This window comes from Typha latifolia, chromosome 3 (assembly GCF_019914945.1).
Source record: "Typha latifolia isolate L0001 chromosome 3, TyphaL0001v2, whole genome shotgun sequence".
Taxonomy (NCBI): Eukaryota; Viridiplantae; Streptophyta; class Magnoliopsida; order Poales; family Typhaceae; genus Typha; species Typha latifolia.
In genome coordinates this window covers 15,472,185-15,585,426 of record NC_133088.1, presented here as the reverse complement: position 1 = coordinate 15,585,426, position 113,242 = coordinate 15,472,185, and the positions used below count along the sequence as shown (strand labels likewise).

Genomic DNA, 113,242 nt, shown 5'->3' with positions numbered 1-113,242 from the left:
ATTTACTGTTCTTCTCCAAATAAGAGCCCGAGTAATCTTTCACGCTATCTGGGCCGCACCATACTGCGCTTGCTCTTTGGCGCTAGCTGCAGTTACTGCTCTCCCTGTCATATATTTGCGTCCAGAAACACTTCAAATCTATATTATTTTAAGATATATCAATCTGAAACCTAGGGATATGCATGTATATTAATTTAGTAGCTTGCTTCAGCTTAATTTCATTGGTGAAATGGTTAGATTAGTTTTAGGTTTGCAATTTTTGGGAGCCCAAACTCTATGGGCTCTGATGTCTTTTACTTGCCAAGCCGTCAGACGTATCCTTAAAGGACGTCTAAAAGCCCTAGCTACGATAAGTGGACCCGACAAAGTGCTATATATATATATATATATATTGCACGTATCTAAAATTCTCTCTCACTATCAACTTGGTTTTCCCTATTTAATGCTAAGAAATCCCAACGTGCTTAATTAGGATTGAGTTCGTATAATTAGAGAGTGAAAGGGGGGAAGAATCAAGCAAGAAACACGGCACTGCTGAAAAGCTTCGATTTGCTCGTATATTAAAGAACCACATTTTTTAATTAATCCAAACTTATATCCTAATTAATATCTCAAATCCAGTGATTTGAGAGGTAAAAGGCCAAAAGAGCCCCTTAATACCCCTTACAGCTACTTTTGATTAAGCAGCTATTATAAGCCATATAGACAACCCTGTGTTACCTCCAGAGGCTTTATTCATACAGCCCCTGTTTCTTATTCCTGCTTTATCCACTTTCTTTTTATAAACCTACCAAAAAAATATTAAAAATAGCGACCAAACTTATAAACTGTACACCTACGAGGCCACGAGAAGCACCACTCTGACTTCAAAGCGTATAATTCCAAAGCCCCATATCACCACCGCCAGTCAACTCCTCCTCTGGATTCACGCTCTGCAGTGGTGACGGCGGCGGCGGCGGCGGATCTATCAGCATTCCTTGCGCCATGTCGAGATACCCCTGCATCCCGAAATCCAATCCGTCCTCCAACGCGAACGGGTCGAATTCTTCTTCCACCGCCTCCTCCCCTGTTCCGGAAGAAGACCCAAAGCAGCCATTTTTATCGCCCTTGGACCTGAACTTCTCCGCCGCCTCCGCCGCCGCCCGCTGTATCTCCCTCGGGCTCCTGATGCTCGGGACCTGCAGGACGCGCGGCGAGTCCGCGAAGTTGAGGCAGGCCGCCCTGCCGCGGAGGGCGAGGGCAGCCACGTCGTGCGCTCGCGCCGCCATCTCGGCGGTGGGGAAGGTGCCTAGCCATATCCGAGACTTCTTGTTGGGCTCCCGGACCTCGCAGACCCACCGGTCGGCGTTGCGGCGGCGCACGCCCTTGTAGACTGGGTGCCGCGTCTCACGGAACTTGGTGCGGCCGGCCCGGCGCTTCGGCGGCGCGGAGGACACGGTGGCGTAGGCCTCCTCGGAGGAGCAGTCGCTGCTGACGGATGAGTCCATTTTTGGATGTCGATTAAGTAAGTGTTCGTGAGAGGGAGAGAGTGAGTGATTTCGAATGAAGAGAAAATGGGAGGGAGATTATATAAAATAGTACGAATCTAGTAGATGCGAGAAAAAGTCGCTTTCCAAACACGGTAACTCGGTCTGCCAGGTTGGGGGATTGAGATATATAGGACCAGCTGGGATGAGGAGTAGGCGCTCATCCAGAAAGTAGCGACTTTCCTTTAACCCGTTTACCGGGTCATAGGCCTCTTGGGTCAGCAAATAAAATTTTAGTTTGGATTTTCCTTTTTACATATTATTTTAATCTTATTTTATTTTATAAATATTGACAGTAATAAATTCTAGTTAGTTCAGCACTCGTCAACATATTAACTGATCTGAATATTTATCTTCTCTTTTCATTAAATATAAGAAAATAATAAGAAGACGAACCCCACCAAATAAAAAGTAAAAAAAAAAGAAAAAGAAAAAGAGACGGTAGTTAAAGTTGGAGTTGGATTCCTGTGGGTCCAAAAGGAAGGAAGAGGGGGGGAGTTTCTGGCGGCTTAGATAGATAGATAGATAGATGCGTGTGGATGTTGCGGGGGGGGGTTCGTTGGTTCCTGGAACTCGCGCGCTTCAGTTTAATAAGCGTGTGTAGGATCGATGGGGCCCAAGGGAAGAGAAAGATGCAACGTAACGTGACGTAGTAGTAGGACTGGACTTATTAATGGATACCGTGGGTGGGTTTAAATTAATCTGGGATGGATGGGTCGCAGTTTTGTACTTAGGACAGTGTTCATCGAAAATGATTTCAAGCCATCTTATTAAGTGAGATGGCCAGGGGGCAGGGGGCAGGGACCCATAACCCATAACCCATAACCCATAACCCATCGCGTTGGTGACCGCCCGGCCTATCTTGCTAGGCGTAGGTGCAACCGTGTGGGCGAGGACATTAAAATGAAGTGTTTACAGTACTATCAATTAATTGGATTTTATGGACTTTGTTATTTGATTTTCTGAGGATTGAATCTAACGCTACATTCAATGTAATACATTCTGCTTTGATTTTTTTATTATTTATTTATTTTCAAACTGTATGGTTCTTTATTTGTCTATGTTAATTCACGGCCTAGTCCGAGAGCTTATAAAAAGTGGACTCATATGTCCATTTGAACTCGGGACTTTGGTATTAAGCTGTTTTTTTTATTATACTTTATATATATATATATATATATTTTGGGTTTGAGAGAGATTTATTTAGTAACTATTAAATATGTAGAGATTTTATATTTGTAAATGACACGTGAGCATAACATAATTTAAACTTATTACCGTAGAAGTAGAAAGGATGAGAGAGAGAGAGCTGTCTTCCAGAAAAAAAAAATAGCAATTATATCTTTGATACCATGTGAATTTACCAACTATTTTTAATTCCGCTGATTTAAAATCTATATTTTTTATGCTTATCAAAATATCTCTCCGTGAGAAAAAGTGTTAAAATATAAATATAAAAAATAACTACATTTTTTAGAGTATTTAATAAGTTGACACTCTAGGTACCGCGAACCTTTGGTACACTTGCAGACATAGCTATCCTTAGTGTGGAGCCACATATATCCAGTAAATTTTATAAATGTAATGCTACTTTTAATCTTAACCACTCTTTTTCTAAAACTTAGTATGCTAACATACTAAGTGAGTGGCCCCTCCTAAATTACAAGCCAGTTTCCCCCCGGCAATCCCTGAATATTATTTCATCCGATAAGATCCATTCAAGAATGATTAGAACAATGATAACTAAGTAGAAATGGACCCATTATGTTTCTTTCTTTCTTTCTTTTTCTTTTTTTATATAAAAAAAGATAGCAAATAAACTGTCAGAATACCGTTCAATCATTTATTCACTGTAGACATATTGACTATTAAAAAACTATCTGGGCGATTTATACCATACACTAATATAACTTATAATTTTGCATCCTACTTGTTTTAATTTAATTAACAGTTTAATCCATTTTTTATAATAAAAATGACTATAGCACTTGTGAACCTATTTCAAAAGGTGGAGAAAGCCACCATCACTACATGACTTTTGTATTTTTTTTTTATTTTCTATTTATTAGGAGAGAGAATGTGTACTTTAGAAATAAGGAGGTAGGTATGAAGAGAGAAAATATATATTATATATTTTTCTCCTACATCAGCATACTTATACTTTATTTGTTTTGATATATAACACTTAAATGTTTGATACGAGGTTCAATATATATTTTTTTATGTACAACAGTGATGTATTTTGACATACATTCTATATAATTCATATTATATAGATATTATTTTCTATAATATTTATATAGAGCACCAAAATATTTTGACATACAATTATAGCTTTAAAATTAATATATTTGGATTTCATATATACTTATTCTAGATTCTATAAATACTAACTCTAGATTTCATAGTTACTAATTACGAATTAATTCCGTACCATAACAGTGCTGTGCACACTCCAACACGAGTTTAATATACAAACTTGTATGCTCTTAGATGAAGTGTGTACTTGAGCGACAAAACAATAAAATAAAATATTGATTATTTTGAAACTTGGAGTTTCTTTTGGTGAGTTCTTCCAAAGATATTATAATATAACTGAATTCATTTTTTTTTAGTTAGTATTTTTCAGTTTTTTTATATGCTAATGTTGGATTTTATAGATACCTATTCCAAATTCTATAGTTATGAAATTTAAATTATATTATTATAATTATATATAAATTAGATATAATAACTCTATATACACTCTATTAGAAATAAATAAATAAAAAACCATTTTACACAGTGTCGAATGGTTAGCTATGACTACTTATAATTTAACTATAAGTAATTTCTGAGTGTACTCCTCTCATTCGAGCCAGCGAAGAAGCTATCACAAATATTTTTCCTCTCAATATATGTAAACATAAAAACGAACGGTTACTGATTAAGCTGATAAAGAAAGCGAAGTTTACTATTTTTTTCTAAAAATATCTAATAAGACGAGGAGAAAGCGATGCGAACTCTAGAAGAAGTCAAAAGTGATCGGTGTCGCTGTACAAATTACGTTATCTAATCTTGGGAACACGGTTGACAGTTGGGAGCCGGTGGTTAAGGGGGTATGGAAACGCGTAAGAACAACGACGTCGTCGGATTTAAAGTTTAAACCGCCCCCGAACAGTTGAATCAACAGACTTTGGATCATTCTCGTCCTTTCGAGAGACAGCTAGCTATGATAGATTCTTCTTCTTCCCCAACTTTCATGCCAATTTTGGCGTGCTGTTGATGCGGAGAGAAAGTCTTCGTACGAGGCAACAAAGCCTACGGGTCACGTCACCCAAACCATGCCACGTATGAAGAACCGTACATGTTTCTTTTCGCAGCTTGTCTGGTCTCAGTCACGAGGTTACTGTTGTACGAGGAAAAGGTAATAAGGTATGCTCTCTTCGTTTTGGTGTTGTGCTTCCACTTCACTCAATAGGAGTGTGTAATAACAGGATCCAGTAGGCTTCTTTTGTACAGGAAAAAATATTAATACCCACAAGAAAAGAAAAAGAAGAAGAGTTTAGAGTTCAACGGAACAATCTAAACAGTGAGACATCAGCGTAGAGCATCTTCAGCGAGCCCATAAAAAGATTCGATAGACTGGCAAGAAGAACAACAACTATTAGTCTAATTGGTGCTGTGCTTTAGCAAATAACATATTCAATTGATGCTAACCATAAAAGGCTAAATAAAAAACATCTCAAATAGCGACTCAACAAAAGGGTTTTGAGCAGTATCAACCGTAAGGGTTTGTTGTTCACAAAATTTATCCTACGGAGTCACCAGGATCAGCGCGCTATTGAACATTTGGAGGTGGAGGTGGTGGCAGGGGCCTCATACCAGCTTGTTGCGGTGGTGGGGGTGGCCTCCACATAGGAGGCGGAGGCATACCACCTCCGGAAGGGGGTGGGGGTGGCCTCATCATACCTGTAGGTGGAGGCGGTGGCATATTAGGTGGCGCATGCATCTGAGGCCTGAACTGAAGCGGTGGTGGCTGCATGGAAGGCGGTGGAAGTGTTTGGCCAGGTTGTGGCTGACTAGGCCAAGCCGGTGGCCCTGAAAACTGCATGGGAGGAGGAAATTGCCCAACCGGCGGTGGTGGGGGCCGAGCTGGCGGCACTTGACCTGCTGGCATGGTAAATGGTCGAGGAGGAATTGGCGCACCAATACCGCCATTTGCCTGGGTTCCATTAGCAAGGGTTGGTGGCCCACTTGCGAACATGGTGTGCGGTCTGTTCTTCTGTGTTCCTGGGTTGCTAGCCGCTAGAACTCGCTCTGCATATTGACAACCACATGTGTAAAGATAAAGAATTAGTTGATATCAAATAACAGCAAAACCAGATAAAGATGATAGTTAAGCTGAACATCAAGTAGAGTAGCACTATGGTTTTTGTTACTAAATCTCCATATGGAGATTAAAGAGAAGATCAGCAAGCTCCAAATAAGACAGATGTTGACAGTAGCTCATTTGAGGGAAGTACATTAGCTAGAAGGGGGGCGCATTTGCACAATCTTCTCGGCCAAGGATAATATGCTAGAAGTATATTTTTTAACAGTCAAAATGCATGTATACATGGTTAAATAAGAATGAATTGACGTGAATAGTTGGATATCTACATCTCCAGTCTAAGAGAAATCTTGATATAATCCACTTTCTAAAGTAGTTATACATAGCTGATAACTCCCATAGCATTATGACTATCTCCTTCTAGAATTTGATTTTATGCACCAGAATACTATCCTTGTATAACAAAGAGCTAATTGGAGGGACCAGCTTTGGTTAACTGCCATAACACTATCTATAAATTCACTCAATCAAGCAGACATAACAGATGCAGAAGTTGTTCTGTTTTGTGATGGAGTTACTTTACCTGCTGGAGTGCCATGTCGCTCTCCTTTTGTGTCTTTCTTATAAGCATACGAGACTGTAATTTGACGGTTACAGAGATATTGACCATTCATGGCCTATATAGAAAGAAAAAGATGTGTAAAGATCGAAAGAAGCTGAAATTCTCACCCAGTAAGAGAACTTGGAGATTTCTATTGATTTTTGTAAATTTTTACAATGGACGGTCAAGAAAATACCTCTATTGCTGCATCAGATGTCTCAAAGGAGTCATAGCTAATAAAACCAAAACCTCGTGAATTCCCAGTCTCTGGATCTCGCATTATCTGGCAAAATAGGATAATTTTTAATCTATTCACATGGTCAAGAAAATGGTGGGAAACTAAAATAAAGAAGCAACAATGGGGGGCTGAAGATGAAGCAACAGTACATGCTAGTATACTTCCAAAAACATGAAAGCCAACAGTCCAAAGAAGTCAAATCAAGCAGCTATATGTAAAACTTATAAACTGAGTTGAAGTGATCCTGAAAGGACCTAAAAGAGATGACGATTAGCATAAAAAGAATGAGAGCTATCCTGATTCTATTATGACCATGAGATCATCATTCCAATTACTTAGTTCCTTATCTTTCTCCGAAATTTGTTGCAGTGTTTTATTTGATGCGTGGGCAGACATAAATTGACCACAACATACCAAACTAAATGTATTGGGTCTATCTTTCCTGGTTGTCCTACTAACCAACTTGTCAACAAACAATCAAGTATAAATGGGTTCGCTATGAATTGGTAAACAACTACCTACTTGCTTTCTGCAACATCTAACATATTCAGGTAATACAAATATTATTAAAAGTACTCCCCTGAATAACCAATAATTGCATATGTACCGGCAATAGTTCCCTTTGTTAGATATCTACTTGTACAAAAGATTTATGATGAATGATACTGTCAAGATTGAGTTCAACAGATTTTCAATAAATCATTGTATATCTAACTTTTATGGATGATGCCAATAAACAAAGGTAAATATTTTGACGCATCACCTTAGGATTAGTTACAATGACTCCAAAAGCACTGAATGTATCGTAGAGAAGTTTCTCGTCCACATCCTGCAAGAAGATAGCAAAAAAGACACTGAGCCACATGTCCTATAATTGATGAAGAAACAGCCAATGGCAAAAGATTTTTTACCGGGTCAAGATTGCCAACAAAAAGGTTTGCCCCTACATCCAAGCTCTTTTTATCTTGGGAAGCCTAAAATAAGATAGATAATTAGCAAAAATCCAATTAATTACTAACTTTAATAGTGATTAGTACATGCACATGCAGGGATAGAAATATTAGGATTCAAAACAAAAGCCATAAAAGAAAGTCGACATAAAAGCATGTTAGAACACATCAAATTTAAATGATAATGCTTCAAGACTCATGTAACCTTTATCCTCCTGCATCAATTTGCTTTCCTGCAACTATTAAGTGAAATTTTTTGATGGAATGCCTACATTTCTACATGGAAAGAATTAGGAAAATTGCATGATAAATATTGCTTTAGGGCATATTTTTAATAACAGCCAATGCAATATCAAATTGTACATTCTAATGTTCTCAATGGCCTCCAAAAACCTTTAGAAATAGCACGTGCTTAAATAACAAAGCTACATAAACAACAAATGCTTGAGGAGCTGTAGGCATATTTCCTTTTACATTCTTTTGTCTATAAGGTTAACTTCGACAATTAATGAAGAGAAATAATAGAACACAAGAAGTGTTGTGTTGTTGAAAAATGAAATCAATCTCACCTTATTAACTCGTATTGGCTTGCCGTAAAGTTTAATCATATTCAAAATCTTAATGGCCTGCAAATACTCAACCAGAAAAGAAATCAGTCACTAGAAATTAAGGCTACGTGTTAGTAACATATTCACTTAAAGACATTTAAGTCATGCATGTAGATGCAAGACTTACATAATCTGCATCTTCTTCACTCCGGAACTCAATAAATCCATATCCTTGATGCAGATTCGTAACTCTATCTTTAGGAACATACACATTAACTGGAAGGAAAAGTTGACCACATATTAGCACTTGCATATTGCCAATGTACAACAATTTATAGTACCAAAAAGAGGACGATATCAATGTTACAATTCCAATGATTAAGGTTATATACCTCTTGATTGCACATGACAAAGACTACTTAGTAAGTCAAGAAAGAAGTGAGAGGACAAAAGAAAGTTCAAACTCATCCGTTTCAGTTTCAGTTTCAGTAGTCCAAATGAGTCAGTTGAGGAAAAAAAGTATTAATGTAATAAAGTAGAAAAAATGAGGGTAAATGAGTAAGCAAAAGTAGAGGTAAATATTAGCTACCGAATTAAAAATAAGTAAGAAATTATTAAAAAAAATGGATGTGCTAGAAACCTTTTAAAATGTACATCTGTACATGCATAACTCTAAATCAGCAAGCTTGTAGATGTTTACCGATTCTATGACTTTGGCAGTTACCTGCCTTAAGGTCTCAGATTTATGAATGCCTAAAACACTGGACCAATCCAAACACATAAGAAGCAACACAGGATGACACAGAACATATGGGCATAAACTTGTACAAGATAAATCTAAAACCTGAAAAATTAATGGGAAACAAGCCACAGTTTGCAAAAGAAACCAATCTAAGATGGCAAAGCAGCGTTTTAACTTACCAACTGGCCCCGCTTGTACAAATAATTCCCACAGCAGCTCCTCTGTAACCTGTTAAAACCAAAACTATTACTCTAATAGTTATAGCAGAATTATTAGGCCTAATTAAAACCCTAAAAGCGCATCAATTCACGGAAACCCTAGGAACCTTGAAGCCTAATAGGTTATTAAAGACTCTTACAATATCTAATTCATCAAAATTGCAGAAGCTCGTGAAAACCCTAGATACTGACGGAAGGAGACTAATCGAGAGCATATATAGGGGAGAGGGGAGAGGGGGGAGGGGAGGGGGAAAGGTGGAGGACCTGGGGGTCGAGATTGCCGACGTAGGTAGTGGCGTCTTGATTGCGCTCGGCGGAGTGCTGCCCGAGAAGGTTCGCTCCCACGCCCGGGGCGATGCGAGTCGTCATCTCGCTCCTCTCTCTCTCCGGGATCGCAGCACAGTAGCTGTGTGGGTTTTGGAGAACCGAAGTCCCCCGTATAAACCTCGTGATGATCTTTTATTTGGGCCTTAATGGGCTATATATATACACACACACAAATACTTCAAATGCCCGACTAAATTTACCATCATAATTTTAACATGTATATAATAGCCGATTTTTATACTCCGTCTTAGTTGCAACACCATATCTAGGGCTGTCAAAATAATCGAGCAAACTTAAGCTCATTTTAAAAATAGCTAAGCCGAACTTAATCTTCAAAATAAGCTTGAAAATAATTTCAACCCATCACGAGCCAGCTCGATCAAGTAAGCCTGATAAAATTTATTTTTAAAAGAATAGACTCATAATAATATATATATATATATATATATATAATAAAATATTAGTGATATTTTTTATACTATACTTATGTTCTAAAATTTGCTAATACATGAAGATTTTCTATTAGTTTGTATTTTACAGTTGAGTTAGACTTTATTTTAAACTTGATTTCAAGTCTAACTCAAGGACTCGAAAAATAGGCTTGGAATTACTTGTTGTGTTTGAGCTCAAAATTGGCTCAAAATAAAATAATTTCAATTCAAATTTAATTACAAATATAAGCTCAAAATTATTTGTAATTTAAACTTGATTAGAACTAAGCTTGATGAAGCTCGGCTCGATTACACCCTTAACTATATTGCATTAAGAAAGGGCATACTAGTTAAAAGATTCCATGCGCACATATACTTCAATTTAAATTTAATTCTCTATTTTTATATATTATTAAATTTTAGTTTAAATTAATTTTAAACTGATAAGAGATATATGTAAGTAATTAAACAAACAATCACTATATATAATTTAATTAAATTTTCATCGAGTTAACCATAAAAAAAAACATCATACCCTTATTAAATACATATATAACTCTAAGTTAAGGGTATATATATATATATATATATATATATTATTAGATTAATTATTATAATAAATATAATTGTAAAAAAGTTGTACGAACACTATATATGAATATGAAACTTAAAAGAGTAAATACGTAAATAAGAAACAAATTTGAGGGTCCACATGCAAAAAAAACTCGTTAAACAGTCGAGTTTAGAATGGTATATATGCATGTAAATAAGATTTTTTTTATAGGATATACATACAAGAAAAATATTACTTTTTAAAACTAAGATTATAATTTAAAAATAAGTAATCACTTCTTGAACCGATTATACCACTTAAGTTTTCAGTGTTTATATTATATCAATAAGTACATCAATTTAGATCTCTCTTAGTCTTTACTCTAGAAAAATATATATGTTGGGCTTAATGGGCTCTGAAGTAGTATATGATTGGATTATAGGCCTTAGTTATCGATTGATGGATGCGTAAGCGTTGTGAAGTTCCTACCCAATATGAACACGAGACTTTAGAGTGCGTTTAGTTGTAGAGTTAGTAAGAGTAGAATAAGTCATCCCTAGGCTTATTTTAAGAATAACATATATCTCGGGATTATTTATCCCATATTATAATTTTAATATACTTTTTGGCTTATATAAACTATATATATATGGGATAACTAAATAAAATTACATTATTATACTCAATATAAGAGAGTAACGTTAAATTACTATTTAAAATTATTATCAATTATCTCAAACTTAAATTATGTTATTAAATATTATTATATTATATTATATTAATTATAAAAATTAATGAGGTTCAATTCAAAATAATCAAAATTGAAGTCAAAAGTAATACAAAATAATAGAATAAATTATATAAAAGATGTTTAATAATATATATATATATATATATATATATATATATATAAATAATATGGCCATATTTTAAATAAATATAAAATAAAAAAATAAAAATAACATTTGAGTAGCTAAGAATTTAGTTTTGTTATTTATATATCTAAATTTATTATTTATTATATAAATATAATATAGTAATAATGTCTATATCCATCATATATTATCTTATCCCCAGGTGGGATGCTATATTCTTTTAGGGAATATGACATTCAGTACAGACTATTAATCTCATTTATTAATTTCATATTAAATAAGAGATTATGTTGAGCCTACGGGATAATTAATCAAATTCATCTTTATATTCCTTAAATAAATGCACACGTAGCACCGATTTAATCAAATAGGGGATTATATTTATATATTTAGTGAGGCCATAAGCCTTGAAACTATTTAAACCGGTAGCTCACTGACTTAATAATAAAGAATATAGAGATCCATTCACTGATGCCATGAAAGTTGCAAATATAGGATTTATTATATACATTTTTTAAAACAATTATCCATATCATATAAATGCATTTTATCAATTCATGATTTTCTCTCTCCACTTTGCAATCATTAATCATATAAATTATTTATAAAGTTTGTGGGCAAGACAATTTTTTTTAATGAAAGAACGTTATGATGCTCATGACGCTACTTAAATGTTCCTATGCATAACACTATTGTAATTGTTGGGAGAGGTTGACGAGTACTGATCCAAATAAAATAAGATTTAATACAAAATTTTATAATTTAATTAAACCCAAAAGCCTTGGTTATCTATATAAATATTTTCACTTTTGACTCTCTTTTTAATGTGTGACTAAACCATCATGTGTATTTAACGACTATAATCACAAATTAAAAAAGTAATACGAGGGGACCGAAGAATTGAGGGGGCAAGATAAGAATTATCAATCCCACATAGTTAATATATTAATAAGCACTAGATGGTGCACCCTAGGCAATCAGCATAAGATCAACTCGCAATGAATCTAAATAATCCAACTTAGTTGGTACTTTCTCAAAAGATCCCCTTAATTTATTTTTAATTTTTTTTAAGAAAAAAATAAGAATGGATAAAGCCGGAAGGATAATAGTTGCAAAACGAAAAGCAAGAGAAGACCTTCCACCAACCAAGACCCTCCACTCCCACTTGTCTTCCAATCTTTTTCCTCCCGGGCCCCAGCAATCCTCCAATCCCCCCGACCCATTCAACGATATCTACACAAGACTGCGACGCCTTTTCCCTACTTCGCGGCGGCCGCCGATTCCCAACTACCACAAAAACCTTTTCCTATCTCCCCGCCTCTCTTTGGTACCTCCCCTCTCTTCTCTCTCTCTCCCCCCCTATCGCTTTTATAGCATCATATTACTATCATACGGGCTGGTAGATCGTACCGTGAGCTTACACGTATTCATACCCCTCCTTCCAAATGTATTATTATTAGCTTGGGATGTAGTGAGTCTCGCCATCAACTTTTGAACGGTGGGGCATCGCGGCGAGATCCACCCAAGATCATGCTAGCGACTGTGTCTGCTCAATGTTCCAGACGTGTCACTGCACACGTGTTAATTTCCACCCGTTGGGTTCTTTAAGAAAGGAAGTCTTCAAGTTGGATGCTTCCTTGTTTGTTTCGTAGTGGTCGGCTCATAGTAATGGACTTATCGATCAACATATTTATATATATAGACAGTCAACGACAACCCTTTCTATGAAGCGGAATCATCCATTTTAATTCTTTTTCCTAAATTTACACTCGTAAGCATTTGAACTCGTGACTTTCTTCTACCACTGCAAAGAGGGCATCTAAGATCATAGTTGCCCATGCATTCCATAGGTACAAGTACATTACATAATCCCGGCCCTCTTACCTAACGAAGCAGCTTGTTTAACACAACGATTAAGTATTAATCGTGCGTGTTAGGAGTACGAGAGAATAAAGGCAAAAGCCAAAGTCATGTGCTCACACGTGGAAGAGCAAAAATATTATCGGTTCCTTTGTGACCAGGTACATGCACACCACCGACGTCGTCCAAGAACTCTAAAATGTTCCAAATGTGTGAAAATTTTTGGTTACTAAACTCTGTAGTAACATTTAACACAGAGCATTAGTAACTTCTTTCTACATCTCTATGTACAAAAACATGAATGAGCTGCTTTGACTCCCTGGCTTTGACTTTTCAAAATAAGTAATTGTGTTTTAGTGCCTATTTTTATTCTTATAGGTATATGTATTAAGAATAGCTAGTTTGGATGTTGAATTAATCAATGGTTAACATATAAATTCTCTATCGATCAAATGGAAAGGTCTCCGTAGCCCATCTCTTTTTTTACCATAAAGATCGACGTGAATCTGGGGTAGAACTGTTCGTGCGTCACTATCTAATCAAAGAGGGAAAAAAGTGTACCGTAAGGCGGAACAATTTTATGGCCATATGGTTGGCATCTTAAATGGCTCATTACTTCGGGAAAGGGATAGAGAAGATTTCACCAGTGAACATTAATGTATTCGTCCATTTCAATCAGTAACTAGTGAATCAAGTTCTCTCTGAGCATGGAGAGAGATGAAAACATTCTAATAAGAACTCACTTTTGTTTCTTATGCATATTAGCCAGGTTTACGCTGTTGGAAAATATTGGAATAAGAAATAGATAGACAGCTACGGAACATTATTATATATACGCTGTGTAATGGACTTGCAGAGCTTTGATGATCGGTAGGGTCATTTGAAATTTAAGGGAGGAAAAAAAAAAGTTAACAAGTTCTAACTTTTGAAACTTAAAAGTTGGGAATCCTACTGTTCCCGAGTTCAACTTCATCTTACTTATTTAGTCACATCCGTGCTGGTTTCTTTGGAAGTTAGCAAAGCCTTTTAGAGCTGTGGAATCTGGCTATCCAATCATATGTGATATCGGAAATGTACACATCCAACTCCATGAAAACTGACCATATCCTATACATATATACAAAGAATTAGTTGGTCAATGAAGTACTTATCTTATAATATTTGTACAAATATTCTCTTTTATATAAATATCCATGTTGATATTCTTATATTCATAATTCGATCCATTGGTTGGTCTGTGGACCGTGGAACATTTTTATTCACCTAAAAAATCTCAAGAGTTGTATTTATTAAGCTAACATCAAGATCGAACTAGCCTATCACCACATGCGAAAGAAATTGGCGAGAGAACATATGGGAGACTCAGCTCAGTTACCTTTCCCATTATTAATTAATTTCCTAAGTTGAAACCATATATTGGAGGACGGACCTTCATACGATAAGAAGAATGAGTCGTTCCCACGTATCACAGATTCTTTAGTAGTAGCTGTGACCTCCAGTAGCGATCTGAGACGTCCGATACCAATCCAACGGCATCGCAATTAGCACGCAAGTTAGTAGGATTAACCAGATAGATTATATATATATATATATAATTACAACATCTCCATAAACGGCAAGCTTCGAGAATTGCAAAGTCAAAAGGCCCCAATCTCGATTACCAAAACGAGCAAGAGGCGTGGACATGTCTCCATTATACTCAAAGGGGGTAATACTCAAACTGATCCAAGGCATGCATCGATCATACACACATACTACTAATAGCTACTAAAATCTCCAATCGATCTCGATCGAACTAATTAATGGTAGCTCCAAAGGCTGCCCCCCTGATCCGAGGTCTCCAGTGAGTAGTCGGAAGTGGTCGGACTCAGCCTCGGAGGGCTCATCATCATCCCCTCCGCCATGCTAACTAGCAATTGTGGCATGTCAAAGATCTCCTCCTCGTCCATGTACCCTCCCGCATTACAATTTCCGGACACACCTTGACTCTGAGTACCTTCCGGTTTCGGCAGGCAGGCCGCGGCCGCCGTGGCGGCCGCGGCCTGTATGTGTGCCGGCGAAGCCGACGCGGGGATTGGCCTCGACGCGATGGCGTCCGGGAAGTTGAGCACCGCATCGGCGCCCCGGAGGGCGTGCGCCGCGACGTCGTAGGCGACCGCAGCCATCTCGGCGGTCGGGTACGTGCCGAGCCAGATCCTGTTTGCCTTCCGCGGCTCGCGGATCTCCGACACCCACTTGCCGCTCCGGCACCGGATGCCGCGGTACTTGGGGTGCCTCCCGGTAGGCGATGACGGTTGTGACCTGTGCACGTGGGAATAATGGTGGTCGTGATCCATCTTATGTGTCTTTATATATATATATATCCTCTATAGGACCTATACCTCCTATAAGAACCCTATGAATATCTATATCTATATCTATATATAGTCTAAGGTAGCTTAATTAGGGTGGGGAAGGCAAGAGAAATAAAAGTGTTCGTGGAGTAGGGGATTTAGATTTGGCGCATGTTGTTTGGAGTGGAAGCTCGTGAGAGGAGAGAGGGGTGCATTTAAGCGGGTGGGAGAGAAGCGTGGGGATTTCGCGGGGAGTGAGAGAGTTCGTCGCCATCGTGTGAGAAGAGAGAGATGAGACGCGGTATTGGGAGTTGCTCGCTAGCAATTAGCTGTTACCTGAAGAGCAAAACACTTGAAACTTTAGGGTTGTGGTGATATTAACCCACAGTCGCTTTTCTAATGGGAGAGGGGAATAATTAAATATGACAAGTGCGACAAATATATGATGGTTAGAAAGCTTGATAGCAGTGTGCGAGCCACTTTATTTAATTATATATTAGTCTGTTATTAGAATAGTAAGTTGAACAACAATAATAATAATAATAATAATAATTGTAATCATATTCCCCTTTTATCTCTTTTTTTTTTCTTGGTGTACGTTCCTACTTATCTTTTTGGTCCGACTTGTGTGCGACGTGACATATAAAAAGGCTTTTGAGGTCATAAAATAAAATGTTGCTAAACTATTTTAAATCCCACTAGAATATAATTTTCTTAAACCTACTGATTAATTATAACCGCAAACCGTTTGAATACTTTCTGTAAAGATGGTTGTTGAGAGAGTTTATCTAGGAGTGAGGAAGGAGACACGGAGAGAGATTTGAGGAATCTTTACTGTTTACTTATTTCTTTCTTTGTTTTTTTTTTTAAATTTTTATTTGTGTGGATGTCAGTAAAAATAATTTTCTTTTGCAACAGCTAGAAAGTGAAAGAAAACACGAAAGAGCAAAAATAAAAATAAAATAAAAATCTTATGTTTCTTTTGTCTATTTATTATTTATAATTCGACTCTCCTTTTTTCTAAGTATTTTTCAAAACACTATGTAAAGTACAAGAATCAAAATTAATAATATATATATATATATATATATATTAACATAATAAGATTTAAAATAGCAATAAATATGAAAAAAAAAAAAAAAAAAAGATATTTGGAGCTTAGCTTAACTTGAAAAGCACAAAAGTCGAGGGATGACGGATGATACATGATATACCAACGATAAGTAACCTCAAATAGTTTTTTAAAGCAAATACAAGACAAAACTAAGATCCTAGTCGGCTACAAATATCTTGTCGTCAACGTGGCGCCTTTCTATTGGATAGTTGGAGCTCATAATGTCAGCAGCGACGCCGACCGATTTGAGTACGGAAAGGATTATACAGACTTGATATACTATGCCAATTACTATACTAAATTAATTAAATTACGAAGTTAAGACTATTTTCAATTATATACACACATGGTTTCACTGGAGACTCGTGATTATCGACGAGGAAATTAAAATATAAAATAAAAATGCAACTATCTCTAAAACAATTTTGCGACGTGATTTTATTTTAAAAGGCAAGTGGCATCTACCTATTGTCTATTGATGGATTGGTTGGTCCACCATAACCTTCTCCCCTTCATTAATTGATCATTAAAGATAAGAGCCAGAAAATTCTCTAAGACCGTAGCTATCTAAGTTGGAAACAGTAGCTGTTGCATCTATAAATGTTTTAACTTAATATTCCTAGCATCACAATTCACTCCTTATCGCGGGCCATCAGGAATTGGATTATCCAGTGCTTCTCCAGTGAGGTGAGGTGAATCCAGTTTACATTAACGCGTTCTTTGGGGGTTAGTTCGGAATCAGACTAGTCTACTCATGTCGATCGATGGATTCATTGAAGATGGCAAGGCAAAACTTGAAGCCTCCTTATTTGTCCAACAGTCAAAGAGTGCTAGAGCTGGGGACTGTGTTGGTAGGCAGATATCATCACCTGGGCACCACTCTGCTCTTTGCCTGGGAATTCTCCTCTTGGGAGATCATCTCGGTAGTCAATCGGTTTGAAGAAATTCTTTGGTGCATCAAGAATATCATTGCTCAGTGCAGAAAACTAATTAATATCTCATTTTGGCCTTTGTACTTTTGTTTATATTTACAAGGATTGCAATTACAATTAGGCTGCTGATTACGTAGCCCATTGAGGTAGACTTAGTCTCTTTTTTTATTCAGAATGGCCTAATTTTCTTCCTCTCTTTGATTTGATTTGTGTCCTTCATTTTGACCTTCTGGGGAGATATGTCTCTTCGAAATAATATAACTTAGTTGGGTTAGGAGATATTCTTCTTAATAGAAAAAATAATGGTTATTTACTAGTATTGCTAGTAAATAACCATTTAAACTTAAAAGACTATCAAAAAAAGCTCATTGGCTTTTTTCAAAGAGAATCTTTAGCTGATTAATCTTATATATAAAACTTGATAGAGTTCATACACATTTATAACTATCATTCTCTCTAAATACATTAAATTATCTTTGGAGTTTGTTTGATTGGGCTTATTTAGAACTCGAACTCAATTGTATTAATTTCAAGTAAAGTCAAACTCAAGTTCAACTTATTTACACTTTTAAAAAAATTTATTTAAATAAACTATTATTTCAATCACTCTTATTTTTTTTTTCTTTTCTTCTCTTTATTATCTTTATTTGTCAATTATAAAATCTACTTTAATCATTTATTAAACTATAATTTCAATTTTATATGACAACAAAGTATAGTTATTACATATTATATTAGTATACAACTAAATACTAAAATAATTTATGTCAGCATAATTTCTCTTATGCTAGTAAAAATAAACTATATTGGTATTGGCGTCATTCTATAAGTGAATGGAATAATAAAAAGAGACTTTGCATTAATTACTAACCACGGTTACAGATTACCCATTCACGTAGATCTCTTCTCAAGATCGACCGGAACTCATAATCTAAGCATAATTCGCATAAGCATGAAGAATACTATGCGAAGGAGGGAGAGAGAGAGAGAGAGAGAGAGAGAGAGTACGACCGCCTTTAATAGTTCTCTACGACGGCCAGAGGAGTCTATATAAAAAAATAGTACTATTCATCACCCTAAATTATATTTATTTTAGAAAACTCTCTGTGATTGTACCCTTATCACTTATGGAGGAGGTATTAATGAATGTGGAATTTAATAATAGTACTATATATATATATATATATAGATATATATTCTATCTCTTTCGGTAGGTTGTCAACTGTAATTCAAAACAAATTGAAATCACCAGCAGATTAGATACGGACATTTGATATGACCCATGCCATGGCCCACGGGCCAGCTTACGTGAACCAGATGCCATGCTGGCTCCTTGTAAGCCCTACCTCTACCTGATGTGCCATCCTGGCTCCTTATAAGCCCTACACGATTTACTTGCAGAAATAAGAATAAGATCAACACTGTTACAATTATTTCAATTTTTTTTTGTACTAATAAAAGAAAATTTATAAATTATAGTGTTTAGTTATATATTAATATAACATAAAATTGAAATAATAGTTTGATAAATAATTAAAATATGGGATAAGAGGAGAAAGAAGGAAGATGAAAGAGAGAGTGATTAAAGTGACTTTCCAGAGAAAAATAGTAATGTATTAGATATATAGAAAAGATGAGAGATTATATCAGTGTAAGAAGGTTTATATCAGAATAAATCTATTCTTATTCGACAAGTGATGACTAGAAGTTACATTTCAGATCTAACAAATGTAACGGCTTCCAAGCCAGCTAGAGAGAAGCCAAGCCGAATCTGTCAACTACCTAGGCATTGGCTAGATTCAAGCTTAGAATGCTCAGGCTCGATTCGAGCCACGGCTCCAAGGGGTAGTTTTCTGAAGCACTAACATGTTGATAATAGATACAACATAGGGTCCTGGGAAGCCCACCAAGTTCGTAATGCTGATCTTTCCAAGTTCGTAAATATATTCAAGTGAATTCCTTTTTCTTTTTTTTCTTTTCTTTTTTTGTTCACAAGAACGAGAAATTCAGAAAATCTACATTCAACAGTTACAATAACTTGGAAGTGGTTTTGTACCAGAGGATGCTTTAAGCTTTTAGCATCCGTAAGTAGTCATCAATGATCGACATGGCTGATGATCGGTATCCTGAACCAAAAAGATTGTAGTGATTCAAGTAATGGTAGAGCATGTACAGGTCCCTCCTGTTCTCAAAGCCTGGCTGTTTTGGCATCACCTGCATACAAAATTATGCCAATAAAAGATAATAGTTCTGCCCAAAAAATGGATAAGTTGACGGTATATCTTGCATTTAGAGAAATGAGGAGTAGAAGACTGCAAAAAATAGGCTCCAGAATATAAGATCAATAAATAATGGTTGTGTTTCTCAAAGTGATAGTGTACAGTTTGTCTTCAAATAAACAGAACTATGATGTCAACCCACACATCTCAAGCACTATGGTACACATCTATCTAACTTCAGAAAAGGCAACTCTGCATCATCCATCATCCATCATCCACTGGTTTCCAAGAAAGATGCACTAGTTTCCAAGAAAGATGATACTTGCTTCTGAAGAAATAAACTGACAAGTGACACCATCGATTATAGCAGCCATGTGTTTATCTCAATCATGCACAAATTTTGGTGACATCAATTGACCTTCTTATTGAAGGCTAGAGTGCAGAACATTCTTGCACAGTAGCACCACCCTTATAAGGAAGTCCATTCTTGCAATATTCCAAATTTTCTTTTCTAAAATTTAAAATTTTTTACTACTAGAGCACTTTTAACATTTAAGAACTACCATAATATCAGTCAACTGTACACATCCATTCTCGCTATCTGTTCCATATAGGTAAAAGTTTATTTCCAGAGCTTCCAGAGTGAAGTTTACTTGCTTCTGTTATTTATCACTTATATGATGAGAAAGGTGATACCTCAAAGTACGAATTATAAAATGACCCGCCAAATCCAGCACACCAGGACATTCCAAACTCTGCCTCATTATGCCCATCTGTGGATACATAAAGAAAACGGATAAATTATTACAAGGAGAAAATTGCTTTTAGGACACATTCTATAGCATGGCATAAGATCAACATGAAGTTTGGACTATAAACTTCATGTTAAAAACTTTAGACAAAGTTAACATCTTTTACTCATTGCTCATGTCTTCAGATTCTGAAAAACAAATCCAGAGGTGGAAAGGTTGCACAGTTTCGTCAAATATTAACCAAAAGTTTGTAGTCCAGCTCTTATCCACAATGTCAAATTAGTTCAATAGTAAACTTTGTATTATCAGAGAACTCTAAATGTTAAATTAGGACATCTGAAATCTTAGAATCCTTGTCATTGAAATGATAGCACGTAGTCACATTATCCTTGGTGCATGGACATTTTTAATAAATAAAATTGCTTTAATTAACAATTGCTGTTTTCCACTCTAATAAAATTAATTGGGATTAAAATAGATGTCTTTTAATAGAATCTAAGGCTTAGAAGTTTTTATTTATCACTTGGTCAACCTTCAGATTCAGTAGTAGTAAATAAGTACTGAGCTAAACTTACAGTAACATGCTGGATCCAATATAACAGGATCACCATTCTTATCAGAGCTAATGTTTCCACTCCACAAGTCCCCATGTAGTAAGCATGGCTCAATTACGACATCTTCGAAAAGAGCTCCCATGTTCTTCAACAAACGTTGACCTGTTGAAGGGATATTGGAAAGTTGAAAGTGACAAGAGGAACTTATTACCAGGGACCAATAACTTGATCATAATATCTCGGTTCACTAGCTTTAACATGATGCTATGCCTCCTGATTTTCATCAATCAACATTTAATTATTTTTTAAAATATATGCAGTTATTTGTAACCAGAAATTACCTCAGACCCAAATTCACTGACAGATGGGACAATAGAGCCTCGAGTCTTAGCTAATGCTTTTGCCAAAGGAAGTGAGCATCTTCCAGTTATTGGCAAAATATATGGCTCTTCCAAAGGCAACTCAAAGAAAAGCACAACTAACCTAACTAGCGAAATGATTATAATTCACCAGTAGTGATTTAAGTTATCATCATGAATGGTGAAGTCAATTATGAATATATATATATCTTATAATAAGAATTATGGAAAGAGCCTAGCATGATGGGTGAAACAACATGCAGCTCACTGCAAACCAAGATCTCAGCTACTTCCTCATGATGCAATAAAACTACTAATAATGCATGCACTATTTTGGTATGTAACTATTTCAATACTCATTGTACCTTTTTCATATATGCTAGAGTCCCCAAACTGGTTGAACGCTAGATTTAATTGGTAGCCCAATCTATGCTCAGCAAAGAACTCAATCCAGTTGGAAGTCCAAGTGTTTATCTGTGGAGTACTACAACAGGACAGTCAGATGAGCTAGGATGTGTTAATGTTGCGTGCTTAAACAATAATTAACTACATGAAGGATTACAGTATTGATGATCAACAACTATATGCAGAGCCCCATACTAGGATTGGGCAAAGGAAAAGCAGGAAAACCTACAGCATGAAGAAAGGGTTATGCAATTGCGATACAATTTCAACAAAGGAAGCAGAGAGAAGCCATGAGGCTTTTAAGAACCACTTTTTGCATGTACAGAAAACATCAACCAAATGTAACATGAGGTCTCTAAGAAAATTGCAAGTAGGAGTGGCAAAAGTCAACATGACTCGATAACTTGATATTTAAATGGGTTATGGTTTAATCTAATCGGGTTTGGGTCATAAACGAGTCAACTCATTTAATATTCATGTTCTGTTTGTGTTTACACTACTAACCCGATTCCAACCCGTTTAATTATACTGGGTTGAATTTGGTTCAGTTAACCCGCCAACCCTATTAACCCATCTCATATACCCTATGTAAGTTAGACAGCTTTTGCGCTAGTCCTTTCTCTTTTATTCTGTCATTCTTCTCTTCCTTATGTGACTGGTAAAAATAGATGGCACTCCTCATCTTGTCCGAAATCCTAGCTCTCGCCGGAGAAGAGACAATGACGGGAAACCAATATGCGTCAGAGATCGCTCATACGAAGCCATCTACAAACCATCGTTTTATCTGATGCCTCTAAGATCAGATCTTTGTCATCGAGGAGCGCAGGGCCTTTGCAACTATTTATTGGAGCAATACTAGGTACAATGTTTTTTTAATTATCCTTTTGTTCGATGTCTATTTATTTCTTTGTTAGGTTTTTTTTTTTTCGTATTTGAGGTTGTGTCAGTTTTTTTTTAATTTCCCTTCTGATGTAGATGATAGATGGACGAGAGCATGACTGCCCAAGGATTGAGGAAATGCAGTGAGGAGGAGATGGTCATCATGGGGTACAAAGGATTTGAAGGCCGCTGCACCTGCAGGTCTATATGAAAAAGGTCTTGAGAGGGTCATGGAATCTTGTGATGATTTGGGGAAGGAGAATGATGAGCTACGAATGAGGCTGCAGGACAACACTACCAGAAGAAATCGATCCTTTGATCAATTGTGAAACTAATATTGTAAGGTGAGGTATGCAGGACAACACTACCAGAAGAAATCGATCCTTTGATCAATTGTGAAACTAATATTGTAAGGTGAGGTATTTATTAGTTAGCATGTTGATTATGTGAATTCTTTGGGGAATGCCAACTTAATTGGTGTCTAGGACTGCTCAGTATGACCCAATCACTGAATTGCTAGCACATGTCAAATGGACATACCATTATATCAGTCTTTCAAAGACTATTCAATATCATATGTGCACTTAATTGGCACCTAGGACTGTATGGAATTCAATATCATATATGCACTTAATTGTCTTTAAAACTAATATGAGATCATGATGGGCATTTTTAGCAGTGGAATTTATTTTATATTCTGCCAACCTAACTGATTAGTGATTACTCTTACTTACATGATTTCAACATTGACTTTCTATTCAATTGGCGAGCTCGCTTCTTGTGTTTTTGCTTGTTGGCAATCATTCCTTCATTCAATGCTTTACATACAACTGTATCAGCATAGAAATTTCAAAAGAGAAATACATATACATTGTTTTGATCCAACTTTATATATCTATTCATTGATATGCGAAAAGTCATTTAGTCTATCTAAAATGTTGTTATTGTCAAGCTATACATTTTTTTCATCCAGCTTGATTAATCTATACATTGATATGTGAAAGGTTGTTCTGATAAGTTACAAGGTGCTGATCCAGCTATGCTGTTTTTGCTTTACAGATAACTGTAACATGAAAGAAGTTTCAAAGGAGGAATATCTACATATTGTGCAGTTCAGATCTTTTATTACTTTTATTAGAGAAGCACACATCGCCAGTTTAGTGATGTTAAATTGGAGATCCTTTTTTTTCCCTCTCCCACACAAATCGCCAATTTGTATCTATTTAATAAATTGTCAATTTTGAAGCTTATTTGTATGTTGAATTTGTGGAAATATGAGAAGTCTAAAAGAATTGTAATATGTTTATGATGACAATTGTATTTCATGTTATTGCTGCTAAATTTTGTTGCTATTTGTCTGCTAATTATTGCCACAATATTGTAAGATAAATATTTTTTTATGCTAAATTTTTTTTGTTAGTTTGGTTGTAAAATTCTACATATATTCTAAATCTTGTTGTAGATGTTTTTGTGGTAACATGTAAACAGTTTAACCATGTTATGTTAAAAACACAACTCATTTATTAAACGGGTCAAATAGGTCGTGTTGTGTCGCGTCATCTGTGTAACAAATAGGTCACATTCGTGTTTAGAATTTCAATTTGTTTAACAAACGGGTTGTGTTCATGTTAGTGTTAACACAATACAATTGCTACCCCTAATTGCAAATCTTAAAATGATCTTAAAAGGTTAATCAGTTTAAGAGAAGAAAATTCACCTGCCAATAGTATTGTCGACATGAAAACCAAAGCCCTTATCAGATTTTGCAGCTTTATGCATTTCAGCAAGCTTTCTTCCTAAAACTGACTGAGGACAGATATTCTGTTAAACAAAGATCAACTTCTCTGCGAGCTTTAGAGGAAGTATTGATACACGAGTATCACCTGACTTCCCCTAGAAGGGCCAAACTCAATAAATTCCATTATGATAAAGGAACCACCTGTTGGTAAAGGTCCAACCTACAACTCAAATGTCAAAATAATTTACTTATTAGCTAGAGGGTGTACTGGAGAAATTTCATAGGAAACTACAAATAAATTGCACGTTATCCACCTTATACGGCATGGGAACACGAATTGATTTGGTGTCATACATTGCACGCAAACCAAGGGCCTCCCCTTCAAACATGGATGTTCCAATTTTTCTGAACCAGATAACAAAAAAGATATTGTTATTAACCACAGTTTGCTTGTGAAATAAAAAAAACAAACGGAAGCAAGAACAGATCTAGAAACAGGCAATCGTATACTTCAAGATATGTATGAATACTTCTGTTAAAATTGAAATTGAACACATTTCCTTTAAGCTATTTGTAAGTATTACTGATAGAAGATAAAGAGATCCTAGAACCAGAAAAAGTTTGGCGACACACAACATGGGAAGAGCCCAAGTGCTGCTTCTGATGCAACGAAGAGCTATCTAACTATCAAAATATCTCCACTCTACTGGTCCTCGTTAAACAACAGGCAACTTACATTTCAAAAATAGTTTAGCAAAAACAGAAAAAAAAAAAAAAAACTCTTTTGAAGTCACCATAAGTATAAATCCAATAAAATATGAACCAATCTGAAAAAAAAGGAAATTAAACTAAAAATAAATAAATATCCACTATAATATGTCTCTAGTCTCACTATAATATACGAAATTTGAAGAAACTTGACTCTTGTACAGGATTTTGAAGCATGGCATGCCTGTTCGTCTTCACGAAGAAGGAACCGGAATCAGTATCATAGCGGCTCGCATGGTTGATGCAGCCTCCCCCAATTGGACTGATCCGTGTAATCTGAGTAGCCTTCCCTTCCGTGAGAATCCATCCGCGAATCGGATCGTCACTTAATGCCGACACTGCCAATTGAGAAAAGTAAGAAAATTTATCAACCTAGAGACATAATAACTGCTTCGATCTCAAGCAATGCTAGCAAAAACATCAAACAGTCTCTCAGATTAGTATTCTAAAAGGAAGTGATAAAGAGATGAAAGAATTGATTTGGATGATAAATCTCGGGATTTTTTACAGAAGGGATTTGATACTCACTGATCCAGAAGGGACGAGCGCGTCGAGATTTGGCGCGAGACGAGCGGCGAGAAGAAGGGAAAGGGTTGGGAAGAAGGGCGGCGGAGAGGACTCCCGCGCGCGTCATCCCTCGTCCGGCACAAATCCCAGGGACACCCACTCGACATCCACTTATCACCTTTATTTATCTTATTATTTATTTGTTAAAAAATAATAATAACTTAATTAATACTGTTCCAATAAATACTATCCAGAATTCGAACATTAAAACCCTCATATAATTGCTTTGAGGCTAAGAAATCTCATATAATATGAGTCCTCTAACTAAAAGAGCACTATGCCAGTGGCTATTACCACTTTTCCCTTCCTTTAAATTTTTTATCATCCAATAATAATAATAATAATATCCGATTATTATCATCATTATCTAATTGGCATAACTAGAAATTTTCCCCGTCCTTGGGTTTAAAAGGTTGTCCTGATAATCTTTCAGATATATTATGATATCCAATAAGGCATAAGTATAAAATAACAAGCAAGCAACTCAAAAGCATTGATAAAAAATCAAAAGTCACTAGCTTTACAGACTAAGTCGCCTAGCAGCATAATTTCGCTGCTCCCACTCATAGAGGGATGACTAGACTCAAGCGTACAAAGTCACTCCCTGTATCTCTTGTACCCATAGGGCTTTCAGATCGACTTCTGCAATTGTTGATAAATTGAAATCCATAACAAATATCATGCCTGTTACTGCCAAGAAAGATCATTTGTGTCTCTGTAGTTGTAAACTGGCTCAGATGGGAAATTTTGAGAAGCACCAGTAAGGGTTCATCAGTCTCTGAATCTAATCATCACTGCCTGATTACCTTCTGGATTCTTGTATTTCTTGTGGAACAGGAACAACCACAGACACGGATTCATGTCGAATGTGGCTATCTTCTCTGCCTTCTGAACGGACATGGCTGGGATGTAGCCATTGGTTAGACTGACCGTCAGAGGCTCTGAGTGCAGAAGCTGAAGCATATTTTGCTTCAAATATGTCACCTAATGGTAGACGACAGATCGGACAAGTCGGCTGTTTCTGCAACCACTCATCTATGCAGGCAAGATGAAAGTTATGCCGGCATGTCGGCATGATACGGAGCATCTCTTTCTCTTCGTATTCTCCTAAACAAATTGAACACCTGTTGGAGCAAAAATGACAGTAAATTTTTGGGAAAGATAAAAACTTTCTTTTTTTACTTCTGCGTAAAGATTAACTGAAGTAAAAAAAAAAGAAAAGGACAGTTAGAGTTGCAGCATATGTGCAGAAAGAAGAACGAGATCTTTTTTTACTCCCCATCAATGACAAGTAACAAAAGCTGGGAGGAGCCCCTATGGAAGCACCACTCTGAGCTAAAGCATTCAATAGTAATAACTGAATCCATCATATAAATATATAACTGAAAGACTTAATGTGCTAAAAGAATGTCATGACATGTTAGATACTTCATGACAACTAGAATGCCTTGCAATCATCGAGACCTGACATATAAAAAGAAAAAAAAATCAACTCTTAACTGTACATGGCTGACAATCCATTCTTTGTAGTCTGCGTCCATAAAACACTATGCACATTTAAACTTTTTAAAACATTTATTTTTCAGAGAAACCGACATTTTAAAACATACTCATGGTACCAAGAACATTTCCTCAAATCAAGTAATTGCACATATAGATTTTCATTTGTAACAAAGCTAGTAATGGTGTCCAGTGAGAAATGAATGGATGAGGAAAAGAATTTGAGCGCACTCTGTCGACAAACAAAAGATGTCGTTGAAGAGAAAAAAATACTAGTCTAGCTCTCACAATGATAAGCATGGAGGAAAAAGTCTGCACAGTGGATGCAATTTGATAGCAGACAAGTTTTTCATGAGTCATCATGGCACAATTCAGTGCAGGTCGAAGGCACTGGGAGATTGCCATGGATGGCTTTATTACTTTATTACAATTATATTGAGAGCAGAAGGAACTTTGGCAATTTCAAATAAAAAAAATTTCCTTCTAATAAACTATAATATGTCTTGTATTTAAACTCAATTGTGACTGCGTACTTTGTGTAATCTACAATAGCAGAAGCAACATATCAAGAAAGGGAGTTGACAATTACATGATGCAGTATGCAATAGCAGAGGCAACATATCAAGAAAGGAAGTCCACAATACAGAGCCACTTACTGGGCATCTTCTTTGGAACGGAAAGCGTCCCTGTTGTACTTCATTTTTGGAATAGCAGCAACAGCAACAGGTTCCAAGCCACTAATTGCATGTTCTGACTATTGGCCAAAGTTGCAAATAAATAAATGTCAATTGGAATCATAATTCCCTTGCATGCAAATGCTACTTATCGTCTACTTGGAAGAAAAGCTGCTGGGGCAGACTTTGATAAAACACTTCCACCAAGTTATGACTAATAAAGAATCAACATATTTGACATGTTAACATAAACTTAGATCCTTTTCGCAATAGTTCAACCATCCAAACACGAGCCAAAGTGGATTTTTCTCTGAGCAACTTAAGATATTAACACGAAACATTTTGCCTCTTCCCAACGAACTTGTCTTGCACATCAAGTAATGAAAGGATAAGAGATGCCTCTGCATATTGTACATAAGTTTATATTTCACCAGAGAGAAGTCTCTTTCCTTTTCAAAAAAAAACACTAAGCGATTGATTTGCTACTTTAGTTATGAAGTGAAACTCAGCAGAAGCATCATCAATGAGCACTTCAACCTCTCTTAGATGTGGCAAACGACTGACTGCAAAGATAAAAGCATCCAAAAGGCCATCCAATATACCTTGGAGCATTGCAACTAATATCTTAAGAGTCTTTCTATATCTAGCTAGATCACTACTAGATATTTCCTAGAAATAGTTAAATAATTATTCACTATAAAGCATTAAAAAAGCACAATTAAAGACTTAAAGATGTGGGCCCATCCGTTTTCCAGGGGGGGGTTCTTATCCCATCAATTATTAGTTTCATGGACCATGTTCTTCTCCAAACCTTATTCCTCCTTCTCCTGATTCATAAAACTCTATAGAAAAGAAAAAGGAAAAATACAAATAATCATCGAGGGTTCAGAAAGGTGAGTGGGAACTAACCGGCTCGTCGAGATCGGACTGGAGCTCGATATCGAACGGGGCGGCGCGAGACTCGTTGGACCGGATCCGACCGCAGATGAGTCGCGCGCAAACGAACACGATAAAGGTAGCGCTCATACCAAACCCGATGACGGTGGAGACTAGGTTCAATCCCGAACCCAACATCGCGAAATCCTTCACCCTACCTACCTCTTTCTATCTCTTATTACACCTATCTCCTCCTCCTTTTCTTCCCCACTCTATCTCAAACCATCGCCACCACCGCCGCCGCCGCCGCCGCCGAAAACGGTGGCTCGGGATTGTGGATGGGAATGGTAAGCATCCATTTAGCAGTGGGATGGGATTTGGGATTTGGGATCTTGTAAATAGCTTTGGGAGAGATGGCAAGTAATGGTCAGAGAGAGACAGAGAGAGACTTGAATCTTAGCGATTGGAATCAAACGTTCCACAAGAGTCACTGTGGAAGGCGGGGCCCGCGCGGCGGCAGGCGGCGTGGGGGCGTCTCTTTCCTTCTTTCTTACTTAGGGGGAGGGGCTTATGATATGTGGTAGGTAGGTTGTATAGGGGGGTGAGGACTGAGGAGGGTCTTCATATAGTAATAATATGGAGATATTATTTTGAGTATTAGTCTTTAGAAAGTTTAAAAAGAGAAAAAGGAAGATTCTTTGGCTCAATAATGAGTCAATAGTTATGCCACGAGACAACAAAGGTATTAGGATAAAAATATCTAGGCATGTACGTACAGTAACACATGGGGGCTACTTTGTCTTTCAAAACAAAACCTCTCTAAAGAAAGAGAAAATAAAATAAAATGGCTGCATAGAAACAAGGCAGAATATATTAGTAGTGATGCAAAAACTCTTTTTTTATGTACTAATTGTCTATAAATTTTAGTAATTATATCATAAACTTTTATATATTTAGGAGCGTAAACACTAAGCCTAAACAAATTAGACTTGAATTAAGTTTGACTTAAAATTAATTTCAAACTTAAAATATTATTCAAGAGACTTAGCTCAAGTCAAGCTTATGGATATATATATATATATAGTCGAGCTCAACTTGAGCGAGCTAACACCAACTCAAGCTCCGCTCAAAATTAATTTCGAGTCTAAAATATTATTTAACTTCAACTCTGCTGGGCTTCAGGTGAGTTGGACCCAAGACTAAACCGATGTGTGCGAGAGCTATCTAAATTTGTATCTATGATTATACTTAGCGAATATAGTAATTTAGGTTACTAATCCGAAGAATCCCATCAAAGTTCCAATGGGCTACTAAAGCCCATGGCCCCTCAAATGGAACCCAAGCAAAGCGCTGTTTATGGCCCAACATAGATCGGCCTTCTCCGAGCTATAGTCCATTGGCGCTAAGCCCAACACCCACGAAAAGGATTAGACCAGGCTTTCCATATGTTAACAAAGACGAGTCAAATTTAGAGGAAGCTTTATTTTTTCTTTCTTTATTTCAGGGAGTACTAACATAAAGAGAAAATTAAAAGAGTGGCAATGTTAACATCACCAAATTGTACATATATATATATATATATATATATATATATAATAACAATAATTATCAGGTAAAGATATATTAATATTACTAATAAAAAGTGATAAAATAAATACATAGTATTTTCATTCTTGTTGGTACGGTCCTATCGTAACGTGCTCCGTTAACGTCACTATTCAGTCCTTTGGAAAAATATACCTTTTATTTTGTCAATGAAGAGGACATCCTTGAGAGATCAACGAACTATTACGGTCGTGTGAATCTTCTCTCTCTTATTTTGTCCTGCCTCAAACAAATAAATTGATTGAGAACCATTCACCGAAGAAAACAAATCCCTCTAACACCGCTGCATAACTCAAATAGTAACCCTATATAGACTTCAAGCAAAAATCAACCGTTGAAATCAAACTTCAAGAAAAAATTAAAATAAAAAAAAAAACTAACGGGCATTTCTTTCAATTTGTGCACCGCACGCATACTAACTTTGATCCAGTTCATATTTCAACTTTTGAAAGTCAAGTAAAACATCCAATAGGAGTAATCACTATGGTGGCATTTTGATCATCTCTCTGACTAGAAACCATCCACGGATTGCTTTGGTTTGGTCAAGCTATATACGCTATGGATGTATATGTACCGTAAATAACCTAAGTTTGCAATATTAGACCTTGGTTTCAAGTGCATAATTCGTTGCAGGTCATTTATGATCTCATGCATGACAATAATTCTACGTACGAACTTAATTATAGCCATGCAGCAACCAGATCACCTGATCAGAAAGAGAAAAAAAAAAAACATGCAGCCAAGTAGTATTAAATCCAATATTAATTAAAGCTAGCTTTATATATGTATATATATAAGCTCATTTATGTGCACGCACACCAGTTGACCATGAGATGATGACGCAAGGCAACAAAGTCAAACAATAAATAAGGAGAAAAAAAAAGTAAGTCAATTCTAAAGAATTCAACGAATACACAGGCCAGAAGGGTTATTATTTGTAAGAATACTTATAATACGTATATTGTGTATGAGGGTTTATTAATCAATATGAGGTTTATGAGGGAGTTTGGTGCAAATTATCAATGTTAGTTGTTGCCCGGGTGCAAATTGCCGGTCTCCCATAGACAAGCTTGGTACTCTCTCTCTATCTCTCTCCGTTGACCAAGCCTAGCATGCATGAGTTGTTGACTTGTTGTGCTTTCGTCAAACACTGACTTAGAACCATTTGAATCTACTTTGTTTCAAAGAACTCTCACAGGGGAAACGAGTTATAGATCATATTACTACGTACACACATACTAATCCAGAATTCACAGAATCAGAGAAGCAAAGAGATTAAGACTAGTAAAAGATCTAAAATGCTCGTAGTATTATATTTTCTCCTAACACGATAGATAGATAAGATCATATCATGGCGGCCACGGCTCTTCGAATACAGTACTATGAACAGTACATTTACCTATAAATACATTGTTACACGTAAATAGCCCAATGAGAGCAGCGTGTCGGTTGCAAAGATTGGTATTAATTCTATGACTTAGCAACCCAAGCTAGAATCATTGATCAGCTTATATTAAAGTGCATATATGTATATACAAACAACCTCTGGGATTGAAGGAATACGATGATTGGTTGTGCTGAGTTGAAGTTAATTAGTTTTTTTTTTATCACCCCTTGATCTTTTATTAGTGTAGATGTCATCCATTTCTGTGGAACAAAGCAGCCCATATTTTTCACAACGACTGACCTAAAACTGTGATTCAAGAAGGTGGCTGCATAGATAGTCCATAATGGCAATTTAAAAACATACAATTGGACGCCGCGAGCCGCAATTGGCTTTAAAGGAGAGAAGAATCTCAAGTCACAACAACTTGTTTATAATTTTTATGGGATCAGATTCTTGATTCATCTCTTAAAAGTATGATTAAATAACTAAGAATCAATGCGAGTAGCTAGTGGGCGATTCCGTGACAACGATACATAAGAAGACTGAAGAATTATTGAACCATGCATCTTGTTTACACCGTATATGATACGAATAGCTATGTAGAGTTGAAGGTAGTCCATTGACTTTGAGAGAAACAAATTTTTTTTTTAAAGGGACCCAACCAATTGTATCTAGGTTTGACTTTGCAGGCAGTGGTGGCCTCCATTGATGTGAAAGTTGGAGATAGCTATTCAAAAAGTGCTTTGGTTTTTGGCCTTTGGAGTTTTGAAACGTTAACTTGTTATTTATACGATGAAAGCATCAAATTAAACGACGAGTGGATTACTGGAACAGTATGGATACCAAGTACATTGATGCACGCATGCATCTAGGGGGGGTGAATCCACCTGGGCTCCTGCTTGCTTGTTCTCCAACAACCCAACATAGTTGTTGGGCACGTGTCATTCTCTCGTGCATGCTTCATTCTTATGCTAAGGCGATCGATGACTTGGACAAAATTACGCAACGAAGGAAAAGTAATACGTCGTTTAGCTAGAAACATCTTTTATGGCCTGCAACCACTTCCTCCTATCGTCTACTTAATCTCTTCACTCTTTCCTTCATTCTTTTTTTAACTTCACGCTTTTCTTTTCTTTGATATAGATTCTATCGAATGTGGGAAGGCATAAATATGATTGGGCCAACGAGTCAAATAAAATCGGTGAGTTGACCAACTCGGCGGGCCGAGTGGGTTAGAAAATGGAAGGTGGACCGGCTTATTTCCAAAAATCGGCGCCGTGTGAAGACCAAAGTATATGGAAAAGCCGGTGACTGAGTCAGAACGATGCCGGCTTTATGGACGCAATTGGTCATAGTACGAATTGTGTAAATATATATATATATATAATTGATGTTTTCACTCTCTTTATAATTACAAACATAATCTGTTACAAAAAGTGAGGAGGATTTAATAATAATAAAAAAGTTACAAAAGTGTCACACCCAAAAAGGATAATTAAAAAAAATATATAGTCACCGTTAATTTTCATTTCATTGCTCGATTTTTATGTGAATTACCAGACGAGTCTTCTCGTCTTCAGTAAAAGTCTCCTTCTCCTGTCCCGCACCAGTGAGTAGCTGCGCCCGCTCGGCCTGCGACTCCCAATCCGTCCGCATAATAACCCCAAGCATGAGTAGGACGCAGGTGCCTTGCGCCGCGAGGAGTCCAAGCCACAGGCCCTTAAAGTCGAGCCCACCCCAGAACGCCAATCCCACGGCGACAGGTGTTCCGACCGCATAGAACGCCCCTAGGTTAACGTTCGCACCGACCTTGGGCCTCGCGCTTCCTCGCAGCACTCCGCACCCGGTCGTCTGCGGGCAGTTCCCCAGCTCGCACATCCCGAGAATGGGCAACACCGACGCCGTCAGCCCGATGATGGCCACGTCGGACGTGAACATCCGGGCCCACACGTTCCGAACTGAAACTGCGAAACCGAACGCGACGAGCCCGAGCACGAGGCTGCACCCGAGCCCGACCTTCGCGGCGCGGCTGGCTCGGTCGGGCCGGTTGGCTCCGAGCTCGTTCCCGACTCTGGTCGACACGCCGAAGCTTAACGAGGATGGGAAGATATAAATCAACGACGTGGTCTGGATTAGTATCCCCATTGAAGCCACGGTCGCCTGCGGGTTGGCTAGAAGTCCGCATAGAAGTATCATGATCTCGTACCACCACCACTCCAAGCACACGCTAATGCAACTTGGAATGGCTAACCCGAGAAGAGATCCCCACCCTCGAATGCAGTTTTTGGAGGCGGTAAACCCACCGGTGAGTTCGTGGATTCCGGAGAAGTAGACATAAGCGAGGAGGAATAAGAGAAAGTTAAGGTTAGCCCACACTGACGCTAATGCGACTCCTTTTATTCCAAGGTTAAGGATAGAGGCGAATAGGTAATTTATCGGCAAGTGGAGGAGGATAGCGAGAATAGCGCAGTAGGTGAGGGGGAGAGTTATCGACTGTGCGCGAAGATAAATACGTAGAGGGTGGATAAACGATTGGAGGAGGAGATCGGGGAGGGAGAATAAGATGTAGGATTGGGCTGCGGCTGAGATGGAGTCGTCTTGGCCGCATAGGAGAAGTATGGGGCGCATGTAGGTCCACAGGATGGCAATGGGGATGGAGACGCATAGGAGGAGGAGTACGGTGCGTTGGAGAGCGAGGCCGAGCAGGGCGTGGCGGCGCGCGCCGAAGGCTTGGCCGCAGATTGGCTCCATGCCCATGGCTAAGCCGGAGAGGACGGAATAGCCGGTGATGTTGGCGAAGCCGATGGCGAGGGCGCCGCCGGCGAGGGATAACTTTCCGAGCTTACCAAGAAAGAGCATGGAGATCATGGAGCGGAGGTATAGAATTAGGCCGGTTAGGATCATCGGAAAGGCTAAGGCTAGTATTGCCCTGGCCTCTACAAACGCCGCCGTTAATGTGGCCGACCGCAGTTTATGGTCAAGGACAGGAGGCGGCGTCTCCGCTATCGAGATCGATACCGCCGGCTTTTTGACGAACGGGGTGGTGAGGTGCTCATTAGGGTTAGGGTCATGGTGGTGGTGGTGGTTGCATTGGCACGGTGTGGTAGTGTTCTCTAATAAGTTGGAAGGGTTAGACATCGTTATGGCAGTTGGGAGTTTTGGAGGGAGAAAAGGGAGGCTTTCAAATTAAACTGCCAAAGAATATTAAGTTGATATAGAGAAAGGTAGGTAGGGAGGTAGGAGGGGGTGGTTGTGTTGTGGTTTCTTATGCCTTCTCTTTGGAAGCTATTGTATGTCGTCTATAGGAAGGGTTGGTTTGGCCTGCAACGATAGTTTAGCTTACAGATCTAGAGGAGTCTTGGCTTTTGGAGATCTCTTTTGGCTACAAAAAAGCACACCGAGTTCTTCTCTTTGGGGGCAGAGATGATGGCGATAAGGAGGAGGGGGAGAGGGAGGGGGTTGGCTTGAGAATTACGAGAGTTATGGGGGGGTTTATATACGACAATGGATAAGTTATATCCCTATTTCTACCATCTATCACATCACTTGTCATTTTAAACGGTTTGAGAATGGTCCTAACTTCTATTTTATATAAAATATAGATATCTATTTATTTAAGTTAAATTATTATTTTTTTGTCTACTAAAATATTTTAAATTAAAAAAAAACAGTATTTTTTTTATAACTTATACTTTAAAATAACTGATTAAGTTAACGTCTGTAGAATAGAACAGAGATGTATGCTCCAAACTGTCCTCGCGAAAAAAAAACCTCTTCATTAAGAATTAATTTTTGGGTATATACCTGAATTATTTTCTATGTGTAACTTGCATGGTGATTGTAGGATATTAATATAATGTCTTACTTATTGTTTATGAATTCTTAAGGAAATTTTTTATGGTAAATTTTCCATACCAGTTGGTCCCCTACACATCGCTCATCTCTGCAATATATATATATATATAAGCTTTGACGAATGGCTCGGCGTGGATCAAACACCATCCGCCACGAACGTAAGTTTGGCGTTTGAAGGTTTATTAATGTCAACGGATTTATAATAGCTAGTACTATTTTTTATTTTTCTGTTTGTCAAACAAATGAAAAAAGTACTACGAAAAAAATATGGAAAAAAGGTACGTTTACTTTTTTTTTTGGTTGAGAGTTGAGACAGACATCCATTTAAACGGCTTTATCATATCATTTCTCTTTCCTCTTGGTGATAATTCTCTACCTCATTCTTGCCGTCCCTACTAACTCATCAAATTCTTTAGCAGAGTATGAACAAACCAAGATTATGCCAACCATTTTCCATTTGGTAGCTTTAAGATGATCGAGATGATAATAATACACTTATAATATCCGAAATTGTAGCAGTTGTACATGAGTTCAAACCTCCTCATATATAGGAGCTAATATTAGCTGTTTATTTATTATATTTTTTGACAAATCTGCCGAGATTAATTGGTGGATAAGTTGAAGAATCATTTCTGGAGGCTTAGCACGAGGTGTTCCGTTGTTTCTATGCGTTGTTTCTTCGTGGCAGTGGTCGTATTAGAACATTATTTTGGCTTAATTAGGGAAGACCCATGGGCAAGTCATGGCCACTCTGTACTTTTGGAGCCCATGGTTTGGCTCTATATATGTGTTTGTGTCTCTAATTAATTTTTGTGTTAATCTATACGTCAAAAAACCATTTGCAATCTCGCTGGAGCACGTACGATCTCAAATATCTAAGGACATAACCTATCAGGATCTCGTTGCATGCAGGCCACGTGCAAATTTATAAGATTAAAGGACCATCTAGAATTAGTGTTTTGACATGGACTAATTCTTCTGTTTACTTCTTTGATTTTGATGTCAAATTTGTAAAATTTAGCAACCAAACAAGGCGAGCAGCCCACTGGGCTTGGAAGTCCAATATGCACAGCCCAAAAGGATTAGAAGTAGACTTGTTTATATTCTCTTGCATAACTTTTTGATAGGCCTCTGCTGATTAAAATCCAATTTCTGGGCCCACTCTTCTCATTTCTTACTGATCACTGAGAAGCCTCGGCCTTGGGCTCTTTTTCTGGATTATTTTTGTTTCAACCTGTTTGGATCGTCTTCTTCCCTTTGAACGATGCTACCGCAGTCGCACTCTTCTCATCAGGCGAAGGCGATAATGATGGTGAGAACAGCGTCAAGGGCAAAGGACTGTCGACAGGCAAGCGTCACTGGTACAGCAATTCTTAAATTAAACTACACCCCTTCTTAAAAGTAAGCAAAAATGGCTGGGAAAGCGATAAAGAACATGATATACTTTAAACTGAAATGCTTCAGGGTAGCAATGCCAGAAAAGAGAGCAGCATCATGTATTTCTCCTTTTTATTTTCTTTTTTTACTTATTTAAACTGAATAATACGAGCATCATAACAAGCAAGATTTATCACAAGAAGCCAGAATTTAATACAAATAAATAACTCAGTCTAACTTATATATTACATCAAATCTCAAGAGAGAAAGCAACCACTATGCTTTTAAAGCGCCCTACAACTTCAGTACTCCTATTTCAAAGAGACAATGAAACAGGAAAAGTACACATAGTTACGATCACAAACTGATTTACTCTCTGGTGAACAACCTCCTCAACTTCCCTCTCTCTAACTTCTCAAGCAGCTTCTTTGCACCAGCAACATCCATATCAGAGAGCTTCTTCAGATACCCAATTGCCCCATGAGACATCATCAGCTTTTTGCATCTCTTGCTCTGCGAAAGACACAAGAGGCAAGAGATGGCATACTTCTTCGCAGTATTCGCCGGACTTGGATCAAGCAACTGGACTAGATTTGGCACACTTTTCTCATCCTTCTTGATGTCTCTACAGTTCTGTGGGTAGCTCATCAGGCTTGCAATGGCTTGCGCCGCGGCCTCCCTCGCCGCGTTTGCCTTCGCCTCGAGGAGAGTTACTAACAAAGGCAAGCAACCGGATTCTCCGACCAGTTTTTTAGTCTCCGGCGAAGTTGAGATCTTACTAATGGCAGCCGCCGCCGCTTGCTTCGCACCCAAAGACCCGTCTTTTAGCACATGGAGTAAACTGGGAAGAAGGCCGAGAGATACGAGAGTATCAATGGAGACAGAGGCTACTAGATTCCTTAAAGCTCCCATTGCGGATTCCTGCGGCAATGGGCCGTCGAGGTAGGCTAAGAGGTAACTCAATCCTCCTTCGGAGATAACCAATCTCCGTAGATTCTCGTTGGTGGAGGTTAGATTTTGCAAGCTCTCGGCGGCGTACTCCTTTGCGCCGATAACTATTCCGCTATCGAGTAGATTTATCATGACTCGGATAACTCCTTCCTCGGCTAATGCTTGCCTCACTTCCGGCACAGCGGAGATGTTCTTTAGTGCGCCCGCCGCCGCCGGTTGGGTGATGGAGTCTCCGGTCCGGGAGATCTCGATCAGGGGGCGGATCCCGCCGTGACCGGCGATCGTGCGCGCCGTGTCGGCGGACATAGACAACCTTTGCAGCGCAACCGCAGCTTTCTCCCGGCCGACTGGGCTCCCGGACTCTGCGAGCCGGATCAGCGGCGGGAGCACGCCTTCCGCGACGAGCAGATGTTCGCAGGCGCCGGACTCCGTGAGGAGACAGATCACGGCGGCCGCCTTGTCTCTGACCCTGGGCGGCGCCGTCGCGGAGAGTAGCTTTATGAGGGCGGAAACATTGCTCCTCCCAAGCGCGGCGAGGACGCTTTTCTCGTCGTCTTTGACCACCTCGAGGAGCTCATCGACGGCGCGTTGCTTTGCCTCCGCGTGCCCGATCTGGAGCCGGGCGAGCAGCTCCCGCACGTTCGGCTGCTGGTTGCCGGCATCAGCGGCGGGCTGCGGCGGGGAGGGCGCCGTGGCGTCGCTGAGGACACCCGTCTTGATCAGCAGCGCGCAGTCGCGGAGGTTGAGGTCGAGCTTTCCGGCGAGGGCGTCGAGGTCGCTCTGCATCTGGAGCTTGCCGACACTTCCATGATCGGCGGCGGCGAGCCCGACGGCATCGGAGAGAGTGGCGGCGACGGATTGGAGTAGCTCAACGCAGAGCGAGTTCTTGGAGAAGCAAGGGTGGCTGGAGAGGTCAGAGAGGCACGGCTGGACGCGCTCCAATTTGGAGATTACAGACTTCCAGCGGCCAGGGAAGCCGGCGGCCGCGCCGGCCTTGTCGAGAGCGGCGGGGACGAGATGCAAGGCTTGGGAAAGCAAGTGCTCAGCGGCATTAGCGTCAAGAGTTGGCTCTGGGTCGGCGGCCATTGCTGGGCTGCAGTGGTCGTGGCCTGAGAAGAATTGGGTAGTTGAGATGGAGAATAGATAGTGGTATCATCACTTAACGAGATGCTAATTGGTTTAATGGCACAAAAACCACTACTTGTGAGTCGCTCGCCATTAACGCACATACGTTGTACATGCCCTTCCCCAGGGGAAAAGATGGTGCCTTTCGCTTTCTCCCTTTTAAGTAATGGCCATTTGCCATCAGCGATACGCCAATATGATGTTCGTAGAAATGTCAATATGAAGAAGGCGTTATAAAAACCTCAATGTTTGAGTAAACAATCTAGACGACTAACGTTGCCAATAAATTACAAAACTTGGCTTCAGAATTATTCTCCGCTCACAAAGTTACAACTTACAACTAGCTGTGGTGAGAGAATCCACTTGACTCGGTTCATATAGTGTTAAACCCAGGCGTTCAAAGTTTTGCCTGACCGCCTTGCCATTTCATCATCCTTCTCCAGTACAAAGTGAGAGAGGACAAAACGAGGCATAAAAGCTAAAATGGTTATATATTTAAAGTGGTCCCTAGTATAAGTTGTTGGCATATGCTTGGTTTCACAATTCACAGGACTTGGCCTGGTAAACAAAACAATCCAAAATCATATATGCCAGCAAATTGCATTCAGCAAAGAATGAGATGCAAGTTGGCATACACTACGAGTCTGCGACCCTACACCCGGTTTGTTCAGAGAAAAAAAATAAAATTAGGAGACAGAAATATTTTTTTCTTATTTAAATATATTTTTAGAAGAGAATATAGAAGAAAGTGCACCTTTTTACTCTCCGTTTTTTAGACTTTTCCCTTCCTTTCTCTATCTTTTTTCCTCTTATATTTCTAAACAGATTCTATTCTTGTCTCTTTCATTCTCTATATGCAAATATAGTGTTAGTTTCAGTAAATATATTCCAAAATGGTTTTCACTCGGTTAAGTAGGCAACGAGTGCTCCAACCAAAATGTACCTTTTACTCCTAAGAAGCGGGTAGGCAAGTGGCATGCATATGATGTGCGAAGGATTAGGTAATCCTTCTCATATTATTAGAAAAAAAATGGGATCGTAATCTTTTGTCATCTACTTTATAGCCCAATCGCACAAGTGAGTGGAGCTTCTTTTTGGTACAGCCATGGTTCGAACACAACTAGAGCTTAGCTTTCATAGTGGCACCACTGGACCACCCAAAATTCTCAAATCCCCTACGATAAATATCTGCTTATCTCTTTCTTAATGGAAACAACTTCACAAGATTAAGGGTGATTTAATCATCTTAACCCACCCCCGATTAATTCCACTCGGCACCGTTCCAGCCAAAGCAATTCGGCCCCAGAAAATCCAAATCAAAACAAATCTCGAAGAGAAAAGTGGGGAAAAAGATCTTTGTTTCGAAAGCAACAGAGAGGAGTGAGTGGACCCTAAGACGCGTTAATAAAACTCTAATAACTAAAAGGGGAAGAGATAAAAGAGGTGGAGAAGTTGGAAGGTTGGATAAGTACCTCTTGGGATCTCTTCGCTTAGCCGAGAAGCTTGCACGCGTACCTCCGGTGCTTCTTTCTGCTTCTTGATCCAAACTACACCGACGGAAACGAGTGCTACGATCAAGAAGAAGAGTAGCAGAGAACACTGCAAACCCAAGACGCCGGCATGCATCAAACGATCTCTTGGCTGGCGATTTCGGAAGCGAAGCTAATCCAAGATAATAGTAGCAGGGAGGAAGAGGAGATTCAAGTATTGTGAACTCGCTGTTACTCGTGCTTCCCTTAATAGTTGGGCATTTGAAACTTGAAAGTTTGAATTGGGTAACGGAGGGCGTTGGATGTCCAGATCGGACGGTCCTGATTTGCGCGTGGCGAAGGCGGATCCGACCGTTTGGAGGAGATTTCAAATGAGCCTGACAACACGCGGCGAGTTGTACGACAGAAACGGATCCTTTTTGGATCTTCCGAGCGTCATATGATTGGATCCGGAATCGATTCGAACCCAATATTATTTGAGAATAAGATCAAGCATGATTGGTATAGAAAAATATCTTGCAGGTTGAAGAATGTTGTTTCTTGATTAAGAGTTTACAATAAAAAAGGAAAAAAAAAGAATAGTTAAGATGTTATAATGGCTTGGAAGTCTCTGACTTCTGTACCTTGAAACTTATTTGCAACTGCTCGTATCCAAGCTCTATCTTTATCACCATATGCATAATTTGAATTGGAGGCCAACAACACAAAACCTTCAACTTTTGTTGTAAGACTTTTATCTAAGTTAGAGGTACTAAGAACTGGTTGCACGAGCAAAGACAGAGGTCCATTGGGGAGAGCCCTCCCAAGTTGAGAATCTGTACCTGACAAAACAGTGATTTTGTGATGACAAAAAACTAAGCCATGCTAGTGGCCAATATTTACAGACAGATATGCATGTTCGTTCATTTTCAAGTAACAAGTGTGTACACAAGATATTGATTGCATCATCTTGTTTCCTTTTGGGCCAAGAATTAAGCAACAAAATAAATTAAAGGCTTTTTGGAATTCAATCTCTTTGGTTTTTTTTTTCCCAATATCTGGTTTGATTTTCAGCAGTTATGGTGTAGACTTAGTGGACCTTGGCTCAAATACTTATTTTATAAGAGGTTTTCAGTTATAAAACAGTGTCGTGATTTGAGCTCCATGCTTTTCATCTAAACTCAAGGTCAAGTTTGTCATAAATAATCTGAGGGAACAAAGTAAGCATATTTCATATTCTTGCTCAAATCAAGCTTACTAGAAAGTAGAAACTAAATCAATTATAACAAAGCGAGTGTGATCGTGAAAGCTCAAATTTATGTAAAGCTGAGAGTCTGAGACTGACAAAATGTTCAATTAGGGTAATACTTGATCAAACCCTACTTTTAAAGTTCTAAACAAGCCTTCCAGACTAACTCATGCATGCTCCAGCTCAAATGTGCATATTATTGGGGTTCACAAAATACATGGCAAATTTTGGATGAAGTTATGCAGTGACCCTAATTCCCCATTACAATCTGAAGCACAACATAGTTATGTCCTAGTCTTGATAAACACATGCATTAGAACAGAATATCACAAACAGTTGAAAAACTTTTCAACAAACTTTAAATACTACAATCCTATTCTATCTAGTAAGAGATGAGCACCTCATGAATATAGTACATTTCTTTTAATAAAACAGGAAAATCTTCTCGCAAATATGTTCACCTGTAAATTTAGGGAAGTATAGGATGTCCTTCAGATCAAGAAACCCAGTTTGTTGAATCTGAGTCTTGAACCATTCTATTAAGTCAGTTTGAGAAAGATCTTCAGGTGTGTTCCAGTAGCCACGTATGCATAATGCATCATTAACTGCTATAAGCTAGTAAGGAAGAGAAAAGAGGAAAATTCAGAAACAGAATTAGATGTCAGATTTAAGTATGAAAGTTGATGACTTTGATTTCATAACAACTAGCTGTCAAACATGGTTGTGACTGGAATAGGTGGCACAATCATAAAAACACATAAATAAATAGTAGCAAAAATCACTGGACGGACTAACATGGCCAGGCCAAAGGCACACCCTTCAACATAAAACCTTTGATACAATATATTTCAATGGCATTTAAGTATAATACATACATATGGTGTAGAAAGAATACCACTGACATGGTGTTCGTGTTCCGCAATAAAACATATGATGCCCAAGCCATGTCTTCCTTTTGAGTAACCGAGAGACTTTCCGACATGACAAATATTTGCCTGCTTTCTTCTGGCGGAGACAGGCGATCTACTGCATTTATACCCTACAAAGTTCCCAGAAGTAAAACATTTTGTTAGTCATAATATTTTACTGACAGTGGTAATGAATTATGTAACATTATAGATAGGACCAGAACACTGCATAAAAAAGGTCACGACAATAAAAAAAACAGGATTATTCCTTAAAACACAAAAGACATACTCTTACATACTTCTGAAATGAAGAAAAGCAAATGAAATAAACTCATTAGTTGATAATGACTAATTAATAGAGAAAAATAGTTATCTCACTACTTCCAGCAAAAGTGAAGTATAAATGTATGAGTAGCTTGAATTTGAATATATTCAGCAACATGTACAACCGAAGAGCTACATTGGCAGCTAGAGCACCTCAGAGAAAGTAGCTCCTCAGATAGTTGTAACAACAAGAAGAAGTTAAAATAAACAAGCAGATATAAGGAGAAAACACCACCATAAAATACCAAGTAATGATCACATGATCATATCGAGTTACAGCATATATGACCATATGAAATGGAACTCTCGAGTCAATTTCGCTGTCTTTGCCAAGAACAGGATAAATTTCCTCAAAATGAGATCTCAATATGGAACTTAGTTGCGGTGGCGCATTTTGCAAACATCTCCAGGATTTAACAAATTAAACACAGCCTCACTAATTACCCACCTCAAGAAACCTTCCAAAATACGGGAGGGCAATCGAGAAAGAAGCCAAGAGAACAGCCAAAACCTCCGATCTCTGCACCCAAAAGGAATAATTCAAATTAAAAAATAAATGAGCAAAGTTATGCCAAAGGGGCGAGAAAGATTGTAATGGACACCAATTACAAGCTGTGCAGGCGTGGGCGACGACGAAAGGAAGTGATTGAGGAGGATAAGGGATCCAAATCCTACTCCAATCCATCTGGGTAAGTAGGACTCGTCCAACCCAGGTATTCCTGACATCCCAAAATGGAACCTTTGTCAAGAAAAACAGGGGGAGAAAAACTTCAATGAGAAGAGACAAGAATTGGGTGCTTGCCGAGAGTGAAGCGGAGCACGGAGAGGTTGAGTTCTTGCTGCTTCCGGGCGTTAGAATCTTGAGCTTTCGTGGTGAAGCAGCGACGATGGCGGTGGCGAGTTCCGCTAAATCCTCTGGAAGGAGCGAAAGATTTGGAATTGGGATTGAGATAGGCAAATCGAAGTAGCGGTGTCGTAGCAATTGGAATCGAGACGCACCCTTTTGCCATTTCTTGCCCTCTCTTTCGAAGTCTCAATGTTTACTGCCACTCCCACCCCCTTTGGAGGATTGGGTGGGGCGTTAATAAATGCAAATCGGGTGTGGAAGCTACGTCTCTGGCTTTCCACTATTTGAGAAATAATGGGATTGAAATAAATTTCACCAAATATTCTAATTTATAGATTTTAATGTGAATTATAAATATAAATTATGTGTATTTTAATATACTAAAATATGCATCATCTATAGAAACCATATGCATTCAACTTTATATACTAAATTGAAAAGCTAAATATAATTAAATTGTAAAAACTATGGTGGAAGTTACATTTGCCGACCTGAATTCCTCGAATTTGATCACTTTCAAATCCACCAAAATTAATTTAAAATAATTTCAGAGAGTTGCGAGCACTGTGACGAATCATCTGATAAAAATTCAAACCAGACTAATTTACATTTTTTATTTTTCTCTTGTTCAAGACATCCTTGTGACTTTTGCAATTTAATTTTAGATTTAACATATAAAATTGAGTATAAATATTGTTTATATTCGAATGCATATTTTGTTATACTGCAATGCACACAAATTATATTTGCAATACACATACCGAAAAATCTAATTCAATTACATTATAAAAGTTCCCGTCCATAGAGAATTTCCTGGCTGGCCTTTTTTTTGTCTCCCAAGTCTTATCTAATATCACCAATGGTGATAAATCTTTATATGCAGAAAATTCAAGAAATAAACTTTTAAAAACCTTCATAGTGAGGAAAAATAAAGAAAAAGTAATAATAATTGGAACCAGATATAAAAATTTCTTCACAATACGAGAAGCTAAACTGTTATTGCTGAAAAGGAAAGAACATCCTGTAATTGTTTAACATTTAACCACAATAGTCATATCAAGCTGAAGATAAAAATTAATTACTATGGTCTTGGATTCTCACAACAGACACAAAGGATCAGAGAAGTAAATTGACCTCATGGGTCTTAGAAATGTTCTTCCACCTGATTTGGTGATAACTAAATTTTCAAGAAAAATAGCAAGAATGGGCAAAGTGAATTCATTCGTAACTCTCCTTCGTGGTTCTTCCAGATGTATGATATAACATGTTTTGCCTTACTCATTCTTCTGAGTTCTAGGCTTGACAGGTCTTGCTGGTTTCACAATGTTACCCAGCAGAATAAATAGAATGGGAACCATGGTGCCGACAAAATATACACTTTGGTAGGAGGCCAGGGTTTCCTTCAAGCTCAACACCTTCAACAGGTAAAGATAAACATAAGGACATGATTATTGTAACTAATAAACATGCGAAGTTCTAAAAGGTGGAAAAAAATAGTTTCTTTTATTTCAAATTAGCAAGACAATAAGACAGACTGAGAAAGACCGACAATACTATGATCTCTCATTTCTTTTCTTAGGCACAGGTTGCTTAGTTTTCATCACCTGTCAACTACAGCTCATTCAAAAGATTATTATATTGAGTTCAAGGACAATTTAGTGGTGTGTTAACATATTCTCACAGAAAAATAATAACGTGTGAAGTAATAACAAAAGAATATATGAACTATGCAGTATCAATAATGCACAAATAATCAATCTGTCAAATGTAAATAGTTCTTAATTAATCCAATTAGAGAGTACTTAGAGAATCATTCAGCTAATCAGAATGTTCCTACTATGCTACTATGGATTTTTGATCCCGAGTAATAAGGACATAAACTCAAGAAAAGAAATAAATGTCATGCAAATCAACAAGGTGACTTCTATTTGACTGAGAAAAGGAACTTTCATCAAAGTAACTTCCTGTGCACTTCAAGGAAAAGGGTTTTATTGTTAAAGAGATGGTTTCAGAAAGATACTGACCATAAAACCAATGCAGGAATAGTTAAGCACAAGTATCGTGTATGCCAAATTGATGAGCATCAACATCTTCTCAAGTGCTGCACTTTTTACTGAGACAGCTTGCTGCCATCTGTATATGACTGTTAAAAAACTTAAGTCAGTGACATGAAATTAAGAAAGATCAAAACCCTCCTTAAAGATTAACATGGGTGGAGGGATGGAAAACACACGCAGGTATATTACTGAAAAAAGTTTAACAACAATCCGAGGAAGAGCTACCTCGTGATCCTGCTATCATCAATGCTGATTGAACAAAGAATATGATATATCCAGGATATAATCCCTGCAGTTATATAAAGAATCAGAGAGAATAGTAGAAGCTGAAAATAATGTCATAATATGCACTTGAACAGAAGCAACCACTGAAACTAACCGTTCCAGCAGTAAATAGATACTTAGATGGTGACGGGCAGTCTTCAAACTAAAGAAAGGGAATGATTACCGGCCAAAATGGTATAACATAGATCTAACCATGGACATTGTAAAGGTAGCATAATCAATGGTCTTCAATCCTTATGGTCACATATTCCAAACTGAGGGATATATGAGTACCACATCCATTAGGAAATTAAAGCTTAAACATGCAAGGTAAATTCACATACTACAATACAAACACCACAAAGAAGTGTACAGAGAAATGGCATTCAGCCATGAGATTCCTGGGAACTATTAATTGCTTGAACAGATTAAAGTTTTAACATAAATCTTAAAACTTTATGAAAAATGCCAAAACACAGTGATGGAGGCAATCATGCAATTATAACCACACCAAATGTTACGATAACATGGATTGTCATCAAATATCCTATTTCTGCATGCAATTATTCTAGGGAGACCAGATATAGGTATGCCTTTATCTAGCAGACTAGCACCCTATTATCCTACCTTCACGAATGAAAACATTCCAGGATACCAAACTACAAGTTCGAAATGATTGTGAGTAAAATAGTTAAACCATATGAATGACTAGAATAGGACATTTTCCAACAAGAGAAGAACAGTATTATACTCACATGCCATATCGCACTAACTGTCTGTGTCGCCAACAACTGCAGGAATCCAGGTTTCTTGCCTTTCTGAATTAGCCTCTCATAAACATCTATAACAGAACAATATTGATATTAGATGGTCCTAAAATTTTATATGAAGCATAAAGAGCAGAAGCAGTCCACACTAAGAGCAGATATTATTTCATGCTAACAAGATTTAATATCCATGAGAAAAGTTGTAAAGTTAACAAATTCAGCTAACAATAGTAAGCCATTTTTATTTCTGAATGTATTGTGATATCTTTCATTCAGTAATGCACTTTTTGAGCCATAATGGTATAGATGTATGTAAGCTTGTAGAAATCCCTGTACCAGAAATTCCAGCTCTTCAGAATGCTATCTTATGGCTTGTTCAAATATGGCCCATGACTACCTGAGGTTTCTAAGTGCCAAACACAAATGGCCATCCTGTCCACATGGTGTCTCAGTATTAGTTTATTGGTGCACATTGTTTTGTTTCCTGGACTACAAGCATCCCTTTGTGCTTTTCTGCATGTATGCGGACAGGAGCTATCTTTTGCTGAGCATACATGCAGAAAAGCACAAAGGGATGCCTGCAGTCCAGGAAACAAAACAATGTGCATCAATAATTAATACTAAGACACCATTTGTTGTCTCGATAGATAATGAGCAGAAATAACAAAACATAAAGCATTGAAGACTGCCATTTATTGTTATCCATGCATCTGTTCACACATATGTAGAAAATTGCAACAAAGTTATTCATGCACAAATTTCCATTGAAGAGGAGCATATAAAATAGACTTTATTAATGAAATTTATGACACTCATTCCTCATCAAAGCAAGAAATAGACAAAGGCGATTAATGAAGCAAGATGTTGAAACTTACAATACCGTAGCCAAGTGCTGACTTGAATATTCCACACAAGGGGCAGTTGCACTGCACTTGTAGCAAGTTCAACACCACGAATATCAACATTTTTTGCACGCTCCCACTTGGGTTTTGCAGGAGAAGAGTCTGTCCAACCAGTGAAACCCAGACCGGATATGATTACGGATGCTTCTGAGATTGACCAGATAAAATAATACTTCCAACGCATGGTAAAGCCAGACATGTATTGGTAGGACAGCCGTTGCCAGAAGCCCCATTCATAGTATATGGGTTCACTAAACCTTGAAAGTGGATAATACGGCACCAAATATAAGTATAAACCCATACATATGGCAGACTGAATTAAAGCACGCAAAGTAGCAAAGTAAGGTGAAGGAGATGGCTTGTCCTTGGAACAGACCCATATCTGAAAAGAAAAATAGGGAGAAAATAACTCATAAACTGGACCAAGAAAGAAAAGTTAGAAAAAGAAAGTAAACACACAGCCGGCCTGAAAAGTAAAGGCGGGCATCTAGCACCTACCCCTTTTCTTTCAGTCCATTCAAGGTAATCCTTCACCTCATATACAGGTCCGGCAAAGTGGCTGCCACAGCATAGGCAGTAACCAAAATATTCTATTATAGAGGGGCAACGAAGCAATCGGTACTTTTTCTGAGCCTCACGCAAACCATCTTCTTTCAGCAGACCATCACTGTAGTTTATTGCACATGAAATGACTTTCAGTGTCAAAACCATTAGAGCTCCTGCATGATGCACAACATAAGAGTAATAAGAATGATGCAGTAAAATGATTAGATTTTTCACCATCATCTTATAAAGAATGCATGATACATTATCATCACAGAATAAAATATACGCTTGAATTTTGACTAACATTAAAAAAATTTAATATCCTATATATTTAAATTTCAAAGATCATGCCCTGAGAAAGTGTTATAAAACTGGGCCTTAAAAGTTGTTGTAACTGAACTGCAATTTTCAAGGCCTAAACTGACCTCTTCATGTTGGGTCCAAATGGAGAATCTTTGACACAAATCAATAGAACCGCAGGGCAACTGAGAAAGAGATATTTGCATTTATATTTTCAGGTGTTTAGAAAAGATGTTGATGATAACTACCTTTAGGTGAACCATATAAAAATGGAAAGAGGAGGTATTTTGCACTTTGCAGTAACAGGCCATGCATCTTTTGTACAGAAACCATATGCAATGTCCTACTGAATGATGTCTTTTCAGGCTGGTTTAGGTCAATTCTAATGTGACTTGGAAAATATAAATGATGACAGATCCCTACTTTGAAGAGTTATATAACCTTTAGTGAGGAAAAGCTGTAATCCCTGTAGTAAATTATAATTAATCAACAAGAAAAATGTAATTATCAGCTGTAATCGATGTAATAAATTATAATTATTCAACAAGCAAAATGTCATTACCAGTCGCATCAATGCCTCCTTCCTTCCATGCATCCCCACTCATATAGTATACATGGCTTCACAAGAAAACAGAAAAAAGGAAAAAGAGATCAGTAAGAAAATACAGAGTCACATATATTGAAAATTCAGACCTTCAAGCAAAAATTGCAGCATAACTGGTGAAAAGTTTATATGTAGAGATAAAAAAGATTCATGTATCTATAAGTGTATGAAAACTGTCATCATCATTATCATTCAAGTCTTTTCCCAAAAATACAATCCCAACTAGAGCATAGATAAGGTTTCAGAAGGCTCTCAAGAAAGAACTGATAATTTTTTTTAAACTGGCTGTCAACCTGCCATCAACCCGCTACATTTTGTGCCCAATTCTGGCACAGTGGGCAGGAAGCATTATCAAGAGTATGATCATCATACGCAAACAATGGAGATATTAGCATAAACGACAATATCTATATAACAGAAACTGGGTGTACTACATGCATATTGCATGATGCTCTGTAAATGACCAAAACTTCAATACAGCAAATGTAATTAGTAGTTAGATGTAAACCTACAGTAATTCAGAAAATGTAACGACCTAGCCAAAATCTAGGAGACACTTCAAGTGTTGCTTTAATGAACAGGTAGACATTATTAATTGCTTGGTTGGCTCTTCCAGGTGTGGCCATACTAATGATTGGGGTAGGTGTCTCGTCATATCTTCACTTTCTTGAGTCGACCATCAATTAGGAGGCGACTTACAACTGTAAATTGCTTTACCATAAATGGTGGTGATGAGACAATAAATGAGGCTATATAGTTAGTTGCTTGTCTTTGTGAAGGATCTACATTTACAAAACAACTTGATTCTAAGTACATAACAGCTAGAGCTTGACGCATCTAATCAAACCAATCTAAAACGACGAAAGATTCAAACTTTCATTAATGTGCAACTATTTCATCAAATACTAAAATAAATAAACCTCTTTTATTCACTCAAATTGATATCTAAACAAGATCGAAGGGAAAATTACCAGCCGATTAGGTAACCGAATCCGGCGAAGAATGTGAAGATACCGCAGTAGCGGCGGAAGAGGATCATCGAGGCGTAACCCATCGCCATGGGGAAGAAGAAATGGAGGTTGGAAGAGAAGCCAAAGGAGAGATATGAGAGAAAAGCCCCGGAGAGACCCGCATAGAGATGCTTCGCTAGGGTTCCGGGGACGAGCCGCCACGTGAAACTCACGGGGATGGTGGCGGCGAAGCATAGGAGGAAGCGGAGGACTGGCACCGATACCCCGATCGCCGCCGCCATCGATTCCATCTCCAATCCCATCTCCAATCCCATCTCGATCGAGGGAGAGAGAGAAGGAAGCGTCGGAAGACGAGTAACGTCAATGGTAGAGTCGTATTGGGAGTTGATAAGGCTTTTTGCACTTTAATATCGCATATTTTATGAATTTGCAGTCGAGGGGTTTAACAAGTGCTCCTGTGTTGGGATTTAATAAGGATTATTTTACATTTCAACAGCCAGTATTTTTTATAGATTTACATGTGAGGATTATTATTTTTATAATATCTGGTTGTCTCTTTCTAAAGGAACTAAAGGGGACCAGTCCTTTTACCCTACGAGTCCTTTCTTCCTTTTGGGATCCTGAATTAAAACAGTGATCAGGGAGCAACATTAAATGCATCCTCTTTAGAGAAAAAAAAAAAGAAAAATTTTATTTTGAATTGGTCTTTTCTAATTTTAATATTTATAGGTTACAAATAAAGGAGTTTCTTTTTTCCGGAATTAAAAAGAAGCTGAGAGTCTTAAATTTGGAGGTGGGATTGTAAAAGGAACATATGGTTTGCACTTTCCCCCTGCACTAATTTCATGCAATTTGGGTATTTAGTGAGTTTTTTCTCTGAGGAGTAGGAGTAGCCTATAGTTAGATATTTTTATAAGCTTGATACACAAAGAATAATGAAACATTTTTAAAATCCCCACTATGAAGAATAAGTATTTGGATGTTGAATTGAAATATAGTTGGACCTTGAAACTCGTGAACTGATTTAGTGGCCAATTTTTGTGAAATGCTAAGGAGCCAAGACTGTAGAAAGTTATTGCAGCCGTCACTGCAGGTGATCTGCGGAAAGTTGGAAACTGTTGCTATCCGTGAATGTTATGTCGACTAGTAGCACGAGTTTGTGTTTTAAATTTTGCTTAGATTAGTGATTTGGACATGCAAATTTAGGATCTAAGTTATCCAATTTCGAAGGGTAATTGAGAAGATATATATAATCTTTCATAGGCTCAGATACGGAATAAGAGTAAAGAATCCGAAACTCACTTTCCACCAATCAGACGAACCCACGTGTCTTTTAAAGCCCCGTAAGACTCCTGCAGTCCAACCCGTTGGCGGCGAAATATATAGGACTAGAAAACCCAGTCCCCGTCTCGCTCGTAATGCAAAGCCGATCTCTTTGGAGCGCTACGAGGAAGCCGAAAGCCGAAAGCCCTCGGCGTTGAAGAGAAGGGCGAGCGTCGAAACTACTAAACCTCGTCTTCCAAGATTTCTACAAGAAGTATTAGCTGCATCCTTTTTTGTTCTTTTTTTGTTGCATGGATCAATCTAATTTGGTAGAGAATTTGTTTTGTTCGGTCGTGGAAATCATACTGATGATATCTGGATTAGGGTTTTAGTTTCTTGTGATCAGAGTCGAGGCGAATGTTAGGACGGTTATGGCTTATGATATGATCCAACAACCACAGCAGATATTGTCTCCTTCAGCTGTGGAGAAACATCCGCCAAGTGGTGATTTATGTCTTCAAAGGCTTGGGCAGTTTATTAATCACCTGCAGTATCAGCAGCGTGTGAGTTATGGCTATGATTGTTAGATTCATGTTGATGAACTGTGACTTCTTAATGGTAATTAAAGTTGAGCCGACTCTGTTTGTTGTTAAATTTAGGACAATTCTATGTCATCCTGGAGAATGTTTGTCGAAACATTTTTTGCACGTCAGGCTAAGAAAAGGTGGTGTTTTTCATCATATGAGAAGGTTGGCACTCATATGCATGGTGTTAAAGAAAATGTCTCTTTCAAGGTGAGTTACTTGCTCTGCTAATTTCATTCATTTCTTTTGTGCGTGCTTCATTTGTCCCTATTGCTGTGCCTGCCATTAGTTGCTTTTTAGATTGCTATACATCTAAAAGTGACATTCTAGAGAAGCACATGCATATGCAATATTACTTTGTATAAAAATGTCAACAGATAGTCATTTCGTCAGTGGAGGTGTGTACACAAAGCATTTATCTACTACTACAGATCTGTTGGCATACTGACAACAGGTGCATTTATTGCAGGGTGCATGGCGGTGTAATATTTGTGGTTCTGAATCTGGAAAAGGATTTGGTTAGTATTTGGTAGAACCTTTACTGCTGTTGGTTGTTATTTACGTATGAATCTACAAGTTTGCTGATCTTCTCTTCACATGCTGATGATTTTTATGAATCTCTACTTTCTGTGAAAGTTCTTGCCTTTTAAGTTCGACAGTTAGTATTATATGTTCAAAGGAAGAACAAAGGAAAGCCAATTTAACATTCTGTGGAACAGCAATGGAATATAAAGTCAGGGGGCTAGGTAGTATAACTAAAGATTAAAAGAGTTCATTGAAGAACCCATATAGAAATGCGTTGGACTAGAGCAAATATGGTACGCTGATGTAGATTGAAAGCAGAAAAAGTAAAAAAAAATACTAATTTTATGGCCATATTTGTTCTTCAAATAAGATTCCTATACTGATCTTTCTTTATCTCTTCAGCCTCCATGAAGTACTACTATTCAAGAAGCACTTTGTTGTTCCTTATTGCCACAGTCCAGTTCTTAACAAAATGGTAACTTGCAACAAGGATCCACACTTTCTAGTCTTTTCATAAAGCTCAATTTAGGTTAGTAAGTACTTTCAGAATATTTGAGTTGAACTAATTTTTGTTTGATTAAAAGTTGAAATCTATTTGAAACAGAGTTTAGGCAGTACCGCTAATTTTTGATTCAATTTCAAGGCTGAAGAAATTAATCTAGGCTTGTTCTTTTCTTTTGTAAATATAAATGGTCATTAATCATAGATTAGAGAAAACAATAAATTATTGCTCAACGAAAATGTGCCGTACTGCCAAAAAGGAGTAAACCTCATTGATAATTCGATATGTGCTGATCTGGTTAACACTCGTAAGAAGGCCCTTATGCCTAATAAATATGTATTAAGGTGTTGGCATGGTACCATTATCAGTTTATCACGTGTAAACACAACCATCATGTCCATCTGTATAATGCAAGAAAACTTGGGAAAAGTTGCTGGTTTAATTAGTCATAAAAGCATGAAAATTGAGGTGAAACTTGATCTCAGAAAGTTATCTGACTATGTTCTGACTACAGTCTATGGGCAGTCTTACTGAAATTGCTAACAGCCATTTAAGTCTGAAAAAACAACTAAATTTTAATAACAAGGCATAATTTAATGAGAAGAACCAAATATTTGTTTTCTTTACATAACTTCTTAGCTTCTTGTTGGTTATGAAGTTATAACCTTGGTACATGACTACATAGATTTCCCTTTCTTCACATTCATCCTTGACTCTTTTTAAATAAAATGACAAGAATTAATAAAGTTTCTGACTGTGCTACCCCTAACTAACTCTGACAATAAAATGAAGATGATGATCAGAAATACTGTCATTGATTTTAGATGTGAATGATCAATTGTCAGAGAGAATACCTCTTTATTAGTATGTGTCTAAACAATTTTGTTTTTCATTAGTAACTATCAAAAGTTTATTGATCTTGCACCATGTCCCTTAGAAGACTATGCACTTTTCACTCTTCAAGGGATGTTTATGCAAATAAGAAATTGTTGAAGGAATACATATCAGACAATCTTTTATTCAGTTTCTTTTGAAATTGGACTTCATGTCCTCTGGTACTTTACTTCTTGGCTTTTTTTTTTCTTAACTATGGCAATAGTTTTGTAACCAATTTTTGTATTCTTTCTCATGGATTTTGTTGGTAATAGTTGTAATCCGTCAATGCCTACCTCTTTCTAATTTATCTATTTTTTTTCCTTCTGCAGAAGCAGTGTTTGAGGCACTTCCTAGGCTTTATCAGATTGAATTTCAAAGTGGCATTATGGATGAGCCCTTATCTCTTGGTATGCTCCGCCAATATAGGCTTTTATCGGGAATGACTATGATAGTGGATGAGAATACTTCTCAAGAAAGTGTCTTTAATTACCATCGCGTCATTCATAAGGGTCAACTCTGCATCATTTTCACACCAACCTTAAAGGTTTTAACAAAGGACTAAGATCTATTATGTTTGCTATTTGAATATGCCTTTATGAGTTTCAGTTTCATAGGTTATTATATTTGTATCTAAATTTTATTTCGTAGTTCTATTTCAAACTTGAGCTTATCTCTTTACTGTTCAGATATACTCTTGGGAGTTCTGTGTTCGACAGCATGAAAAATACGTCCTTTATAAAATGGTAGAAACAAAGGTATATTTATCATCCTTATTACTTTTAAATGTCCATATTCGGATCACTTTAGTTCAATAATGTCATGTGGAGTCATCTGGAAGTAGAATGTTATAACAAGCTACTATTAGAACTCAATTGTGTGGTAAAACATGGAGCAGAATTAAATTTTCTTATTTTTACTAGCTTATTGTTGTATTTTCATGTATCATTTTGTTGTTCTAAATATTTTTATTGCATTAAGTTTCTCAAACTGACAATCAGGAATCTTATATGAAGTGATTTTTGTTTAACTCCGGATACATATCATATTCTTTGTTTGTACCTTGGAATGCATAAATAAACACGCATGTGACTGTATTGCCAAATTTCCACCTTTTCTTATGAAAGACAATCTAAAGGTACCAGAACCAGGACAGATTTATAAGTTAGGAACGGTGGTTCACATTTAAAATTCTGATTTAATCTGACAACTGCTTTAATCCACTTTTAACATATGTCATAGTTGACTGACTTGTTTTTTCAGGCGGACAAGTTGATGCAAGTTTTTCAGATGTACAAAGCTGCTGCCAGTGGAAGTGGATCTACCGTGGCTTCATCAGGGGTTTCTGAAGCTATTTATGAAACGTGAGTGAATTGATCGCATGCTTTGTCAATAGTGTTAATTAATGACACATAGGGATCCACATATTACTTAATCTAAGTTGCCGCATTGGTTTTAATTTTAGTAGCATATTCGACCAAATTTAGATGATTTCAGTTAATTTTGCATGTCTGACATTTAGGTACTTGTGATGAATATAACTTTTCTATACTGTACATTTATAGTTCCTTTCCCAATGATGACTCCAGAAATAAGGAGACCTGAATATCATGTTTGTGAGCAGATGATATCAAGGATTGCTGTGCAGAGACATGGAGGAGTGCGAGCCTTGGGCCAGAATGGCAGCAGACATGCCATCCCAACACTTGGCACTTATAATCCTGCCACTGGCACAATCTGTTGTGCCAGGTTTTAATGCCTCATTTTATTGAAAATGACTGCTTTAATATATATAACGTCATTTCCTAGCTTCGCTTGCTTTTGCATTCTTTTACGAGCTATTCCATTGGTCATGGAGTTGCTGTAGTAGCACATTGTCACCAGCAAAGTTTTCAATGTTTTTATTCTTAGATGATTTATTAGCCGAGTATGTGTTCTGAAGTTCGTCTTATTTCGTACTACACCAACTTAATCAGCCCAATTTATCATGGTTTAATCTAGTAAATTCACTTTAAAGTCTTTATTCTAGACTCGTTCTTCTGTCAGGTTCACTGAAGCAAGTTGTGAGCTAGCTAGAAGCCTGGAGCTGCCGCCTCTGAATGTATATGGATATGCCGATCAATTTGCACAGTGCTTAGAGGTGTTTGGTGATATCTCAGCTTGGGTTAACTTGCCTTATTTTTATCTCTTTGCACATTTATTATTGATTTTTATTTTGTATGATTGCCACTTGCCAGTTGGCAGATGTTGCGAGTAGAATGGTGGAACTAATGGACTTCAGCCAGAAGTACAATATGGGTGCCATAGGTATCATTATTTTTCATATTCTAAATGATTTTACCCGTCATTTGCAAAGACAACATGCACTAGTATGCTCCTTCAGTGACGAATGATATTGTATCGACAAGTCTGGATACATTATTCCATCTTGTAGCACATGTTTTCTGGCCCAGTTCACGGAGACTCCAAGGGAGCTTTCCTTAATAGCACAATATTTTGATCAAAGCTCATCTTACTTGCAGAGAGCTTGAACACCTATCATGTTCAGGTTGCTGCAGCTAAGCTCCAGACTCCCAAGATGCACAAGGTTGAACAACCAAGGTGTTTGTCAGTTGATCCAAAGGATAACCTCGTTGCTCTCGAATTTCTGAACAATGACTTGAGTATTGCTGATAATTTCCGTCAGACAAAGAATATGGCCTTTCAGATCCCTATGCCAACTGCAAGAAATCCAGATGTTAAAAGATCACTGCCGCCGCATCAGCAGCAATTACAACTCCTACAAAATTGTGATCTGCAGGCCTTCCAAGTGCACCAACAGTTGCAGAGTATATTCAATAACAACTTGGAAGCATCGGAACAGCTACGAAAGAGCCACAATATGAATGGTAATGTAGCAACCTGCGAAGTCCTTAATGGACGAATCATTAATACTGGAGATTGCTCAAGTAGCATTAGCAAAGAGCCACTTTTGAATGGAGAGCAGCGCAGGTGCATGAACTTGCCGAATAGCACTTTTCAATAAGTGGTAAGCTTCGGATCAGTCTGCAACTGCGATAGCTCTTCCAATTTTGGCAACCACAAATCCAGTGAGGAACCAAGTACTTGACAAAGATGCTTGTCTGACTGAGCTGATGCAGAATTAATTAAGAGTTACTGAAAATAAAAAAAGCAAACAGAGATGGGAGATGTAACTCATGCTCGGAAGATGTGAAAGTTTAGTAAATAGAATTGACATATAGAGATGTGAGATAGCAAGTATGACCTTTGTCGTGGTTGAAACTGCTTATATATATATATATATATATATATATATATATCTAGAGAGAGAGAAAGTTTTCATCTCTTTTTTCTCAAGAAAAGATGAAATCGATATTTACTGTGTCATTTTTCTTACAAGTTGTTGCCCATAATTGTGGTTTCTGACAGCGAATTGATTCTCGCATATGTGACCAGGACAATCGAGTTATAATCAGATGGTCGAGAAGTGACATCATCGTGTTATGTGTTGATTTAATCTGAATGGAGCTTGGCTTACATAAGATGATGTACTTGACCTTAAGACTGTGTACTCCAGCAATGGCATGTCCTCTCTGCTTTTAGTTTTAAAAAGCTGTCAATCCGAGCTACGCCTGTCTCTGTACTTCCAACATTCTGTTCACAAAATCACCACCATGGTTTTTTTTTTTTTTTGCATTGAGTTTAGGAATTCTGTTTGAACTAATTTAGTAACTCCTAAACTAATTTAATAATTAAATATATATTTTATATTTAATTAAATTATATTTTTAAAAAATATTAAAATTAAAAAAAATAAGACTAACTAATTAAATTCGGAAGTTAACTTCAAACCAAACAAAACCAGTGACCAAACGGCAAAGCTTTGAAGCTACAGTCCTAAGTTCTTTTATCTCCTTTAAGAAAATGGTATAGAAATTGCGGGAGCATAGGATGTGCGGATTATGACCGATGGGCCTTATAGTTGAGAAGGTTAACCTGCATTGTCTACTCCTATTATCCTACGTACTCTTGTTAATAAAAAAATAAAAATAAAATTTATATTAAGCAAGCACTCCACAAGCACTTATATAATATATATTAATTCAAGCTTTAGTACAGCAGAAACTGGTAGCTGCCAGTTTAGAAGCGATAATACGTAGTAGTACAGTAGGGACAGAAAGCTGCCTATGTACACAGCACACTTTGCAACACACCAACAAATACCCCAAATAAGGCTAATATTTGGCAATTGAACCGATCGATACTATCAAGTAGCAATTATGGTTCTAGTAGCTAACAGTTGCATCTGCAATTATTCTTATATCAGATACTTAGGCATCAAGCTTTGGGGATGAGCTGGATGTGAAAACCATCAGGAAATCCAAGTCCAGGAGTTCGAACTGTGTTTCCTCCTTTAATTGCCTTCCAACTGCATGCCAAGAAGCAGAAATATACCTTAAGCAATTCTAATCAAATCAGAGACACACGCAATGGATATTTAATTTGGTATGTCCAAGGTCTTAAATACATGCGAAGTAGCAATACCTATACTTCGTAACCAAACAATGGAGGAAGACGGCCATAAGAGACTTGCTGAAGTCAGCGCCTACACAAAACCTTAATCCACCTCCAAAGGCCATGAATTGCTTCGTTCCACCAGTGATTTCGGGTTTATCCTGCCCACCAGAGTTGATTTTTTTACTATTATTCTTTTGTTAGCAATCAAATTTAGATTTCTTTGGATAATCTAGGCAGTGACCCATCTTAATCTTTTCTCGGCCTCTGGTGATATACAGTCTTAATTTGATCATGTTAGGCAAATAGAATAAGAAGGAAGCTGGCCAGCAAATAGCAATCCTTTGTCTATTGTCCAATGGCCAGGAGAAGATATATATATCACTAGGATTCCTAGTAATTAGCACCTCTATCGAGTAGCATTAATCAGTTTGATGAGAAGATTACAAACCTGCCACCTCCATGGATTGAAGGTAAGTGGGTCTTCATATATCTCTGGATTCAGATGAACTGCAGGAGGACAGACCATAACTCCCCATCCGGCTGGAATTGTATAGCCTGTGAAAATTAACAGTAGATCAAGTTTAATATGAAACAACTGTTATATATATATATATACATATATAATTTAAAAAATTACCTTTTATTTCAATGTCCTGGAGTGCTTTTCTAAATATTCCTGGAACAATGTTTGCCAATCGAACGATTTCATATATAACCTTCAAAGCCAGATAGGAAACAGAACACGTCAATCCCAAGAATATTATTCTACCATCTACCATGCTTAGGAGTTTATGTAGGATCAAAACAGTCTCACCCACCTGAAATGTGAACTTCATAGATTTGTACTCCTTCCATGTGATACCCGAATCCGGATTCTCCCGGTTTCTGAGAATTGTTTCATGCTCCTCCTAATAGAAAAGACCATTTTCTTCCAGTTAAAAATTTAGTTTCATTTTTAAGTACGTAATTAATAAGTATTGTGTCATGCACGTAAGCATGCACTAACCGTTAACTCTTTAAGTACTTTAGGATTGTTCGTGAGATATGTCATGCCATGTGTTAGTGCCAAGGACGTCGTCTCAAAGCTTGCAAAGAGGAGAACAAACATCAAATCCAGAGCAATTGTTTCAGTTAACACCGGCTTCTCTTTCTTTAATTCCTCGATCACATGGTCGAAGAAATCCTCACATTTCCTCTCAGCTGGGGAGTTCCTCCTCTCATCTAGCATACTCTTAAGCACTTTCATCGCCCTCTTCCGACCCTAATTAAAGTACGTACCACATTAGTCATAAGCAATCTTTGTTGGAAGTACGCAATCAAGTACGTATATAATTCATAATTGCGTACCTGCATACAGTCGTGATAGGCAGTCCCAGGAATGTTCAGTGGGAACGAGATAAGTCCACGAATGAATGCAACAAAGCTTTTCCTAAGACTCTCGGATTCATCTGAGGGCTCGTAGCTGATCAACTTCTTAGCAGTGAGATCAAATATCATCTACAAAAATAAAGCAATATACATGTAAATGTTATATATATATATATATATATATGATTAGGTACGTAAGTTTGAGTACGGATTTAATTATATATATAGTATACAGTTGAGATTGCTTCTTTCAATTCGATGCTTGGTTTGCTCGACCAAGTGCTAAGATTACTGCAGCAAGACTTGTCCACCTCACTAAGAAGCACATCTTTGAGGTTCTCAGGGCCATAGAGCCTAAGAACCAAACTTTTGAGGTATTTGTACAAGAACCCATGCAAGGATCCCACGTTATCACGTCCAAAGATCTCCGTGAACGTATCAGGATACCAGCTCTGGAATAGCTTCCCTTCTTGTTGGAATACATAGTAATTCACGTCGGGATCCGCCGACACCACCACCGGCCGGCCGACCAAGCTCGTCCTGAACACCGGACCATACCTAACCACATTTCAGGAAATTTTTTAAAGAATTTCTTATATATTTGCCAAGGGCGCAGCAAGGATTTCTGTTATGGAGGCCAAATAAGAATATGATATTATTTAGTAATATTCTTAAAAGAAAAAAAAAAAGAATACCTTCGTTTATCTATAACATTCACTATTAATAAGGGCCCCCCTCTTTGAAATAGGTGGCTCTGCTTGATGACGGTGTTAAGTATTCCCGTGGTTAAAACAATATTTGTTTTTCACTTTCTCTCGAGTTAGTTTACTAGAGACTTATACTGAAATAAGTGACCAAAGTCTTAGATAGTAATAATAATAATAATAATAATAATAATAATAATAATAATAATAATAATAATGATGATGATGATGATGATAAAGAAGAAGAAGAATGAGGTATATATCAATGAGCAATTTCTACCTCTCCATCCTCTTCCTGACGAAGGGAGAAATGTCAGTAGTGGTGTTTGGAGAGAAGAACTCAAAAGTCTCGCCAAGGAAAGGTAAGCCCATGGAACCAGGAGGAAGCCTCCCGTTGCATCTAGGGTTCTTCCATCTGAAAACAAAGTGAACAATCCATAGAGCGAGCAGAGTTGCACTGCCAATGGATACATAGGACATCATATTTAGGTTATTAAAAGCCACAAACTCCATTAGTTTGATGTAGTACTTGCTATCACAATACTATGGGAGAGAAGCTAGCATAAGATATGGGTGTGCATGGGAGGAGTTGTAGAAGAGTCGGATGAAGAGATGCTGCTTAAATAGACAATTTCGTAGGTAAAATGAACATTAAAGTATGGGAAGTCAATGTCAGTATTATATTTCTTTAATAAGATGAGAGCAAAATCGGAATAAGACTCGGAAGAAATTTAAGCACAATCACGTCCTAGTGTTAATATATTATCGAACAGCTTAAACTTTTAAATTGATTGATTACGTAGCATAAAAGTATGGTTGCGTAATATTTAACAAGATCGTCGCTGTATATGTGCAATTTAGAAGGCCAAATGCAAAAAGAAACGAGAACACGGCATTAGTATTATTGCTGTGTGACACTTCCTTGACTTAGTTATTTAATTTTTATTTAAGGATAACTTTCAAACCTAACTGGTTAGAAATATTATATATATATATATATATAGATAAGCGTACGTTTCAATGAAGAAGATTCAAGTATAATAAAGTGGTTTCGTATTATTATGTTTTCTTCATAGTTTGGTAATGATGTTCACTAAGTAGTTGTGATCGATTGGTGGTAGCTAGGGGTATTGAATGCTACGAAACAATTTATTTCAAATAATTTAATTATTGGCCAATCTTAATTAGGTCTTCCTCGAACCAGAGAATTGTGGCACAAATATGGAGTAAATTAATGCATATGTTCCTATAACCTGGACGTTGCCAGGAACACGATAAGTCATTAGCGTACGTGCATGCATGCATCATTCATGACATGGGATTAATGCTTTGACCTCGACCAGTTACGAACTAAAGATGCATGTCTCATAATCATATGGATATAATAATCAATTAGACGAAGTAAAAAGAAAGTATTTATATATTTTTTTTCTAAGGTATGTAGATCAAGTTGGCAAAACAGGGGGCGGTTCATTTCGCAGGCTAATCTGTTCATCATATTAGAGATTACCATTGGATTAGCATCTTGAATAGGACCATTATTGAGATAAATGATTCAATACTTATCTCTAAGATTTATTTCGTTGGCTAATCTGCTCATCATAGCAGAGATTACCATTGGATTAGCATCTTGAATATTGTTATTGAGATAAATGTTTCAATACTTATCTCTAAGGTTCATTTGGTAGGCTAATCCGCTCATAGTAGCAGAGATTACCATTGGATTAGCATCTTGAATAAAATAATTATTGAGATGATTCAATACTTATCTCTGATTTCTTCCTCTCCATCTAATCCGATGGCTGAATTTATAATATTCTACAAAATTAAATAGACATACCTACCATTCCTTCACTTTTAAAAGTTAAATTAGTCTTTTTGTTTTCTTTTCTATCTTAGGTGGTTCATAAATTAGCATAAGATATACAATTTAATTTTTGAAATTAAATTAATCAGTTAGTCAAGTAACGGATGTAAAATGACAGAATTTATCTCTTAGATAGATCTACGGATAGAATCTATTATCAGCAATTCATTGGCGTGTATCAAAGCATTGCTATATATTCTTTATTTTTCTCTGTTAACATCATAAAACAGGGGGCGGTTCATTTTGAAGTATAAAGATCCTGCTCATCATAGTAGATTATAACAGCACTAAACTTATATATTGGAGAAGACCATCATTGTTTATGATATTGATACTTAAATAAGCTTGTCTTTGAAGTAAAGTAGACTTTGGTCTGATCTTTTTTATAATCTAAACAAAGAGGAGCGGATAATGCCACCGCAATATAGTAATACAATTTGGTGCCATTATTGGCAGGTAAAAACTCAAAATCACTTGCAAAAAAGGTTATTATAAGTTTTCAAGCAAATTGAAGTGAAAGATCCTTTTCTTTACATATATTGTTTGATATCACCATCTAATGGACTCCAATTTAATTAGCAAGTTGGCAAATGAAGTATGCAAGTCGTAAGCTTGAAAAGAGAGAACTTTCTGTTCCTTAATTGTATAAGTAAGAATTAGCCTATATGTTACTCTATATTAGATATTGATTAACCTAAGTGGCATTTATATTTTCACATTAATGAGAATTACAGGATGATATCTATTTTAAGGGTGCAAATCGCTACTATTTCCTAGGAAAGAAGAGATCAAGAGCATCAACATGAGCATATTATGCTCCGTCCTCTATTGATCTTAGATGGATGATCTTTGAAAAATAGGTGTTTGTGTATATACTCTTCAAAAATTTCTTATTTATTTATATGTCTCTTTAAAGATAATATTTACATATATATCTTTCAAAATATATGTTATTTATGTAGATTTATAGTGTATTCTCTGTACTCTTACAGTCTCCAGAACGTTAGGATCTCTCTGCCTCTGGCGAAGTAACTTGTGGAAATTTACAACGAGAATCTTAGTCGGCAACTACTGCATAATATTATTGAGAGGATATAAATCAGCATATCGATCGAGTAATAATAATTTTTAAGTCTGGATTATGTGGAATATCACGTCGATTGTTACACTCGATGATCAGCAACAACTACTCCAAGCAGACATGCTATATGATTAACTGCTGGAATATAAAGCATTTCATGTTATATTAGGTGCATTTAGCTGTGACTGAGAGAGATCTAAGACAAAAGCTTCAAGATTCTTCCTTTCTTATTCCCACTAATCTAATAGGACGATGGTTGACTTCCAGTTCAATTCATTTCTCAAAAGATGTTACAGAATTTGTGCATGGTACATAGTTTTAATATGTTGCTGTCCTTCAATTTCCTCTCACTGGCCTGGCCTCTTCCCCCTGTCAGAGAAACCAATCTAATTCGCTTCTTAGGATTTATGATCAAAAGAATGGTAAACAAGCAAATATATCTGAAGCTCTGCACTCAGTAAGCAACTTCATGTCATTGCTCATTGTTTTGATCTTGTGCTGTCCAGTATGTCTTCACAACCAGAAGAATCTTCTCCCTCTCGAGCGGCCCGTCTTCGTGGTCGACGATCTGGCTATCCCACCGCATTCCATCGGTAATGCTCTTGATCTTTACCAAAATATCCACATCATCTCTAAAGATCACCGAGCCCTCCGGCCTCAGGATTCTGTCCATCTCCAGGAGAATGTCTTCCATCTCACATCTAATACAACAAGTTTGATCATGCCAGAGCTAGCTAGTAGTTTATCCTAAGATGAATAGCAAGAAAAAGAGAATAATTAAAACTTATCCAGATTACCGATCCTTGTACAGTGTGAAAACTGAGTCAGCATGGAGGAGATCATACGTCCTTGGATAAGTTGACATTGCCTCACACCTACAATGAATTAATGAAGAATGTGATGCGATAAATTGATAGCTATATATATATATATATATATATATATATATACATATTAGAGAATAGCACTTATCTGTGCCAAGAATTTACCAGTCCTGGTACGTGCCAATGAGGCCACGCTCGTAAATCACTCCGAGCGTGTTCAAGTTTGCGGCAGTCGGAACTACGTTCATGACCCAGACCGGGTCGTCGATGGCTGCGGCGGCGAAGCCGCCGAATCGAGCGTTCATGTCGAGCAAGTTGCGGTATCTGCCCTTCTGGCCTAGCTGGTTGATCGCCGTCTTGTAGTACCCAACTCTCTTCTTCCACTTCTCAGTGTCTTGCAGGAACATCTCTGCAGTAACTCCTTCCAGGCTTCCGCTGCTGATCCTCGGCGGTATCGCAGTTAGTCTCTGCGGCCATTTCGCGAGTTCTCCGCCGGCCACCTGTTCGACGTTGGACACCTCAGGCAGGGGAGTTACGCAGGCTTCCATCTTGTTGTACCTAGAAGAACAGAGGTAAATTCCAGGGAAATTTGCAGTTAACACTCTAAATGTAAGCAATTTAGCAATTTGAATCTAAGATTTGACTGTTGCATCGATCCATCTACTGTTTCACTATAAATTGGTTGTAAAAGTAGAGATCTTAGTGAGGATTAATACCAAGCGGCATCGGGATTTTGGGCTGGGCAGAAGGGTGGGGAGTGGACAAACTTCCGACTGGCCTTGCAGTTAATATGATTGGTAGGCTTCTGCCAAATTGCAATATCACCCTCCTCTTTAATCTTATTCCAGCAGAGGCTCTTCGCCACGGCTTCTATCGCATTTTGTTCCGCGTTCAAGTCCTCCTGTGTTCTCTCCCACCCCTTCCAGTGGCGCCTCCAGTGGATGGGCGGACCCGACAGGATCCAGTAACCCCCCGGCCTCAAAATGCGGTCGACTTCAATCAAGAACAACCCATCTGTTCATAAAATTACAACAACAACAGCAAAAAATAAAAAGGTTAATAAAACTTGATGCTGGGATGAAATTAGAAAGAAATTTGGAGGGGCGGAATGATTAATTACCGTAGTGATGCCATGGGATGAGGCATCGAGAGCAATGCGCCATGTCGAAGGCTCTGGAAGGGTAAGGAAGGCGATTGGATGCGAGGACTCCGATCATGGCCGGAACCCCTCGCTCGAGTGCGAATTGGACCTGGGCCTCGTGCGAGTCACGTGGCGCGAACGACATGGTTAAAATGTCCCGCGACAGGAGGTAAGCGCCCCAACTCGCGACCTATTCGATTCAATCCAACGGGGAGCTCGACTCAGATCGGAGTTAAACCGAGTTAGAATAAGAAAATGAAGAATAACACCCCCCCACACTTACCCCGCATCCAGTGTCGATAGCCGTCCGGATAGATCCATCGCGGAGCGGGATAAGCCGGTCGATATCGTCGATATACGCATCGGCCCCGTTGGGGAACATAGTTCCGCCGCCGGGAAACCGGAACTTATCTCCGTCGACCCGGATCCAATTCTGCACCGCTTTCTCCACCGTCAGCTCCTTATGCGGAACGTTCGCGAACCACGCCACCCCGCGGCTCGCCGGCCAGGGGAACGGGTTCCTGTAACCACCGGGAGCCGGAATCAAGCACTTGAGCAGCTCCCCCTTCTCCGGGCAATGCCGCTCCCGGTATATCAGCCGGTCGCGGTCGAATCGGAGCGACCGGTCGCGGTCCTCGCACGGGGTGTACTCCGAGTACTTGGCGTTGCATGACGGGAACCTCCTCGGCCCTGCGGTCGCCGAGTCGTTCGCTGTATGGTGCGCCGTGAAGTCCAGCGCCGCCCCGCCGGCGCTATTGGCGCCGGCACTGTCGCAGGAGACGGTGGTGATGACGGTGGGGGAGAGGGCGGCGGTTGTGGCGCCGGCGTGCTGCCAGATTCCGAGGAAGTAGGAAGCGGAGCAGAGGAAGAAGACGAAGGCGACGGTAAGGAGGTTGGTGCGCTTCCAGTAGCTCTGGTGTACTTTCGCTGCACCCGCCATTGGTGACTTCCACTGGAGTACCAAGACGACAATAAACTACAAATAGAAGGAAAGGGAAGGGTGTGATATGAAATTTTTAAGGTGATGGGTTTTTGGATTGATACGGAGAAGGGTTGAATAATGAAATAAGGTGGGATGCAGCGGAGGTGAGATTTGGGGGCGAGAACTGAGAATTAATTAATTAATTAATTCTTATTACTGTGGGGTGTATCTAAGGAAGGGTGGACGTGAGAATATGAGACCGGAGCCGGTGATTGGAGGATGGTGGAACTTTTGCGGACACCTACGGACAAAACTTTGCTTAGGGGTAAGGGCACTTTTGACCTTTTCTGTGAATTTAAAAGGTTTTTAGAAATAAAAGATTATTTAGATTCAATGCAGTCAGTTACTAACTTATGAGCAAATTAATTTTGCTAATAACTCCTCAAAGGTTGGAGAATTAATGTCATATATAGCGATTCTAATTACTAATTCTTACATAAAAGAAAGAAAAAATAATGTAATATTTCTTTTCAAACAACTTTGTTTTAATTGATGAGGCGAACATACCAAGATATTCCAAACACGTTACTTTGTATGCCCACTTGGACTAGAAGAATACTCTCTCTCTCTCTCTCTCCACTTTCCAGTTTAATGCAACAGTGCACAAGTTGGATCAACTCCAGTGATCTGCCTGCTGTTTGACGCCGAATAAGCCGCTCACAGTTTCCCCTGTCGAGAAAGTAAAGCCCTTCGTGGATCTCAAAGCGCGAGCTGGCGGCGCCCACCGAGGCCGTTAAAAATGGCACGAATCCCGAGGCAATTTGGTCAAACAGCACCGATCGTGAGGTGATACGTTGGTTGTAGCCCGAGAACGAGATGCGATCGCTCGAATTTAGAACTCATTTCGAGCGATCTAATCGAACGTTGGAGTAACGATTTAACTTTCCAGTGCACGAAGCTTCAATTAATACGATTTTTTTTCCTTCTTCTTGTAAATTACTTCGAGAAATTAGTAAGTGTAAAATAGGGATCAAATGGATAATAAACTTAGATGTACTATTCTTGTAATTATGTTCCCATGCACCTCCTAAATAAGTAGTGAATAGTGTAGCATATGAAGTAGCTTCATGCAAATGCTCTCTGTTGCCTTATAAAACTCAAAAAGACTAACCTGCCCGTATAAAAATGCTGGCTAGTAATAGCCAATGCATGTACAAGAAAAGCTCTTTCAATCAGGTGGTCCACTTCCACTTTAATTAGTAGCTAGCTAATTAATTCCAAACTCTCTTTAACGCATTGAAAGTCGTGCTTCTATTACCATATTTTATTATAACCTCTTCTTCTTCATCTAATGAGTTCTGATATTTATAATAAACACTTGTGCATCTCTCTCTCTCTCTCTCTCATTTTTACATAACTTTTCTAATTGATACAAACTTACATAGACAAATCTTTCCAATTACAAGATGTAATGAGCTTTACTTTTATCTATTCAAATCTCATTATTTTTTATAGATCATAAATTTATAAGTTAATCATAGACTAAACAATAAGCTAGTTTCTTTTGATATATATATATACTCTAACCTCGAAAAAGAGAGTGAAAGTGCTACACCAAATAAGAGCAAGAAGGGTGGAATGGGTAATTCAAATGGTCTATTATATCCACTTATATAGCAATATTGAGGTCCAGAAGTGAAGTGATCACATAACGTGGAAGTCAAAATAGGAGTTCAACATCCACATGCATATATATATATATATATATGTGTGTGTGTGTATGGAAGTCATATCTCACCAACTCTCTGTCAGCTTTGTGACCCACTTGAAATAGTATATGTCAAAAGGAAGACAACTAATATATAGCCACTAGTAGTACCATTATTAATTGTAATAATAACCTTACAGTTTGCATGTCTTGCTACTTATCCTCGAGTTTTTTACCAAACTAGTTAGCTCCTGAACTTTATTTACGAAAATACATTATAATTTCAGATTTAATATCAAAAATAGATTTATTTAATTATATTTATTTATAAAATACCGGTAAGTTTAACATTTTAAATTTAAATAAAAATACTGTTACTTTTTACAAATCACTATACAGTTTAGCAATTTATTTGCCAAAAACTAAATAAAATATAAAATTAAAATTTGGAAGAATTATTATTGGTTTTTTAGATGTTAAGCACAGTAATAGTTGGTCATTCTAACCTATAAGATTTTTTCATTTATGCACAGTGACGCGTTTTATGACTAAAATGGATAAAACTATGCTCTAAATTTTTTTCTTTATCTTTTACTTATATATATATTTATTTAAAATGCTGTTAAATTTTAATCAGAATTATTATATTTACTCTTTTATCTTCGTAATAGGTATATTATATGTCTAAAGTAGACTATTGTCTAAAAAAGTTATAACTTTCATTCTCAATAAAACGCTGAATAATTTAGTATTTTAAAATAAGATATTTAATTATTTAAATTGTTCATGTGAAAAAGAAATAATCATATTTATCTAGTAAAATACAACATTTTTTAATAAAATATTAATAAGATCAATATTTTACTTATTAGATTAATCTGAAAGTAAAACATTGATTAGTATTTTATTAATAGTTATAATAAAGTGCACTCTTTTTTTTTGTGTTAAGTTTGAGGTACGGTCTATTTTGATAAATAAAGTTGAGGAAATGGTTAGTTTGGTCAAAATCTCATCTTCTAAAGACACTCATTAATTTCCACCGATCCACGAGCATTGCACGCGAGTGACATTAGTGCTTTTACTATATAATATATGGCCAATTAGTGTAAATTTAATATATAAAGCCATGTGCAGAGCACGCGCACCACTCCACTAGACAAATCACTGGGCAGAACTAGTGAAGGGAAGAAGAAATGGCATCTACCCTCCAAATCCAATGGAAGCTTCGTTGTCCAAGTAGATCCATGACGTGGCCGAACGAGAAGAGGTCGTCGAGAGGTAGGACCCACGTCCCCAACCTACCACGAGTGTACGCGTTTGTCGGATCTATAACGGATCCAAGTGAGGTGGTCTAGGGCACATGGCACCGGTAGTGATCGTCTTGTCTCCTGGCATTCGTCTTTATGAGATCAATTATTTAGCAAGGCTAGCAAAACAAAAAAGAAAAGAAAAAAAAATCCATCGATTAACAAGTATTGGTGATCCACGTATACTTAGGTAGTCTATTTGTTGACGGATTCGGGTTCGCCGTTTCCAGCCGAAGTATCCGCTACCAAAGCCCATTTTGTAGCCCGCACTGGATTTGTGCCAAACTGGGTTTGCTTGGATCCCAATTTAAAAAGGGTTCAATATTTCTATTAGGATTTAAATCCAGAATACCTCAGTTTGGATGTATAAAATATGGCAAAAGCCAATTATTTGGGAGGATTGGCCTACACAAATGGCCCTCTCATTCTTCACATAGTATGATGATGGGTCCAAACCAATGTGGAAGGAGAGCTTCTAGGATTTTTCTTTGGCAGCAATGTTAACGTTGTATAATAGTTGGAATGAGAAATGGAATTTATTTTATGTGAGAAGGTCTGAATCATTTACAAACTAGGATGCTCAGAAGAACAAGAGCATAGTACATAAATATATATTGAATTTCTATCGATCTATTAATCTATTTGATAGATAGATACAGACATGAGACATGGACTTGTCAGTACTCTATCCGGATCCGACGCTTTTGCATCGTTAATTGTGGAGAGTGGGAGCCTTCTTGGAAATTGCTCGCAATTCGCCACCAAACCACACGGCAAACCGCCATCCAAGGTCACATTCGTACCCTTTTGAACACAGAATAATTGAGGTAATCATCACCAGATGCAGATGGTGTAGCAGCAGAAGATCCCATCTCCTCGAGGTCACAACTCTTCCAGTTTTCTTGCCTTTTTTATTTGATTTAGAGGAGTAGTTTGATTCAGATCAGCTTCTCCTGCTTTCTGTTCTAGCTCAGGTTCCTTAAAACCCAGCTGATATTTTGATTCTCTTTTTTTCCCCTTGCCAATTTGGATAAAAATTGTTTCTCGGAACACATCATCTATACTTTCTTTCTTTCTTTTTTTCCGGTCTTTGCTAGAATTTAGGTGTATGTAATCTTGAGATTGGCTAAAGATTTCTTCGGATAAGTAGAGGAATTGTGCTGTAATGAGTTCAATTTGTTCTCAGTTTGAAATCCTGGTTGTTCTCTTGGGGAGGTGTGTGAGCTCAGGCATTTCCTCACTTCTCGGAAGTGCGTGTAAATAATATCTGTAAATATTATTGCCTGTTCCTTCCTAATTGGTTGTTTTCAGGGCTTTCTCCGATTACTTAGCCGACATCATGGGGATGGAGTCTGACACAACGGGAAAACACAAAGTGGTTGTTCATTATGTAAATTCTCCTGTTTCCTGCGTTGTTGAAGAAAATTTCGGAGGATATTTCGATGATCTTGATGATGTTGCTCTTGCAGAGGTTATTCAAGATCAGGTGGGCACTAGTAGCCTAATAGAGGGCTTTTCTATTTCTCAGATGTCTTGAAGAAGTTGAAAAGATCATCACAGGAGTAGGCTTTTCCTAGTACACATCTTTCTGAGTAGTTTCTTCTAAATTGACAATTTTATCTATGAAGGTTACTGTGAGTACCATCCATAGTAATGGCTTTCAGAGAAGGTCTATAAATGACTGATTATATTGCAACATTTGTTTGATGTTATAGGATACTACTGTAACTCCCATGTACTTAACTTCTTTTAAATGAGCCTATCGTACTTTATCATAATACCTGAAACTTGTCAGATTAATGCCTGAGCCTTTATATGGGTTTCACTTACTTGAAACTTTTAACAGGTCATTTGACACAAACAACATGAATATATGATGGTTGTTTTTTCATGTAACCTGAGTTTGTCAGCTAAGAAGAAAGTGTAAGGATTCGGTCTAGAAATGCTTTGTTGTTCTGAGTTGTCATTTTATTCAGGAATGCGTCTACCAGTCATTCCAGAGAAATGTTGAGAATGGTAGGGCTAGAGCTTCAAATTCAGATTCTAGATCTAATAGATCTAATCATGACCAAAGGCGAAGCTTAGGAGAAAGAAGCTCATCAAGAGCTCCAAGTTCTGATCCACAACTAGCTGCAGATGAAGCTTTCGCTAGAGATCTGCAAGAGTTAGAGAATCAGATGGCTGGTACCTCCATTGGTGATATTAGCAGAATGGAAGCTGGTAAAGATGGTTTTCTGGCAACTCTAGTGTTCTTGGAATATGAGTTTGTAGAAGTTATGTTTGTAGGATAATCATGCTTTTATTTCATTTAGTATGCTCCTCTTGTATCTTGGAAAACTTGGTTTTTTACACGGCCAGTTTTATAAATTTTTTAAAACTTTGACTGTCGGATCACTCCGACAAACCTTAAACCTTGTTTTATTTATAAATCCGATGACATGAGTTATCTTGCATGTTTTAAGAATGAATGTGCAAAACTAAGGGAACAATGTACATCCTAATAGCTTAGACCATGGTCTGGCCTTACGAAGTATAGTCGTTTGACTATCAATTGGCACACTTAAATGCTAACACTTTATCCTAGGAATGGTTATTCAAGGAGCAAACTCCACGTCATCTTCTTCGACATCTAACAGTGGACTCAATTCTGCAAGCACATCTGCTCAGGTAACTTGTTGCTCTTCATAATTATGTTATTTGATTAATATAAGAAGATCTTATTCCTAGGTGGCAATACAGGTTGCAAGGGAAGATGATATTGACCCAGATAGTATGAGCTATGAGGTATGTCTGTGTAAATCCTATAAGGGAGCAGTGGGTTTGGTGTTCTAATGCATCTAACAACTTGCATTTCTTTTACAAATTTAGGAATTGCAACAATTAGGTGAAGCCATAGGTACTCAGAGCAGAGGGTTGTCAGAAGAGCTGATACAATTGTTACCATCTACAACCTACAGAACAGGGTTATTTTCGAAGAAAGAAAAAACTGAGTATGTTCTAACTCATTTCCTTCATTATGTGTATAATGTAATGGTTGATTTGCTTAGATTATCTTTTTGGAGGTCATTGGTATTCCTATCCTATTTGAGCCTGTCTCCTCGGGTGAAAAACTACTTGATGTAGCTATACATTTCAAATATAAGGATAGTTATATATATATATATATATATATATCCATCTTAAATACGCAAAATGTCACCTGTGGACTGAATCACTGAGAAGAGAAGTGCTTTTGCATTTTACTACTGATAATATTTTCTGTATGCAGATGTGTGATTTGTCGTATGGTTCTTAAGAACAGAGATAAATTGATCACATTGCCCTGCCAACATCAATACCATAAAACTTGTATCACTGAATGGTTAAAGATAAGCAAGGTAATTTTCTTACAATTACCATTCCTATGATCTCCATTCTCTTACCATTGGTAGTTGGTTGTTTTCCAATTACAATATAACTTTTCTTCTTGCTACGGTTTTTCATTTGTTTGGCATTTTTTAGTATATCTATTTGATTTTGATTTTGTGCGAGGTCATTTCATCTGAACTTTATATCTTACAAGTAAACTGGAATACCTCATTCAAATATATAAATAAGTGACTTCATATACTCTGTTTTAGGTGTACATACTTCAGAACAAAGGAATGAGCAGTAAGAAAATGATTCATTCGTTTTGTTCCAGCACTGCTGTTTTTCAAACAGAAAGCTACAGGGAACAACTTTACTAGAATCCAGACTGTCAGTTCACAAGCCAATCTTAGTACTCAAAACAAGAACCTAAGTGATTCATGCTTTTCTTATCTGATTCTAATTGGCTACTCTTATTGGTTCTATCTTTTGTTATACAGTAATGTATTGGGTCAATTCCTTTATGTACTAAAACCAGAATATACATTCCATTTTCATTTTGCTCAAAAATCTTCTCTTCAGTAGTTTTCAGTCAAATTCCTTCAGTTATTCGAAAATTGATGGTCAAACTGTCATCTGGTTACTTGCATAAGCCCTGTTACTCCATTATGAGTAATTTTTTCAGATGGTATGACCCATCTTTCATACTTAGAAGTTACATTTTAACAAGCACCAACCATCTATGGGTGAGCTCCATAGGAATCAATTTCTATTTAAGTCTGACTGAAATTTCTAGTTGTATAATGTTGGAGGGATGATCTATTATCGCAACAAAAAAAAAATTTATAATAATAACGAGTTTTTTTTTGTTTTGATTTGCCAGGCATGCCCCATTTGCACTGAAGAGGTATTTGGCTCTTAAGGGTAGGTACATCCTTCATCTACATATGGTTGCCTAGTTGTTTTTGTACTACTTTCGTTTGTCGAAAAGCTTGTAATGTTGGACATTATTGTACCAAGAGCAAGAGTTGCTAAAATCAGAGTCATATATGTAAGTTTTATAAAAACTTGAGTATGAGAACTGAACAACTCATAAGTTATGGCTCCAGGTCACTTTGATTTTGTGTTTGTATATGCTGTATCATTTAACTGCCAGCAGCGTGACTATAGCCTGCTGAATTCTTGTGCTACTACACTTCTCTATGTCAAGAAAGATTTCGAAAGATAAATTATAAATACGACTTTTAACTGATGAGGATTACTATTATATTTATGCTGTCAACTTCCAAAATACTTTATTTTTAACATGCCATTGTCCTCATTTTATCATGTAAATAAAATTTGGAGTCTACCAACTCTTGCTTAAAATTCTCAATCAAGAAAACAAAAGTGAGGGTTTATTTTTCTTACCTATTTTGTCGACGATGCACGACATATAATTTACCAGAGTTGCTCAATTTGGATTTAAAAATACTCATACAACATAAAGCATTTTAATCATCTGAGTACAATCTTATAGCCGGACGCATTAATATGTCGATCGTTTCATATTCCTGAACTCATAAAACTGGGCATAGATGCACTAAAAATTCGTATACCAAAAGCATCAATTTAGAGAATAAATTAAAGATATAAAAGCTTTATAGACAGACACTGGGGGTGGCAAAGTAAAGCTAGAGCATGTTCGAATATGGTGGAATAGAACATACAACCACACACATAACCCTTTACGCTTCTTGAAAGCATGCAATAAAGATTCCAAGCAAAATAATTAGGTACAACTTTTGTTCTGTCCGGTGAAAAGAATAGTAGGCAGTGCATCGTATATAATGTCGTTGACCGAAAGTGCTCGGATGACATGATGACCTGGAACCTTTGTCTTCCCACTAAATTAAGCGTACGTCGGTTTGGTCGTGCAATATGCCTTTTCTATTTTAAGTAATTTCCTGTGACCCAATATATAATTGATAGCATAAATATATAAAGGATTTCTAGAAAAAGAAAAAGAAAAGGAAAACAAAACAATGAGCCCTTATTTATTTTAGAAATATCCTTTTATTTTAAAATAATAATTATAAATTATAATAGTGATGTTCTAGAATATAAATATTATTAATCAAAACATACTATACCAATACTAACTCAATTACTAATTTATATTTGATATGTATCTCATCACTATATTTTCTATCTGACTAAAATAATATTTATTATAATTTCATAAAAGATAGGATTTTATATTTATTATATTATATTATTATATTCTTAGTTTAAATTATAAGTGAATATAGATATAGTTATTTTAAAAATAAATAATAGGAATACATATTTTATAATTACGTTTTACTCAAGATATAAACAAGACACTTTGTATATCATAGAATATAGGTGGGGGATGGATAACTCTTATTCGTAATGGACAAATGAGCAAACTCGAATAATGGAACGTATACGTGCCCATAGATGTTGACTAAGTTGACCTCCACATCATACAACTTAGACCTCTATCAATACATAGATATCTCTATTATAGTTGGGTGCTAAGAAGTATTATAAAAAAAAAAAGAGACAATAATTTATTATTTTACTGTGTTTAAAGTGTATAAACGAAGAAGGTAAAACAGTAAGTAAAATTCTCTATTTTCTTTAGATCATCCAACTTTTTAAAATTTAACTCATTTCGCTTTCTTAGCTTATAATAAAATATTTATAAACTTTAGGTAACATGTGAAAGCTGGAGTCATTTTATAAATCGGCCCCCACGAGATATATGATAATTCCTAGGTTAATTTAGTAGCCCAGGAGGCCGGCAAAATGCTGACGAGACGTGGCCAATTTCCACGCAACAATGTCGTACAATCCACCTTATTGTAAATCCACTGGCGCCTTATTATATTACCTCGTCTTTAGGCAATCTGCAATTAAAACCACACACTAAAAGAACTAATTTTAACACCAATCGCATTGCCTTTTGCCACCTTGGTTGGATGGGTATGGAATGGGGACAACAGCGTGTTGCTGACTCGGATCCACGACACTAGGCCAGGCCTTGGATAAATATTTATTATTTACGCCTGAGTACCACCAAGGATTGGCCCCCATGAGGTGGCAATGAGACGCTCAGAGTAAATCTTGAGAGATTCCAGTTTGGAGATAAAAGTAATATAATATTTGGTTATTATAATTTTTTTTTATTTGTTTTATCCAAAATTTACCTCAGGATAATTTTTGTAAATAGTACCATAAAATGTGACTAATTTTTTTTTGTCTCCTTTTTAAAGGGGGGATTGATCCGTAGAGCAGTCATTCCAACTCATAAAATCTAGTAGGTTTCCAAATTCCAACTACAGCCCCCCCCCCTTAGATTCTCGACGCCGTGGTTTCAAACTCTACCAATGGCCGGGGGCAAATCCGTAAATGGAAAAGTCCCCTTCTTTCTATAAAAGGCCGCCACCGTATCCAATTCCTATCTTTTGCCAAGTTTTAGAGCAAAGTAATAGAGGAAAAGTTTCTCCCTTTCTCCGCGTTCGCGCTACGATCTCTTTCTTCCTTCCCTCTTTCTGGCGAAGAGGCGCAGAGCGCGCAACGAGCACGGAATTTCGAAACGAAACTGCGATTTAACAACAGCCGATCGGAACGGTGGAGTTCCCTAGTTTTTGGTGGAATTTTTGGTTGGGTTGGGGCTGGAAGTAAGAGGGCTCCAAGGAATTGTGGTAAGATTAGGGTTACCGGATGGGGTCCGGGGTATCGAGTATACTGGCGACGGAGGGCGAGGGTGGATCGCCGGAGACGGGGCTCGGTGACCTGCCGGAGGGCTGCGTTGCGGCGATTTTGCTCCACCTCGACCCGCCGGAGATCTGCCGGACGGCTAGGATTAACCTGGCGTTTAGTGGGGCAGCGTCGGCGGATTTCGTGTGGGGCGCGAAACTTCCGGAGAATTATCGGTATCTGATGAGTTTGGTAGCGGATGAGGAAAGTCGTAAGGCTAAGAGTGGATTAACCATGAAGGAAATCTACGCCAGGCTTTGTCGGCCGAATCCTTTTCATGGAGGCAACAAGGTATTACCTTTAATCATAAATGGAAGAAATTAGGGGATGTATGAGCTGGGTCGGTTCCATTTTGTTCGAATGCTTGGTTTTAATGGGAAAGAGTAGATCTTCTTGCGTTAAATCAACGGAATTCGTTGGTGCGAGTTGTCATAGAGAGTATTATCTCGCTCTTAATTTGATCTGATTGATTCTATTTGGGGTTGCAGGAGTTCTGGATGGAGAAGTCCAGGGGTGGGATTTGTTTGGCGATATCCTCAAAGGCGCTGGTGATTACAGGGATTGACGATAGGAGATACTGGAATCACATCCCAACTGAGGAGTCCAGGTATTGCCCTTTCTGATCTTATGCATCAATTTGTAACAACTTTGGCTTCTCATGTAAGATCCTAATATTATATAATTTTTCTCTTGTTAAAATAAATAGAAATTTGACTTTTCTTTATCAGTCTGGTATATGCTTCTGGAATGTTTATACTTTCTGAGTCAAAAGTTGATCTTTTCAATATCCTACTTTATTTTCTGAGTCAAAAGATTACCTTTTTTCAATACCTTTCGGCTTCTCAGAAAGATTTAGGTCGTTTGGTAGTAGCCTAATGTTTATCCTGAACCTTAACATGTGCATTGTCTTCTAGTGGTCAGAGGTTTAACACAGAGTTCTGTCCTGATTTGTGCTTGCAGATGTATCGTAAGCACTGCCTATAATCTGATCCCTTGCATATGTACTGTATTTTGAGTGCCAATTTTCTTCCTTGATCCAATCGAAGCATTCATTTCTGCTAATGCCCTTCCACAGTTTCATACTTTGGTTTATGACTACTATTGTAAGAACTAAACCTTCTATCAGCCATGTGTACTGGAGGGACTTGCAAAACCTGAGAGCTAGTGGTGTCTGCAGATCTCAAGACATACTTTTCTCCCACATGCAGTAGGTTTATTTAGTCTTACGATATTACACGTGAAACCATCAGGCATGAAAACTTTCTTTTTTCTGGACATGAATCCACCATGAATGTGGAATGTTTGTTTAGATATAATGTTAGCAAATCAATCAATTGGGTCAGCTATTTGGATCTGGTGTTATTTGCTTTCTTGAGCATTCCCTGTTGTTAGATATAGAAAGAAACTCATAGTCCTATTAAACCAAAATGGAGATATATTTGAGATAGGCGCTACTCAACGATAATGCAAGGAGTTTTGATTGAGCAACTAAGTTATGACAGAAAACTGATCCAATCTCATAGTCTGCATCTGCCTTCATGCAACTAATTTTCTGTTTGAGAATTTTAAAATGTAACAAGCCATTTTATTTTATTTTTCTCTAATTTGTTGATTCATAATATGCTCAAATTGAAACATCAGTCCAACCTATTCGAGAGACTTGTGGTCTGTGCAACTTCTGCTCATCCAGCTGTACTTTTGATTAATTAAACGCTAGCACTAGAAATTTCCTGACAAACTGCATGTTGTTTTCAGACCCTAACACTACAAAAGTACTTTGGGCAATACTAATCAGTAGTGGGATCTAACTTCTAAATTTTCAGATTACAAGCAGAATATAACTTTTTCTTCTAAAGATATGGTTGAATGCTCTTCGAAGAAAAAAAAGAGAATTGACTGAGTTCCTCTATTCTCCTTACAGGTTCCACTCTGTTGCTTATCTTCAGCAAATCTGGTGGTTCGAGGTGGTTGGGGGAATTGATTTCTGCTTCCCTGCTGGTACATACAGCTTATACTTTCGGATCCATCTAGGCCGAGCCTACAGGCGATTTGGCAGGCGAGTCTGCAACTCTGAGCATATCCATGGGTGGCACAAAAAGCCTGTGCGCCTTCAGCTGTCAACCTCGGATGGTCAGAATGCTTCATCGCAGTATTATCTAGACAAGCCCGGGAGTTGGATCCTTTATCACGCCGGCGACTTTGTTGTAGCAAACTCCAATACTTGTACCAAACTCAAGTTCTCAATGACACAAATTGATTGTACACATACAAAAGGTGGTCTGTCTGTTGATTCTGTGTTCATATATCCCAAGGGGTATCGGCAAGAAAAAATAGCCACAACCAGCATGTAGCTTTATTAGATAGAATGTAGTTAGTAGAGCGGCAGTAGACGATGCAGAAGGGTGGCTATTTTGTTATCGCCTGAGCATCAGATATGCAAGATAATGTGTATATTGTTGTAGAAGCAATTTTGCATGAGTGTATGTGCTCATTTATGTGTTCCTTTTTATTGTGAGCATAGTTGAGTGGATAATGTTGTATGATTGGAATGAGAGTACGAGTGGCCATGTAACATTTGGCTGGCCATCTTAGTTTGACAAACTCTTTGTGTTCTTTCAATAAAGTCTCTTGTATTTGTTGCGAATGAAAGGTTTTTCTTACTAGTGACATACGAAAAATGGTGCCGTTGTTATTATAGATTAAATGGGCCCAATATCACGGCCCACTAGTAGCATTTGTATTTAGTCCTGTTATCCATCTATGTGATAGTTTATGTCACATATTATAAGTTATCAATGGGTACAAGATTAATAACAACAGTCAACCAACATTTTTAGGTCAATGTTGTGCGTTTTTTTTTCGCCCTAATAATCTAAAAGACTATAAAAATATAATTGTGATGGAATTAACAATAGGTGAAAGATTATTAAATAGAAAACTACCTAGTTATAAATTCATGTCGGTTCTGATAACTGGTAAGCATCAGTTAATAATTAAACATTTTTCTTTCATTATCTCAGAGTATCCAGATGTTGAGGAGAACTTAAGGCTCAGTTATTATGAACCCTTTTATTTATCAAATACTAAATGCAAAATTGTACTCCTTTGCATAAGAAAGTAGTGAAAAATACCACCACAGAGTAACTGCGACTAATTAACCGCCCTTCACATCGCTGTCTTCCTCCGTCTCTGCTACACCCTCGCATCCCACCTCACTCAGATCTCTCTCTCTCTCTCTCTCTCTCTCTCTATAGAAAGGAGAGAAGGCGAGAACCGATCGGATCTTGAGAATAATGCTTCCGATCTAACCTATATCTCTGCCATCTCCTCCTCCCTCCCCTGTCATCTCCGATCTCTCACCGGCATGGGCCACGTCAACCTCCCGCCGACGCGCCGCGGCGGGCCCCAGCGGCCGTGGACGCTCCTCGACATCGTATCCGCCGCCTTCTTCGCCGGCGTTCTCGTATTCTTCGTCCTCATCTTCACCTCCCTCGGCGACTCGCTCGCCGCGTCCGGCCGCCGAGCCCTCGCGCGGTCTTCCCCCTCCGATCCGCGTCAGCGCGAGAGGATCCTCGCCCTCATTGACTCCCGCCCCTCCGGATCCAGCGGAGGCTCTGGGGCGGTCGTGGAGGCGTGCCCCGCCGAGGAGGTAGATAATATGCCCTGCGAGGATCCCCGACGCAACAGCCAGCTCAGCAGGGATATGAACTATTACCGGGAGAGGCATTGCCCGGTCCCTGGGGAGGAACCTGTCTGCCTCGTGCCACCGCCAAAGGGGTACCGGGTCCCCGTGCAGTGGCCAGAGAGCCTTCACAAGGTATCACCCCTTAGCCTTTCTTGGTTCTCTCTCTTTTTTTTAAGGGTTTTTTATTCGGTGGATGTTTGAGAGAGAATTCACCGAGAAAGGCTATTTAAATAAAGATTGCACTTTGACAATGATAACTGGTCTTTCTTCTTAAAAAAGGAGAAGACAATGGTGACTGGTGCAATAACATTATTTAGATTAATTGACAGTAGCTGGAATTAGAAATTGAGTGGCTTTCTTTTGTTTTTTCTATGTTCAATTTAGTGATTATGTGGGCTATTTAGAGTTAATAGAATATTTTGCCACACAATTCACATCTCAGTAGAAATATTGATTTATGCCGGCACAAGGCACTCACTGATTTGGTAGTATGAAATACTGTCATTATCTTGGTGTGACTTATATCTCAGGACGGGAAATTCATATGTTACTAGGTGGTACAGATATGCCCAATTTCATATTTTGCTCGGGTCTGGGCTGTCAAGCTAGTACTATCTAAGTTTTTGCATATCCCACTCAAGCTATCTGCTGATTAATGTGGCATATTGATCAAAGTGCTATATTATCAATATGAGTTAATAGATGGGATAATAATAAAATTTCACTCTATATTGTCAGAATCTACCATGTTTTCCTTTGTCTACATTCAATTAAAATTCTGCATGGTGAAAGATTGTAATGTTGCTTAGGATCTTTTGAGCTTTGACTAGGGAATAGTTTGTGCACTGATCTGCAGCTTCCTGAAGACTTGCCTCGCATACGAACAGAGTTTTATGTTAAAAAGTCATCTCCAATAATAAATATTCTAGCATCTCTCTCCATACTTCCTGTAGCAAGAGAGCACAAGAATTTAAAGTTGCAAGCATGAATAGCCATTAGTTACAACATATTCTTTCTTTTCTTGTCATTTAAGTCATGGTTTTTGGTTTTCTACCTTACCTGTCTGTTTTTTACATTCATTCCTTCATGGTTATATACTTAAGTCCATCTGATTTTTATCAGCTTGCACTACAAATTTAATCATATAAGAAATTAATTTATCATAGTACCCAGATTGGTACATTTGAATCTTATGCCCTTACCGGTAAATGAATGAGTCACATGAGTCTTCACTGTTCCAAATTTATACATGTGAATACATATTGGATGATGCTACATAATAAACATCAACATCCATTTTCCTTTTCATATGCAGTTTAGTCTGGTTGTGTGAAAAATTAATGTCTCCTTATTTTATTTGCAGATATGGCATGATAACATGCCATATGGTAAAATTGCAGAGAGAAAAGGTCACCAGGGTTGGATGAAAGAAGAAGGCTCATATTTTACTTTCCCTGGTGGTGGAACTATGTTCCCAGATGGAGCTGAACCATATATTGCAAAGCTTGGACAGTTTATCCCGATAAACACAGGTCAACTGAGGACAGCCCTTGATATGGGATGTGGGGTAAGATGTCTATATTTAATTTGTAAGCTTCTTTTATGGTTGTATTTTCCCTTTCAAGAAATTACTGTATGATCTCAATTCTTCGTGAAGGTTGCTAGTTTTGGTGGATTTCTGATTAAAGAAGACATAATGACACTTTCCTTTGCCCCAAGGGATTCACATAAATCCCAAATACAATTTGCATTAGAAAGAGGAATTCCAGCATTTGTTGCCATGTTGGGTACACGTCGGCTTCCATTTCCAGCACATTCTTTTGACTTGGTTCATTGTTCTCGATGTTTGATTCCTTTTACTGCCCACAGTAAGTTTCTTCTGCCCCTTTTGCTTTTGCATTTACTGCATGCATCTGAATTTACTGTACTTGTCATCCTCAATTGGTATCTAAACAATGATTGCATTACAGATGGAACTTATCTGATTGAAGTGGATCGTTTACTTCGACCTGGAGGATACCTAGTTATATCTGGACCTCCTGTGCAATGGGTTAAACAGGACAAGGAATGGGGGGATCTCCAAGGTATGGTACGGGCATTGTGTTATGAACTGATTGCTGTAGATGGTAACACTGCCATTTGGAAGAAGCCATCAGGGAATTCATGTCTTCCTAATCAAAATGAATTTGGGCTTGATCTGTGCAGTGATACTGATGATCCAAGTGAAGCATGGTAAGAGTTTAACCTTACGTGATTAAATAAATGCAACTGTCATTGTATTGCACATAGTTTCTCCTGAACATTTAATTGCTTGCTTAAATATTAAATATTTCCATCCAGGTACTTCAAGTTGAAAAAATGCATTAGCAAGAGCTCCCTTGTGGAAGAAATAGCTGTTGGCTCCATTTCTAAATGGCCACAGAGGCTATCAAAACCATCTGCTAGGGTATCTCTCATGAAAAATGGAATCGACGTGTTTGAAGCTGATGCAAGGAGGTGGGCCAGGCGAGTTGCATTTTATAAGAGATCTCTTGGTGTGAAGCTTGGGACCCCACATATACGTAATGTTATGGACATGAATGCATTTTTTGGAGGATTTGCAGCAGCTCTAGTTTCTGATCCTGTCTGGGTTATGAATGTTGTTCCTGCTCGAAAACCATTGACCCTTGGGATAATTTACGACAGAGGCTTGATTGGAGTCTATCATGATTGGTAAGCTTTCTTGCTTAGTTTGCTGATATTTATAGAACTGTGAATGTTTTTGTAGCACACCTTGATGCTCAATTTCTCCTCTGTTGCTAACTTGTAAATCAGTAACTTTGCACTGACTCTATGCAACAAGTACACTTTTTTGGGTTTAGATGGGTTTGATTTGGCTAGCTAAGAATGTTTATCATTTTATTGTGTATAATATATTTTGCATGTTTCTGAAGCTTGTTTCCTGGTTTTATCTGATAAAATCTGGTAGACATTCTTTTTAACTTAAAAAGAAGAAGAGAAACTCAAACTGGGTAATAAAATGTGGTCTCTTCTAACTTACGAGAAAGATGCCTCCAATCTTTCTTCCATGAAGTTCAATTTTGAATCTAAAGAACAAAAACTGAAATCTTATTCTATCTATTTGATCAGTTATTGAGTTTCTACTGATGTATAATTAATTAGATGCTCTTATGTTTATTTGCTGGCACCAGGTGCGAGGCATTCTCAACATATCCTCGAACCTATGATCTCATTCATGCAGCAGGAATTAACTCCTTGATAAGAGATTCAACTACTGGCAATAACAGGTATGCTAGAAATCATTTATCTTGGATTGGATAGATCTTTTTAATAAAAACTTTCTTCAGAAGGTAGATCTTCTGTAATTAGACCTTTCCTGGTGCTCATTATGTTACCTTAGATATTGTATACATACCAGTGATCAATAGGATAGTCTTGATTGCTATCAACCCTGGTTCCTGCTAATAGACCTGTTGATTATTGTTGTAGGTAGTTTATGGCTTTTATCGCAACTATAGCAGCTGCAATCTTAGCATAGAATCTATATAGTAGCATCCATTTATTGAGGGGGTTTTCCCGTCGTTGGTATAGGAAGAATATTTGATTCTGAAGACTGCCCATTTCCACTCATTAATTCTTTCTTACCTTCACTTAGAATGATTGAGTTGGCTGTGTCATTCTCCGATGATATAAATATTTTCCCTGATTTCAAACTTAATTAAAATATATTTTCTTAAGTTATCTTAGACTTATGTCTTTACCCACTCTACCTTGCACAATATGCGGTAAAGAGAAGGTCAAGTTCAAGTTGCATATTGATTATTCCCTTCTAAAGTAACCTGGCTAGAGGATTATCCAGCTGGCAAACTTAATCGAAACTTAAGCTTGGCTCATTACTTTTCATGATTTGACCTTGAACATTATAGCTAAAGCCTAAACATTATCTAAGGTTACAATCAAGATTGACAACTTCTCTTCACCTTGGTTTAACTTTTCCTGCTTTGAATATCTCGTCATCATGTAAGCCTTTTTAAAATAATGTGCCATCTAGAGCACGTCAAAGATGAGAAAGCTTCTTTATGCCCAACAGCCAGCTTGACATTAATCAGCTTGTCATTTATTCTCTTATGTACATGACTTCTTAATTTTGTCGATCTCATAGGCAGGAAAGTGACAAGACCTGAGTCTACAAGAGGACAAGAAATCCTAATTTGTGCCAGTGCCTTTTGCTGGCACATGATAGTGATTATTATTAGGCCGTCCTTTCCTCTTTGTTCTATTGTTATATTTTTATGTTTTAGAAGCGGTTTAATGATTATTATTAGATATTATTTTGAGATGTTCCAATCTCAAACCTCATTAACTCTGATGCAGTCCTTTACTGCAGCCATTACACAACTGCTTTATACAATAATTTTTTCAACAGAAGTTATCTCCAAACAGACCTAAGGACTAGCAAAATGATTTTCTTTATTATCCTCCATTATTGTCATTTCATGGGAAAGACAAATGCATTCACTTCTTCAACTTTTATTGCAGGTGTCATCTTGTTGATATCATGGTTGAGATGGATCGCATGCTACGGCCAGAAGGAACAGCTGTCATACGAGATTCACCAGAAGTCATAGATAAGGTGGCACGAATTGCTCATGCAATTCGGTGGACGGTCCAAGTACATGGGAGTGAGCCTGAATCACGTAACGGAGAGAAAATTCTTGTTGCTACAAAGACTTTTTGGACGTTGTCCTCAGCCTCGCATTGAAGTGTTTTCCTTGCTTTTTATTCTCCTTCCTAATCTTGACTTATATGGGTGGGTTAGTAGGCGATTTGGGGATAAGTCTCCCTTGTTTGTGTAGTAGCTAGAAAATGCAATAGGGTATTCTCATTCATATATTTGTTTCTCCTTGTAAGAAGTGAACCAAATATTTATTTCCTTCTTAGGGTAATTGGATCAAGTTGTAGCACGTTGAAGCCTATATAGCAATCAACATGGGCTCCTTTTTTGTGTTTATTAGTTGATACAGGAAAATACCGAAATAATAATAAATATCGTTGTCAATTGTAACTATCATATGAAACACAGGCTTAATTTGTTGAAGTGACTTTGCATGATTAGATATTTGACCGGTTTCTTCTCCAATTAAAGGAGTCATTGCAGGTAAGCTATTCTATGACCGAAATTTTCTCGCCATATTTGACAGATTGTCCTACGAATGATGGTTTTTAGCTCTGTTCTCTTTTTCTTGCTATAGAAAGCCATTCCAATTTGGGTTGGTAAAAGGACTGGAAAAGTCATTCAAATTCTTTGAGAGATAAGCCTTGGAGTTGGAGAGTTTCGCGCTATAAAAAGATCAGCAAAAATTTTAAAAATGTATGGCGTCGCCCGGACTTGAACCGGAGACCTTCAGTGTGTTAGACTGACGTGATAACCAACTACACCACGACACCGTTTTGTAATATCGGAGAGAAAATTCCTATTAAATCTTTGTAAATGTCCCTCATATGAACCCTATGAATAATAGCCAGCCAAAGGAAACTCTTCATGTTAGAGGTTAGAGAAGTTTTGTTGGTAGTTCAATCAAGGGCAAAGGAATATTGGAGTAGCAAAGAATTATAAGATGCTACTAAGGACGATCTTGAGGATGTGAATCTTTAAGATATGACGTCATTTGACTATGTGAGCCTCTTAAGGAGCCTGAGCCTTTGCAAAGTGTCCTAACCTGGTTGACCTTGGCTAAGATATTCTTATCCATCCTCTTAGGCCATCTCAACAATGTCTCTAATAAGGGCAAAGGGCTAAGAGAAGATCAATGATAGAGGGAAGTAAGTTTGTGGGGGGGAATATCACTATTACACCGATTAGTCCAAAACCTCACCCACTCCTCGTTCCTCGAGTAGAAAGAGGTGCTGACCGCAAAAGAAATGACCATCCTGAGGATCATTTTTCAATTCCCAGGTGGATCCTTATGATGGATAGGGCGTCTATAGTAAAGTTGTAGGATGATATCTCTCTACAGTGTTAGCATCCTAGGCTGTTACTACCTCCATCGCCACTTTCTAGGGATAAAGATGTTGAACCCGTAGTTATCAAAACTGGATTAAAGTGGTAAATCGGCTATTTGTTATCAAACTTGAAAAGCAAATGTCAACTCAATTTAGTTATGATAATGATAGTTGAACCTCCTCAAATTCTAGATTTCTAGCATAACTCTATAGTGGAAACCTAAGATCGACGCCTGTCTTACCCTTTCAAGGAAGCCCCATCTCAAGGAGTCAATTCTTTTGAAGACCGAGTCTGGAGACTAAAAACTTGAAAAGAAAAACTTAAATAGAAAAATGTGGTTTGTATATTTTATATTTTAGGCTAAGATATTTTGATGGGCTCAACAAGTGTAAATAAGTTTAAATTTATTTTTTCAAGCAAGACCATGACATCTAAGCTCTTCTAGCATATTAACTCACTATTTATTTTTAAAAGCTAATATTACATAATGGTGGTTTGTATATTTTATTTTCTAATAGAGATCAAGGGTATGTCTACCTCCGACAATAATAGGGTATCGTCGGTGAATTAAAGAGTCGGGATGAATGTCTCCTGTGAAAGGCTGAGGCTGCAAATCAGACCACTATCTTGAGCCCAAAGGAGAAACTTCGTACGGAGGTCCACAATGAGAATGAAGAGTAACGACAACGGTGGGTTGCTGTGGCCGAGAGAGACGGCGTTCAACAAAAAACCGTTGACAAACATGCAACCTAGGTTGACTTTAAGGTTAGGCGTAACCCGAGCAATCCACTTTGCCAAAATGTGCTTAGCTCGGAGAATGACAATGAGGGAGTCACACTTGACGCAATCGAAAGCCTTAGCTAAGTCGAGCTTGATGAAGGATACTTGACTGCCTGCATCATGTCATCCGAGCAGCGAGCTCATGGGCAAGGGTGAAATTGTCCAGGATCAACCTCCTCTTAATGAAGGCAGATTGGCCATTGCGAATGAGGCCATCAAGAGCCTCGATCAAGCGTATTGTGAGGACTTTAGTGATCACCTTAAAGTAGTAGCACCGGAGAAGACTGAAGGGTCTGAGACAGAGATGAGTCTAGCAGAATCTTTATTAGACAGGAAGATGAAGAAGGACTTCCCCCTCCAACCCATGCCGCACACCGAATACGCGTATCAGGTCGGCCTTGATCACCAGGTCAGAATTAGTGATAGAAGAGGAATCATATGCGAGCTTTAGCCATTAGACCTTCATGGAGTAATAATTTGATTGAGAGAAAAGAAAAGAAATATGCATACTGCTCCAAGCTTATCATCATTTTCTAGTTCTCATAATTTTTCTGCAGACGTGTGCGTGTGATTTTTTATCTTCTTTTCGTGCCTGCGACTTCAGTTCAGTATCTTTTGACCTCTATGAAAGTTTTTATGGTTATATTGCTTATGCCAACCATTAAATTTGTAATCTTCTTGTCACACTTGTGCCATTCTTTTTTGAATTGCATAGCATGTCTTCAAGTAATTAATATCTATGAGTTAGATCAGACGCTGTTAAGATTTTCTTTTTCTTTTTTTTTTAAGAAAAACAAGAATTATGTTGTAGTATTGAAATTTTAAGACTGGGGTTCCAAAAATTCTCTTTCCATTAGCTAATATATCAAATCTGCTACCCAATAAACAATCAATCAACCAACGAATAGAGTTTTATTTCATGAACTGGTGATCAACAGTCCAAGTCACAAAACCAAATCTGAAGCTAATAATCTGTCAATGGAGGAAGCAACAATGTACAATATACATGAAGTGAAAAAACAAAATATCAAAGTGGATGGCATTCCAATACCCTATAGAACATCTGGGACATAACTCTAGCACCCCTCAAGAGAAAGTAGATAGCCATGCTTCAATTGTTACAAGTCCATTTCGACGTAGGTACGCAGGTCAAATAGTGGCACCAATGGCAATGTTCATTGCCGTTCACTCCTCTGAACAGCTCTATCAATCCAACAGCAAAACTGCAAAACAATGTGAAGGTTCCTAGATCAACATTGACAGCATCATATATGGAATTGAAAGTTGCTCGGGAACAAAGCACAAAATAATAGATCAGATTCAATAGTATATTCTAGCAGAGAGCAACTATCAAAGCCAAACAATTATTAAAAAGTGACGGTCAATGATGCAAACAAACTTTAAATCTAAAGGGCTTCTTCACGCCAGGACAATTGAAAGTTCTGTTTAGTATGCTTCAACTAAATTTTTGTTGAGAATCTGATCTCGCACTACCAAAATTACAGCTCTAAAAAGAAACTGATTTCCACACGATGAAGTTTCAAACCACCCGAAAATCAAATCATTTCTTATAATAAAGCTGAGCAAATTAGAGGTAAAACAAGAAATAAGCCCCTCTCTTTTATTTGTTAGTTGTACGCAATAAGCAATATTATAGTAATCATCCATTTCATATCTAATAAAAATATCATCCTCCACTGCTACTACTAAGATAATTGATATTATTATACAAAGCTAAATGATAATGCCATTAGACGAGGTGTAAAAGTAGTGGTAGATAATGCCTTTATCATTAGTAGAGGGTGCCAACTAATGCCAACGCTAAGGCTTGAGTCATAAAACAACCTCCCTAACAATGAGGATAAAGGGCTGCATAAATCTTGGCAGACCTACATTGGAAGCCAAATGCATCAAGATGCCATCTTTTAGTGTTAGTAAAATGAATATGCCTGAAGTAAGGTACTCCTACCATATACCATTTAAAAATGAAAGGAAAACTGGGGAAGAAAAGAAAAGAAAAGGCTATTTATATGCTTGTCCAGTGAAGCACAAACTGAATATAAAAGAATGATTCCCAATAGTGGACCAACTTAAACCAGAAGGCCAAAAGAAAACTACTAATATTTGTAGCCTATAGGCTCTTCAACACAACAACAGTTAGCACTAGTAAAATGGAATGCTTACCCAGCTACAAACAAGAGCAGCCCGACGACCAACAGTACATACTGGTATGCCAAATACTTGGATTTGGGCTGGCTTGAAGGAGGCAGATTGCCGCGTTCCAACCATTTAAAGTGAGGTTGCATTAGTAGAACAAATCCCAAGAGAAAACCTGTCAGAAATCCTCCAATATGGGCAAAATTATCGACAAATGGAAGTATTCCAACAGCCAAGTTAACCGCAACGATGATCACAAGAGTAAATAGAGCTGAAGCCTGCAAAAGAGAATAAATGGAGTTAAGATCCTAAAGCTTATAGTAAAAGCTGATAAGAGTTGAAAAGAGTGGGGAGAGAATATCTACCCTGTTGGTGTATATAGTCCAATTAGTAAGAAGCTCTGATAGAAGTGCTCCAAGAAGTCCAAATAAAGCACCAGAAGCGCCGACAGAGATACCATTTCTCATGAAAAGAGCTGAGAGAATGCTGCCGCCAAATCCTGACAGAAGGTAAATTATCCCAACTCGCACTGCAAAAGCCAGGCAGAAACCATTCAGGACCTCAAATTAGTAAATACTGCATTGGATATACTGTAGATAAAATTAGCCATAGATCGAAGTTATTTATGTGGTGTGGAACAGATATTCACGTATCATCATGAATCTTTTATTTTAGTAATAAGAGAGAAATGATTTTTTGGCAATGTAAGAGAACAACAAAATAAAGGATCGACGAGAATGAAGCTTACCAAATCCAAATTGCTGCTCAAGCCGAACTCCAATTACAACAAGGCTTATCATATTAACAGCCAGATGAATAAGACCTGCATGCGACCAAATGCAAGTCACAAGTCTCCAGCCTTGATGTCCATGCACAACTTTGTCCCACTTAAGAGCTCCCATCTTCAGCAATCTGGAAAAATAAATATTTGCAAACCGACTTGTTAAATAAATCATACATCCCCCAATTTTGAATCCCCACATAAAGAAAATTATGCTCATTAAACAAATATGTTTCTCAAGGAAACATAAAAGGTCACGAAAATCACTGAGTATCAACACGATCAAAAGGGAAGCTGAAATATTAAGAATGCGATGCCTAATTTATTACTTGATGAGAACCTGCATTGACATTTCTCAACTACTCAAGACTAGCAAAGTCATCGGCTCGATTCTTTATGCGATTTAAATCCTTTGTTTGATTCAAATGCCCAGCAGCAATTTCTCAACAAAACCCCCATATTTTGCTTACTTTGTGACCTAGCAAGCTAAGGAACAAGAAACGAGCTTGAATCTAATTTGTACACTCAAACAATCCCAAATTCGACAAGTACCGATCAAGATAAACGATACCACGAGCACGAAGAAGAAGAAAAAAACACCAATTTAGTTCCAGCCGAGAAAAAAAAAAAAGAGCAGAGCAAAATGGAAATGGATCTTCCCCGAATCAAACCTTATACTCTTCTTTTCCCCAAACTAAACCATATCAAAAACCATAAAGATCGCAACTTTATCTCAATTCCGACAACAGAAAAAGCGTAAGCACCCAAAGAAACCTTACGTGGAGGCTGACGGACCCAAGAGAGGGTTGTCGTGATACGGCTCGAACGAGAAGCGGCGGAGGAAGCGAGCTTTGCAGGACCCAGATGGGTGGTGGTCGGGGCAGTTATTCACATACATGGCAACGACGAACACGATCACGTTGGCCAGCACGAACAATGGTATCAACCACGAAGTCCACCCCCTCCTCTCCCGCGCCGACGAGTCGTAGTAGAACGGCGACGGCGGCACGTGCCCCCCGGTCTGGGCCATGGTTTTCGGCCTAGGCTTTGCGCCCCCATTCTCCACGTCGGTGTTCGACATCTCTAAGGACCAAAAGTTGCTCTCTTTCGCTTCTAATTTGATCTCAACGGAGTCGGAGAAGAGAATGGAGAGTTGGGTTTGCGCTAAAAACAGAGAAGTGATCGTAGAATGCAAACTTTCCTTTAAAAGGAGAAGATAGAGAAGAATTCAAACCAAAAGCGAACGATGAAAGAAGAAGGGGTGACTTCTAATATATATATATATATATTTCGTAAATGGTGGTTGCCGGCGAAGCGAGTAGTTGACGGTGTCCTTTTCTGTAGTGTAGCAGAAGCAAAAGAAAAAAGAACAAGTTTCCTTCTTCTTTCTTTCCATTGGCTAATTTGAAAGAAAATATCATAAGATTATATTCTTAAGCAAAAGAAGTGACGATATTTTTGTTATTTAACCAAATGTTATTGTGGTTGTTCTGGCACCCACCTTTTCTACATTGCTAATATGGAGGGATTTTGAAAGACAAGGAGATTTGATATATTTTATTCATTGTGATTTGTGCAGCTGTATGGAATTCAAACTTTGCTTTCAATTCCATTTGCCAAAATCTTTTGCCGAAGATGAATGAAAGTATTAAAAAAAGAAGAGGAAAGTGGAGAGCTCCTTCCAACATGATCATAAATTATTACTAGAGTTAGTCCAGTCCAATCTCTTGAGACGCGGATTCAGAATGCTTTGGGTTGACTCGTTCCAACTCGAAATCGTGTGGCCAGTAAGTCACGCGTTTTAATTTATTAATTCCCACAAACTTATCATCACATTCGTCTCAAGTCGTACACTAATTGTGTAATATCTATTTGGTTATAGGATTGACTAATAAAACCAATATTTTTTTTTAATAATATAATTATATTAAATAATTGGGACAACTCTTCTGTTAAAACGAGCTATCACGGGTCAACTTCAATACACTAGTTATATCATCAAGAGTTTAAACTTCACCAGTGGAATAGGCATAAATTTATTTCAAAATAAGACTCTCTATATTTGTATAGTAATCAGACAATAAATTATCTCAACTATTAATTTTTTTTAGCCAAACTATCAACAATAAAATTTAAAGATCTATCAGTAAAAGAAAATAACAAATGCCTAAATTTTATAAACACTCACGGGAAGGTAAAGCCCTACTCCCATTCATAACGGTTATTTTATAAAATATACTAAAATGATTTTATTTTTATGTCACACTAAGAATAATAATTATATAATTATATTAATTTACTATAATAGTCTAAAGTGATATAAGTACTCTTATGCAAATTTTACATCCCCTAATATAATTTTAGTTACTTGTGATAGTGATTGGACTCTAGAGCATTAATCGAAACTCACATGGAATGCAATTGCAATGGAATAGTTTGGTTTGGGTCATTTGCTGTCCTATGAGCAGTTTGGCAGAGGGTGCGATCGTTTGGTCAAAGATTGGTGGGTGGCGATTGTCGCGTAGAAAACAAACACACTTTTTGGTAGAATAGGAGGAGTTGTTGAATGAATACGCATCATCGACACCTGGCCCTGGGTCCTGGGTCCTGGGAGAACGTTTCGTTTAGTGCCTTGCCTTTCGAACGAAGCTAAGGTAGGAGCAATTTTCTTGCATTTCGAACCCTCCAAAGAAAATATTCATGGAAGAGGAACGACAGGAAAAGTAGGACCTATTTTGCTAGCACTTCGTTTATTTAACTTGAGAGCTAGTCCAGCCCAAGACTCTTATGATTTCGTTATTGGGCCAGCCCAATTATTCTATTGAATTAAAAATAACCCAACTTAAGAGCTTGGTTAGAGTGTCGAGGGTGAAAAAGGGTCCGATTAACTTTGATCCGACCCATTATTCCACTCGATTTCGATAAAAAATTTCTATATACGGTCGAATATATTTTTTGGATACGGATATCGGATATCCATTTACCCGCATATATTTTTTTTAAAATGATTTACAGTTTTTAGTTTATTTATTTAAATAGTAAATATTAATATTATTACTAATAATATATTATATATTATTTATAGAGATTAATTTATCTAATTTTACATATTTGACATACAAAAAATTTATTTGTTATAAAACTCTTAATATTTTTGTATTAATTATATATAAATAAAATATTATAATTCTTTTAAATTTAATCAATATCTGTTTAAGATTCAATTTTCTATCTGAAAATTATCCGTATCCGTTTAGTCAGGATATGGTTTTAAATTTTGCTATCCGTCTAATATCTGTATCTGAATTCGTATCCAGACTAAGAATATGAATTAAATTGAGTACTATCCGATCCGTTTTCACCCTTACCAGTAAGGCTCGTGACCTCGGCTCGATTTAGCTTTAGCTTGATATATATTTTTAATATGTTATCATATATATTGTCTATCTTATAATATTAAGTAATGTATTGTAGCATGGGTAGTTATATTATTCAATCTCAAATAAAATGACTTAGGAGTTACATCCTGAGACGGAAGCTTGTCGACCATGGAATTATAAAAAAAGTTTCTGAAAGTGAAGAAGACGACTTAGTAATTCGTCTGACAATTTTGCCATGCAAAAAAGGGTAAAGAAATGGATGGGTTTGATTGCAACCACATGAGTGAGATGAATTTAAACAAAGCTCACTGTTGGGAGAAAACGAGATTAGCCAATTTTGTCAGCTTCATCATTCAATCTGTTCACATTATTTAGAAACTTTAAGTTCTATTAAAACATATATATTTTACGATAAGATTATAGTTTATCATTTATCTCCATATAATTAGGCCAAAATTTAAAATGCTAATTGAATTATTATTTTTTCACTAAACTTTGTTATAGTTCTAAAGTACATGCAACTGATATTAATGATGTAAATGCTCCTTCTTATCTTTTATTTTTATAACTATCAATCTTTCTCATGTTCAAATGTTTAATCGTTCTAATAGATAAGTTTCTTAGCAGTTACTTTTAATGAAAAAAAAAACTAATGGTTTTACTTATAAATACATAGGGTTTATTTGACACGTTACAACGTTCACCCGAGGACACCTTGATCTTTGACCTAATTACGAAGAGTAAAAATATCTTTTTGTATCTCTGTAAGCTTGTAATTGTCATTAGGAATTGTATAGGTATTTAATTTTTTCAACTCAAGTATTTTGCTTTTATTAAACTTAAAACACATTCTACTGTTAGTCGACTTAATCGACACTTGCCTTACGTATATAAGTTCATTTAACTACTTATACACAATGACTACAATACATTTACGTAAATTAACTCATTTTTATAATAGTATTGTGATCATCTTCTAATGGGCAACTTTACCGAGGGTACTCGTAAGGCCAGTTGGAAAAATTAATCATGATTTTAATATTAATTTTATATAAATTTTGAGCATAAATTTTAGTGGGATTCACGTGTTATTTATAAAAAATTAATAGTGAAATAGATAAAATTCAAAGAGTCATTAATTTCCATCAATTAGATAGAACTTGATACACCAGAAAATAAGGGAAATAGGGTAAGAACTATAAGAATTAGTAGGTGTGTATTATAGATGGGACTATAATTATAGTAACATAGCATCCTAAGCATAATAAAAGAAAGATGAGATATATAGCATTGCTTTACAAACAAGTCTCTTTGGTCGATTACCGCTACACTATAGATAAAACAACATAAGTTTAGAAATGCCGAGCACTCGATAATAAGCCCAGATAGCTCGGAATACATACACGTTAGTGACAGAGTCAATTTATTATGTTGAAATCGCCTAAATGTTCCATTTGAGCGACCTGTGAAACCTAGAACAAATAAAAACAATAAAGAAATAAATGGAAACAACCAGAAGGGATAAATATGTCGATTGCATTCATGAACAAAAAATTTATTTTCTCAAAACATAGATGAAAAATCTAAAATTAGCGGAGTCGTGGTAAGTCTAGTGATCTAGAGGACATAGAACTGTACTGAGGAAGATCTCGAACAAAAGTGAGCCAGAGACAGTTCAGGTAGGACAATAGTGAGTTGCAGAAATGAGCTAAAACCAGGGTAGGATAGTTTTTCTAGGATGAAAAATAATGCAAACCATAGCATAGCACTGCCAGGGTTTGGCGCGAGAAATTGGTATATTTTACTTAGCGTCAACACCTCGATTATAGGTGTACTTCATCATCTTTTCAAAAGGTTGCTTTGTTAGTCAATGGCGAAGTATACTCTCCGAAGTGTCATTTATCCTTGAAAGTTACTTTGTCGCCGATCTTCGTAAGAATTAAAGCTCAAAGTGTGGAACTCGTGGCTTTCTTCTTCTTTTTGAACAATATCTTACTCCTTCGGACCTTTTTTACGATAATGCCAACTTAATCATCTATTCCGCGTAAGTGTTTGGAATCATTCGGAGCAACTGACATTATATATAATTATTAATAACTTTCAACAACGAACTCTCATGCAATGTTCGGTAATCGAACTTCATCAATCAATAAGATTCTAGTAACCTCTCCAATTTATCGATTATAAACAAGATAAATAAAGGAAAAAAAATTGACTAAGTGTTCATAAGACTTTCTTTACAAAAGAAAAATAAATTATAGAGAGTTGCAACTTAACGTTTACACGTCATGCCTCCCTTTATGGCATCGTGCATAAACTTTCTTGTACGAGGAATTTAATCAGAGCTACTGAGACACTACACCTCGCCAATAAATAAAGAGTGCCAACTCTTGACAAATTTATTTATCTAACTCCATTGTTAAATAGGATTATGATCGTGTTTATTATCTCAATTGCTTCATAACTCAGAAATTAGTTTATTTTTCATTACTTATAAACCAAATGATCAATTTATCCTTCTAAATAATTTGTATATAATTCAAATAGATTAGTTTATTATTTCAAATAACTCACCTATATTAGAGAAAAAAATAATCTCAATGACATGTTTATAAAGTAATGATTTGTTCTCCATTGCATCTTAATTATTGAGTTATATCTGTTTATTACGGAAGTCATGATTTAAGTTTTTTATAAATTAAAATTTAATACCACATCCCACTCATGCAATTCACAAAACAATAATAAAAAAATATTAAATATATTTTACTCGATGTACTTATATCTAAAATCATTTTATTTCTTATATAATATTTTATATTAAACTAGACCGAAGTTTTCATCTCATTCAAAATGAGTCTCACCTGAAATATCCAAATGCTTTATATTTGTTAGACATATTAATTTGGGAGAATAATATTATAGGCATTTTAGTGATTTATTATATTTGATAATTTGTTAGAAAATTTTAACTATTTCAAGTAAATAAAAAAAGGAGGTAAAATATATTTAATCGCCCAAAAAGAAAGAAAAAGAAAGAAAAAAAAAAAAACGGCACCCTTATTAATGCTGAAGTGATAGTGCAATATAAGATATGAGCTAGTTAGCATCCGTATCTCTGCGTCTCTGACATTGAAGTACGTCTAACACCAACTCAACGTGAGCTAACATTTGCCTGGCGGACTATCGATAAGCCCAGCAGCAGAATCCAACGACGCTCCGACCCGAATCCAACGATATCCACCGGATCTGGATCGGACCCATGGCCACCTCCCCAGTCCCCACCGTCGCAAATCCAATCTCCACGTCCTTTCGCATCCCCCAACCAATCACAGCAGCCTCAAGTGTGAACCCAAGAGCCCATTCCAAAAGGCGAAAGGCAAAAAGGCTGCAAAGGGTGGGAAAGCAGCCATCAAAGCCTATGAGGTAAGAAAGAACGCTAAAAGGCTTTCTGGGTTCCCTTTTTCTTGGGACGTTTGAAAGAGATGATTTTGGCATTTTGACTCTCTTATTAGCTTCCTTCAAAATTTCACACCTTCGTTTTGTTCGTTTCTCTCTTTCGTAAAGGTGAAGTGGGGACAAAAGCTATGCTGTGTGGTTTTGGCTTTTTTTAACCACAGGAGGTTAAAAAGCTGGAAAGGAGAAACGAAGACCGAGGGGGTTGAAGAAAGAGGTAAAAACAAGGGCGGGGGGACAAGTGGGTTTGCGTTTGGTTTGGAGTTTGGACTTCACTTACCTTTCTACGGGAAAGGCGGAGAGGTGGTGGTCAAGGTCAACCGACGCTGCTTGTATTTTCACTACACCTCCTGCCATTTCTTATAAGCTTCGATACTTGGGTTCGTGTGTCTGTGTGGTTAGGGTTTTGGGTATAGAGGCCATTTGAGTCTTCTTCGTAAACCCACTTTAATAGATTTCTATTTCTTCCATCTTTTGGGTCTTCTTCCTTTTTGTCTCTTTAATCGCTTCCATTTCCATCATTTGGGTCTTGCCGTTTAGTTTCTTGCGTTGTAGGGATCTCGCTGCGTGTCCTCGGGGATGGAAGTTTTTATTTTTTATTTTTTGAGTCGGTAACCGAGACCTTTTAATAGATCTAGTACTCTATTAGGGGCTTAAAAGGTACCTGCCTTGGAACCAGGGGAAAGAGATTGGTCGACAAGAAAAACCGAAGAAGGATAGAAAAGAGAAGACAATCTCGGATGAGTTTTGGGGGCTTATTTGGTAGCGCCTCTGTTGGATTACTACCACAAGGCATCTCCATGTTGAGCTCCCCTGCACTCTCTTTAGCCTTGGTATACCACCATCTCTTTCTCATTTTTTGTTTCTTTTTGTTCAACTTTGTGGTTGGTATAGCTCTTTTGGGTAACTTGGGAGGTGGGTTTTGGTTCTATTGTGCAGCAAACCAATTTGGAGTCGCAAAAACGAGGTTTTGATGCATTAAATGGCAACAAGGAGGACGAGAATGAGAGCAGATCGGGGAGTGACCACTTGGATGCACTCTCTGGAGACGATTGGGAGCAGGAGAATCCTCGTAAGAGGAAGAAGAGGTACCATCGCCACACTCCTCAGCAGATCCAAGAACTCGAAGCGTAAGAAACCCATCCACCTTTCTCCTTTCTTTCACTTCTATTACCCTCGTCCCATATCGTTTAACTTCGTGAGCTTATTCGCCTACTTTAGGCTTTTCAAGGAATGCCCACATCCAGATGAGAAGCAAAGGAATGAGCTTAGTAAAAGGCTTTGCCTGGAGAGCCGCCAGGTCAAGTTCTGGTTCCAGAACAGAAGGACCCAAATGAAGGTAACCATGATACCATAGCTCTTACAAAAAAAAAAGGCTCCTATAATTTCTTTGGGTATTGATTTTCTTCGCAAAATATTTGTCTCACATCTTAGACGCAATTGGAACGCCATGAAAATGCCATCCTTAGGCAAGAGAACGACAAACTCCGAGCCGAGAACTTATCGATTAGGGAGGCGATGAGAAATCCTATATGTAGCAACTGCGGTGGGCCGGCAGTGCTCGGCGAGATATCTTTGGAAGAACAACATCTAAGAATTGAGAACGCTCGCCTTAAAGATGAGCTCGATAGGGTCTGTGTTCTTGCTGGAAAATTTCTGGGCAAGCCTCTCTCGGCCATGACTAATGATCCACTAAACCTTCCAATGCCAAACTCATCGTTAGAATTGGCTGTTGGCACTAATGCTTTTACTGGTCTCAGTCCAGTTCCTACAACTTTGCCTGCGTTGACTGATTTCGCCATTAGTGCTTCAAGTCCATTGGGGAGTGTCATTAGCACTCCTAGTAGGAATGTGGGTGCCATGGCAGCTGGATTGGACAAGTCCTTGGAGAGGTCAATGCTATTGGAGCTTGCCCTAACTGCGATGGATGAACTGGTTAAGATGGCACAGATGGGTGATCCTTTGTGGATTCCTAGCTTGGAAGGCGGCAAGGAGACGTTGAACTACGAGGAGTACTCGCGAGTGTTTCCTCGATGCATTGGGGTAGCGAAGCAAGTCGGATTCGTGTCTGAGGCCACGAGGGAGACCGACGCCGTGATCATTAACAGCACGGCGCTCGTCGAGACTCTAATGGATGCGGTGAGCATGAGGCTATTTCTTAGTAGATTTCTACTATTTCCATATTGATCTGAATGCATTTTGCTAGCCAGAATCCATCGCAAGAATTAAGTTATATGCATGTGTCTCTTTGCAGACCAGATGGGCCGATATGTTCCCTTGTATGGTTGCGAGCACGACTACTACTGAAGTGATATCTAGCGGCATGGGTGGCAGTAGAAATGGTGCATTGCAACTTGTAAGTTGGGGACTTCATATATATTTACTTGTAGGTGTCGTTTTTAGTTCTAATTCAACACTGTGTTACTGCACTTGCCATCAATATCTCTGCCAGATGCATGCAGAGCTTCAAGTTCTTTCGCCTTTAGTTCCTATTAGAGAGGTCAACTTCCTCAGGTTCTGCAAGCAGCTTGAAGAGGGTGCTTGGGCCATCGTAGACGTTTCTATTGATGGAATCAGGGAGACCCCATCCACTCTTCCTGCTAATATGAAATGCCGCAGGCTTCCTTCTGGATGTATGGTGCAAGACTTGCCTAATGGCTACTGTAAGGTACTCATTCCACTAATACACTTCCAGTTATTTTTATATTACATGCACTGCATGCTAATAACTAGTAAATGATGGTGTTCTTTCTCTCTCTAAACTTTGGAGGTAGCATCTTACATCATGTCAGAAACTCTCAGAGGTGTGTGACTTAGATTAAGGAGCTCAGTGTTATCTGCTTGAGTTACCCATGCATTTGTATATGTTCGTAAGTCAAGGCTGTGTAACTTAGTTTCCAAGGCCTTATTTGGGTCACGAGCCCACGAGCGAGACTCGTCTTGGTACGAGTTTTCTATAGTTGTTGTAGATCCACACCTTTCCCTAAGCGTATTTCTTGTGTTTGTTTAATTAAAGGTATTAGATGCTTCTTCTACTCTTTGGGAGCAGCACCCCTAGGTAGCTTTCTGTCCGCATTCAATTAATTAATCAACGCTATAACAGTCTAATTTTTTGCATTTGATACTTTCAACTTTGGATATGTATACCATACGCGTATGTGAAGATTAGCACTTATAATGGGAGAGAGTTTTTAGTGGCATAGGAATTCTTTTGATAATTTTTCTTTTAAAAAAAGAATCTTTTGATAAAGTTGTGTTGGAGTAAGAGAGTTACACTCGTTTTCTGTTGTATTTCTTGTCTAAGTTTTCCATGGATAATTTTAAACGTTGAATAAGAATTCTTTGGAATTCTCCGAGACTTGCCCTCCAAAGTCCAAACACATCAATTTTGTTCAACCCCTTGCCTTTTGTGCCACACCCTCGTGACCCGGGTTTCTCACTTTACCGTGGAATATCTTATCCCAGGGTTTCCTGGTTAATAAATATTTATTGCTAGCTTCTATTCCCATCTCGTTCCACGTTTTAGGCTTCTTCTCTGATTCCTCTGATTATTGTATATCATCTTTCAAAAGTTATCCATACTTTATTCAAGCCCACGTTAAATCTTATCTGGCATTCGTAATAGTCAAACCTTATGGTGTTAATATAACGCCTCGAGGTGGAAGAGTAAAACTAAAAAACAAGCCTTTGTCCTTTCTCACATGGTCGTATGTCCTCACGTACGCTGTAGCATACTGTGGTCCAGCAGCGGTGTGACCTCATGCAGACATATGTGAGTGCGTATTAATGAGCTAACGGACGCGACGGCGCGCGCATGCAGGTCACGTGGGTGGACCACGCCGAGTACGACGAAGCCGCGGTACACCAGCTCTACCGTCCTCTGCTGCTCTCCGGCTTGGCTCTCGGCGCGCGGTGCTGGGTCGCCAATCTCCAACGCCAATGCGAGTGCCTCGCTACCCTCATGTCCTCTTCCAACCCCATCCAAAACAACACCTCAGGTAAGAACTTAAGGGTAAATGTAAAATTTATAAAATTATTACACTTAATATCACATTGAGATCGGCGTGAAAAAAAGGAAAAAAAAATGGAAAAGACGTACAAACAGTTGGTGATCATAAAGATCTCGCAGCTATTACTCCAAGCGGGAGGAGGAGCATGCTAAAGCTGGCGGCAAGGATGACGGATAACTTCTGCGCGGGGGTGTGCGCGTCGACGGCGAGGAAGTGGAGCAAGCTAGTCGGGGCGGGGAACTTCGGGGAGGACGTGAGGGTAATGACGCGGCAGAGCGTGGATGACCCCGGTGAGCCGCCTGGGGTTGTGCTCAGTGCTGCCACCTCAGTGTGGGTCCCCATGCCGCCGCACCGTCTGTTCGATTTCCTACGGGACGAGCGGCTTCGGAGTCAGTGGGATATACTATCGAACGGCGGGCCCATGCAGGAGATGGCCCATATTGCCAAGGGACAGCACCAGGGCAATGCAGTGTCACTACTACGTGCTGGTGTAAGTGCTTCACTTTACTATTATGCAGTGTCACTCCAATTATTGGATAATGAGAAAAGTTGTAACTTTTTTTTGGGTGCAAATTCGACCTCCTTTTGAGTGCAGGCCGTCAACGCAAACCAGACCAGCATGCTTATACTACAAGAGACATGCACGGACGCTTCCGGGTCGATGGTAGTTTACGCCCCTGTGGACGTGCCGGCCATGCACCTCGTCATGAGTGGCGGCGACTCTGCCTATGTGGCGCTTCTCCCCTCAGGCTTTGCCATCCTCCCGGATGGCCTGAGCGATAACGCCTCATGTATGCCCAAGGTTGCCGGCTCGCTACTAACGGTGGCGTTCCAGATCCTCGTCAATAGCCAGCCCACAGCCAAGCTCACCGTTGAATCCGTGGAAACCGTCAGCAACTTAATCTCTTGCACTATTAAGAAGATTAAAGCAGCTCTCCATTGTGACAGTTAAAATATGTTTACTTAATTGAGTCAAGAACGAACCGCGCGGGTAAGGAACCTTTGCTAAGTGGTAAGGGAGTATGGGAGAAAGTGGCAGTCTATATTCCTTAGCACAGAGCAATGGTGGTGGTTCGGGAATTGACTCAACTTGTCTACTCGCTATTAATTCTGATTCTATCTATGGTGGACTCTTTGGGACGGTATGTTAGCTAGAGACACAGAGATCGATGTATAAAGAAAAAGTATGATAGAGGCTTGTGTTTGCAGGTTTGTTCCTGTGAGTTCCTGTTCTTTTGGTATTTAAATTGCTTTATGGTATGCCTCAATTGTCACAGTAAACTATAGTTTTTGCTGGATAATTTATAATTTATCCAGATGCCAAGTGTTTGCAATTAAACTTTGGCTCTTCGCATTATTCTGGAGTTATATTACACTTGCTGGAGTTAAACCAACGTAGATCAAGACTCATATCTACTTCCAATTCTAGAACAAGAAGCGAATTTTATTCGGAGGGGTTACTTCTATAAGCAACCCGTTTCCATTAGCAGCGAATAAATAGGAAGGGTACTAAGCTACTAATTAGCATCATTAGTTATTAAACATAGTTAGGATAGAGTATTATCCGTACAGTTTGATGACTCTTGGGCTCAATCACAATACATGAGCAATCCTAATTTTATCGAGTACAAGTTCATTGGATAAGCCCAAGTACCGTATCTATAACTCATCGGCCCATTAACGTCCACTTAAATGAACTCGAGTCCTGCCAGATCTTTTTTCGATGGTTTTCCTTTGCGACAAATACTTGCATGCACATCTTGAGCTTCATTTATTTGGAAAATATAGGTGGATATGCATGCCTCTTTTGGGGGCACTAATCATCTTTATTTCTAACTGTCCAAATTGATATCTATACTAATGTCTTACTTGTTCGCACATCTTAAGTAACATCCTGTTCGCTGTAAACAGTTTGCATATATGCAGGTCAAACAAACCCATGAGAAATAACTAATAACTAATAATTAATAACTACCTCTCTCTTAAACGAATCTTGCAACCGCATCTCACCCGCAAGGCGAGGCGAAACCAAGACAAGCCCCCTGATATTCCGGACTGATGGCACTATCGTAATTAGGACTATTCATTCCTCCATCGTCCGATTCGATTGTTGATTGCATCCGACGGCGTAGAGTTGATGTCAAACTCCGGGTACGAATCCATGGAGGGGAAATAATGATTGGGTATATGGGAGTGCGAGTATTTGACCACGAAGCCAAAATTTTACCACCAAAATAAATAAAAGAAACGGAAAAAATGAGTTATTTGAGAGAAAGGAGACCACCAGCCATTTCTTAATTCTTTTTCTAATTTAGAGAGGGGGAGAGGTATAACCTCCTCCTTTTCCTTGTTTCCATCTCCTTTCTCTCCTCTCCTATTCTTCTTCTTCTTCTTCTCTCTCTCTCCGTTGTGAGCTCGGCGATGGAGAGGAAGAGAGAGGAGAGGGCTTAGGGGTTTGGGATTTGTGTATTTTATACGAAGGGAGAAGAGGATGCATACGCTGCGGCGGCTCAAGAGCATCGCTTCGGGCCGCTCCTCCATCTCCGATCCTGTGAGCCCTACCCTTTCTTATTTCGCTATTTGAAGCATCTGTTATTAGTTTATTTGTCGATTAATCTCTGTATTGTTATTTGTTTGATTCTATGATCAATTCACAAAGGAATCAGAATTTGGTGTTCCTTCTGTAATGGAATTTGCAAAAGAATAAAACCAATTCGAGAAGTTATACGATACGACCTCCCTCTTCTCTCTTCTCATAAATTTCCTATCACAGTGTTCTGACTTGGTAGAATGTTTGCCACCTTCAAGTAAGGGTGGAGACTCTGGCACCAAAAGAGCCAAGTTTGATCAGGATGGTGGAGAGGAACTTCCTACTGAACAAAATCTGATTGAAGACAAATATATCGGTGTAGACGAACATAAGAGATCCGGTAGTGCTGATATTGATGCGTGCGAATCTTCGATGGATCCTACTGCCAGAACTGAAGAGATTGGTGTTAGCCAGCTTCCAAAGGAAATGCATGAGATGACAATTAGAGACGATAAAGTTAACGACCATAATGAGAAGGTCCAACTCAATGCGCCAATGTTTCCTCTTGCTCTATTACATTATATCTGTCAGTTTGATTGATTATAATGAGTGTTTATAGGAGATGGAGGGTTCAATGGTGAATGGAAATGGAACAGAGACGGGTCAGATTGTTACAATGACAACAGGTGGTCGAAATGGACAGCCAAAACAGGTGATTTTTCCCCTGACGTATTTGTTTTTGGTACTTGGCAGCTTCTTGTCTTGTTCTTAACATAACAGTAATGTCGCTCCATCAACTTGTAGTACTTCATTTCCTGATTTTATCAGTTAGTTATGCTAGATTTATTCTGTCCGGGTGTTCTCTTTTCTCTTTGTCTATTTGTTTAGCTGCTTCCTGTAACTTTACTTCATTGATGGTAGAAAATTGTTGGAGTATTTGTGTCATTTTTAACTTTGGTAGTAACACTAATATTCAAGAATTTGTTAGATTAACTTGTCTATGAATTGGTTGTTATATGTAAATTATGTTTTAATATTGGACATTTATATCTTTTTGATTCTGAATCTCTATATCCTCTCGAGCTTTATCTCTCTTCTTTTATTGATCAACTGATTAATAGATACTTTTTGCTAATGGATGTCAGACAGTTTCTTATATGGCGGAACGTATTGTCGGCACTGGTTCATTTGGTGTAGTCTTTCAGGTAAATGGAAATGGCTTTATTATAGTCTGATGTGTGAGGTTTATACTATATTGCGCGTCATTATTTCCCTGCAAACTATGGACAGGCTAAGTGCATGGAGACAGGGGAGACTGTTGCAATTAAGAAGGTGCTCCAAGATAAGAGATATAAGAACCGGGAGCTCCAAACTATGCACTTACTCAACCATCCCAATGTGGTTCAGCTAAAGCATCATTTCTTTTCAACCACCGAGAAAGATGAAGTTTACCTCAATCTCGTACTTGAGTATGTCTCGGAGACTGTTTACCGCATAGGAAAATACTACAACCGGATGAACCAGCATGTGCCTCTTATACATGTTCAGTTATATATATACCAGGTTAATTATCTGCCAGTACATCACACTTTTTAAATTGTCTACTGCTATAGAATGTCTTTTCCATGGGTTGTTTGGAATTAGTAAATTCTATTATTTAATGATGTCTACATGTTCTCTCTTTTTTAGATATGCCGTGCTCTTGCTTACATCCATCGTGTTATAGGTGTATGCCATCGTGACATTAAGCCACAAAATATGTTGGTAAGAGATTTTCTCATATCTTGTCTGTCTTTATTGAAAGTTCTTTCTGGTTGTGTATTAGTCTGATCTGTTCAGTTTTATATACTAGAGCAAACTGTATGGATTGTAACGAGACCTTTTCATCATAGATTAGAAGCATTGTTGAGTTGTTATCACTTCAATCATCTGTAGGGTATCAAATTAGCAGTTTGGGTCTCCAGTAAGAAGCTTCCTGACCTTCATTACCTAGTAGTATGTTTTCAATGTCATCAATTAAAGCTTTGTGATTTAGAGAAACTTATCTAATTATAGTAGGTCCTGGATAATTTCCTCTTACTTTCAAGTTTCAAAACCATGAATCGCGCAATATAGACATGAATCGCTCTCCCTCGAGCAAAATTCTGCCACCATCCTCTATTGCAGGAAGCTAGGAATCTCTGTTCTTAATGCTATATGTTACATGCTGGGTTTGTAAGTCACAATGAAGTTCATGTTGTAGGTCAATACTCACACTATCAATTAGAGATCTCTGATTTAGAGAAATGTGTTTGTGCTAATGTTGATCCTGTTTAATTTCCTTGAATGTTCAACATCGTGAATCGTGCAACATAGACATGAGTTGCAGGCCACTGTCATTAAGCAGCATTATGTCAGAGTAATTGTGTTGCAGGAACCGGTGTTAACAATATAGTTTGAATGCTGGGTCCTATATATTAGTAACTAAGTTCATGTTGCAGGTCAATCCTCACACTCATCAATTAAAGCTTTGTGATTTTGGTAGTGCGAAAAAATTGGTATGTCATTATTTTGAATTTTATCATGTATGATACTCTTTTGGAACCTAACATTTAATTCACCAATTTCAGGTTCCTGGAGAGCCTAATATATCATACATTTGCTCACGATACTATAGGGCTCCTGAACTAATATTTGGTGCGACAGAGTATACAACAGCCATTGATGTATGGTCTGTTGGTTGTGTTTTTGCTGAGCTTCTAATTGGACAGGTGAGCTTTCTGCCAATCTGCTTAAGTTCTTGTATTTCTTTTTTCTCAACAAAGGGAATCTATTGCATTTGATATTAGGATAATTACCATTGAAGATAATGCTTCAAGTAGGTGATAGAATGTGTCTGGTGCTATAAAGTTCATTTAAATGCTCACTATTTTGTCGGCTACCAAGACATACTTCCTATTGTTATATGTCCTCAAGTATCCTCATATGTTGGATCTGGAGCTTCAGTTCAAACAGTGCTTTGTAGCCTTCTTTATGAGGTTTCATTTGCTTATAAGACAGCCCAAATTTCACTCCTCCAAAATTGTACCTTTGGTTGTTTTTCTTTTATTTAGACTGTGTTTTATAAGATGTAAACAGGACCAACTTTCCTCTCTTGCATTTCTGGAGTAACTTAAGTTTTGATTTTTGACCAATTTGACCATTACTCTTGGATAACTAGTTTCTCCTAACATGGCAGCACGAGTTTTGGTTAACTTTCAGCATTTTTGCTTGTTGTTGCTAGTGTCAGTGTAGTATCACTTGATCAACCAGGTTCTCACTAATATCAGTTGAAAACATGGAGCAACAAGGGACACCTAGACAATGCTTGTTTGTTTGCATTAGATACTTCTATCATTCTCAGTTCAATAAATATCAAATAGATAAATGCTATTCAAACATATTTCTTTGTGTAGTTATTTTGTTTCCCTGAGACCAAATTTTAAATTGCAACGAGCCATTAGTGGGGAAGTACTTGTGTGAGATTTTATCATGCTTGCTTAACAATACAAATCCAAGAGATCGCTAACTTTTTGGTTACTTTGCATGTACCTTCTGCTTAAACTGTTCATCCTAGTGAGATTAGTAGTCCATAAACTTGGGTGAATTACAAAGAGCTTTTTGCCATTTCCTAACGTAAAGACACGAAACATAACCAATTGTTTGATAATCATTCTTCACATTGAGCTTTAGAAACACCCTATGGAATTTTCGTCTTTAATATGTTAATTACCATTATGCCCATGTGGCACTCTTGAAGTGAGGCTGTTCAAGTTACATAGACACATACAGAGAAACCTGCTGATCTGATTTGAAACACAACGCTTTGTTTGAAATGTGTAAAATCAATAGTTGTTATAAATCCAAGCAACAAAGGATCATTCAAATGGACGAAGTTGCAGTCTGTTGTGAAATCAGGGGCATGAAGATGCGGCCAGGGTTCCAGTGTGAAGTCTTTCTACCTTTTCTTTTCTTAGTTGAAGTGTGCTAGACCCTTGTTGGGAAAATACTTGGATACCGTAATGTGTTTTTAAACTAGGTAATAAACCATGCATAAACTAGTTGGAATATAATAGATTAAACGTTTCAGCTTTGATGTGGAGATTTTTCTTTGGTAGGTTTCATATAACAGGAATATTCCATTGATCTTTCCTTCTTTACATGAATGGTATGCAGCCTCTGTTCCCTGGAGAAAGTGGTGTTGACCAGCTGGTGGAAATCATCAAGGTCTTGCATAGTTACATTCATGCTGCTTATGGACTATTTTGGTTTTCCTGTGAGATGAACTTGTTTTCAACTGATCATTCTTGTTATACAAGATCCTAGGTACCCCAACTCGAGAAGAGATTAAGTGTATGAATCCCAATTACACGGAGTTCAAATTTCCACAGATCAAAGCTCGTCCCTGGCACAAGGTGAAGATGTTTTAGAGCTTAGGCAAACTAAGATGATTTTCTAAGGATTTTTTTATTTTGCCAGATTTTTAACAAGCGTCTTCCTCCGGAGGCAATTGATCTTGTATCAAGGCTACTCCAGTACTCGCCAAATTTGCGTTGCACTGCTGTACGAATATCTGTCACTCTAAGTATAAGATGCTCCTGAATCTTTTAATTATAAAGAGAACCCATAGTTGCTCTCTTGCATTCTTACCTAGATTTCCATGCATCCTGATTTTGCATGTTTGTCTATAAATAAGTAGGGTATTCCTCTCAAGAAATAGTTCACAGTGGTAATTTCGAAAACATACTGTTGCTAACCTTTGCTTAATCTGTTTATAACTACCTTTGTTCTTATTATGCTAACCTCTTCGGCTAGCAGATGTAGTGTTCATGGTTCTTCCTTCTTGCTTCAGATTGTTCACTTTTGATCAACACAGAAATGCCAACTGTTATCTCTTGTAACTGCAGAGCACTAACATACAACCAAGCCTTTGGGCTTGTTGACTTCTACGTTTCAGAGTTAAATAGCAGAACCTGCATGCGTAATTCAACTTTGTAATATATTGACCTATTTTCATGTAATAAACTGCATATGTCAATTTATTTTGAGGTTTACATCTGTTATCACTATGCTTTATGATAGCTATCTGAACAGCTTTCACTATGCTAGTGTTGATTACAACAACTCGGACGTAAGGAATCCCAGAATAGTTTGCAAATCAGGATCTGCTATCTGCTTGCATTCATTCTGCTGTTAGATGTTATGAAATTGGCATATGCCATTTACCACATCACAGATGCAGCTTGATAAATTAGCAAAGATTAAAAGTGACGTGAAGTAATTAATTATACGGCTATTAATATGTTAAACACTTTGAAATAGCTCAATAAATTAAATGTTGGATCAATGCTGCAGCTGGAGGCGTGTGCTCATCCATTTTTTGACGTGTTGAAAGACCCTAACACCCGTTTGCCAAATGGACGCGCCCTACCTCCTCTATTTAACTTCACTAGCCAAGGTAATTACGTGCCCATTTCCCTTAGCTTCTTTGCATATCTGTTTCAGAATTCCTTCATGTAACTTTATGCCTGAAGTTTATAGTCTGGCTCTTTTGTACATGAACATCATTCTGATGTGTTTGCAGAGCTTGAAGGTGCTTCTCCTGAACTAGTTCAGCGGCTCATTCCCGAGATTAAATGAAGGATTACGGCAGCAGCTGTAGCAGCAGCAACAACATATTATTTTGGTACTCAGTAAAAGGACTCCAATGTGGAAGGTGCAAACATTAGCAAATCTGTCGAGGGTGGAACCCGGCAATGACTCTAATTAAATGATTGAAGAGGCCAACAACCCTAAAGGAAGGGAGATCCATCCATATGATAGATTTTCCACAAGTATTTTCGAGGTGGCTTCATGCACATGGAGAGAGGTGACGTGCTCTTGGCTAATCTATGTTGAATTTATCCACTCCCTGAGATTGTTCTACAAGCCAGCTGCAATTTTGGAAAGTGCCAAGTTAGACACCAACCAGTCTCTGGTTTAGCAATGTATTTTGATAGCAAGAATCTTAATTGTTAGTTACATCTTAATGTTTGCATTCTGTTATTGGTTATGTGGGACACGTATTGGTTCTGAGCTTAAGTTTTTCCGTCTGGTGTCTTTTATGCGTTTCAAAGACCTCCTGTTGGGCTTATGCAAAACGAATATATTGATTAAGCATCAAGCTAAGCTTTGAAAACGATTAGATTCTCTTTAATTGAAATCTTGCTACTAAGCCAGATTCACCCTCAATGTATCTGATTTTTTTTCCAGTATAACTTGCAGCTTCATGGTGCTCAAATCATTGTCGTGCTGTTGGTTCACAGTTGAAAATATCACTTTTTGAAATGAACAGCAGGTCAATTTAATTCAAATCGACCTCAAGTTGAAGGCCCGAATCTGTCCTCTTAATCACTGTAGCAAATCTCAGCTACAATGGGATTCATGAAGCTACTCACATTAATATTTCATCTCATAATCTAACATTCAGCTACAATGGGATACACGCAACTACTCACATCAATATTTCTCACAATCTAACATTTTGTCGGAGCGACTTAACAAGATCTTTCAAAATGAAAATAGATTCAGAGATAATAAAAGACAAAAGGCCAAATTTGCCAGCCAAATGAGTGCAGTCTTCGTCCAAGTAATATGTTTCTGCACCAACCGCTATCACTTCCTACAGATATCCTAACCATATAAGTAGCATGTCTCAGTTAAAAGGTTGAAGTTTCATGATTCCACTAATAGCAGAAAAGGTCTCTCTTCCAAGAAGATACTCATGGGGCTTTTGCAGTCTCCCTAACCAGCGAAAGCTTAGCCAGAAGACCAGAGAGCTGAAGCAGTGAGCCAACACCATCACAGATTCTCATATGGGCAAATCCTGCTTCCTGAACCCAGTGAAGGAAAAGTGCAGTTCTAAATTTTATATCTTGGACAATTATGAAATGAAAGCATCAGTTGCTCCAGTTAGTTACCTTCAAGAATTCCAGCTTCAGATATTCGGCCATGTCATAGTTTTTTATAATGCGGAAGAGAGTGGTAATTATGTCAGTGGGAGAATAGCCCAGATCATAAAGTTGCTTCAGACCAGCACAAGCATCATCAAACTTTCCCTCAAGTACATTACGAACCATACTTTTGACATGCAAGGGATGAGGTTGATCACAAACCTTAGCCAACATTGTAATGGGTATCCATTAGAAAGGCATCAACACCAAATATGAAAGCGAATAATGAAAAATTGATCAAACCTTGAACACATTCTCCTGATTAACAAAACGGAACCCACTGAAGGTAGCCTGCAGATTGTTCAAAGCTTGCCTCATATCACCATCAGCAGTGAATATGATGGCCTCAAGACCTTCAGGCACATAAGGGACCTATTTCATGGTTTTAACAAGACTTAGCAGAATAGATACAGTTCAAACTACAGTAGAAATGTAGTGTAGAGCGAGCTGATAAGATCATATAAGCTCGCCAGTGATGTATGACGAGTTTCATTTCACTAAAAGATGAAGAGCTTTAGATATAAAAGGTGATATAACCTCATTTTTACTAGCTTATTGTTTTAAAATCACCACAAGATGTAATATAACAAGCTAGCTTATAAAGATTGAAGTAATTCTAGGTAAATCTAGGTGGGATAAGAAACATACAAAGACATGCAATGATCCGTGAAGTATTTTTACCTTCTCAGCTGCCACTACGACCATAAGCCGACTAAGAATCTCTTGATCAGACAACCTTGAGAAGCGAACAAGAGCACATCTACTCTGAATGGGCTCTATGATTTTGGATGATGTGTTGCACGCGAGAGCAAACCTCGTGGTGTTTGAATAGATCTCCATCGTCCTCCTCAAAGCTTGTTGTGCCCCAGATGTCATGCTACATATTTCCAACATCAGAGCACAACCATTAAAGATCATAAGAGACAATACCTTTGCCCATATATTATCAAAGAATCCTAACAAAGTACCTGTCCGCCTCATCCAAAATAACGATCTTGTGACGCCCAGGCAAGAGGGTCACTTTCTTCTGGGCGAACATTTTAATCTTGTTCCTCACTACATCAATACCCCTATCGGAATTGGAGCGCAAAAAGAAAACTAACTTGATCCTCGTTAATAACAATGCCATAAAGGAAACAAGCAGTATCAATACCTATCATCAGATGCATTCAACTCAAGAACCGCCTCCCGATAATTAGGTCCTAAGAGCTCATGAGCAAGTGCAAGTATGCTCGTAGTCTTCCCAGTTCCTGGAGGGCCCTAAAGATACAAGACAATTGAAAACCCAAAATGCAAATTAATGACTGCGAGAAACCTGTTCGACGAAATCCCTAACTGGGTTTGCGCAAAAGTGAGGTTTTGGAGATTGCACTGGGGCTTACGGAGAGGATGAGATTCGGCATGTTCCCGTCTCGGGCGATGACTTGGAGGCGAGAGACCGCGTCGGAGTTGCCGACTACGTCGGTCATTTTGGCCGGTCGGTACTTCTCGACCCATGGGATATCGTAGTTGCTGCCGGAGGAGGAGGAAGGAGGAGGGGAGGATGAGGAGGCCATGGCTTTAAGGTTTAGAGAGAGAGAGAGCGAGGAAACCCTTGGGCTTAGCGGTGGAGGGGAGGAGGAGAGAGGTGACTTGGAGACCTCGGCCTTTGGGCTAGGATCCAGCTCGCTCACTAACAAGCCAGATGTGGTTACTGAAGAAAGAGTTGATATATAGAATACTTAGCGTCTTTTTGTGTAAATTATGTATACTTTATTATAGTCTAAAAATTGAAGGCACTTACCATTACAAAACCTAAGTACATAACCTATTTTTATTATTTTTAAATTCATTTCTTTACTTTTAATAAAATATCAGAAAAACTAGTTGGAACTATTGTTATATTTATTATTGGATTTTTAAGAAACACCGTGGTGATTCTATGACCCATAGAGAAATGCTTGTCAGTTGTCAACCTTATTGCTACACTTGAGGCAAAGGAGTACATCTCCCCTCTCCCTTCTCCCTTCTCCCTTTTGATGAATCATACTGATGGTCTTCATTCAACTCTCCATCATAAACAAACATTTTGTTGTCTTACTCCATCAAATTAGCCTTAGGTGTCATACCAAATCCCGTATTAGCTTGATTAAAGAAGGGGATAATATCTCCTCCTTTCACCTCACTACTCGCATCAATAAGCAACACGACTTTATTGCTGCTCTAATCTACTTGTCATGGTATCTTCCATCGTAGAAGATTTTTAGGTTTTTATAGAGAGTTGTGGTGTTAGGAGGTCCGAAATGAAGGATTATTGCTCAACTCTGTCAGTCATGACTGTTGTATAATTTGGTTAAGTTGATAACTAAGGATGAGATAAAAATATCTTTGTGGGCGATGCTGACTAATAAAACTCTTAATTCGAATAGTTTTCAAGCTGAATTTTTAAAAAATATTGAAAAGTTCAATCCGTTGGTCACTTTCTTGAGTCTTACTCCCTTCCCACTAGTTGGGGACTAGTGGGGGCGGATCTATATTTCTCTTGTTCATAAAAAGTGTTAATTTAGCCTAATGTTATTGACTATGAGCCTATTTCCTTTTTATAATGTTAATTGTCAAATTTTATCTAAGATACTTAGAAACATAATTATATAGTTGGGGGCGGATCTATATTTCTCTCAATCGTAAAAAGTCGTAACTTAGACCGAGGTTATTGACTATCAGCCTATTTTTTTTTTGTAATATTAATTATCAAATCTTGTCTAAAATACTTAGAAATATAATTATGTTTTATTTGACTGATATAAT

The 113,242-nt window shown here is 37.9% G+C and overlaps 19 protein-coding genes and 1 non-coding gene across 37 annotated transcripts; 6 read left to right on the top strand and 14 right to left on the bottom strand.

The window, feature by feature from the left end:
• Positions 1-532: 532 nt before the first annotated feature.
• Positions 533-1,747, bottom strand: LOC140784968 (dehydration-responsive element-binding protein 1G-like). The gene has a single exon (XM_073132621.1). The coding sequence runs from the start codon at positions 1,485-1,487 to the stop codon at positions 867-869; it is 621 nt and encodes a 206-aa protein (XP_072988722.1). The 5' UTR covers positions 1,488-1,747; the 3' UTR covers positions 533-866.
• Positions 1,748-5,110: 3,363 nt separating this feature from the next.
• On the bottom strand, positions 5,111-9,587 carry LOC140784967 (uncharacterized). The gene is made up of 9 exons (XM_073132619.1): positions 9,400-9,587; positions 9,097-9,145; positions 8,363-8,451; positions 8,197-8,253; positions 7,589-7,651; positions 7,441-7,506; positions 6,636-6,722; positions 6,422-6,515; positions 5,111-5,825 (listed from the first exon to the last, which is right to left on the bottom strand). Exons 1-9 carry the CDS (start codon positions 9,502-9,504, stop codon positions 5,347-5,349), a joined length of 1,089 nt encoding a protein of 362 aa, XP_072988720.1. The 5' UTR covers positions 9,505-9,587; the 3' UTR covers positions 5,111-5,346.
• A 5,223-nt stretch (positions 9,588-14,810) lies between these two features.
• Positions 14,811-15,794, bottom strand: LOC140785298 (ethylene-responsive transcription factor ERF026-like). The gene has a single exon (XM_073133127.1). It carries the CDS (start codon positions 15,515-15,517, stop codon positions 14,981-14,983), a length of 537 nt encoding a protein of 178 aa, XP_072989228.1. The 5' UTR covers positions 15,518-15,794; the 3' UTR covers positions 14,811-14,980.
• Positions 15,795-19,481: 3,687 nt separating this feature from the next.
• Positions 19,482-25,912, bottom strand: LOC140784126 (protein-ribulosamine 3-kinase, chloroplastic). Its single transcript, XM_073131345.1, has 9 exons — positions 25,763-25,912; positions 25,419-25,572; positions 24,781-24,871; positions 24,612-24,686; positions 24,446-24,534; positions 21,810-21,928; positions 21,107-21,247; positions 20,476-20,552; positions 19,482-19,774 (listed from the first exon to the last, which is right to left on the bottom strand). The coding sequence occupies exons 1-9, from the start codon at positions 25,866-25,868 to the stop codon at positions 19,628-19,630; spliced, it is 999 nt and encodes a 332-aa protein (XP_072987446.1). The 5' UTR covers positions 25,869-25,912; the 3' UTR covers positions 19,482-19,627.
• Positions 25,913-26,265: 353 nt separating this feature from the next.
• Positions 26,266-29,446, bottom strand: LOC140784127 (putative RING-H2 finger protein ATL69). The gene is made up of 3 exons (XM_073131346.1): positions 28,885-29,446; positions 27,958-28,055; positions 26,266-26,925 (listed from the first exon to the last, which is right to left on the bottom strand). The coding sequence occupies exons 1-3, from the start codon at positions 29,047-29,049 to the stop codon at positions 26,604-26,606; spliced, it is 585 nt and encodes a 194-aa protein (XP_072987447.1). The 5' UTR covers positions 29,050-29,446; the 3' UTR covers positions 26,266-26,603.
• Positions 29,447-33,373: 3,927 nt separating this feature from the next.
• Positions 33,374-34,981, bottom strand: LOC140784027 (protein DETOXIFICATION 49-like). The gene has a single exon (XM_073131203.1). It carries the CDS (start codon positions 34,979-34,981, stop codon positions 33,374-33,376), a length of 1,608 nt encoding a protein of 535 aa, XP_072987304.1.
• A 2,283-nt stretch (positions 34,982-37,264) lies between these two features.
• LOC140783592 (uncharacterized) lies at positions 37,265-40,882 on the bottom strand. 3 transcript variants are annotated; one of them, XM_073130527.1, is made up of 2 exons: positions 40,624-40,882; positions 37,265-39,135 (listed from the first exon to the last, which is right to left on the bottom strand). In XM_073130527.1, the coding sequence occupies exons 1-2, from the start codon at positions 40,775-40,777 to the stop codon at positions 37,445-37,447; spliced, it is 1,845 nt and encodes a 614-aa protein (XP_072986628.1). In that variant the 5' UTR covers positions 40,778-40,882; the 3' UTR covers positions 37,265-37,444. The 3 variants fall into 3 exon arrangements, with proteins under 3 accessions (XP_072986628.1, XP_072986629.1, XP_072986630.1); XM_073130528.1 differs by lacking the exon at positions 40,624-40,882 and adding an exon at positions 39,228-39,455; XM_073130529.1 differs by lacking the exon at positions 40,624-40,882 and adding an exon at positions 39,258-39,387.
• A 257-nt stretch (positions 40,883-41,139) lies between these two features.
• Positions 41,140-44,199, bottom strand: LOC140783596 (protein COFACTOR ASSEMBLY OF COMPLEX C SUBUNIT B CCB2, chloroplastic). 2 transcript variants are annotated; one of them, XM_073130533.1, is made up of 6 exons: positions 43,904-44,199; positions 43,711-43,820; positions 43,550-43,621; positions 42,765-42,908; positions 42,331-42,484; positions 41,140-41,456 (listed from the first exon to the last, which is right to left on the bottom strand). In XM_073130533.1, the coding sequence occupies exons 1-6, from the start codon at positions 44,109-44,111 to the stop codon at positions 41,224-41,226; spliced, it is 921 nt and encodes a 306-aa protein (XP_072986634.1). In that variant the 5' UTR covers positions 44,112-44,199; the 3' UTR covers positions 41,140-41,223. The 2 variants fall into 2 exon arrangements, with proteins under 2 accessions (XP_072986634.1, XP_072986633.1); XM_073130532.1 differs by having other exon boundaries at positions 41,140-41,462; positions 43,904-44,176.
• A 711-nt stretch (positions 44,200-44,910) lies between these two features.
• LOC140783593 (lysophospholipid acyltransferase 1-like) lies at positions 44,911-50,797 on the bottom strand. Its single transcript, XM_073130530.1, has 8 exons — positions 50,360-50,797; positions 49,347-49,402; positions 48,437-48,657; positions 47,912-48,320; positions 47,025-47,110; positions 46,231-46,294; positions 45,973-46,091; positions 44,911-45,363 (listed from the first exon to the last, which is right to left on the bottom strand). Exons 1-8 carry the CDS (start codon positions 50,671-50,673, stop codon positions 45,223-45,225), a joined length of 1,410 nt encoding a protein of 469 aa, XP_072986631.1. The 5' UTR covers positions 50,674-50,797; the 3' UTR covers positions 44,911-45,222.
• A 983-nt stretch (positions 50,798-51,780) lies between these two features.
• Positions 51,781-57,277, top strand: LOC140783594 (probable transcriptional regulator SLK2). Its single transcript, XM_073130531.1, has 10 exons — positions 51,781-51,896; positions 52,015-52,185; positions 52,282-52,416; positions 52,676-52,724; positions 54,439-54,653; positions 54,796-54,864; positions 55,370-55,470; positions 56,153-56,246; positions 56,344-56,413; positions 56,629-57,277. The coding sequence occupies exons 2-10, from the start codon at positions 52,054-52,056 to the stop codon at positions 57,129-57,131; spliced, it is 1,368 nt and encodes a 455-aa protein (XP_072986632.1). The 5' UTR covers positions 51,781-51,896; positions 52,015-52,053; the 3' UTR covers positions 57,132-57,277.
• Positions 57,278-58,161: 884 nt separating this feature from the next.
• LOC140784522 (cytochrome P450 87A3) lies at positions 58,162-61,289 on the bottom strand. Of its 2 annotated transcripts, XM_073131997.1 has the most exons (9): positions 60,977-61,289; positions 60,226-60,550; positions 59,972-60,121; positions 59,631-59,885; positions 59,443-59,532; positions 59,262-59,340; positions 59,073-59,179; positions 58,652-58,782; positions 58,162-58,535 (listed from the first exon to the last, which is right to left on the bottom strand). In XM_073131997.1, exons 1-9 carry the CDS (start codon positions 61,207-61,209, stop codon positions 58,445-58,447), a joined length of 1,461 nt encoding a protein of 486 aa, XP_072988098.1. In that variant the 5' UTR covers positions 61,210-61,289; the 3' UTR covers positions 58,162-58,444. The 2 variants fall into 2 exon arrangements, with proteins under 2 accessions (XP_072988098.1, XP_072988097.1); XM_073131996.1 differs by having other exon boundaries at positions 58,293-58,535; positions 59,262-59,532.
• A 2,611-nt stretch (positions 61,290-63,900) lies between these two features.
• Positions 63,901-66,919, bottom strand: LOC140785285 (probable methyltransferase PMT15). The gene is made up of 6 exons (XM_073133101.1): positions 65,893-66,919; positions 65,589-65,799; positions 65,185-65,482; positions 64,634-65,026; positions 64,442-64,519; positions 63,901-64,345 (listed from the first exon to the last, which is right to left on the bottom strand). The coding sequence occupies exons 1-6, from the start codon at positions 66,547-66,549 to the stop codon at positions 64,117-64,119; spliced, it is 1,866 nt and encodes a 621-aa protein (XP_072989202.1). The 5' UTR covers positions 66,550-66,919; the 3' UTR covers positions 63,901-64,116.
• A 3,029-nt stretch (positions 66,920-69,948) lies between these two features.
• Positions 69,949-74,026, top strand: LOC140783793 (E3 ubiquitin ligase BIG BROTHER-related-like). Of its 14 annotated transcripts, none has more exons than XM_073130851.1 (8): positions 69,949-70,427; positions 70,858-71,032; positions 71,523-71,766; positions 72,131-72,213; positions 72,286-72,330; positions 72,415-72,536; positions 72,815-72,923; positions 73,778-74,026. In XM_073130851.1, the coding sequence occupies exons 2-8, from the start codon at positions 70,886-70,888 to the stop codon at positions 73,814-73,816; spliced, it is 789 nt and encodes a 262-aa protein (XP_072986952.1). In that variant the 5' UTR covers positions 69,949-70,427; positions 70,858-70,885; the 3' UTR covers positions 73,817-74,026. The 14 variants fall into 14 exon arrangements, with proteins under 14 accessions (XP_072986952.1, XP_072986955.1, XP_072986944.1 ...); XM_073130854.1 differs by having other exon boundaries at positions 70,090-70,427; positions 72,146-72,213; XM_073130843.1 differs by having other exon boundaries at positions 70,090-70,427; positions 73,167-74,026.
• A 2,313-nt stretch (positions 74,027-76,339) lies between these two features.
• LOC140783359 (F-box protein PP2-A13-like) lies at positions 76,340-79,306 on the top strand. The gene is made up of 3 exons (XM_073130228.1): positions 76,340-76,953; positions 77,151-77,269; positions 78,584-79,306. Exons 1-3 carry the CDS (start codon positions 76,627-76,629, stop codon positions 79,011-79,013), a joined length of 876 nt encoding a protein of 291 aa, XP_072986329.1. The 5' UTR covers positions 76,340-76,626; the 3' UTR covers positions 79,014-79,306.
• Positions 79,307-79,721: 415 nt separating this feature from the next.
• LOC140784882 (probable pectin methyltransferase QUA3) lies at positions 79,722-85,358 on the top strand. The gene is made up of 7 exons (XM_073132482.1): positions 79,722-80,479; positions 81,711-81,914; positions 82,005-82,215; positions 82,318-82,579; positions 82,688-83,059; positions 83,539-83,634; positions 84,887-85,358. Exons 1-7 carry the CDS (start codon positions 80,027-80,029, stop codon positions 85,107-85,109), a joined length of 1,821 nt encoding a protein of 606 aa, XP_072988583.1. The 5' UTR covers positions 79,722-80,026; the 3' UTR covers positions 85,110-85,358.
• A 363-nt stretch (positions 85,359-85,721) lies between these two features.
• Positions 85,722-85,795, bottom strand: TRNAV-AAC (transfer RNA valine (anticodon AAC)). The gene has a single exon. It is a non-coding gene; the product is annotated as a tRNA-Val (tRNA).
• A 2,229-nt stretch (positions 85,796-88,024) lies between these two features.
• On the bottom strand, positions 88,025-91,636 carry LOC140783961 (RHOMBOID-like protein 2). Its single transcript, XM_073131126.1, has 5 exons — positions 90,849-91,636; positions 90,037-90,200; positions 89,654-89,817; positions 89,316-89,566; positions 88,025-88,354 (listed from the first exon to the last, which is right to left on the bottom strand). The coding sequence occupies exons 1-5, from the start codon at positions 91,148-91,150 to the stop codon at positions 88,243-88,245; spliced, it is 993 nt and encodes a 330-aa protein (XP_072987227.1). The 5' UTR covers positions 91,151-91,636; the 3' UTR covers positions 88,025-88,242.
• A 5,876-nt stretch (positions 91,637-97,512) lies between these two features.
• LOC140785153 (homeobox-leucine zipper protein ROC5-like) lies at positions 97,513-102,272 on the top strand. Its single transcript, XM_073132911.1, has 9 exons — positions 97,513-97,738; positions 97,845-98,035; positions 98,127-98,244; positions 98,340-99,044; positions 99,160-99,261; positions 99,358-99,573; positions 100,726-100,903; positions 101,035-101,405; positions 101,511-102,272. The coding sequence occupies exons 1-9, from the start codon at positions 97,646-97,648 to the stop codon at positions 101,865-101,867; spliced, it is 2,331 nt and encodes a 776-aa protein (XP_072989012.1). The 5' UTR covers positions 97,513-97,645; the 3' UTR covers positions 101,868-102,272.
• Positions 102,273-103,182: 910 nt separating this feature from the next.
• On the top strand, positions 103,183-109,578 carry LOC140783711 (shaggy-related protein kinase epsilon-like). Its single transcript, XM_073130691.1, has 13 exons — positions 103,183-103,466; positions 103,689-103,982; positions 104,065-104,157; positions 104,591-104,650; positions 104,736-105,008; positions 105,135-105,209; positions 105,926-105,982; positions 106,055-106,195; positions 107,640-107,690; positions 107,783-107,878; positions 107,943-108,026; positions 108,819-108,921; positions 109,048-109,578. The coding sequence occupies exons 1-13, from the start codon at positions 103,407-103,409 to the stop codon at positions 109,101-109,103; spliced, it is 1,443 nt and encodes a 480-aa protein (XP_072986792.1). The 5' UTR covers positions 103,183-103,406; the 3' UTR covers positions 109,104-109,578.
• A 305-nt stretch (positions 109,579-109,883) lies between these two features.
• On the bottom strand, positions 109,884-112,148 carry LOC140783712 (replication factor C subunit 2). The gene is made up of 7 exons (XM_073130693.1): positions 111,838-112,148; positions 111,609-111,715; positions 111,424-111,525; positions 111,137-111,332; positions 110,699-110,827; positions 110,423-110,617; positions 109,884-110,335 (listed from the first exon to the last, which is right to left on the bottom strand). Exons 1-7 carry the CDS (start codon positions 112,009-112,011, stop codon positions 110,225-110,227), a joined length of 1,014 nt encoding a protein of 337 aa, XP_072986794.1. The 5' UTR covers positions 112,012-112,148; the 3' UTR covers positions 109,884-110,224.
• Between the last annotated feature and the right edge of the window lie 1,094 nt (positions 112,149-113,242).

Coding starts and splice junctions, on each gene's coding strand:
- LOC140784968 (XM_073132621.1), bottom strand. CDS start 1,487: ATGGACTCATCCGTCAGCAGCGACTGCTCCTCCGAGGAGGCCTACGCC.
- LOC140784967 (XM_073132619.1), bottom strand. CDS start 9,504: ATGACGACTCGCATCGCCCCGGGCGTGGGAGCGAACCTTCTCGGGCAG. Junction 8,254..8,362: donor GTGAAGAAGATGCAGATTAT/GTAAGTCTTGCA, acceptor GAGTATTTGCAG/GCCATTAAGATTTTGAATAT. Junction 6,516..6,635: donor CATCTGATGCAGCAATAGAG/GTATTTTCTTGA, acceptor CTTTCTATATAG/GCCATGAATGGTCAATATCT.
- LOC140785298 (XM_073133127.1), bottom strand. CDS start 15,517: ATGGATCACGACCACCATTATTCCCACGTGCACAGGTCACAACCGTCA.
- LOC140784126 (XM_073131345.1), bottom strand. CDS start 25,868: ATGACGCGCGCGGGAGTCCTCTCCGCCGCCCTTCTTCCCAACCCTTTC. Junction 24,872..25,418: donor TTCTTCGTGAAGACGAACAG/GCATGCCATGCT, acceptor TATCTGGTTCAG/AAAAATTGGAACATCCATGT. Junction 19,775..20,475: donor TTTATAATTCGTACTTTGAG/GTATCACCTTTC, acceptor TTTTGTATGCAG/GTGATGCCAAAACAGCCAGG.
- LOC140784127 (XM_073131346.1), bottom strand. CDS start 29,049: ATGTTGGGTTCGGGATTGAACCTAGTCTCCACCGTCATCGGGTTTGGT. Junction 28,056..28,884: donor AGTCCGATCTCGACGAGCCG/GTTAGTTCCCAC, acceptor TTTGGCCAATAG/TCAGAACATGCAATTAGTGG. Junction 26,926..27,957: donor CGTTCCAAAGAAGATGCCCA/GTAAGTGGCTCT, acceptor TTGCTCCAACAG/GTGTTCAATTTGTTTAGGAG.
- LOC140784027 (XM_073131203.1), bottom strand. CDS start 34,981: ATGTCTAACCCTTCCAACTTATTAGAGAACACTACCACACCGTGCCAA.
- LOC140783592 (XM_073130527.1), bottom strand. CDS start 40,777: ATGCATGCCGGCGTCTTGGGTTTGCAGTGTTCTCTGCTACTCTTCTTC. Junction 39,136..40,623: donor AAGCGAAGAGATCCCAAGAG/GTACTTATCCAA, acceptor AATTCTTCTCAG/GCCACGACCACTGCAGCCCA.
- LOC140783596 (XM_073130532.1), bottom strand. CDS start 44,111: ATGGCAAAAGGGTGCGTCTCGATTCCAATTGCTACGACACCGCTACTT. Junction 43,622..43,710: donor CGCCCACGCCTGCACAGCTT/GTAATTGGTGTC, acceptor TTTTGGGTGCAG/AGATCGGAGGTTTTGGCTGT. Junction 41,463..42,330: donor ATACTTCCCTAAATTTACAG/GTGAACATATTT, acceptor CTGTTTTGTCAG/GTACAGATTCTCAACTTGGG.
- LOC140783593 (XM_073130530.1), bottom strand. CDS start 50,673: ATGGGATTGGAGATGGGATTGGAGATGGAATCGATGGCGGCGGCGATC. Junction 46,092..46,230: donor GATGATAGCAGGATCACGAG/GTAGCTCTTCCT, acceptor GTTTTTTAACAG/TCATATACAGATGGCAGCAA. Junction 45,364..45,972: donor ATTCCTGCATTGGTTTTATG/GTCAGTATCTTT, acceptor TACCTGTTGAAG/GTGTTGAGCTTGAAGGAAAC.
- LOC140783594 (XM_073130531.1), top strand. CDS start 52,054: ATGGCTTATGATATGATCCAACAACCACAGCAGATATTGTCTCCTTCA. Junction 52,725..54,438: donor TGAATCTGGAAAAGGATTTG/GTTAGTATTTGG, acceptor TTCCTTCTGCAG/AAGCAGTGTTTGAGGCACTT. Junction 54,865..55,369: donor ATAAAATGGTAGAAACAAAG/GTATATTTATCA, acceptor TTGTTTTTTCAG/GCGGACAAGTTGATGCAAGT.
- LOC140784522 (XM_073131996.1), bottom strand. CDS start 61,209: ATGGAGTTTGTGGCTTTTAATAACCTAAATATGATGTCCTATGTATCC. Junction 60,551..60,976: donor GTCAGGAAGAGGATGGAGAG/GTAGAAATTGCT, acceptor AAATGTGGTTAG/GTATGGTCCGGTGTTCAGGA. Junction 58,783..59,072: donor TCAATCCATGGAGGTGGCAG/GTTTGTAATCTT, acceptor TCTGGTGGGCAG/GATAAACCCGAAATCACTGG.
- LOC140785285 (XM_073133101.1), bottom strand. CDS start 66,549: ATGGCGGGTGCAGCGAAAGTACACCAGAGCTACTGGAAGCGCACCAAC. Junction 65,483..65,588: donor CATCCCATGGCATCACTACG/GTAATTAATCAT, acceptor TTTTATGAACAG/ATGGGTTGTTCTTGATTGAA. Junction 65,027..65,184: donor CAAAATCCCGATGCCGCTTG/GTATTAATCCTC, acceptor CTGTTCTTCTAG/GTACAACAAGATGGAAGCCT.
- LOC140783793 (XM_073130840.1), top strand. CDS start 70,712: ATGAGTTCAATTTGTTCTCAGTTTGAAATCCTGGTTGTTCTCTTGGGG. Junction 71,033..71,522: donor CAGAGGTTATTCAAGATCAG/GTGGGCACTAGT, acceptor CATTTTATTCAG/GAATGCGTCTACCAGTCATT. Junction 72,924..73,166: donor AATGGTTAAAGATAAGCAAG/GTAATTTTCTTA, acceptor ACTCTGTTTTAG/GTGTACATACTTCAGAACAA.
- LOC140783359 (XM_073130228.1), top strand. CDS start 76,627: ATGGGGTCCGGGGTATCGAGTATACTGGCGACGGAGGGCGAGGGTGGA. Junction 76,954..77,150: donor CTTTTCATGGAGGCAACAAG/GTATTACCTTTA, acceptor TTGGGGTTGCAG/GAGTTCTGGATGGAGAAGTC. Junction 77,270..78,583: donor ATCCCAACTGAGGAGTCCAG/GTATTGCCCTTT, acceptor TTCTCCTTACAG/GTTCCACTCTGTTGCTTATC.
- LOC140784882 (XM_073132482.1), top strand. CDS start 80,027: ATGGGCCACGTCAACCTCCCGCCGACGCGCCGCGGCGGGCCCCAGCGG. Junction 81,915..82,004: donor CCCTTGATATGGGATGTGGG/GTAAGATGTCTA, acceptor TTCTTCGTGAAG/GTTGCTAGTTTTGGTGGATT. Junction 82,216..82,317: donor GATTCCTTTTACTGCCCACA/GTAAGTTTCTTC, acceptor ATTGCATTACAG/ATGGAACTTATCTGATTGAA.
- LOC140783961 (XM_073131126.1), bottom strand. CDS start 91,150: ATGTCGAACACCGACGTGGAGAATGGGGGCGCAAAGCCTAGGCCGAAA. Junction 90,201..90,848: donor TTGGGTCCGTCAGCCTCCAC/GTAAGGTTTCTT, acceptor TTATTTTTCCAG/ATTGCTGAAGATGGGAGCTC. Junction 89,567..89,653: donor GGACTATATACACCAACAGG/GTAGATATTCTC, acceptor TCTCTTTTGCAG/GCTTCAGCTCTATTTACTCT.
- LOC140785153 (XM_073132911.1), top strand. CDS start 97,646: ATGAGTTTTGGGGGCTTATTTGGTAGCGCCTCTGTTGGATTACTACCA. Junction 99,574..100,725: donor TGCCTAATGGCTACTGTAAG/GTACTCATTCCA, acceptor GCGCGCATGCAG/GTCACGTGGGTGGACCACGC. Junction 100,904..101,034: donor CATCCAAAACAACACCTCAG/GTAAGAACTTAA, acceptor AAGATCTCGCAG/CTATTACTCCAAGCGGGAGG.
- LOC140783711 (XM_073130691.1), top strand. CDS start 103,407: ATGCATACGCTGCGGCGGCTCAAGAGCATCGCTTCGGGCCGCTCCTCC. Junction 103,467..103,688: donor GCTCCTCCATCTCCGATCCT/GTGAGCCCTACC, acceptor TTCCTATCACAG/TGTTCTGACTTGGTAGAATG. Junction 104,158..104,590: donor GAAATGGACAGCCAAAACAG/GTGATTTTTCCC, acceptor AATGGATGTCAG/ACAGTTTCTTATATGGCGGA.
- LOC140783712 (XM_073130693.1), bottom strand. CDS start 112,011: ATGGCCTCCTCATCCTCCCCTCCTCCTTCCTCCTCCTCCGGCAGCAAC. Junction 111,526..111,608: donor TTGAATGCATCTGATGATAG/GTATTGATACTG, acceptor CAATTCCGATAG/GGGTATTGATGTAGTGAGGA. Junction 110,828..111,136: donor TCGTAGTGGCAGCTGAGAAG/GTAAAAATACTT, acceptor ACCATGAAATAG/GTCCCTTATGTGCCTGAAGG.